General features: G+C 40.5%; 4 protein-coding genes across 8 annotated transcripts; 1 reads left to right on the top strand and 3 right to left on the bottom strand.

Annotated features, from left to right (window-relative positions):
• Positions 1-14550: 14550 nt before the first annotated feature.
• LOC101872745 (organic solute transporter subunit alpha-like) lies at positions 14551-24937 on the bottom strand. The gene is made up of 8 exons (XM_005151567.3): positions 24806-24937; positions 23366-23517; positions 23176-23249; positions 21450-21608; positions 18355-18466; positions 17351-17497; positions 15887-15992; positions 14551-15410 (listed from the first exon to the last, which is right to left on the bottom strand). The coding sequence occupies exons 1-8, from the start codon at positions 24882-24884 to the stop codon at positions 15223-15225; spliced, it is 1017 nt and encodes a 338-aa protein (XP_005151624.2). The 5' UTR covers positions 24885-24937; the 3' UTR covers positions 14551-15222.
• A 22646-nt stretch (positions 24938-47583) lies between these two features.
• On the bottom strand, positions 47584-71895 carry ZFX (zinc finger protein X-linked). The gene is made up of 8 exons (XM_034074320.1): positions 71812-71895; positions 65978-66066; positions 64942-65508; positions 56042-56191; positions 55701-55844; positions 55480-55614; positions 52913-53053; positions 47584-51408 (listed from the first exon to the last, which is right to left on the bottom strand). The coding sequence occupies exons 2-8, from the start codon at positions 66036-66038 to the stop codon at positions 50222-50224; spliced, it is 2385 nt and encodes a 794-aa protein (XP_033930211.1). The 5' UTR covers positions 66039-66066; positions 71812-71895; the 3' UTR covers positions 47584-50221.
• Positions 71896-89888: 17993 nt separating this feature from the next.
• On the bottom strand, positions 89889-104938 carry EIF2S3 (eukaryotic translation initiation factor 2 subunit gamma). Its single transcript, XM_005151487.3, has 12 exons — positions 104662-104938; positions 102590-102653; positions 101980-102107; positions 101738-101859; positions 99302-99396; positions 97851-98009; positions 96410-96544; positions 95431-95525; positions 94374-94518; positions 93795-93964; positions 92649-92821; positions 89889-90404 (listed from the first exon to the last, which is right to left on the bottom strand). The coding sequence occupies exons 1-12, from the start codon at positions 104728-104730 to the stop codon at positions 90341-90343; spliced, it is 1419 nt and encodes a 472-aa protein (XP_005151544.1). The 5' UTR covers positions 104731-104938; the 3' UTR covers positions 89889-90340.
• Positions 104939-105059: 121 nt separating this feature from the next.
• KLHL15 (kelch like family member 15) lies at positions 105060-133034 on the top strand. Of its 5 annotated transcripts, none has more exons than XM_031050988.2 (4): positions 105060-105076; positions 107712-107808; positions 118440-119151; positions 127018-133034. In XM_031050988.2, exons 3-4 carry the CDS (start codon positions 118447-118449, stop codon positions 128125-128127), a joined length of 1815 nt encoding a protein of 604 aa, XP_030906848.1. In that variant the 5' UTR covers positions 105060-105076; positions 107712-107808; positions 118440-118446; the 3' UTR covers positions 128128-133034. The 5 variants fall into 5 exon arrangements, with proteins under 5 accessions (XP_030906848.1, XP_005151543.1, XP_033928851.1 ...); XM_005151486.3 differs by lacking the exon at positions 105060-105076 and adding an exon at positions 105182-105961; XM_034072960.1 differs by lacking the exons at positions 105060-105076; positions 107712-107808 and adding exons at positions 109306-109503; positions 109719-109832.
• Positions 133035-144179: the final 11145 nt, after the last annotated feature.

The following is a 144179-nucleotide window of genomic DNA, read 5'->3' as shown; positions in this document are numbered from 1 at the left end:
AGCTTGGTCTTCTTCCTGCACATCTGAACTTTCACAGGGTGGATTCTAATACTCTCTTTGTTCTCTATAAAAGACTCCACCACAAAATCTGTTGTTCAGATCTTTCACAATCTATTTCAAAATCAACATGTCTTGCTGAAAACATTCTGATGCACTTGGTCCTTCTTAAGGGGTTAAAGCAATCACTGGGACAACCTGTCTGAGCCTGTGGAACAGTTTCTATCACTAGAAGATTTTTTCAGAAATCAAAACCAGTGTGTTTATCAGAAAGACTTTCAGTGATATAATCAATGGTTAATTCAAGGTCCTTGTTGCTGATGTTACAATGAGCTGTCCAGCATGAGCTTCATGACAGTACCAAAATATCCGAAGAGCTAGTAGGCTAACCTGCCCTAATCAGAATTCAAAACCCCCACTGTTAATGGTCAGTATAACACCAGTCTAGGTGTCATGACAGAGAGCAATATAACGTCTCTGTTCTGGTGGAAATATGCAGCTTTTAAACACCAAACAGCAGTGCAGATGTTCAGCTGCCTGTGATGACCCAAGTCTTGCTTTTGTGGGGATACAGCTGTGATGTCTTGGCTGAGCTTTGGTTAGAAAGTTGTTGTCCAGCTGCAAAAGTGTGTAAGCTAAACCCATACGAATGTAAACATGCAGGGAGAAGTGAAATTTTGGCAGCAGTAACAGTTAGTTGGAAAATACTGGGGAGGGGAGAAAGATGCAGCACCCTCAGAAAGAAGGCAGAGATTCAGCAGACAGCAGCTTGGTCGGACAGGGCGTCATGATGCACTCCAAAGAGCCATGGAAATGAAAACTTCCCCTCCTGACCCCACAGCTGCTTGCCTGATAATATTTGTAATACCCAGCCTGTACCAAAGTACTTGGGTAATAGTTAACACTTAAGTAATACTTAGATGAGTAAACTGTTAGTTGTCCCTGTGTACTGTGTTAGTTGATACAAAATAGTTGCTGTATGTTTTTACACCTTGCAGTCTTTTGGCATAGTAGAAGGTGCCCAAGGAAAAAGGACCCATGGAGAAAAAGTTGCAGGTGTGAGCACTAGTCCTGGTTCTCTTCTTCCTGTTCTTCTGCCCCAGCTTCATTTCTTCTTGCCACACAGTAAGACTTCAGGACCTTAAGTTACCAGATACCACCAACTAAAATGGAGATGGATAACATGCATCACTATGTAGTATTGCTGTCTAACAAAAGAGGTTGCTGTGAAGTTTCTTTTTTCCACTAGTAAGTGGTATCAGCAGTCTCTGTAGCCATATTTAGATGGAGAAAAAAACGAGAACATTAAATTCTGATAATGCTTTTTTAATCAGAAGAAAGAAGGAATACGCTTTCACTAGAGGGCACACTGAGCCTGGATTTTATACATCCTAGTCTAAACCAGAACTATAAGGTGAAAACCAGCAAGGTTGAACACAGTTACTCTGTACGACTGAATCCTCCTAGATGGCAAATTGCAGCACATCTTTAAAATGCTCCAACCCCTCGGCACCGCAGACTGTGGAATAGGGCAGTGAATTATGTTACTTCTCTGTATGAAATAGAATCTTTTCCTCTCTCTGTCACAATGTCCATCAACAGTGCAGAAGAACAAATCTCTGGGACAGCCATGACTGGTACTTCATTACAGGGGCAAGGAGAAAGGAGGAAATGTAGGCATGTTCTCTCTAATTGTTGGCAAAATTCTCTAAAAGCTTTAATTTGAAAGAAACAACATGCAGTATAGAGATCACTGATGGCCAAATTTAAGGACTGCTCCCAAACGAATACTGGGGGAGATTTCACATTAAGCATCAGGAACAGTATCTCCACATACATTTGGCAGGTAGCATGGCTCCATAGGGTGTATCTGTACTGTGCCATGGTTGGTTGAGATTTTTTTTTGAGTACTTGATATCTTCATTATTCCCACTTTGGCCTAGCTCTAGCCTGGTCCCATGGGCTGAAAGCCTGCTGGCAGCTGAAGAGTGTTACGTGTACTCCTGAAACACATCATGCCCTTGAGCTTCCCCACCAGAGTGCACATAGTTCAGCCCTCTGGGCAGCCCCAGGCATTATTAGAAACACAGTTAGGAGATTTGCCTTACAAATGCTGATCCAATTTAAAACATGACTCCAGGCTAGCAAGCTGTAAAAATGCATCTCCAAGGAATTGTTTGCTTTGTGCCAGGCAGAGAATCAACTTCCACACAAGCTGAAGAACCAGCCCTGGGTCCTGGCACCAGTGGTTCCACTTAGAGGGCAGAGTTCAAGTATGTGTATATGGATTCATGTCCCGTAGACAGTCTTGTGGCGTCAAGGCTAAAACTCAGGGCAAAAGGTGCAATATGAGTAACTTCATTGAATTTGTGGGGGTTTTGGAACACAAAGATAGGCTGTACAGTAAAGGAGATGTCATGGCCACGTGGCAGGACTAACACAGCAAGAACAACTGAAATTTCTGCCCATTACCTGGTTTGATATACATTTTTTTCTCTACAGGGATGGTTAGAAGGTAAACCACTTTGATTCTAACTGCTTATGTTATTAGTAGCAGTGATAACAATAGAAAGTCCTACTAAATAATTGGGGAGTGTAAATAAAATGTTGGAAGGATACAAATGTTCTGTAAAAATTGCTCTTTCAAAACAGTGTCCAAGAGGGGCTGCACAATGTGTTATTTTCCCCCCAAGTAAATCATACATCCCCCTAATCTTGCAGCTGTGTGACTGCTACTGGAGTGACAAGCCAGATGCATAGCACTTTTTGCAGACATTGCTCAAAGCAGCTGAAATGAGCCATTCTCCCAAATTAAAGACAGAAAGACTAATTTAACTGTAACTGAAGGCAGAGAATCATAGAATCACAGAATGGTTTGGTTTGGAAGGGACCTTAAACGTCATCTAGTTCCTAACCCCTTTCCACAGGCAGGGACACCTTCCGCTAGACCAGGTTGCTCAAAGCCCCATCCAGCCCGGCCTCGAACACTGCCAGGGATGGGGCAGACACAGCTTCTCTGGGCAACCTGTGCCAGGGCCTCACCACCCTCGAGGGGAAGAATTGTTTCCTAATATCTAGTCTGAATCTACCTCTCTCAACTTAAAGCCGTGCTAGTAATAAATTGCAAGCTTACCAATGAAGGCGGGAAACTGCAATAAAAATACAAGGTACTCAGCAGAAGACTGCGCATCAAAGAATCCGTTGTCTCCCGTGGCAAAAGCTCTACGGCAGGTACGGAAGCGCAGTGCGTTGTTTAAGTGTGCCATCTAGTGACTGACGTGGGTTCGACTGAGGACTGCTGTGGATAAGTCACGACTTAGCAGCGAGCACCTACCCATAGGAATTCCTTGCGTTTCGATTTTTCAGAACATCTGCATGTCCCAGATGTTACGCTGAATGCCTCGAACTGCTGTTGCTGGTAATCTGATTATTGGAAAGGTAAGAGATTGGGGTTCAGCTTCCAGAGGATACTTGTTCTTAGGTGGAGTCACTGAGCATTCGGCAGTGATAGTCACTCTGTAACCTCTGAAATAACGGCCTTACCCTGTGGGCACTACATTCCATTCCTCGTCTGAGAAGAAACGTGAAACGGCAGGGGGAGGAAGGAGAGTGAAACACAATTATTTAATCATATTTTTTTTTCTACCTTTCTAACCAGAGTGGGGAGTTACCTCAAATAAAGTGATTTTGGCTTCATGAGCAGGAGAGAGTTCCTTCTCAAGGTATAGTACTGAAGCCCGTGTAAAAACTTTAGCATAAAATAAAATTAAATTTATTACATTAAATAAATTTTTAAATAAATAAAAATAAATTAGACTATAGAATAAAAATAAATTAAATATTAATAAAAATAGGTTAAATGAGCTGAGACTTGCTGGGGAATAAGAGCTGTTAGCCCTGGTGACTGGCCCTCCTTCATCAGCACCTTTGATGCTCCCTTTCCCTTGCTCTGTCAGCCACTTCTTCACATGCAGTTGGCTTCAAAAAATAATCAAGTTAAATTGAGTTAGCTCTTACTGTATGGAACCACCAAAGACCAGACAAAACAGGCTTTTCTTGGGTTTATGCAGGATGCAGATGTTATGTATCAGAAAGAAAAACGAAGCATTTTGCTCATTGAGATCACAATGGGGGATGCTTAACATTTTTTCCATAAGAAATATTTTTCTGATCATTATTTTCACAATTTAAAAAATTCACAGCTGTCATAATATGTCCTAGAAAAGCAAAATGGGTATTGGTTCTCTACTAAATAATATTCGAAACACAGGACAGTGTAGATTACAAACCCAGATGTTCTTCTACCTGCAGTATAGGGCAAACAGAAGGAGATGCAAAAGAGAGGGAGCACCACATTGCACATGCTTGCCATTTTCAACTGTTACGAATAGCTGGAAAAGAGTGATGTAGCTCAGGGATGGAGACAGCTCTTGCATGGTCAACCTGTAGCTTCCCAGGAATATGAAAATTCAGAGAGGGGAGAAGGTGGTAGGCGAAATTTTATTAATCAACTCTCACTGCAGATTTTGTGACACAATTACAGGGGTTCTTCACCCACTTTTGGGTGGAAGAATGCAAAGAGAAGATAAGAAAATTTGGATATTTGAGACAAGGAGGCACAAAAGCACAAAATTTAATCAGTTCTAAGTAATGTTAAGTTTGATGGCTTTGTAATGGAAAATAGCTGCCGTGCTTGAAGGTAGATGACATAGTTTCAGGTCCTTAGAACCTCAGTACAAAAGGTATAAGAAAAGCAGAATAGAAAAACAGGACCTGGGGATGGGGAGTATCTGGGACTAGCAGATGCCCAGGATGGACACACTTAAACTAACTGATAAGTAGAATAATAGGATGATTACTCTGTTGGTGGTGTTAGTAAACCCATTAAGCTGGTGTAAACATCTACTGGGCAGTATCCCCGACTAGCTGATGGCCAGGATGGGAGCAGTTAAACTAACTGATAAGTAGATGGACAGGATGATTGCTATGTCTGTAATGTTAATTAAGCTGGTTATGAAAGATTGTTGGAAAAAGTAAACGACCCTTAAAGACCACCATCACATTTTTGTATTCATGCAGAAAACTTGCTGGATAGGATGTAATATTCCCAGTGACCATATAAGTATGGCCTGTATAGCAATACAGGGACACATGTTAGAAGGAACTATCTGCCATGTCTCTCGGTGCTGCAATAAAGAATATCTGCTTGTCAACTTGAAACTCGGTTGGCGAGTTTGTTCCTGGATTTTTCTCCAAATCAACATAATTAATCACATGACATAATGGAGAACCAAGCAGCTAGTTGGCACTTAGTCACACTTGCCTCACCTCTCCTTAGGAGAGGGTTTCTACAGAGATTGCTTACCCATGTGGAGGGAAAGCACCGGTAGCAAGGCTTGTGTCAGGCAGCTACAACTGTTTACAGAGAGCATTTGCCTTAGTGTCAGGGAAATCTTTCTAGACTGTTGATGGAAATCCAGCTTGAGTATTGGATAAGGGCTGTAATATTAGCCAAATCCTATTAAACTAATAAAGAGTTCAGATCACTTCCTCATAAAGAAGTATTCAAAGGGTGGGTTTAAATCTAGAAAATTAAGAAAGATAAATCCAAATTAAATCCTTTTAATCTCTCTCCATTTATCAGCATTGTTTTCCTTGAGGGGGAGACAGGCTAAAAACAATGATGGGGCTGTTGGTATGGTACTAGCATTGTCCGTTCTTTAACATTGCAAAAGCAATTCAAAATCCCATTACAATAATTTCAAGAAAAATCTGAATTTGCTTCTTTGGGAGGGAATATAAACAGAGTTCTTCTGAAGAAGCTGTAGGCAAGGGCACCATATGGCAGAGGCAAGGCTAACCTGGGAGCTCTTTCTTATGCTAGTTGCTGCCTTGTAATATGAAGAGCTGCTTTGGCTGTTTAGGAGTTGGAGGATCTGAGCAAAGCACGTGCTTATCTGTTCCCTTTGAGGGGATGCTATCTGCTGAGCCAATGCTTAACACCAGGTCAATTTACATTAAAAATGGAGAATGGCTTGATAGCCCCAGTGGTGATTTGGAAATATCAGTATAAAACCTACAGTCGAATAATTTTTATGTTGGATCAGACATAACTCCCCAAATCCTTAATTTGACATGCTCCACTTAGTGTTCGTATGTAACTTCATATGTCTTTGGTATCTGTTTTGCATGTCACTCAGTTTAATCTGTACAAGTGGTTAAAAGTAGAGGAATTATAGGAGGCAGTTGTGTGTGCGCGTGCACATTTGACATCCACAATTTGCTGGTAAAAGAGCAACTAATATTTACCTCGTTACTATTTTTAAGAAACTACAACTACCTTCCAGAAGCTGCTTGATTTTCTGATGCATAATTATACTGACAGCAAAGACCACTGTAACATCACAGCCACTTACCGGAGGGCTCGGAGCTGCCTTGGGTCCTCAGCAGGCAGCCAAACAAGGTGTCATCTCACCAGGGGACTTTTTCAGACATCTCCCATTTTGGTAGTAGGGTCCATTTTTGCCCCTGCAGGTGGGACACTGCAATCTTTAGGCCTCCAAGAAGAGAATTTCAAAGGGAGGAGAGAGCATGAAAGAAGAGGTTGCCTATTAGAAAATAGCACAAAGCCAAAAGGATGATAGAGGAAGAAATAAAGAGTTGGTTGAGTTTTATCTCCTTAATGTTATCCACAGGCAGACAATAGGCAGGACTCTGTCTCACAAATAACCTAATGGCTTTGATCTTCCTTGCTTGTGCATTGTGGGTTCCTCAGCAACTTCCAACGCAGCTGGCATGGCAAAAAAAATAAGCCCCCAATTGCCAGGTGTGTCTTCTGTAACACAACAGCTGCTCAGTCAGAACTGGAGTGAAATGGCCAATGTGTTTCTTGTGGAATAAGTGTTACTTGGCCAAAGCTTGAAACTTGATCCTTATTGGAAGTAAAAGATAAGTTACACAGAGAAAATAAATAGCCTCAGAAAAACAAACAATGATCTCCAATTAAAACTGCAAATTTTCATGTATTAGTCTCTCAGACTCACTTGCTCATGCTCTTTTTCACATTATGCATGAGCAAGGACAAGGGGATGCTCTATACAAAAGACAAGAAGATGCTCTCACAGCTCTGGGAATCTGACATAGGAAATATTGTCTATAACCAAAGCAACAGATTCTGATGTTAACAATTTCTCCTGAAGCACAGAAGCAGCAGCAGATGATGTCATGAACAAAAGTAGGCAGCTGATCAGAAACAGAGCAAGAGAAAAATGGATATGAGAATCACAGCCCAGAATTTCAGAAGCAACAGTAATTCATAAGCAATGAGCTATAAAAAACAGAACTGACCGAGAAGCGGAGTCGTCATCAGCTCGCATAAAAATGCAAATCCCTACCACCTGTGTGTAGCATTTCTAGCAGTGTGAATGCTACTTGATGGGCATAGACACAAATCACAAACGCTTCTTCTGTGAAAGAAGAAATTAAAGTTCTATTTACATTCATCCAAAAATGCTTTGAGAGAGAATGCTCTGAGCGATTCAGGTACTGGAAGTGTTCAAAACAGTTTATCCAAGGAGACATTAGTCCAGTAAGAGAATTCCGAACTGCTGACTCACATGTACCTGAAACACAATTCCTATCTCAGTGCAAACAGTTGCCATAGATATCCATGGACATGGGAGAAGACAGGGCAGAAAAAGCCACATTTTCCTCCTAGATCTCTGTAGGGCAGCCTTCCTGCCTAAAGGATGCCACTTGATGAAGCCTTGGTGGATCAGATACCATTTAAAGCTACCCTACCATTGCTGCCTTGTTTTTTTTGTGGGAGGCTCTGCTTGAAGGTCTTAGGGGTTTAAAGGTGATGCTGACTGTGGGCAAGCAGACCTCATTTACCACACTCTGTGTCACTGTGCCTGTGGCCAAAACTGGACTGCTTCTAGACTAGACACAAATCCAGATTATACACCTGTGTTCTGCTGCATGCTGCCTGCTTACATGGAATGGACTCCTCCTCTGTAGCTGTCAAGTCACACCCATCTTGTCAATAAGCCACAATATACTCACACCAGCAGGACTAAGGACACCCTTGGGTGCAGCTGACTCAACTACCAGAGATTAAATTCCTCCTCTCCCTTGCAAGCTTCATGGTGAGAGGTCACTGATGCTTTGAGTTGTACTAGTTCTATGGTCTAACCTATAAAGGTAGCATTGTTTACCAGAAATAATATCTAGTTTAGACCAACTAATATTATGTGATAAGACATAGAAGTGGTGATGATCAGGTTATATCAATAACTGAAGCTTTAAAGTAGAAAATTTGTTTGTGTTTTCCAGCTACATTTGTTTCTCCCGTGTACATATCTGCTTTCCTAATTAATTGTCCTACCTGGATACCCTTTCTTTCTAAATACTAGAGGGCATTCCTAGTCCTAGGAATGCACTTAAGGACTAGAGCATGGCTTTCCTGGGAAGATACATTTTAAATTTTGCAATTCAGGCTTAAGCCCTAGTCTAAAATGATGGTTTATGATCACCTTTTAGAGATAATAGATGTAAGTAATTGTGCAAAAGTCTGCATTGACAAGAAGAAAAAAACAATAAATGTAGCACCTTTCAAAACGAAAATATTACTCATAGCCCTGGAACATAATGGTTCAATTTTTCAAAATTAAAAAGTACAACTCTGCAGAGAATCAATCTAAATATATACTAGAACACCCTACACAGCAGATACCAATACTGAAAGGATAGTGATAGAGCTCTGGGGAAACCAACCACGCCATTTTCATGCCAAGGAAATTAGTCCTTCTACCATTAGCCTTTACGCAGGCTTTGATGTTATATCATGTGTTAATTATTTCCAAATCACAAGTGCAAACACTCACCCTGATTGGAAAATTAGCAGATTTCAAACTCAGGTAATTTCCCCCTAATGAGGAACTTGTTGAACTGAATTTAACAATTAGCTCACACCCTTTGCTGGCTGGGTATGGCAAGGCTAGAAGGAAACACGGAAACTCACCTTGTTCAGCAATTTGCAATAAAGGATGAATGTAAATTCAAAACTTGTTTTCATGCTTTTGTAACTCCTCCTTCTTTTCCTAAGGCAGTGGTTCTCAAAGGGTGATAAAGGAGGTGCTGTTCATATGTAATAGTTCTCCATCGTTCTGTAACCTTCCCCCTCTGGGTCGTTGCATTTGGGTGCTTTTTGCTACCTACTAAGCTTCTGCATCATGGATTTTGCAGCTTAAAAAAGTAAAACTTATGACTTATTGGTCAATATTCACAATGTGTAGATAGCGCTAACAAGCTAATGTGCTTGCCACCCTGATAAAGGCACCCAAGGAATCACTGTTGGCTGGGCAGCCTTCAGTTATGAAGGGAAGGGTTGGTTTCTACTGCTGCTTAGATCACTGACATTGCTAAACTGCCATCCTCAGGCTACTTGGTCTTGTTTCTGTAGGATTTTGTATGTTTTTCATGTTGTTTTTGCTCTTGAAGAACCCTTGAGCCACTAATTATCCCTGTGTCAACACTCTTCCCTTCTCCAGCAGTCTTAACCTTTCTTCTCATGGCTCTGCTCTACACAATGTCTTGCAGCACTTTCTCACAGCTTAACAGTTCTATCAGATGTCTGAATCCATTTCAGCCTGTATAAAAATTATGCCTTAGATCCCAGAAGGCATTTGTGATCTGGTGCCTGAATCTCTAGAAGGGAAACTGACACTTTTCAACTGCTAAATTGCATTAAAGGAAACAAAAATAATTTTATCCTACCATTAGTTTTCTACATATGCTGGACCCTATCTGCATAATGAATGCTGGGCAGTCAGGTCTTAAAGGAGGTGGTCTATTTGTAATTGCAAAGGGAAGAGGTATACACAACTGAAAGGGAAATTGCCTTCCAGCAATTCTTCTCTCTCCCTAGAACTGACCAAAACCATCCAAAATATTGCCAAAACGTAAGTCCGATTTCTTCCACAAAAATGTAACTTCTTTAGCCTGATCCTAGCTGATACAAAGTTCCCCTATGTGGCTTTGGGTAAGTTCTCTAGGTTTCTCTACCTCAGTTCCCCTTTGTTAAAAGAAAGATGACCATGCTGAGTTCAGACAGCTGTTAGAATTACCTAGTTAACATGTTTAAAGAGATCTAAAGCAGTAAAAAGGTCAGTATATCTGCCCACTAGATTTGCTAGCAGTAAATCTAGCCCTGTTCCCCCACAGACTGTATCTTTAAAATAGCAATCCATTTTACCCGGGAGCTAGGGAGGTGCAAGCAAATTCATGATCTGTCCTGAAGGAACACGTCAGTCAAAGCAGTAGCATTAAAACTGTCAGCAGCAATCGCGCTTTGTTTAAAAGGGTAAGGAAGTCAAGTGGCAAGGGATTGAAGAGGTGAGGTTGCTGCAACAGACTTGTTCTAGTATTTTCATTAGCTGTGTAGCAAATGGCTGCTATCTTCCTCTCTGTTATCCATGTCTTCTGAGCTTCTCTACTGCTCGCACTAAATCTACCTATTCCCTGACTTGTTCTTCTACCACTGTAAATACCTAGGCACTGCACCTTGACCCAGCAGGCTACAGCTAATGGTCTGAGCCAGAGGTGGGCAAGAATTTCTTAATTAAAAAAGCTCAAAAATACTCAAACCACCAAACCATAAAATAGATGTGCAACAATAAGACCCATACATTCTACTGCATTCATGAAAGCAGTAGCTCAGGAAAGCTCTTAGACGCATGTTTAAGGTTAAGTATGTTAAATTTTCCTCTGAAAAGTGTTCTATGTAAGCAAGTGATTTTTGGAATGAGACTTCCATGACTACACAGTAGAAAGAAATGTCTTTGCTGCCAAACCCGAAGTCTGCTTAGATTCGATATGATACATTTTATTGCTGAAATACGTTAGCTGAAAATCACAATGCGTATTAACATCTATCCAAAAGCATAACAGCTTGTGGTACCTGTGGCAAAATCAGGCCCACACTAGTGTTAACAAGATATATTTACCAGGCACTTCAGAGACAAGACAGATACAAGACCAACAGTGATGAGTGAAGACTTCTGCTGCATCCCAGCAGCTGCCTTCACTGAACCTACAGACTACCACTTCTCCATACACTCCCTCTGTTTTTGAATGCACTATCCATGCTGTAGTGCATAGATCTTCTCTTCCATGCCACAGATCCCCACCACCAATGTACGCTCCTTGCAGAACCACTGCAGAAAACATTCTGCAGTAAAGCTCATTGGTCTCATTTGCTGTAGTAATTGATGCCTTTTCCACAGCAATTCACGAAGATCCTTTACAAACTCAGATATTTTATTTTCCTATTTTGAAGCTGCTTGAACTCATAGCCAGCCATTCCCAATGCCATTATGAAGTTAAGTACTGCTCTGAAAGTCTACATAGCTACCTGTGGCCTAGACTACACTGATAAAAGGCACCATTAGAAACATATTAATAGCCATAATGTGAAAATACATCACAAAGATTTCTTGTGTTAAGCATGTTATCTGATCCCAGTTAATTCTTCTGACACACTCTAATGCAGAGTGAAAATTTTCACCTAAATCATTTTTCAAAGGGAAAGCGCAGGTTCCCACACATTAATGCAGTTCAAGAATCTGTATTGATTTCCCTGGCTGCCTGCTTAGAAGAAAGATTCAACATAAAAATTGTTGCAACCACTTCAGAACAAAATTAATTATTTTTTTTTACTGTAATAGGAAACTTCAATTGTTAAATTATTTTTTCTGACCTCAATCAGAAAGCAGAAAACATGTTTTTAATTTGGCCCCTTTTCTACTTCCAGAGGGTTCATTACCTCTTTTCAGAATACTTAAATTTCTACCAACTCGCAAGCTGAAAGCATTTTTTAAATTCAATGTAAACTAAAAATAAATCCCCACTATGTGCAGGAGCAAGTCCAGAGGAGGACCATGGAAATGATCAAAGGGCAGAAGCACCTCTCCTATGAAGACAGGCTGAGAGACCTGGGGTTGAGAGCCTGGAGAAGAGAAGGCTCCGAGGACACCTTACAACAGCCTTCCAGTACCTAAAGGTGACCTATAAAAAAGATGGTGACAGGCATTTTGGCACGACCTACAGCAATAGGACGAGGGGTAATGGTTTTAAACTAAAAGAAGGCAGATCCAGACTATATAAAAGGAAGAAATTTTTTATGATGAGGGCAGTGAGTCACTGGAACATGTTACCAAGAGAGGGGTTTCCCATCCCTGCAGACATTCAAGGTCAGGCAGGGGACTCTGAACAACCTGATCTAGTTGAAGATGTCCCTGCTCATTGCAGGGGGTTGGAGCAGATGACCTTTGAAAGTCCCTTCCAATCCACACAATTCTATGATTCTATCTGCATAGCTTTGCTCTGATGGTAAGTTATGTTTGCTACAATATAGGTAAAAGATGATGTTGATACAGGGGTAACCAATGTACAGGGGGGTAATACAGAGAAATTGTACAAGGGGGTTAAAGGAATTCCTTTGTTTAAACGAAAGTATTGTCTGTCCTAAGTACCTGCCATTGCCATCTTGCCAGGGTATTGATTACTGCTGGAGGGGGAGAAGCAGATGCTAGTTCTACTGACAAGGGACAAAAGCAGATGATTGGCTCTACTGATAAGCCAGGGAGAGGCAGACTGGGCACTGACCAAATCTTAAAGCCATGACAAAAGCACAGGTGTTTGGTCCTACTGAGAAGTGGGGGAGAAGCAGACTGGGCACTGACCAGACCCTAAGGCCATGTCTGAAGGTTAAAAGGTGTAAAGTTTAAGAAGAGGAAGACCCGTTTACTTCATCTTGAAGACCCCTACCCACAAGAGGAAGACTCATTTACTTCATCCTGAGACCCCTGCCCATGACCAGAAGGGGCACTGCGCAGGTGCAAAAGACCTTCCGGCTCATTATAATACGAAGTGGGGATAGATAATAAATATGTATAGGTGGATTGAGCAACCTCATGTCTATGTATACCTTAAGAGAATAAATGTAAAGGGAGAACAACCCTGAGGTGTGCATGCTTTGGAGGAGCTATCCCCATGCAGCTCAGCGCTGAATAAAAGCATACCTACTTTACAACTTTAACTAGTTGTGGAGTCTATCTGCGCATCAGTGTTAACATCTTTCCAATACGTAACATTTTCCCAGCCACTGTATGGAATAAGCATTCTTGTTGCATGGGTATTTACTTCTAGGGATCATACTAGAAGAGGACAGATAAATGTTAGTATACAGCATTGCACTTTGCATCCCAGAAAACAGAATATCCAAATGCTTACTAACCACAGTATCATTTTATAAATTGGAGTGAGCTAATCCAAAGCAATTAGGTTCATCCAAGAACATCAGGATCATTTGCAAAACTTAAAAATGGTTTATGCAAAATAGAGCAATGGGTGTGAGTTAAAAAGCTCCTGTAATGCCTGAAGTCCTGCTGAATGCCTGGGCATGTCAGACTTGGGGGGAAGAAGCTGGGGAGGTGAGAATTTCTTGAAAGAGATTCCACAGAATCACAGAACTGTCTAAGCTGGATAAGACCTTTAAGATGATTGAGTCCAGCCATTAACCCAACACTGCCAAGTCCACCACTAAACCATGTTCCTAAGTGCCACATCTACACATCTTTTAGATACCTCCAGGGACTGTGACTCAAGCAGTGCCCAGGGCAACCTGTTCCAATGCCTGACTTTTTCTTTCAGTGAAGAAATTTTTCCCAATATTCAATCTAAACCTACCTTGGCACAACATGAGGTCATTTCCTCTCATCCTTACTTGGGAGAAGAGACTGACACTCTCTTCACTGAGCCTCAGCAGTGCCCATTACAGAGGGAAGATCACTGCCCTCGCCCTGCTGGTCACACTATTTCTGATACAGGCCAGTATGCTGTTGGCCTTCTTAGCTGCCTGGGCACAAGCTGAGTCATGTTCAGCTGGCTGTTGATCGGCACCCCCAATATTTGTTTCAATCGCACTAATCCCCACAGACAACCACTAGCACAAGGATCCTGATAATCATTATTCCCATTTTCCATGCAGGGAACCAAAGTAGCAGGTAACATCACAGAACAGTGGCAGAAGACATCTCAGACTCTAACTCCTACTTTCTTTTTCCAGGCCAGTGACAGAGAATCTGCCATCCTAGGAAGATGTGGTTTGAGCCCAGCCAATAACTCGGCACCACGCAGCTGCTCACTCACCTCCCCTCTCTTCCCCCTGCTTTCCAGGCAGGATAGGGAGGAGAATCAAAATAATGTAATTCCCACGGGCTGAGATAAGAACAGTCTTGTAACTAAGGTATAACACTAAACCACTACACCTACCATCAATAATAATAATAAGGGAAACAAACAAGGGGAGAAAATATAAAACTAAAAGAGGAAAAGGAAAAGAAAACAATAAACACAAGTGATGCACAATACAATCTCTCACCACCTGCCAACCGATATCCAGCCCAACCCAAGCACTGACTGGTCCCTTCCAGGTAACTCCCTCCAGTTTATATACCAGGCATGACGTGCTGTGGTATGGAATATCCCTTTGGGTAGTTTGGGTCAGGTGTCCTGTCCCTGCTTCCTCCCGGCTTCCATTCCCCTCCTCACTGGCAGAACATGAGAGACTGACAAGTCCTTGACTGGGAGGTAAGCATTACTTAGCAACAATCAGAGATCATAATTTCTGTAGGTGGATAGCCCAGACAGGTTTGGGGATTTCAGAACAAACATATGCAAGTGTATTTACTGATCAGAATAAGCTATACTGAGCTCATGGCACAGAGAGCCGATAAACGTTAGTGGAGGAAGGATGGGAAAATGCTGTGTTGGACAAAGAGTAAAGTAAGATTTTTAAAAGTCAAAAGAGATGAACAGGAATGACTCTGGATTAACTAAATCATAGCCATTACAATAGCAAAAAAAAAATAAATAAAATAAAACCACATTGTGAGACAGTTTGGTACCATTGAGTGCTCAATAACTTCATAAAAATGTATGGTATAAAATCTTACTAGATTACATGGTACAAAAACACAGCAAATATGTATCACTGAAGAATAAAGGGGTTATCTTTCCACTAGTGGCCCTTTCAGTACCATAGCTCTCAGGCATTTATGTCAGAAGTTATTCCAGCATGGACAGTGGTTATTTGTGGTACAAGAATGTACAAGCTCCTGAAGCTGAACTTCCAGCTCCACAGAACAGGAGCACAGAGGTCTTCTAAACCCTTGGCAGTCCATCTTCACTAACTCTGCCATTCAGAATAATCTTTGGAATCTGCTTGTTGTCCCCAGTTTCTTCAGCCTTACACTCCGGAGGTTCTAGGTCGTCGTATTTTCTCCGATAGACCACCCGTGAGAGGAGGGTTATCAGAAACATTTCCATTATGAGGAGCTGCTGGGTCATATCTGCCAAAAAAAGGAGGAAAAGAAAAGCCCCCTCAAAGGGGGAAATGACTATCAGAGACAAAATACCTAGCTTATTCATTTTCATCTGCACAGAAGGAACAAGCTTCACCACCGTGTCCCCATAAAGGAGTGTCTCTCACACTTGGCAATAAAATCAGTTAGAGAACCCCCCATCAATAAGCATGCAGTAAGTTATATATGCAAACTCCAAGGGATTTAAGAGTAATTATGCATGTTGGTTTCTTTTCCTCTCATTTCTGACTCAAAATCTTCTCATTATCAAGATTTTCTCTGCAACTATGACACCTATAAAAATTCTGCTATTGTCTTTACTTAAAAAAGTAAAAGCTGAGATTTTCCAAAAGCTACATGATCCCAGGAGATTTTAGGAAAACACCAGATATCACAATTAGCAACACTGAACTGGCACCTTTATAAGTAAATGAAGAACATATGTACTGCACAAAAGAACTTACATGCTCCTCTTGCTGAAGAGGAGAGTGGTGGAGCACAGGGAATGATTCTTTGTGTGGCCAAGATGTTGATAATGGATGTCTGCAGGTGGTTTAGAATGAGAATAAACTGCACCAGAAAGAGAAAACAGATGCCTCAGCCACAAGAAAAAGGTTTACAGTTCACACAACAATTCTGCTTTCATAACAGACCCTCTATTTGCCTCATTCCTCCTTTCTGGCCTTCTCTCTCCTCCCATCTACCAGCAGGCTGCCTGCCAATCTGCAGAATTCATCTTTAGGTCAGGATGATCTTGTTCTGAATGTGAATATTAAACATCTGCCTGGAAAATGTTTCTTCTCAGCCCTCCATTTAGGAGGTACAATATATACAGACCTCCCAGCTGGGCTTTTAAACATTACTGAACTCTGAATAATAGAGAACAATGTTTTAAGATTTTCCTATTAATGTGACCTTATGTTCTTCCCTAGTGGAAGAAGGACCAAAAGAACATCTTTTCTGTTATCTCTGCTTTTTGTCACATCAGTGAGATGTGGTGATCCCCAAGTTATATAGACTGTCTTTTTTGCCAGAAGGGATGAAGCTTAGGTTCAGCAACAGTCATACATCATATTACCTGCTATTTGCTGAGCTAGGACCTTGGAGATACCAAAGTGTCTCTCATCCTTCTGGGTGTAACTGCCCAAGTATAAACCCTCTCATTAACAGCATTTGCCATCCTAAAACTGGATTCATCATAATGCAGCTTTGTGGGTGGGACTTTCCTGTTTATTGCATTTATAAGTGCTTACTTGTTTACTTCACAGAGATCTAAGTGCACCAGCCTTTCTCTATGTCCTATTCAAGAAGGATGCACACCCAAGGATTCCACTGTACTCTCTTCAGGGTGATGTGGAAGATGGTGGCCCTGCCCCTGGGCTAAATTATCTGGCTCTGTTACTTACTATTTAATGATTCCCAGTCAGTATTTTCATTTATATCTAACTTGGAAGTACAGAATGACCAAGAAAAATGTTGTCAAAACAAAACACTGTGACATGCTGAAACAGTCCAAACAACAGCCATCCACATGATGCTCCACATCCTCTCCTAGTTTAAAAGTACACACCGGCATTTTAACACTGTGTTTTGGGATACTGCATCTACAAAATTTCTTTTGAGTCCCAGAGGAGGTGCTGTTTCAACTTCAGCTGCCTAAAGATAAATGGGTTTTAATGTGGCTTTCACATCTCCAGCACTCCTGAGAGACTAAGAGGTGAATTGGTTCAAGCTGAAACTCAACAGCAGCCAACGAGAGTGCCTCAAAAGGATGCCGCTTTAATTAGGTAAAAATATGCCTTTGCATAGTGTATTTAATGGGGAAAACTTTAATGGGGATAACTTTCCAACAAAGGACCAAGAACCAGAGAGACAATGTTGTATCAGTAGTTAAGGGAAATTCTCATCGGAAATATTAAACTTCTCACCTGATAAAGAGCAAACTTTGGGATGATCTTCTTACAGATAAGGAGAGTCCTAACTTGCTGGAACATGATTGCAACTGGCCACAGAGCAATAATGGTGAGGACACCAACCACACAGCTAATCCATATTGCAGCTCCTTTGGTTGATACCTGGGAAGCAAATCAAACAACCATACCTATAAAATTTTACAGTGCTTTTTACTATTTCCAGGAAGAAGCTGTGAACAACTGGATGATGCAAATGTTGAAATGCTTATTGCTGTCTCCATGAAAGCTGATGGCAGCAGCAGTTGCTGGGGTTGCATGGGGAAACTGCACAGTACCTGGAGTGTACTCTCACCCAGCTGGCACAGACCTGTGAATCTGTTCAGCCCAGGAAGGTAACAAGTGGCACAACCCCTCAATGTCACCCTGGCAGCACCTGGGGGTGCTCAGCAGCTCATGAAAGCAAATGTAGCATGACATCTCAGAGGGGTCATCTATTTTTTACCAACAACAAAAGAAAGTGTTAGTTTTAATCTGAGTCATCCATGAGGTGGAAAATTATTAGCAGATACAGACTGCTCTATCATCTTGCAGCTTACATGGTGTAAAACAGAAGAACAGTAGTAACTTTTCTACTTTGCACAGAAAAACATGAAATTAGGCTTCCTGTTTACATGCCAGTACCTACACTTTTTTCTTAAGGCTACACCTTACAAAACACAGGGCACGAACATCCCACAGGGCAACTTGCACTCCTGTTATTCTAACCATACAAGCTGGGAAACATACTGGAGCACAGTCTGATGCCCATCTCACTCTGATGCCCAGTTTCTTTCTAAGAGAAGCCAAGAAATGGAGAGTCTGAGAGAAGGCAGAAATTATATTTTAGGGTCTCAAAAGAATACAGAAAGGACTCACTTGGAAGTGCTCACAGATGTCACAGTTTAGTTGTCCAAGATATTAACATCAACCCTAAAACCTATAGATTTTGTGAACCGTCTCCTATTAAAATATTTACTTACATTATAAAGGGTGTAATTGCCATTAGTCCAAAGCACTATTGATAAAAACATGAGCACAGGTCGAAGGAAAGCAAACTGAAGGGTGCCCAGCTTCAGCCAAAAGAGGGTTCGCCTGACCAGGAAAACAAAGGAAAAAATCATATAGGCTGAGATCTTATTAGCAACTTTAATAACATTATTTCTTTTTTGATACTGTCAACTGTAGCGTGTGGCTAAATGTGGGGGGGAACAGCTTCAAGATTATAAAATCCTTCCAAGAATCACCCAGTGATTATTTAATAGTCTCTACAAAAACAGTACTTTTCTGTTCTGCAGCAATTACACACTAACCAGAGCTGGGCAAAACGTGATGACTTTCCCTGCCCTGAAGCTAACCAGAGAGCCAGCAGAAGTATAACCGGTTCTGAACAATAATGCCGCTTGCTCTTGCCTTGTTGCCTTACTATTCCAGTTCTCCAGTGAAATTGGGCAGTTCACCCTTCCTGTTCAGACACTTCCTAGCCCTGTGGTAGATCAAGAAAGGGAATTGTACTGACCTAGGTGAAAGGTTTTCAACGCATCGTGAATACTGTCATGTAAGCACCTGGCTGTGCTGCTCTGTATTCTAACAGAAGAAAGGAACTATCTTTACTATCTTTCACTTGGCAAATTGCTTGAGGCCAGCAGGACAGCTCAGGATTTCCTTACTTTTGTCAGGATGAACTGGGTTCAGGGCACAGCCCAGACACAATAACCTGGCCAGCCAGTATTAAAGCCACCAGAAAAGGGGCAGATGTACTTTCTAACAGAGGGCATGAAAGCTGACTGACATGAACTCTCCTTCAGTCTTCAGAGGACAAGCTGTAGCTCCTATGGCTGGCTCACGTTTTAGTCTACTATTGTGTATTATTTCCCTTACTGACAAGGCTGTCTTCACTATAGCTCCTTGGGCCCTTAAGACTGCCATCAGAGCTGCCTCAGCAGACAACAGACTGCCATTCAGTATGCTACAGGATATAGCCATGAACCTGGAATGATAGGAATTGCTCAATGAATATAAGTAATAACAACAGGATTATGAACAGCAGAAACATGTGGAAAGGCCTGCAACTGGCCAGCCACTATGTGTGTGTGCCTATTCAAAGATTTCTTATTCCCAAAGGGCTTTAAAGAACAGTTTGACAAACAGTGTAGTCACTGCAACACCACAGGTTGTTTCCCTTGTCAACACAGGTCTTGACCGTCAGACCTGTCCTGCCACATCTCTCCCCATTGTATATCTTGTTACTTTGCCTCATCTGCCTACTGTACCTTGTGAGCTTTCCCAGCACTGCTTGGTAGTACATGTTTTTTAAAAGCATGAATCCCTCCCTTGGAGCTGCTCCCTGTTTCCCCTGAAGGTACCTACAGGAGGAACATGAGATTGACCTTTGTCTGGTACTGCCTGCTCAGATTTAAAAAACATCCTACCCTGCAGGGGGAAAGGCGAGAAGGTAGAAGTGGAGACAACAGATGGGTTTCCCAGTGCTGCACAAACTGGAGAAGTAGCCCTGAGCCTTAAGCCCTCTGCAGAACAAAAACCCTTAATTTTTGAAACAAACAGCTGTCCTTCCTCCCAGTAGTAGTAGGCACTACTCAGCTCCTGAATGAAGCTGGTATTAGCTAATGCTATCCTGCGTAAGCTGCCTCTGGACTGACCAACAGGCAGGCATAGTAGAGGAACTGCTTCCAAGCTCCCAGATACGACAACCTATACAGAGGGTGACAGACACCTAAAGAAAACCAGATATACTTGTGACACATGAAATCTATAGCACAGCTCTGTCCCATGGCATTTCTTCAGCTCTGACTGTGAAACGAGCCTGAACCAATACCCATTAAAATGTGTAGGAGTCATTTACAACCATATCAGTAGTTGCTGATTTTACATCATTGTATTACATCCAGTTTTGGAGCTACCTTTTTCAGCTGGTTTATTACCTATTCTTCTCGGTGCCTCCAGCATGTAAATAATTTGTAGTATTATTCCATTAAAATAAAACTATGAAAACAATAGTTTAAATTACAATACCAAATGAGGCAGTTAAAAGAAGAGTTATTACAATAGAAAACAAGAATTTTTGCAAAGGTATCATAGGCAAACTGCTATGTTTCTTTCATTTAACCAGACCATGAAGTCCCTGCGGTCCCTCTGACACTAACGTCCAGGGGACATTAGTGTCCAGAATTTCCATGGGAAAGTCTCTGTCTTGCAGTCCTTCAGCTTTTGCTTTTCATGAGAGAAACATTCTCATACTCTGTGAGTAGGAAAGCCCTGGGAAATACATGAGGCTTGCAGGCTGTGATGTGGTGTGTGACAATGACACTACCCAGAGGAAGAGCCCCCCTGCTCAAAGGAGACAAAGTTTATGTTACGCTATATTGGCTCCTGTAAGTGCAGCTCTCCTACCTTACCCCACTCCTCAAAGATGCTTTATACTAAGTTTAGTAGAAGAAAATATTTGGTTTTGCCACACCAGACAATGCCACTTCTTAGAGATCAAAGCTTTCCAGAAATCACATCAATTTTTTGTTCTAAAAATTATTTTAATCTGAAGTAGTTTTAAAGACAAATCAGAATGAAACATTTCAATTTTATCAAAGTAAGAGAAATTTCCTTTCAAAGAACCCTCAATTTGACAATTTGTGAAAAATACCCAATTTGGAGACATTTATTCCCTTCTGGATTAAAAAGAAACTGAAATATCTATTATTAGGTTTTCTGAAGTACAAATTTCTTCTCCCACACACCACTGCTACTACAGAAATGGGTTCTTGGAAGATAATGGGATTAGCTGGGGAGATATCATAGTGCTCCGCATCACTATGAGTGGGAACACTGCACTGGGTTAAATTGAGAGAGCTCATCCTCTCAACTCTTATGCAAAATCCTGCAATATAAGACCTGAATAAATTACTGGTGATGTACAGCCCCAAAGTGATGGCACTGTTTGAAAGAGCCGGCTTGCCACTGACTTTCAGGAAGCTGGGAGGCCCTTGCTTTAAACCTGGCCTTGCCAAGTGGGCTGAATTCCAGCAGCCGTTTTCCAGCTGGGAAATCTTAAAGGGCAACTCACCTAGTAATGGGCACACGAGGGAGGCAAAGGCAGCAGCAGCAGCAGGGACCAGTGCTGATCTTGAAGTGACCATTTTCAAACCGCTTGAGAAGTAGCTTTTGACCTCCACAATCTTTAATCATCATCATCAGGAACTTGTGGATAACTATGGCAAAAAATCTATGAGAGGAAGAAAACGTCAGCTTGAGTTTGCCTGTGTCTCTTGTATGCCTGTGAAGGCCAGCACTGCCTTTTGTCCATGCTGTTTACAGCCTGTGCTTCGCAATTAACAGAAGTTCTACTGCTATCTTTGGAAAACCTTCCACTTTCCATCACCTCAGAGTTAGGAGCTGCCCTAACCTAAACAAAACTGAAAGATGAATAAACAGAGGTAGAGAGCATGGCATTTCCCAAAGCCACACTGGTGGCTGATGGCAGTCAGTACTAAAGTAGAGGGTTTTCTGGCCCAAGCCGTTATGGCCATGTTTCTCTATCAGATATCTAGTCCTGGCTCATCCAAACTTTTGAGAAGAAGTCCTCTCCCTCCTCAAAAAAAAAAAAACAACCCCAAACCACCACCCACCAACAAACATCTACCTATACAGATGTACATACATACATATAGATATATAAAATTGAATGTGCTGTCCCAGTCAGGGTGTGGCTCCTCTCCAGCCAAAGCTGATCCAAGCACTGACTCCCACCTCTCCCTCCTTCACCAGCTACACATTCTCAACCCTTCCCAGGAACTACAGATTTTCCAACCACCCTTTCCTCCCTGTCCCAGGCTGATTTAGGGAATTGATTCACCGAAATCCAAACTCTATAAACAAAAGAAGTTCTCTTCAGCTGCACTGCCTCCCTAAAGGAGCTTCCTGTGCAGCTGAAGACTATGGGGTAGTGGATGTAAGTGAGGGGACAATAACCTGCAGCTTGGGCAGGGGAGGAGGAGGGTGAATTCAAACAAACTTGAGGTGCCATAGGATTGGATCCTTGGAAGCTCCTTGCAGTCTGCACTACCAGCACAAATTGCTGCAGGATAACAGTGTTCCCTGATGCTATTTTCCCTCCTTTTTTACTCTACTCTCTTAGTAAATGCAGTGTGACATGGAGTGTGGGGTGAGATTATTCATGACAGTCTGAGACACTGTCCTGTAGTAGGTTCCAACATCATCCCAAAATCAACTGTGGAGTGTCCAAGGCCACAGCATCCTCCCCACCCTGCTCTGCCTACCAGGGCTGCACCATCACCTCCAGAAAGCAAGGACCACATTTCTCCCTTCTCCTCTGTGTATGTCAGAGCTGTCATGCTTGTACATAGAGTGCTTTTATCAGGACAACTGTGGAACATTTTTACATTGATATACTCATCAGAGGTTCACTTGCCATCACTAATAATAGACCTCCATGGCTCATCATTAGTGAAAGTGCAGAGAAGTCATCACAGGTCAGAATCTCATTCCACATGACACACAGAGAAAGAAAGAGTACTACTTCAAAGCTCTTGTCAATCTGAGGGATCAATTACATGTGAGTACATATTGAGGTTCCACATTAGGGGACTGTAGCACTGGGAACTGCTTCAGTATTTTCCACCTCCCAGAAAGAGCTGCCAAGAGATTTCAACTCAAACCAAAAATTACTAAATCGTTAAATTCACAAAATGGCTGTTTACCAAGAGCAGAGGATATTTAAAGGGAAGAAATTTCGGGTTTGGACAAAATGTAGAAACAAGGAGAATACTCACACTGCTGCTGTGAAATCTGTAAACATTGTTGAGCGAGGAATCCACATGCCAGTGCATGAAGTCGTAGCGATCACCTACAAGGAAAGGGAGGAGGGTTGTACGAAGGGCAGAGATAAAGCAGGTTCGTGTGGATTTTCAGGAAAACCCCATTTTCAACATTTGATTTTATCTCTATTCCACAATAACTCACTGGAGCTGCAGCATTAACCCAAATGATGATTGATCTTTTGGAGGAGGGGATTTTCCTGTAGATGTAGACAGCTTCCTCTATAAACACCAGATTGGCAATTAACATCATCAGAGTCAAGATTGCAAAGAGGAATCTCCCTGGTAGGTCAAGGCCTGCAGAGAGAGGAAATAAACCAGTTCTGATTTATTTCATAAGCATTCCAAACATTTAATGTAAGGACACCATCTCTGAGGGGCTTGTTAGTCCCATTCCTGCAAGGAGATGCACTCATTAGCTAGATAGATAGACCATTGGCTTCACAGGATGATTAAAATACTTAAACTTAATTTCATGACTACATCTTTCCAGGATCCACATAATACATGGGAAGAGCATGCCTCCATGGCCTCAAAGCATTACACAAAAGTCCCATTCAGGTAGTTCCAGGACAAATGTCTTTAGATGAATGTAACCATAGACTATAAATAAGTACATAATGCATAAATAAATAAATACAGTAAGTACATATTCTGGGAACTTTTCCAGACAACAAATACATTTTTTACAACAAAAAAAATATATTTACTCAATATGAGTTCTTTGTTTCCATTGTGTGTTCATAGGCATCTTTGTGCATAACTTCATTTGGCATGCAAACTCTTTTAGAGGCTCAGTGGAAGTTTGTGGGGAACAAACAGTGTAAGGATAAGCCTCTGATATATCTAGCCTGAGATAAAACTTGATGCCTTCACCAAATTCTTTTTCACTTCTCCCTTAAAGCTGTATATGGGTATCAACATTTATCCAGGGCTGATGGTTGAGGTGTATTTTCTTGCAGGAAATGTGTTTCTGGAGGCAAAAGAAAGCACTGCAGTGGAGTCGTGTTTAATTTAGAAGGCGATGCTCATCCCTGGTACCAACTCCTACTGTGGCTGCAGCCTACCTAAAGGCACACCGAGAGTGCCAGCACAGGTGAGCCTCTGCTCTGGCCTCTTTAACCTCATCTGCTTCAAAAAACACTTCTGGACGTGGCTCTAGGTGGAGCAGTTCACACCTTACATCACAGCCCCTGGGGGAGCCTGAGAATCAGGCACGGGTGTCTGGGCTGGGGCAGCGCTGGGTTCGGCAGGTACCGGGATCCCCCCTGGCCACCCTGTTCTCTCACAGCCGCACTCGCGGGCTGGGGGCCGTGTTGCCCTCTTTCCCGCATCCAGCGGCTGCTCGGCCCGCTGCCAGGCAGGATCGGCCGTCCGCCTCCGCCCGGGGATTTCCTCGCCGGGGAAGAACTGCGGCGGCGGGGCAGGGGCAGGGGCAGGGGCAGGAGCAGGAGCAGGAGCAGGAGCAGGGCAGGGTATCCACCCACCGCGGGTTGCCCGGCTTGTTAGCGGCTGTCAGGCAGGCAGCGGGCAGCCCCTGTTTCCCTCACACTACCCCCTCGCCCCTGCCCGGCGGCGCGCTTACTCTGGAGAAGCTCCTGCGAGTAGGGCGGCTCGCTGGCGTCGCAGGACGGGTGCAGGGTCCCGTTCGCCTCACCCTCCATGGCGGCACGGTGGCGGTGCTGATGGGACGAGGTTCGGTGCCCGCCTTCTGGTCCCCGGCGACGGCGGGAGCCGCGATGCGCTGCCCGGCTGGTCGGGGCCGCCGACGGGCGGTTGGTTAATGATTAGCCCGGGACACGGCGGGTAGGGCCCGGCCTCCGCTCTGCCGCCTGGCGCCCAGCGGCCCCGTGCACTGGCGGGGGGAGCTGCAGAGCGATGGGGACCAAGGAGAGGTACCCCTGTGCACCCAGTTAGCCTGCACCCAGCCCGGCCAGAGCAGCCGCTGCGGTCTCTGCCTGCGGAGGCAGATGGTTGCTTGGTCCGTGTACCAGACATTCAAAGGGCTTTCCATGGAGCCTTCATCAGAGACTTGCCGAAATCTTGGTTTCGGTGGGGTGAAAAGCTGCACCACCTTCTGCTGAGGGAGAGCACCTTGAGGGTAGGAACAAACTGCGGGGTTCTCCACTTCCTACATGTTTCACGTGCTGAAAGGATCCCTGCTGCCTGAGCCTTTTCAGGCTGTAACAAAGTGATGGAGTTTGGTGACCCGTTGAATTGTTCTGGATAGTCAGACTGAAAGCTGCCTGCAAGAAGCAGCGGATAGATGGTTACAGCACAGGGTTGCAAAGCAGCTGGTAACGCACTGTATCAGTAAATGCAACGGAGTATTTGGGGTGGGAAGGACAGCCCTAACTATCCATGCAATGATGAGTTGTTGGCACGCCTGGAAAACACCTTGGGGCCACAGTGGATTGTCTTCAGAAATGACAGCTGAAGAATCCAGATGACTGGGAAAAGGGAAATACAACCCCCATTTTCAAGAAGGGGAAAACGGATGACCCAGGGAATTAGAGACCAGTCAGTCTCACCTCTGTGCCTGGCAAAATCTTGGAGAGGATTCTCCTGGAAGACATGCTAGGGCACATGAAAAACAACAAGGTGCTTGGTGACAGCCAGCATGGCTTCACTAGGGGGAAATCCTGCCTGACCAATTTGGTGGCCTTCTATGATGGGGCTATGGAACTGATAGACAGGGTTAGAGCAGCTGATGTCATCTACCTGGACTTGTGCAAAGCTTTCAACACTGTCCCACATGACATCCTTGTCTCTAAATTGGAGAGTAGATAGATGGACCACTTGGTGGATAAAGAACTGGCTGGATGGCCACACGCAAAGAGTTGTCATTGCCTCAATGTCCAGCTGGAGATCAGTAACGAGTGGTGTCCCTCAGTGATCTGTGTTGGGACCAGTCTTGTTTAACATCTGTGCCAGTGACATGGACAGTGGGATTGAGTGCACCCTCAGCAAGTTTGCTGATGACACCAAGCTGTGTGGTTCAGTTGATATGCTAGAGGGAAGGAATGCCATTCAGAGGGACCTTGACATGCTTGTGAGGTGGGCTGATGCCAACCTCATGAAGTTTAACCATGCCAAGTGCAAGGTCCTACACCTGGGTCAGGGCAATCTCAGGCACAGCTACAGGTTGGGCAGAGAAGAGATTCAGAGCAGCCTTGAGGAGAAGGACTTGGGGGTGTTAGTCAATGAGAAAATGAACATGAGCCAGCTTCAGTGTGCGCTTACAGCCCAGAAAGCCAACCGCATCCTGGGCTGCATCAAGAGGAGTGTGACCAGCAGGTCGAAGGAGGTGATCCTGCCCCTCTACTCTGCTCTCGTCAGACCTCACTTGGAGTATTGTGTGCAGTTCTGGTGTCCTCAACATAAAAAGGACATGGAACTGCTGGAACAAGTCCAGAGGAGGGCCACAAGGATGATCAGGGGACTGGAGCACCTCCCATATGAAGACAGGCTGAGAAAGTTGGGGCTGTTCAGCCTGGAGAAGAGAAGGCTGCGTGGAGACCTCATAGCAGCCTTCCAGTATCTGAAGGGGGCCTACAGGGATGCTGGGGAGGGACTATTCATTAGGGACTGTAGTGATAGGACAAGGTGTAACGGATTGACACTTAAACAGGGGAAGTTTAGATTGGATATAAGAAGAAAGTTCTTTACTGTTAGGGTGGTGAGGTACTGGAACGGGTTGACCAGGAAAGTTGTGAATGCTCCCTCCCTGGCAGTGTTCAAGGCCAGGTTGGACAGAGCCTTGAGTGATATGGTTTAGTGTGAGGTGTCCCTGCCCATGGCAGAGGGGTTGGAACTTGATCTTAAGGTCCTTTCCAACCCTAACTCTTCTATGATTTTGTGATTCTATGAATCAACATGAGAGAAAATGGAAAGGAAGGCCAGGAATTAGTGATAAAGAACGGAAGACACAAACCAGCTGAAATACATGTGGAGGCCTCCCTTTATCAAGGTGCTATTCCAAGAACTTGAACAAATTTAGGGAGATGGAGAATTTAGGGACTGTGGGACATTTGAGGGCACCACAGGCCCTTGTGGTAGAAGCTGCCATCTTGCAGTTTTCACAGGATTCCCAGAAGTTTTATGGGAAGGACAAGCTGGACACTGCAATGCTGCCAGCAAGAACACAGGGATGCAGAGGAGAACCAAAGTGGTCAGTGACTAACACCAGCAGGTACTCAACTAAGAAAAGGCAGATCCCTTCCAACGCGACAGGATTTGGGAGCAGCACAAATGGAGCTACTGGCAGCTGTTCTGTTATTGGCATAAGAGCTCAGTCGCAGACCAAAGCCATTTATCTTGAGTCTTCTTTGGCATTTTTGTCATTGCTTTTACTGCACTGAAAGGCAAAGAGGGGAGCTTTACAGTTTCACTGGAAGGGATATGGCAATAACTGGCTGTTAGAATGTAGTATCTGCCCACTCTTCACAGGCTGCTGGGAGCATCCTGCATCCAGCACATCTTCTGCTGCCCAGCTGCAGAAAGATGCAGTCAAAATTCCTGAAATATCATTCCAGCTTATTTCCTATTTGGAAGTGTGTTTACTCACCCCAAAGAAACAGTTGCTACATTTTCTACCAGTTTGCTCGATTTTTTTATCCAGCTTTTTGAGGGTGATCACACATTCCAAAATATGACTGAAAGCTCAAGTTTTTGATGAGATGGAAAGATGGCCCAAGGCCCTTGAGAATCCTTCCTGAACAGAGATGACAGGATTCGCATCTGCTGCTATTTTGGTCTCCAAGTCCCTGTATTCTCTGAAAGCTAAAAAGAAAAATCTCTTTCCTGTGAATCTTTTTTTTTTTTTTTGAATGAGGCACATTTGGCAATGCTTTTATTAAAGAAATTCACACATCAAGTACAGGAGTGATAAAACTCATGGCTATTTTACCATATTTCAAAGAAAACCAGAGTCTGCTTTGACTGAAGAATCCCTTGAAGAATCTATGCTGTAACAATTTTGGACCTGACGGTTGTATTTTTATCATTCAACAATACCAGTGTGGAGCCAATACTGCAGCATAGACTGGATGTGGTGTTAGAAAACTTCCTGTCCCAAACCTATGGAAAATACACAGCTCGAAGTTTAGAGGTTAAGGATTAATTCTCAGCTGCTGTTGTAGTGATTCATCCTATTCTCTTTCCTGCTGGAGTCTCTTCCACAGAATAAAGTCTAAAAACAAACCCACAAACTTACTGTGATTCCTGTTTGTTAGAAACACTTTGCCATTTTTGGGTCAAACATTAGATCCATTTCCTTAAATGCTGCTGTACATCCGGCGGGAGTGTGCATCACCTCTTCCTCACATTCTGGGCTATTTCTTGGCAGCAGTATTTGCCCAGCAGTCCTTAAATTTAATGAATAAAATAGAAGAACATGCCATGACCCTTCTGCTACCACAGTTGGAGGTCTGCTGCCCTCTGCATGCTTTCCTAACACAGGCTCTTCATCAGTGCCCTCTTCACAGTGGCCTCTAAGCCAGATGTCAGGCGTCTACACCAACAGCAAATCATTTGAATCCCCAGGAGCTTAAGTACATTTTCCTCCCAGCTTCACTATTCCATTTTTTTGTTTAACCTTTTAGTTTAAAACATGATATTTGCCTCAAAAACCCCACCTTCAGCAGCAGAAAGTGTTTATAAATGGATCACCTTTCTGTTTAGATGCATCAAGAGATTTTCTCATTTCCTCAGAATAAAATCCACCTGTGAATGCAGTTCCCTGCCTGTGTTTGCCAGTGCTGTGTGTTCAGCCCCTTCCAGACAGTGCACTGCTCAGATTTGTTTCTTGTCAAGGAACATACCTCTTTGCTTCTACTCTTTTTTAAAGAGCACTGCAGATGTTTCATCTTCCTTCCACTTTTTGGATGATTTCCATTTTCCCATGCCTTCCAGCTCTGCTGAACAGGATGCCTGTTGTGATCATTGCCCCCACAGCATGCAGTCTGTAGGCACAGATGCCATGTGTGGTTCCCCCCTGAAGGAGGTATGCTGGCCTTCAGAAGGTGACATGGCATCCCTACCCCATACTGGTGGGCCAAGCCTGTGGACAGAAATCCTGATGTCAGCCCTGGCTCAGCAACTGAACAGCAGGAGATCCTGCAGGCTATCACACAGAACAAGCTCCATCGCAGAGGATATATAGGAGAGGCTGTCCATATTTTGGTTGCAGGGAAGTCCAGCAGACATTCTCATCATCAGTGCAGATGGAAATACAGATGGGAAATACAGTCCCCTTTCTTGGGGGGGGTGGGGGAAAATTATGTTCAGCTCAGTTCAAGCTAACAAGGAAAGATTGTATTAGAAAACCAAGTAACTTTTCAGTGCCATAAAACTGTACCTCAGTTTTCTCATGTTTAGATACTCAACCAGCTAAGAAAAGTCCCCTAAAATTAGACAGCTTCCAAAGGCATGTACAGGTTTAATAATGAAATTAAATCCCGCTTCCCAGCTTTAGCATATTATACAGCTGAACTTAAATGCAACTTGGCCTTTTCCACTATAAAGCCACTGACTTTTCACCTACTGCCAGTAATAAAGTACCCATTTCAGAAAAGATGGCTCACTAATGTGAGAGGAATATCTGCTTCACTGTTAAAGAAATCAGCAATGGGATTTTCTTGTTACTTGGATCCTGGCAGTAACTGTAAAAATAAAGAAATACAGTGACTACAATGAAATAAGCTAAGATAATAAAGCTAAGTTGTAATTTTTATGCCTCTTCAGATGGACAAATTTCTACATGAAAAAGAATATCAGGTGTGCCAGAACCTTTATATCTGTGCTTTTAAGAGGAAAATTTAGACAAAGACTGTTATCAGTAGAGGAGCAATAAAAGAGAAAAGAAAGAGGCTTTCATTAAATCTGAAGCTAACAAGTTTGATTTTTATCTCACTTCCAAAGTGGCAAATCAGTTTCTGGCAGTCAATATAGGGGAGAAATATAAAGAAGCAGAATCAAACTATTATTTCTGTAATATATTGTTACACTTTCATCCAGATGTGAGGAATGCTTTGTCTTGCCTTACCTTTTAAAGTAATTTATGAGCAACTGGATTTGGCAGTAGAACAACAGAAAGGAAGTTCACAGTACTTCATAGTAGAACAAAGAGCTGAAAGAGCCTTATAAAATTAGAACCCTCAAATTGGTGGTAAGGGGGGTAGCCAATAATCATCATCCTGATGGAGAATAGAGGTAGATAGTGCATTTTCTCTACCATTGCTGTGATAAAGTACACCTATTTGATTGCAGAGCTTTTCAGCAATGGAAGTTTTTCCCCAAAGGAGAGTTGATGAGCAGTAAGACAAATATATCTTAAGGACCAAGTAAATGCCACTTTGTGAGCATCTTGTAGGTGTCCAAAGGACATTGATGGGCAAAGACAAACCTTACAGATCTTCAGCTTTGAAAAGAATAGATTAGGATTAAGAAGTTCTTTCACTAGGGTAAATTTTGGTAGATTTTGTCCTTCCCAGTCTTGACTCATAAACCCCAACTTCTAGAGGAGGGCTGTCAAGAATTTTGAGAAGTTTTTGTGTGAAAAATGCCAAGTTCATCTGTACCAAAGCTTCTGATAACAGGAATGATTTTATAAATATTTATTGACAGGATGCTATTTTTTAACTTTGGTTTATGTGGAAACATTTCAATTTGACATTTTCTACATGAACTGTTCTGCATCTGCTGTTCAAAGCAAATGTTGAAACCTGACACATTTTGAAACACGTTAAAATAAAAAATGAAAGGGATGGGAATTAAAGTCTATGTTTCCAAATGGGTAAATTGCACACAAATTGATCCGTTTATTTTTTGTTTAAAGAAGTTGATGCTTTTCAGCTGCATTCAGGATAGCAGACCTTAAGAAAAGCTAAGGACCTATTTATGGAATAGGATAAAAAAAGCTAAGGACCTCTTTATGAAATAGGGTATGGAGAAATCAAGACTACTGTGTCTGAGATCATGTTTTACAGCTGTTTCCTGGAGGGGAAAGTGGGAGTCTCTTTGGGAGCTACTGATGTTGTTCTGACTGGAAGATGGCATCCCAGGCACACCGCCATTGATGACTAAGTCTGCTTTTTCCACAGCAGTCAGCTGCTGGGCAAGACAGACCTTGCATTTCTTCCCACAGTTCACAACATGTCAGAAATGGTTTTTGCTCCTTCTACATTGTTGGAAAGGAAAAGAAAACCCAACACAAAACACCAACCAAAGCCAGAACATACCCTCACGACAGTAAAACTGTAATATAATCATATAGTAGAAATAAACCAAAACAGAGCAGCCTTCAAAACTAGGTGTGTTATTTTGTGTAGCAAGCAGACCACCCGCCAGCAAGCAAGAAGAAAAGAGCATACATGTATGAATGCAAAATATTGTCAGCATGGGTTTTAGTCACCATAGCAGTGAGACTGCCTGTGCCAGTAGCCTGGGCACGGGTGAAATCCTGGACTGTCTGCCTACAGAATCAGTGCTATGGCCTGAAACTGAACTTTTTACCTTTATATGTACACAGCTTGTGAAATTCTGAAGCTTAGCTTGCAAGTAATGCTACAAGTAAAGGTTGGGGAGCTTAGATGGTGTGTTCATATTATCTGTTTATCCTTCTTCCAAAATGAACCTTATTTCTATCTGGATGTGCACTCCTGAGGTTTTATTCCTGTAGGTAATGAACAGAAATTAGATTAAGAAAGTTACAACCAGGGGGTGTGGGAGGCTGCAGAAGTTGTTTTCAGTTTGCTGTTATTTGAAAGCTGCCTCGATACTATAACTCTTCCTACATGTATGGGAAATTCATGGGTTTAAAAACATATTGAAAAGCCATAGGCAATGTCTGAGTTTGCACTGAGCTGTGAAGGTGAACGAAGAGCACCAACATCATGCAAAAGACATCGAATTATGATTTTTTGTCCTGCAGTCCATACACAACCAACAAAAGCAGTGAAGAGATTTTGGTAGAGAAGAAAGACCATCTGGAGCACACTGTGGCTGGAAAGGAAAAGCAGACCCCTTCAGATAAACATTGGGCATGTGTTTGTAATAGCTGAAGGACACACTGTCTGCAAATGAAAACTGGAAGTTAGGCTTCAGACAAATACTACAACTGGGCAGGAATAGCTGGATGGTCTGACATGTTATGAAATAATATACAGATCACAGTAAAGCAGAAAAAAAAACCCTCTGAGACAAGAGTGAGAGTCTGCACGGCTGTTTCTAGCACATCCCCCTTTCTTTGTGCAAGTGGTGTCTGTACCTCTGATCCGTGTGTGTTGGACAGATGTACTCCAGGTAAAGAACTGCTAAGCCAGGGGCAGCTCTTCTCTTGAGCCTGGGGGTGTCCGTCCCCTCCAGGTCTTACCAACCTGGTTAAAATGTTTGTGCTTCTGCAAAACAGAAAAGATATCTGAGGCACAAACTTGCACAAGACCCTGCAGCATTCTTCTGTGCATCCCTGGACAGATGTTTTTACATCTGACAGCTTTCTGCAACCCACAAGGGTTTTCCCCTTAGGGAGTAGGTGTGTTTGCTGTGCCTGCACCTTCACCCCCAGGGGGTTCCACTCAGCTTCCCCCAGTTCACAGAGAAGGACAGTGACAGCTCAGTCTGCCAGAGGGAAGGGCAGTGTTGGGAGAAAGCCACAAGGTCCTTCTCAAGGGGGTGCCCATTTTCTGTGTTTTCCTGTATATAATGGCTAAATAGTCACACCATGTTAGTATTGCCTTGATAATAACCTGTACTGTTCTTGCAGTTTATGATATTGCTCTCTTGAAAGTCAAAATGCTTTGTTTCCTTTGTATCTGTATTTGGACAGAAATAGGGGTCTTGTGAGTACAGTGAAGTGGATTCATAATAATCGTGGTATCTTTTTGGTTTTAGCAAGGATTTGTTTCAAGCTATTACATGAGTCAAGCAACCTGTCTGAGTCTCAGCTCTTCTGTTTGTGCAGTGGCAAAACTGTGGTAGCCTGCAGAGCAGAGGGGTGGAAAGGTCCCTCTGGTGATGGTTGCAGAAGGACAAGAAACAATGAAGTGTTTCTTGATCACCATGCAAGGAGGCAAGTGAATTTATCTACTTGTCATATTTGGAAATGTAATTTCCATGATTCCTTAAAAAGTAGTCACCAAATTCAGATGTTCAGCTTTGCTGGGCAGAACTGTTATGATTTATTCCAAAGTACAGGGTTAAAGGCCTCATTTGCAGACAGAGAGAGACACTGCATAATTATATTAGCTGGTATTTGTATCAGCCAAAAGACGGGCTTGGATCAGTTTGCTTCTTGAGCATAATGAGCCACAAATGACTATAAATATTCACATCCTATCAGCAGCTGTCACATCATCTTAGCAGCTGTCAGGGGGTATAGCTAGAAATCTGTGACTGTCCAAAGAGCAGAATGGAGTCTGAGGTAATATATTTGAGAGAATAGGTTCATAGCAGCCTTAAAAAGTAAACAAACAGCATCACTGTAGTGAGCATATATTTATATTTAGAAGTTTCATTTTCTGTGTGCTTCTGCCCTCACAAACCTTTGAATGGAATCTGACAGCTGTGATGATTTTGTTTCTGATGCTTTAAACAAATATGCTACAAAAATGCCACTTCCTCCTAAAGCAACTCTGCCTAAGCAACACTGACACACTCCTGACAGCCTAAACTCTCGTGATCCATTGATATGGAAGATTACACATTTAAAAAATCGCCAGAAAATTTGCAGACCTGCCAGAAATGAGAAGTAATTTGAACTGGAATAGGTGTAATGAGTCTTGTCATCTACTACCTGTGCATCTGAATTTTACCTGAATGCAGTTTTATTCCACTCTTCGCACATTCAGCCTACTTATTCCAAAGTGTTAATTTGCCATCCTCTTCCATCTGGAGTGAATACACACGTAGGACATAGGCTCACATCATAGTCATCTGAACTGAGACACAAGCTCCTGAGTGGTTGTGAGCTGGGGCTCTGATATGCAGAGCCAAAAGGCTGCAAAGCAGGACTTTCAGGACATACCTGGCTTAACTCAGGAGGGATTTCTTTGGCAAAGGCTCAACAATACCTGTTTCTTTAGATGAAACTCAGAGCCTGCCTTGCCATAAGGAAGCAAAAGCAGTATCTGCCAGTAGAAAAGTGGATAGCTTGGAAGTTCCTGATTCTGTCTTTCAAGCTAGGATGGAAATTCATGCTCCAAAATGTCAGAGTTTTGGTACTCCTGCATTTCCAGAAGGTCCAAATCTGACCTGTTGGGAGACTGGGGAAAAAGCCCATTCACGGAAGTGACTCATTTTTGGGTAGGGTACCCTTTGCACATTCCATTTACGCAGCTTGCATAAGGGCAGGATGATCCACCCTGGGCACGACCTGGCAGGCCATCCTGGTCCAATTGCTGGTGCCACACGTAGCACGTATGGCAGCCAAATGGTATCAGCTGGCCACAGGCAGGCTTGTACCTTGAGAGGAGGATGTCACCCCCATGCAACACAAAACCTAGGGCTTGTAATTGTATGAACAATTATTCTGTCACCTTCACAGCAAAGTCAAGAGGGACAGGAAGGCTGACGTAGGAGAGATGCATGTGATGATTCTGGTGAGGGCTGGGACCTCGAGGGTGCAGGGCTTGCTTTGGGCTCTCACCCAACAGCCAGCAGCTGAGATTTAGTAGACCAGCCATGTCTCTCCAAAGTTTCTCCACTGTCAGTATACTCTGAAGTTAGCAAGACAATTCCTGCATGACTGAGGATAGCTGCAGCAGCATATTCCCAGTGTCCAGCTCAGGTTAGTATCAGCAAAGCCTCTTTTAGTCTCTGTGCCAGGACGTTATTCCCCAAACCTGTCTGTGGGAATTCTTAAAGAGCCAAGGCCACGTAGTGAGCGATCCCAATACCCTGAGCCTTATTACTGTAAAGTAAGAAGATTCTTGGCAGGCATAAGCAAGGTCAATTGTCTTGTTAGGCCTCTGTAATTTTCCACTGAAAACGTGCAGACAATGATCTCTGCCAAGGTTGTAGTTTCCCACTGTAATTTTAGAGTAAGGTATTTAATCACAGTTATAACAAGTTGTAAACATTAGCTCTGTAAGTGATAGTAACCTCTAGACTAACCAATTAGAGCTCAGTATCCAAGGGTGTAAGGGTATAAGAAGAGCACGGTATCTAATAAAGTTTGGCAATCGCTTGATCACATTGATTGTCTCCGTGTTGTCCGTGACTCCTGCGTCGACACCTGTCAATGTAAGTTCACACACTTCCTATAAGAGAATTTCATCAGCATTTGTTTTAGGAAAGAAGGAGCTGCTCTAGAGCAACCATAAGTGGTACCACCGGCCACTTTCTTTTATTTCTTGAAACATGTTCAAAACAGTTTTTACATCAAATTCTTTTAATTTCATCATCTCATCTCATGACATGCAACAAATATATTCCATAGATCCTGACGGGACAAAGAACTCTGTGAAGAGATCGCTAAAAAAAGAGAAAAACATAGGAAAGAGAAGGAAAACCAGATGTTTTCCATGCTAGTGAGGCAAATGTGTAGGAAGAGAATTTTATTAGCCTGGCTAGACTAAGCTGGGAAAAAACAGAAAAGATTTCAGATGTGAGGAGCTATCAAAACCAGCAGTGTGGCAGTGACATTTTAATAGATATATCTGCTTCCCCAAAACAATATGTGGTTCAAATACAGTAATGTTAGGTCACTTTTTAACTGCAACTAGGCTCAAAAGGCAGCAGCAATTTTAGCATACTAGGAACTAGCCCCTGGAGAGACCTTTTCTGTACATCTTCCTCTGGGTTTGATGAATTCACTAAATGTTTTCAGATAGTACTTACAGTCCTGATGGCCTCTTTCCCTCTTCCCCTCGTCTTTTTGTTGTTTTATTAGAATAACTTTTTGGTTTATGGGATAAATTGTTCATGCTAATATGTAAATTGAAGGGTGTGTGGTCCATCTGAGACCCAAGCAAGCTTTCCTACTCTTGCTTGGCGGTTCCTATGGCAGCATCTGTTAGCACTCACTTATCCTAACATCTTTCTGATTTACCTCCACTTGCCTCTTCTATTATCTCTTCTTGCCACCAATTTCCTCTTTCCTAGTATCTGACAAGTTGACTAGCACCTTCATACAGCAACAATCACAGCTCCCCCCAGCATCTTTCAGCCCTTGCTGACAGCTGAATAATACAGTATCTGTCCTGTTTCAGAACTGTCATTCCCACATAATAATTTTCAGAGAATAATTTCTCTGGTGCCCTTTGTTTCTCTTTGCTCTGACTCCCAATTCTATGCAGTCAGTTTACAGTTTCTCCAGTATTTACTCCCCAGCAATTCATTCTGACTTTGTAAGCAGAGCAAGAAGCTGAGTAAGTTCCACCCAAAAGCTGAGCTGTGTATTTTGGGAGGTAGGTGTTCAAGTCTCACAATAGAAAACCATTATCTTGTCTGACTGTCAGGTAATACTTAGGGTCCAATTTCTGCAGTGCAAACATTTGCATGGTTTGAAAATAATTTATCCAAACATTTGACAACAACTGCTTGGAATTTACTACAGCTGAAAACACTCACATCAGTAAAACTAATCAGGTGAAACACTTGCAAAAAAGCATCATTCTTATCTCTCTAGGAAGACTGGAAACTTCATAATACTTGGTATTTTTCTTGAAATCTCTTTTTTTCTGCAAGAATCTCAGATTTTGCTCAAAATAAAAATCCATTTTTTTAATTTGGATATTTTTTGATATTTTTGTATATTTTTATCAGAAAAATACTGAAAATATCCTAAAGATTAAAAAAAACCCGAAACAACAACAAAACCCCCAAAATACAATAAAAGACATATATCTCTTTAAATCTCATCATTCTGGCTTGTGACAGTTTAGCCTAATAAGAGGGAATACCGAAGAAAATGTATTCAACCCAAAAGCAGGCTTTTAATGATTCCCAGGTTATTTTTGCAACTCTTGACGAACCTGTTCCCTTTTTAAGAACAGCATTGTTATATACTCAGTATGGTTCCCAAATGCATTCATGTGCTTCTGGTTCTTGCAATTCTGGAAGAAGGGGTGCTCCCTTGCCTTTATTTGCTCTCTGCCTGCAGTTCCCATTGCCTTTAGTGGCCTTTGTGGAACCTGTTTCTGTCTCACTGGAAAGCTGTTGACCTGTATAAAACCGTGGAGCTGAGGGTGTCCCTGGGAAGCCATGATGTAGAAAAATCAGTACCCATTTCGGGGGGTTAAAGATATACCTGTGCCCAAGCAACTCACTGCTTTCATGTGCCAACAGAGAGCATCTCTCAGCTGCGTTCCAGTACCAGTTCTCCATCCACCCTTATCACCCACGTGCAGGATGCCCAGGAAACAGCAAGTGATGTTTTGGAGAAGCACCATGCTGTCATGCTGGATTATGCAGAGCTGCAGACCAGCTGAGGAGCGATGGTGCCCTCAGATATTACCTATTCTGACCCTCTGCTCAAGAGAGGGCCAGTGAGAACAGGTTGCTCCAGGCTCTGTCCAGCTGGGGTTTTAATATCTCCATGCACAGAGACTCCACAGCCCCTCTGGGCAACCTGTGCCAGGGCTTGATCAGCCTTACAGTAAAGAAGTGTCTTACTATGTTCAGTGGAACCTCCTGTGTTTTGTTTTGCACCCATTGCCTCTTTTCCTGTGTCTCTGAGAAGAGTCTGGCTCCATAATCTTTACTCCTTCTTTACTCCTCTATAAATATAATCAGCTATTTATACATATATGTTTATATATATATATATTGCCACCACCATATAGAACACCATGAGGTACTTTTAGACATGAAGGTTCCACTGAATCTTCTCCAGGCTGAGCAGTCCCAGGTCTCTCAGGCTCTCCTTGTATGTGTGCTATAATGTACACCCATCAACCATTTCGTATGCTCAGCTGCATCCCTGGAATATTCTGGTTTCTAGATGCTTGTTTATAGAATGTGGGTACTTCTCTGACTAACGAATGTACCTGTGTATGTTCTGTATGCCCAAATAATTTAAAAATGCCGTTCTGTTCTTACCTCTGCATCTACAGCAGATACTTACAACAATGTACCCAAAAACATAACAAAAAATACATCATATTTTGTTCACTTGATGCAACCTCAGTGGCAAAGATCTGAAGCAAAAGTGAACCCCAGCCTCTCCCCATTCCCTGTAAGGATTCAGAGGGGAAGGGAAGCCTGAAAAAGGGGGGTAACCCTTCTGGTATCTCATGGGAAAGAGGGGAGGAAAGCAGGCCTGAAACGTGTGATTGTGGCTGATGCTGCTTCATTAGGTCTGACAAGTGTTTCTATTAAGAAACCTCCCTTAAAATGAAGCAAAGCTTTTGATGGCAACAGAACCCAGGAGCCAGGGCCAGCTGGCCTACTAGAATGTCTGGCAATAAATGGTCAGGGAGAGGAGCCCCAGCAATGGGCACAGCAGGACAGCCTCCCCCGAGGAAGGGGTTGATGAGGAAGCCTGGGCTGTCCTTGCCACCTGCAGGAAAGTGCCTGCTTGAGCTGCTGCTTCTAATCTGAGAAATGAGAGTAGAGACGAAGGCTTTCCTGTCTGCTGGAGTGAGCAGGAGCATAGCGTGACTGATGGCGCAAGAGCTGAGAGAAGGTCCCTTCACACAGCTGTGGTGCCACGCTGAGCCACAGCACCTAATGGTCCCAAACACCCAGGGGAGGGGTGCTCTGGAGGGGCCACAGTTGCCCCACCAGATGATAGAATAGTGTAAAAAAACATTCCATAAACTGAAATATGTTGTCCTTTATCAAACCTGTAAATGTTTCCTTCTTTATCCTCAGCTAAAATAATGTGAAGGCAATTGATTTATATCCTAGAATGAGTTGGGAGAATTTACTCCCTTAGCACAAGGATAGCTAGGTGTCATTTTCTGATGAATGATGAGAAATGGAGGAAGAGACCCAAATGATCCCATCTAAATATGGCCCTTTGTTCTCCCAGCCAAGCACTGGCAAAAGGGCTAAGTGGGAAAAAGAGGCTCCTTTCAATTGCCTGTCTGCAGCTATTGACTTGGTGTCATTTTGGCAGGTTCCTTGGGTATTACAAGACAGAACCACTCCCTGCAGTCAGGGTTGTGCTGGCAAAATAATTGTAAAACCTTCAATTGTACAGTCCTATCCAGCTACTTCTTCTGAGTGCTATTTCACTGCAGCAAGAGCCCAGGAGCAAATACTTCCTATCGGTTGTGTAACCTAGGCAAAGCCCCAAAATGAAAAGTGCTTTGTAAACAGTGGAGAGGCTCAAATCCAGAGAGAGCTCCTTGCCAGGCACATGTGAATGTCTGCCTGCTACAGTGGGATTAAACCTAGGTGAAGGGGAATTCCTTCCGGATGAGGCTGGCTGAGCCAGGATGGACCTAAGCATGCATTTATGTCTGTGACCAGGCTATAGGGCTCTGCTGTAACCTCACCACTGAAGGTGACATTACACAAGGATGTGCCATAGGTACATTTCTGCCATAGCAAAGGCAGCACAGTGACACTTCCATGCCCTTACAACATGATGGCCACTGCACCCATGCAGGCAAAGCTGGACTGCCTCCCACAAAGGGCATCCCTTGTATCATCACCCTCATCACAGTGATGATCATGTGTCATGGAGATCCATCATAGAATCAATAGTTAGGGTTGGAAAGGACCTTAAGATCATCCAGTCCCAACCCCCTGCCATGGGTAAGGACTCCTCACTCTAAAACATGCCACCCGAGGCTCTGTCCAATCTGGCCTTGAACACCACCAGGGGTGAAGCATCATCATCGTGGTGATTATCATCCACTGCCAGCAGGACGGGTGGGGAGGGATGGGGCCAGGGAATTTGGCATCCTGCCATTCCTGGCTAGTTCCACATGTGTGCACATACACAGACTGCCAGGAAGCCCTTTCTCCTCCCCTCCTTTCTCTCAGCCTCTAGCACCCAGCTTTCAGGGCCCAGCACCATGGGCCTCATTCCTCACTAACAGAAAGACGCTGGGGGCTCTTCTGGAGAGTAGAAATGTGGCAAGAGGAAGAGCTCACTCCACCAAACCACAGTGAAGCAAAGAAACAGCTACACAAAGCTGGTCACTAGAAGATCTCCTTGGGAAACCCAGGTCCAGTTTTCTTATTTACTACCTGTGAAAATGGGAGCACCCTTCAACCTGCTCAAGGCTTGGGTGAAGCTCTGCTCCCCAACAAAGGGGCAATGCCTGGTGCCATCGATGTGCAATCAAAGGTAGCACCCTGCTTTACCACACAGTGTTATCACATTCTGCCTTAAAGTTTCAGACCCATGTGAGACATCTGCAGAATGAGGAGGGTAACTTATTTCTGGGGGAAATTTCTTCCATTTTCCCTCACCTGCTTGGCTAATACTGGAGTGTGTTGGCATTTCACATTCTCACAGCCATCCTGTATATACTGCTTGTCCTTACAGCGTCCTTCTGTCTGATCACATTTCCCAGATCTTATTCTTGTCTAATCCAAAATTACACCTGGAGCGTAAATTATTTCTTCTGCCACATATTTTTTTTCTTTTTATTAAAAAAGGGGGTCTTTTTTATGTTTTGGAAAATTGAGGGTTTTGGAAGTAAGGATAGAGACAAAAAAGCAGCTAGAAAACAAATGCGGGGGGAGGCAGTGTGCAGGCTTTGCACGGAGAGCTCCACTGAAACTGGAAAATGTGGTGGTTCTCATGAAAAGTTTTAATTTGAACAAATATGACACTTTCATAATGATAAAATCCTTAAGTAAAATGTGCTAGCCATGTGTACCTTCTATTCCCTTCTTCTATAACTATCTGGTACATTTCTTCCGTTCCTCCTTGGAATACCTGTATATTCTTATTCTTGTTCTCCCTTTCTTAAAAAGAAATTAAGCAGAACAATATTAATAATTCTGTTTAAAAACGTATCTGTGTTTTTCATCCCATTTGTACAAAGTATTTTTGTAAGGCCAGCCATAAATCAATCTCTCTTGCTGCATTTCTTCTTTGCAGTGAAGTGGTAAAACATGGAGTGCTCTGTAACTAGAAATGTAATTGTGTAGACATAAAAACCATATCCATGACCGTCCTGAGGATACTTATCTCAAGATGTGCCTCTGTGTACTTCATAACATTAAGAGTAGCAGCTGAGAACAAGACAGGGGGAGCTTCAATGCTGTGATTCATTTATTTCCAGCAGAGGTAATGCACTTCAGAGAAACCACGGTGGTCATAGCACAAAGGACATTCTCATGCACTGGAGAAGCTTTGAAGCCGTTCAAATAAAATATAGACCATATTTTTAAAGCTGTTCAGGCATTTTTTAACTTCTTATGGAAGCCACAGACACCAAAGGTTGTAGTGGTGTTATTCTGGCTGGTGTCCAGTAACAATTTGACAAAATAGAAAGCCCGTGCTGTCAGGCTGTGCCTTTCATAGTAATAAGGAAAATCAGCCCAAGCTGGGCAAACATTTTTGTGATGCTGTGGTTGTCATATTCATACTAGGTAATTCAGTTGGGATATTAAACACTTTTTACATGTGGAGTAGTAGCATCTTCTTCCCTCTTGCAGCAAAAGGGTTTTATGTGTTACCAAAATATAAACAGCATAATGTGCAGGGTAGAGTTGAACATCAGGAGTCCAGAGGTGTTTGCTGAAGGAGGACCAGCCTGTGCCAGAGCAGAAGGGCCAGACCTAGAGCGAAGGTGATGACTGGGGCAGAGCAGGTGGGGAAGGAGGAGCTTGCGGAGATTGCAATAAAGTGTTGTGCTTTGGGGTTTTTCAGCCAGCTGAGGAACTGGGTGTGATTTTTACAGGTGGGCTACAACCCAGATGAAGTCTCTTTTCCCACAGAACTATATGGTTTATAAATTACTTCAAAGCCATAGATAAAAGATGCATGAGACACACAAAGTGTGTCATACATAGTATATTTCTGAAAGATAATCAGTATAGCTAGAGACAAAGGATCAAATGGATGCCAAGTAAAGAAACTTGTTCTTACAGACTGTCTGGAGAAAGGCAAGACTGTAAATCAGAGTCACAGAATGGTAGAATAGGTAGGGTTGGAAAGGACCTTAAGATCATCTAGTTCCAACCCCCCTGCCACAGGCAGGGACACCTCACACTAAACCATATCACCCAAGGCTCTGTAGAGCCTGGTCTTGAACACTGCCAGGGATGGAGCATTCACAACCTCCCTGGGCAACCCATTCCAGTACCTCACCACCCTAACAGTAAAGAACTACTTCCTTATAACTAAAAAAATATAAAGGACTTAATCCTTTAGGAGCACGATGAGTGTCTTTTCATGGGTATCTGTTCAGAAATGATGGCTTTTGCTTATACAGCAATGCCTGTGTTTGTCATGAGCAAAAGAGATTTTCAAAGGCTGCTGGACTCCTTTGGCACATCACTCCTTTAAGTGTCCTACAATAACAATGAAAACTGTCACACAGCATGGAAAAAAATCCCTGGATTAGGTATTATTCTTCACTAGAAAGCTATACTGTAGTTTAAATTAGCAAGGTGCCTCAGAACCATTATTTAAAATGTGTTTGCACTGACATCCTGAGAAAAGAGTTTATTTAATTGCACTGTCAGTGCCGATGCTTTCAGCTAAAATCATTTGGAGTTAGACCTTTTAATTGAAAGTGACAATTTAAATTGCTGCAATAGCTGCATAAATGGTGCTTAAAGTCATTATTAACCTGATGCTACAGTTGGCTCCAGACCAGTTTATTAAAGCGAAAGAAAGGTGGGGGAGTAGGGGAAGAGGAAATTAAGTGGTGAATCATTAATTCCTTTGGTACTTGCTGTAACAACAATAGCTATGATGAATGTATTTGCCTGTATGGTGGAGACAATGTATAATCCCATCCTTGCTTTTCATTAATGAACCTCCCTTGCTCAGGCATCAGCAGTACTGATTTGAGCTTGCTTTCCCATGGGATGGTGTTCTGGTCTCCTTCCTCACTGCTATGGCCCACAGGGTGGGCATCTTGGGTTTGTCCTACTTTTGGGGGCTCAGCAGGGCACCAGGTACCCTGAGCCTGAGCAAGAGCTCTGGGATAAGGCTCCCTTCACTGAAATTTGCAGACACCACCAAGTTGGGTGTGAGTGTTGGTCTGCTGGAGGGTAGGAAGGCTCTGCAGAGGGATATGGACAGACCTTCAAGATCATCAAGTCCAACCGTTACCCCAGCACTGCCAAGAACACCACTAAACCATATCACTAAGGGCCACATCTACATCATTTCTGAACACTTCCAGGGATGGTGATTCTGCCACTGCCCTGGGCAGCCTGTTCCAATGCCTGAACACCCTCCCTGTGAAGAAATTTTTCCTCATATTCAGTTTGAATCCTCCCCTGGTGCAACTTGAGGCCGTTACCTCTTGTTCTATCCCTTGTTACTTGGGAAAAGAGATCAGCCACCTCCTCACCCCATCCTCCTTTCAGGCAGTTGTAGACAGTGATAAGGTTCCCCTTGAGCCTTCTCTCTTCTAAATAACTCTAGTTCCCTCAACTGTTCCTCATTAGAGTTGTGCTCCAGACCCTTCTGTAGCCCCAAACAGAAATGCTCCCAGCAGTGGGAGCTTGGCAGGTCAGGAGCATCACAAGCTTCCTGAATACATATCAGCCAGGAGAGCTGTCCCAAGAGGTAACAGGACTCCTACAGATTCCTACTGTTGATCCCACAAACAGAATGACTACTTTAAGACTCGCAAGCCTCTCAGTGCTAAGGGAGCTATGCACCAACAGGGCTTATAGGACTTTGGATACAAGAATTTACTAATTCTGTGGTGGGGAAGAAACACCTACCTGCAGGGAAGCAAGAAGCTTGGCCTGGCAAAGGGCGCACCATGCAGCTCAGGGGTTGAAATGGTGTCCCCAGTACTGCAGGGTGAGCCCAGGGGCAGTCCTTAGCATCCAACCATACAAAACCCACCAAGATGACTAAAGGATGGACATGATGCCCTCAGCATAGACCCTTTTCCTCTACAGATCCTCTTCTAGTGATCCAGACTGCTGGTTAATGCAGGCAGAGGCTTCAGGACTTAGTTGTATGTTACCTACCATTTGCAATACAGCTTGTGGTATGTTCTTCCAACAAATATAGATAGTAAGTTTAGATTTCTTTTAAGTAAGATCTGTGACATGCTGAACAGACATCACTTGCCAAATACTTGTACCTGTCAAGCACTGATGTATTTCAGGTGTAAGTGTATGTTCTGAGGCACATCTCTTACTTCCTCCCACCTGTATTTATTTGAACAGAGATGGTAAATCAAGTCTTCCTCCCTGAGAAGCCAGGGATGGTTCTCCAAGTACAGTATCACCACCCTGGCTTGCTTGTGTGTTTTTGCAAGGTATATGTCATACTGTAGGAAGTTCTGTCGTATGGTAATAGACGGATATTTTAAGGTTTGTTTTTTCCTGCACCTGTGTTAGGTTTATTGTGATACTGGTCAAATGTCCAGTGAAGTGACAGCTTTGGATACTACTGCAAAGGAGCTCAGTGGGTCTGGTCAAGCATTAGAATTGCTCCAACTGCCCATGGGGATTTCACACTGTCCTTGGCAGAGGCTTCCTAGCAAAAAGCACGTGTTGAAAGCCTAACAAGTAAGGAAACTAAAGTATTCTCTTAATAGGTCCACAACAGATAGGCAAAATGGTATTAATGATATCAAAATTACATTAAAAATATAGTGTATAAGTATACTATAAAGTGTACATAAATTTTCTTAAGTTTTGAGTACTTAAAACTCTCTGCCTCTGCAAGTCATTTGACCTGCTGTAACATCCCAGCTCCTGTACCTGTGTGTGCTTGCAAATAAGCTTGTTAGTTATGATTCATCCTTTCAAATGGATACAATCCTGACATTCCTTGTTTTCGTGGGCTGTGTCAGACAAAACATGCCCCAGTCTCTTAAAGCCAACTTTACAGCACCATCCTTAATAAACCCCTTGATTCATGCCAACGTAAGGGAAAAATCAGGTCCATATGATCACCTTTTTTGCTTGTCACAGAAGTGTCTTTTCAACTGTATTTGTTTCTAAGAGCTCACCTTGTCCATTGAATGCAGGCAGGAAACACTTGGTTCCTCAAAACAGACTCCAGGATGCTCGGTCAGGTCCCTCAGCCCCTGGCCAGCACACGTGCACTGGCATGGCAGAACGGCATCCCCCAGCCAGGAGGCAAGCGGGAGACAAGCACCACAATGAAGTCAGCCTCAGTCAAGAGATAAACCACAGCAGAAAGTAGGGTGAGAAGCAGAGCAGGGGCAAGCAGGCATGGTGGATACACAGGGCTTGAGTGCTTGGGTTGTGCTTTCACACCAGTGGTAACTCAGCATATGGGCTCTGCACTAGCAAAGTGTGCAATGAACTTGATTAACACTAGGACATGTATATATGCCCTGTATTAATAACAGAGGTTGCATTTGTTGTGTTTATCCCTTTCTCTGTTCCCTTCAAGTTCTTTATTTAGTCCTAAGTGTAGCAATTCTTTATCCCACTGTTGTGCCTGCATTTGTGGCAAAATGACCCACTAAGCCTTTGTCTTCCACAGAACAGTAACATTCTTCCAGGTTTGTGGAGTTTACATGGGATTCCAGTAAATATTAGACGTTTGTATACTACAAGGGCTCTGAACCAGCTGTGTTTGCAGCTTTTAACGTGCTCATTGCCTATAGAAATTAATAGCATTCTCAGTCGTCACAGGTCTGGAAAAAAACACCCCCAGCCTCATTTGATACTTTTACTACTTTTAGAAAAGAATATATATACAAAACCAAAAAATAAATCAAAACTTGCCTTTTCTACATCAGTGTATCAAGGAAACCAAAGCAACCTACCCTCCCTTCAAACTTCTCCACCTAATGAAAGGCTTTTGGCATGCCTGCCTTTTATGCATATTAACAACTACTTCTTTTCTCTCGACCACTCTGCTGATCTGCCTATAGGTTCCAGCCAGCCATTTGTTGGTCAGTTTTCTACCTGTCATAACTCTTAACATAGTGTGTTTCCTATTAATGATATATTACGTGATTTTAATTACTACCTTTAATAAACACAAAAGCTGCAGCCAGCTGATGCTTCTCATAATTAGCGACACAGCCTTTTGGCTCACAAATAAGGTGCCTTTGCTGCTGTATCCCAGCAAGGGGAACATTACTGGTGTGGGCTACAGGCACGCGGGCAAGCCAGGGGACAAGCAGACCCTGGCAGCGAAGCAGTAAGGTTTTCATAGCTAAGGAAATTTAAGGGGAAGTGGGGGTAGAGCAAAGGGGAGGGTGGGATTTGCTAGTCTGCTGAGCTGGTTAACTGCTCCTGGCTCTTCCTCACAGCAGCCAGGAATGGGTGTATTTACCCTCCAGTACCCCACATGTCTCTGGTACTCAGTATAGTTTCATGATGTTGAGGCACATCAGGTAGATGGAGAAAACAAGAAAACATATCAAATCAAAAGCAGATGCTGGCAATGTGGCCTGACAGCTTCTTATTATCAAGTGTTGCCCAGTGCCACCCTGGCTGCAGGATGAACCAAGATGAGGCATGAATGAGTCAGCATTTCCTGAAGGTATCCAGTGAGAGTAAACTGGACTAAATACCCTGAAGGGACCTGGGCCAACACACAGCCACCTCATCCTTCCACCGCCTCCAGCAGGTACAGAGGGCAGCAGCACCCTACAGCACTTCTGCCACCAGGTTAGTGGGAGCCATGGGTTGATGTCAGATCACACACAGGCTGTGCTGAATGAACCAACATGGGTCCTACGCGTGCAGTTTAATTCAGCTAGTTCGAAGCATTCATAGAGCAGTGGTACACCAGCCACAAGCCCATTCCATCCCCACCTCTCACCATTGCCAGCCGTCCAGCATGTGGAAGGAGCTGGTGCAGGGCATGAGGATGGGTGCAGGTCCCAGCAGGACCCAAGCCCCAAGAGCAATGGCAGCACCAGCCAGGGCTCACACACCAGAAAAGGCACCAAGAAACACATTTTATTCAGTTACAAGGACAGCAGTACACCTCCTCTGGCTTGAGGTGAGGTGGGGACACTTGGGGACAGCACAGTAGCTCTTAGCAGGTAACCACCTTGCTGAAAATCATTAAAGGCATTATACTGACATGAATCCTTCAATACAAAAACAGGCATTAAAACAGATTCCGAAGCCCTTCTGCAGACTCTCTTGTACAGGTACTTTTCAACCAAATGAGGGACTGAATCACCTGCACCCCAGTACTACACAGAATGAGCTGGGAAAGGGGGAGCAGGAAAAGAAGCTGAGGTGCACCAGCTGCAGCTGGCTGTCCCCCTCAGAACAATGCTTGGTCTCGGAACTGGCATCAAATAGACTGAACGTTCATTAAAAGGAAAATACTTTGAATTTTATTTTTTCACGTTATTATCAAGTACACAATTACAATAATGTCACACATCCCTATATGATTCTATGTATTTTGTTTTTTCCTTTTGTCTTTTTTACAAAGTGTACAGAGGGCAGGACGTATACAATATTTAACAGGGTATTTTCTACAGAACAATAATTTATATTATGTCCTTGTAAAAATCTGTACCTTTTTTAAACATTAAACTGAAACATCCATTTTATAGCATTTGCTAAGCAAATTATTTAGGAATTAAAACTAGCCTGTAACTAATGTCAGTACATTAACAATAACTATAGTTCATTTCCTCTTTATACAGACAAATACATTTTACAAAAACCACTTGACCAAACCCTTAATTAAAAAAAAATTAAAAAAAAAAGTTCCAACATTGTGCTTTAAGAAACAAACAAACAAAAAGTGTGTATGATTCCAGGCTATGCAAGAGAAAGCAAATGTGTAAAATTGTGTTCTTTGTCTTTCAGCTTATTTAAAAAAATAAAGTTAAAAATGGCTAAAATCCTCGGCGACCTATGGGAATTTACAGAGAGTTTGCAAGCTTTTCAGGTTTCCAGTTAGAAAAACTCTTGAACTTAAGAGGTGGGGGGGAGGAAGGAGTCGCAGGAGGGTGCTTTGCAAAGAGGTGAATGGAAAATCTCTACTGGTTTTACAGCATCTAGTTTGGCATCAGTAGGCAAGAGAGAGAGCTACAGCCATGTGTGAAACCCACGGACTCCACTGGGATTTCAAGGAAGGCACAGTGCAGCACACCCAGGTACTACACATGGAAGACTCACAGCCCGCTAGTAGCAGTGTTACGCAAGAGCACGTTGGACAAGTTTGGGGGCATTGCCAAGCAGGCATCAAAACTGAAAAACCCACATTACACAGTAAAGGTAGTAACATGGCATTTGACTCTCCTGACTGCAAACTAAACACAAGTATTTTGGCTCACAGTGAAACAGAAGGGGGCTGAGCAGTAGGAGTAGGGCTTGGTACCAAAACAAAGTACAAAAGGCTGGCAAGACACACATTGGAAAAGAAAGACTTGTCCCTTTATCACCCCAAACCTGGAATCGTCACTAAAATTCATTTGATTTCTATAGATTTACCTACCTAGGGACAAGAGTCAGCATTGGGATGGGATTTGAACCCTCTCCATTACTGAATTGTTGGCTACAAATTTACCCTTATCTGGCAGGCAGTGGGGTCCGAATTCTACAATCCTCCCTCAGCCAGTGGCTTCAGTGGGAATTTGATCAAGAGGAGCAGGGCTGGGTCCTAAAACCTGGCATGTAAGTAGATAGGGCTTTTCGCTCTGCTGTTGTTTTTAAGGTACATGACTTCATGCCTGGTACACTTATGCTGCAATTAGCAAATGATACGGTGCTACTTTATAATAGTCTTCAGGTGGTAAAATTGCATATAATAATTGTAATGTTCTCCAAGCTGTTTATAAACAGATTAAAAGAACTGGGTTAATTCTGGATACTGTAGCAATTAATAAACTGCAGCTTAACACTGTTGCTAATGGCTCAGGAAAAACATTCAATTTACAAACAGATCTATTACTATCATAAGTTACTTATTAAGGATATCTAAGTTAAAACATCTCTCCTCCTTCTGAACATATCTGCTCCACTTCATCCCTCTCTGAAGCTCGCACTGTATCTCATTTCCAAAACTGAGGCACCTCTTGGTCTTAAATTTTATTCTAAAACCAATTCACAACAAAAACGTGACTTGAACCACAAACAGATCTTTCAAAGAAATACCAGAATACATAAAAGCATTAAGTTTGAGGTACGTTTACCAGCACGTACAGACAGTTGTGATCTATTAACTCTGCAAACAGAACAATGGTATTTTACCTTTCCAACATTAAGACAGCAGTCAAGTGAAAGAAATGCAACTCATTTGTAACACATAAAACCTTCCAACGACAAAGAAGCACAGAACAATAATGTAATATTTGAGCACACTTTTAAACTCGGCAAAAAAGGTAACAAATGCCCCAAATAATTTTTAAAAAGTTTTCTCTCTGAAACCTGAATTAAAACGCAGAGTGGTTTTCCGCAGTAAAGTGAGATCTGTAAATCCTCAAATGGAAAACAGTTAACCTGCCACAGAGTCTGTATAGTCAAGACAGTACAATCAGGTTGGACCCTAGTGACTCTGACATCACAATTCCCCATTTTATACACACCTCTGACAATTTTGTATTTTTAAAATTCATGACAAAACTGCATTAACATGGACACTGTATCAACGAGGTCAGTAAGATAAATAGACTTAAATAAACTATTATGGTTAAAAAATTCAGTAAGAGACAGGGTTTACTTTATTAAATGCAACTTTTATTGTTGCCATCTTTTCTTCATTTATTAAACAAACTGAATAGAGTTCAGAACACGCTATTGAACAAAAGGTATAAAAGTCAACTAGAAGCAATAATCCTATTTTTATACAGCAACAAATCAAATGCACAGTATGTTTTTTTTTGTTGGTTTTTTTTTTTTTGTGTGTGATCATAGATGATTTGCTTGAAAATAAGCTAAACTGCCTGAAAGGCAAAAATTCCTTTATAATTCCAGCCGGAAGTCTGTGGAAGAGACTTTAAGGCAGCCCAACATCTTTATGATGCCGCATAATGTGCTGGTTCTTCTCTGAAGGCCTTCGGAAACCTTTCTTGCAATATTCACACCGGTGAGGGTAGTCTTTTGTATGAATGGAAATAACATGCCGTTTGAAGCCTGAAGCGTCTGTAGTGCTATACTCACAGTACTCACATTGATAAACTTTCCTACCACTGTGTGTTTTCATATGTTTTTTCAGCTCATTTTGTTGCCTAAAGCCCTTCCTACATCTCTTGCACCTGAATGGAAGATCTTTTGTGTGAACTGAGAGTATGTGGCGACTCAGAATGAACGGATCTGCAATCTTAAAGTCACAATGTCTGCATTGGTGCAATTTTTTACCCTTGTGAGCCGCCACGTGTTTTTTCAGTTCCGAAGGCCTATGAAAGCCTTTGTCACACATATCACACTTGTGAGGATAGTCTTTCGTGTGGACTGAAATGATGTGTCGTTTCAGATCACTTGAGTTTGAGCTCTTATGGTCACAATGCAAACACTGATGTGTTTTACTTTCTTGATGCATAAGCGTATGTTGCTGTAGCTCTTTGGTATCTGAAAAAGTCTGGAAACAAATATCGCACTTTAACGGTGTTTCTTTACTGTGTTTAGTCTTTACGTGAGTTTTCAAGTTAGAAGAGTCGGCAGATCGGTATTCACAATATTGGCACTGGTACGGCTTCTCACCAGTGTGGATCCGCATGTGCTTCTTGAGCTCCGACGGGTGGCGAAATCCTTTGCCACACTCCACGCAAATGTGAGGAAAGTTCTTGCTGTGGACAGCTAAAAGGTGGTGACTCAGCAACCCTTGCTCTGCTGTCTCATAATCGCAGAATTTGCACTTGTGCATTTTATTAACTCCTTTGTCCCTGTGCACCATCTTGTGAGTAAATAAAGTTCCTGCATGGGAGAAGCTTTTCCCACACTCATCACACTCAATGAGCTTCTCTGTTTTGTTGGTCAGCTTATGGCTCTCCAAGTGGTTATGTAAACTTATTTTTTTATTCGTAGTGTAATCACAGTCTGTGCATCTGTATTTCTTCTTAGTAAGAAGGTGCTCTGGGTGGTTTTTCATGTGCCTTTTCAAGAAACCTCTAGATTTAAATTTCTTGCCACAAATCATGCAGGGGTAGACTGTCAGTGGGTGACCATCAGGGCCAATGATTATTGCTGAAAAACAACAAAAAACCTTTGAGTAATATTATACAAGAATATTACACTTCAATTCATACTGTATTTCAAGCTTTACAACAAGCTCAACTGTTAAGTAAGGTCAGACACATAAATTTTACTATGTAATAAACCAGCTTGTTACTGGGTTAGGTATAAGAAATTGAAGGAATTACTACTTTCATTTGGTTTTATTATTGGGAGAAAAGAAATAATGTTTTTTGACTGAGATAACCAAGCATCACCCAGCTGTCCTTCATCTCAAGGAATTCAACTTTGAAGAATTCTGACCCAGTTCACACAGTAAATACATGCAAAAACTGATGCTGGTGCAAAGAACAGAGGCCAACGTGTTAAACTATTACACAGTAGTAGGCACAGTACACGATCTTCTTTGACTTTCCACGAATCTGTAGATAAAGTTTAATCTGTCAGCTTAATCACCTACTGCTGACTACAGCTCACATGTCCCCACACTGACACCTCCTTCTTGTGCCATCTGTCACAGTTACAGTCTGAAGTGGTATCAAGTAGCAATCAATGAGAACACATTTCACATAGGGATGCCTCAGAGCTTTGGAACTTATTTGCACTCATCCATCAGCCTGATTTGTTTACCCTGAATTTGTCTAGGCATGCTACAAAGCTCTCTTTTCCAAAAATGTTTCAGAAGGAGAACTGGCTAGGTAGCTAGAAATAGAAAAAGCAAACTTCAAGATTAAAATTTGCCGGTTTACTGATTCAGTGCTAAACAAAACAGAACTCCTACAGTTAAGTCACAATCTGGAAAGAAACTTTTAGTATCATTTAAGGCAAGGCTACTAAAGAAAACAGTCGTGTGCTTTTTCAACTTTATCAATCAAATAAATCATTCAGACAGTAACACAGTAACAGCAGACACAAAATAATGCCACAGCCAAAGCAGTGCATCTGTTCTTACAGATCAAAGAACACTGGCATGAACACCAAAGCAAGTTATTTCACAACTAAAAGAGGAAACTGTATAGAAGTATACTACCAAATTTAATATATAATGTTGAGATCCTCCAGTTACTTATTCAGCTGATATAAAGAAATGCATTGTTCAATGTGCTGTCAATAATGACAGAAAGGGTTTTTAAAAAGCACTACTACAAAACACCATTTATCTAACATGATCTTTGAAAAAGTTACATTAAACATTAAAGCTGATGTGGCAAGTTAAGTATACAGGTTTTTAACTTTTTGCTACAATACTGATGGTTTCCTATGTCAGAGACTGTTTTCTTTAAAGCACCCCCACAATCCAAACCAACCACATATTTAAAACCTTCACGATAAAATATACACTCATTTATGACACAGTGGTGATGTCAACAAAATAATTCATAGAATCACAGAATCATGGAATTCCCCAAATAATCACTGGTTTTTACAAGTCAATGCACATACCATCAGTAAAGTACATCTGTTTTTTGATAAATCCCCAGAGGAATGAGAGTTCAGCCATCCACCAGCTACTCACCTGTTTGATACTGCCTAGACTCAGGTCTCCTTTTTTTCTTTGGTTTTTGCTTAGCCAGTCTCCCAAGTCCAGCAGACTCGTCTATGTGCAAAAGTGCACTTGCAGTGCCATTCCGACTTTCAATGCCATCGTTATTATTGCCTAATGAGATAAGTTAAAAAGTTACCTACCATCATCACTCTACAAATTTTATAAGCAACAAACTCTACAGTGGTAATAAAAGAAATTATAAACTATTATCTGGACATTTAAACAAATCGTAGGAACGTACAGGATGAGATGCAAAACTTTTCTGCATGTAACTTATAAATTACCTTTGGTATTATGAACCTGGAAGCACTGGCTTTGTTAACCTGATTTTACAGGAGTACATAACTTACAGGAATTCATGGGTTTCCATTTCACAAGAAATCCTCCTTTAAATAAAACATTTTTTGCATTTCTCTGGTTGCTAATTATGCCCCAAATGTTTAACACCAGTGAACAATATCATGTCACAATATTTACTGTGCCAAATTTCTCTCTCAGTCCTGAAATATGTTCACATGTGAGCTCCCATTCACTTCTGGAATTTAAATCTGAATTTACCTGACTGACATTTCTCACACACTAAGTTCCATAACTGGAACAGAGATCAATGAACTGTTCTGAACAGCCCATAAGCTTGCCCACAAAACACACTACTTACTATTCGCACACCTGAAGCTCTAACACAAATTCTTTCTACTGCAAATAAAGAGCATGCTCAGTTTTATGCAACAGAAAGAAGGAAACATTTTTTGCCTCACAGAGCTTCCTGTTTAATACACATATGGTATCACTGGATGAAAAACAAACAGAAAATCACAAGAAAATATATCTATATACTCAGGAAGGTATTTATTGGTAATCAGATTAACACTAGTGATTTAAGGGCATAAGTAAATTTTAACAAATTTTGTGGTTAAGTATTTACTTAATCAACAGAAGCCAACAGTTCCTAGCGAAAGTAAAGCACACAAATGAGATAGGAAGATTGAAGTGGAAGACAGTGCAAGATGCTTAACAGCTGTTCCCTCTGCAGAGTGCTGAGAATTAATATTCATGATTAATGTAAGAAGACTCACAGCCAGGAAAAGGCACATGCAGACCCTAAGGATTCCGATCTATATGCTAATTCATGGAACAGCAAATGCAGCAAGTGACAAACGTTGAAAAGCAAATACCCATTTCATATGTAGAAAGTGCAGTATGCAACAGGTGCATGAAAAGTCCTTCTAGAGCACAACACAAAACAGGCCCCAAACATTTCTAATATGAGAATAAAATTACAAAAACTTGCCAGAATATAAAGCACAGTGGCAGTGGGCTTTGCTACAAGACAGGGATAGAACAAATTTAACATTTTAAGATGCCACTGTTATCAGCTCTTAAACACATTTAAACTGAAGAAGAGTTCTGAGAACTCTTCATGCTTCATTATTTCTTCCTTTCCCACCACTTCTCACCTTGCTTACTGCTGATAATTCGCTCTTTCCTACGTTCTTAAATTGTCCTTTCCATTCCATCTCTCTGTTCTTAATACACTGCTCAGTCTACTGCTGTTGTTTCCAATTCAGGTAGTTTAATTTTTAATTCCCACTCTACCTGGCTTCTGTCCTTTCCTCTCCACTGAAACTGTGCTCACCAGTGTATGGCCAAAGATAAGGCTCTGGGTGCACTGCCACCCATCTCCTAAACAACTTTTAACATACACTGCTCCCTGAAATCTTGCCCTCCCTTCCCTTGTCTCTGTTTCCAGCCCCCATCACATTCTCAGCACTTCCCTGTCATGTGACTGCTGGCACCATCACCACAATACACATTGTGCAGATGCAGAACCCAAGTTTTGTCCTCTACCCCGCTATTTCTTCTACTTTGTTTAGGAGAAAGGGGCACAATGGAAACACTTCTAGCATGAGATTTCAGTCTACCAGTTTAAGTAAGTTTTGGAAATCAGGTTTGTGCACCACCTTGTGCTCAGATCTTAACAATCAAAAGAAAAAGTGGTTCTGCAGGCTGGAAATATTACCAAAGTTCCATTATAATTTTAAGATGTCTCTCTCCAGTTTCTTTAATCAATTAATGATTTCTATTAGTGAAGTCACATATTTATATGTTCCTTCTAGAAAACACTTAAATCCAGCTAGAGGTCAGTGTTGCTTTTCACTGTTACACTGGTTCTTACATATTTCCATCTGTGTTTTTTTTCCCAAATAAAAATATTCAGCTCTATTCCCAAGCCAGCTCTTACTCTGTCTTAAAACTGTGAAAGACAGATGTACTTGAGATGCAATTTTTCAGCTGAAAGCTCGTGTACTTCCCCCCAGTGAAAATATGAAGGGAAATGCCTGTTAAAACAGGAGTAAAAAGAAGCCTGCCTTGTAACTTCTTTCTCCTTCTCTTAGGCTCATTATGCCAAGAAACTGTTCTCAAACTAAAATTTTAAAAACAAATACAAAAGCACAAATACTCCACTACCATCGAAAAACCAATTCCCAACATTTTGCCACAGACAATGTCACCAGGAAGAATTGAGTGTTACCTACCATAAGCTGCTGCCCAAGCTATAGGCATGAAAGTTTTAATTTCAGTATCATCAATTTGCTGTTCATGGGCCACTGCTGCATCCTCCTCTCCTACAATCACTTCCATATAAACCTCATCAGCTATTTCTGCAACATCTAAGAGAAAAAGAAGTCAAGAAAAAATTAACACTGTACTGCTGAAAGTGAAAATCCCTGCGCCCAGATGAAAGCCACCTACTTACTTAGGTCTTCATCTTCATGCTGAGAATCATTTACAGTCATGTAAACCATTTTCTCCCTTGGAATTCGAATACTGCTATTTTGATCAAGTAATCCAACTGTGTGGTCATTCTCTGGCTCACTCTCCACAATGTCTACTGTGCCCCCTAATTAGGAAGACCAGAGCAAAATATTTTAAAGACACTCTGCTCAAATTCTATACTAAACCACAGAAAAATTTAAGTTTGCCACTCTTTAACATTAGATCTACAGCTCTTTACAAATTACTTGAGAGAAACCACAGCCTCTAATTATGCAAAATTTAAAATGTCAGTTGGAGTATTCCAAAATGAGAGTATTTTACCTATATCATCTTCTCCAGGATCTGCCTTGAATATATAGACCTTGATGACTTCTGGACAAATGCCATCCACTTTACAAGAGCCACTTTCTGACTCTGCTTCCATGGTAATTTCACCAGAACCTTCGTGTTCTATCTTACCAGCATCATCCACTAAAAAAACAAGTTGTTACAATTATCTAGTCATATACAGACAGAGATAAATGAAATACTTTATTACTTTATTACTAAAATTTGGAAGCAGTTTAAGATTAAAAGGTTGTGATAAAGAACCTACCCATACATATTTTTTCATATCCTTGAAAACAATGACAATAAATACAAAAATAAATGCAAGCCATATCTTCTAGTTAAGGGGGAAGTACAAGAGTGCTGCAGTGATATGACTAGGAGCATGAACACCACATCAGGCAAAGCTAATAGGGAAACAGTGATCTGTAGCAAGGTGACGGTAGGAACAAACAGCATGTTTGTACTTACTCTGTAGCATAATTTCACTTAATTTTCAGATTTAACTGCTTTCTCCTTCACAACTAATAAGCTATTAACGGATTTGTTTTTTTTTTCCAAAAGCATTTAACTGTTGCTCAACCCTGTCTAATGTCAGCAGTACTACTGCTGCCAGTCAGACCTGGTTCCTTGCAAAGTGGTGTTACTGATGCTTCTTCAGCTAACTAGAGAAGACACCTAAACGAATACTACAGGAAGAAACTCCTCCACTTTTCTCATGTCCTCAACACAGAGGGGTCAAGCACAGTGTCAAAGTGCTGCTCTGATGCTAGAACTCTGGTGAACCTACTCAAGTGATTGCTCACGATGCTCTCAATGAAAGGGGTGGCACTGGATTTTATGCTGTAGCCCCATATACTCTCCTTACTATCATCTCCCATTTTATTCTCTTTGCTTTCAGAAATGCCCAACACCACACTTCAGTCTGAATTGCAGTGACTTGCCCAGGCCTCCCACGTAAACATGGCTAAGAGCCAGCTTTATGAGAATGCATTTCTGCTTTTTAAGACAGACCCTACATAGACATGTGCACACACTCTCCATCTTACTCTACCAAGCATGGGTTTTAAAGAAAAGAATACTAGATATGCATTCACAAAGATAAAATCCAGCATCTCAAGACATTCAGAGTCTCCCAGTTTCAGAAGCACCAGAAGTTTCTCAAGTTTTGAGATTATTTAAGATTTTTAACATGATTACATACTTCTGTAATTTATGACTTTTTTGTGCATAAGGTCACTTTTTGAAGGCTGACATGGCTCCCTCAGACCCATGGGTAACTTCAATTCATGGCAAGACATGACATTTATAACTAAAGGAAGTGTAAGATCTGTCCCATAAATACTGTAGAATTTTTAACTACTATATTTAGAACATACAAAGTAAGTTATTGTAAGCATGCTTATTTTACTGGCACTCATTACCCTTGAAACTATATCATAGCTTTACTATTCAGTAACTGCACCGCTTCCATTTACTTTAAGATCTAGTTAAAAGAAAGAAGCTCAAAATGTTATTACTGTTCTTTTCCTGCCATTAAGTCAATAAATTAACCTTTAAATTAGATCAACTAGCATGTGCTCTGTCTCATGTACCAAACACAACAGTATTTATGTACAATTTCTCAACTGGGCATTACTACCCACAAAAAAAATACAAACTGTTAAATTATGAAGTACGGAAATAAATTAGTCTCTCTCTCCCCACCAAAAGAGCAGCAGAAAACCCACCAAAATCTCTTATACCAAATTCATTAACAAATGGCCACTGTACAGAACATTTAGAGCAGTAAGATGTCTAAAAAATTACTTTGTGTCATGGGAGAACGTCGTATCTTGTAGCTGAAACCTCAAAGCATTTAAAAAGTAAAAACCTTAAGATGTTCTTTTCAATCATGTTAACGTCGCTCCACTCAACAGTATGTATATTCAGTTACTGAGCAGTCTCAAATTCTCAGGCATATGCATGAAAAAACCAAACGTCACTGGAACACTGACAAAAAGAAAGCCTGCTTTTGTTCCTACACTGCATTTATGTAGCTGTTCTCCTTTAACTTGGCTGTTGCCAGTGTCACACATGTGTACTTGCAAGTCTTTCAAAACAGTGTAGACTGATTTTATGCTGCTGAAGCCAAAGGGGAAGTCTGCCGCCAAGCTCAACTGATGCTGGAATATACTCTAGGAAGGAAAATTATAGCTGAAGCAGCCAGAGAGAAAACAAACCTACATGCACCATGTGAAATAGGCTGGGTTCTTTTACCCAAAACAGAGGTTTTTACTTCCATACATATATGGAAGTATCCATAGATAATATTCACACAACATAATTCTAATCTTAAAAATATGTTCCATTTACTCTCTGAAATAATTTCTCCAAGGTTCAAAGGCACCTTCTAAACAATCTTACAAAAAAAAAAGAAATCATGACACAATTCAGAGTTTATTTATCTCCAATTTCCCTATTCAACAGTGGTTTAAAAATGTAGTGACTGGTTTGAATAGTCTTTAATGGCACCATTGAATTGTAAGGAAAATGATGTACAGGAATAATTAGGCCAACATTTCTTTTTTCCTTTTCCAAAAGGAAAAAAAAATCACTTGAAAACTAAAGTCTCTGATGTGTTTGAAAAGTAATAGTATTTGCAGTATAATAGTGAACAGGTAATACGAAGAAAGACAGGGTGGAAAGAAAAAGGTAGGAAAAAAGGTAAACATCAGAAGAAACAAACAAGGTGAAAGAGAATGGGTATCTATTGCACAAAGTACCATTTCTATGGTATTTTGTCCTATGGCTACATGAGTTTTTATCTATACTCATTCACTGATGATGCTCTGGCAGCATGTATGAAATCTGATTTCTATGTAACACTTTCCCCGTGTTTCTGCATTCTCAACGTATCTCAGACTCACAATCAAAGAAAATGATATTCATGAATACTTGACTGATCAATGTTTGAAGTTGGAACTCTGATGATTTTTCATTTGCATTCACAGCCCATCAAGAGATCCCACAAATACCCATACATGACTGATCTTCTCTCACATCGTTCCTCTCCAAAATAACAAAAACAAACAGAAAAATACTTAAATGTATTAGTTAAGCTTACTTAAAAGTATTAGTTAAGCTTATAAGAGACCATTCCCTTTCAAGTAGAGACGCTGGGCAGGTAGTAAACTAATCACAAGTCACATGCTATAAAAAAGTTCAAGCTAGCATTATTCCAGTGCTGTCATACCTTGTGCCTCCATTTAATTAGATACAAACTGAACACTCAGAGCTTTAAGTGTATGGTATTTTTCCCATCTACTAGCTGGCAGCTTTACTGCAGTGAACTAGTGCATTCAGACTAATTCTCCAAGTTAAAGCAAAAAGAGAAAAAAATTATTAGACACAATGTTATTTTATGTAAACTCCAAGAATGCATTCCATGGTTAGTTTGCTACCGTCCCACACAGACTTCACTGATTAGTGCAGCTTCCTCTACATACTATGAGCTGCAATAAACAACTAAAAACCGTATGTGCTTTCCAATGTTGCAGTAATTGCTTCCATATAAAGATAATGCTTGTATTTTATTAAAAGCACAAACAGATGAGAAAGGTGTCACACAACATGAAAGACATGGCATACTTAAAGTCTGTCTATCATTTATATTAAAAGAAAATCAACAAAAAGAGGCCAACTGATAAAAAAAAGAGGAACAAAGAGTAAAGCAAAGACATGAAAGATGCAGGCAACATTAGCAACAGAGTAAGATGGGTTCTATCATGATGACAGCATTTGTCTCCTAGAAAACATTTCATATAATAAAAAAATCATATAATTTCATAAACTATAATGCTCAATGAATTTCCTGTATCTTTACCCTCCTATTATGTCCAATGGCATTTCTGGGACAGGAACAAGCTCCTGTGCATTGATACTCAAAACCATGTTTAAAACCCAGCTGAGGCCAGTTTCCCAATACAGAAGCACAAAGGCCAGCCCAAGATCCTGCATACTGCATTTGCTTAAATGATAAATCTTTTGTTTAACCATGATACATACAATTTCCCAGTGAGTTGTTTACAGTGTTTTATATCCAATATTTAATGGATCAGCAGATACAGACTTTGTAAGTCTTGCAGTCTTTTACTTCAAACTAGAGAAATGCAAATACCTGTAACTGCATTTTTTTATTTCTGTAAGTTTTTATGTTTATTCTTTCCTACCATTTCTCCTCAATATGGGATTAATAAGGAAAATAAAAGGACTGCAAAATTTAAAATTCGCTTAAGCAGGGAGAAACTTCCAATCTTTTTCAAGTAGAGGCTGTTCACTACAAAGTAACACACTGAAACAGTTCTTACAAACATTCTAAGAAAAAGGCTGTCTCTACATCAGTTTAACAGATCTTAAAATCTGTCTATGGAGCAATCAGATGTGAATTATCTATTTTGGCAGCTTTTACATTCACAAGTGATTCTCTCTGCTGCTAAAAAATTGCATGTCATAGGATTCTTGCCTGCTTACAAAATAAACAACCCTATTTAACCATTCTTAATCAAAAAGTCACTGCTAACTATTCTGTTTCCTCCAAAATAGATTAGAAGCATGCTTTATTCCCCAGACAGACTTTGTTCAGTCTTCTGTAATAGAAATATTTTGTACTTCACTTGATAGCAAGAATTTATACTCTACTAAAGAAGTTTTACCATTCAGTTATTTCTTAAACAGTGAATCAGATTTCCTAACCTGGGTGAAAAAAGAAACCTGTTCTGATTTCAATGCCACTGCCATTACACATGAGCAACAGTATACCCTACGCATCTGAAGCTCCCCTGAGGGCAGAAATCTAGGAGAGGTGAACTTCCTGAGTATCTAATGCTTGTCCTTCTATCTCTTCCTGCACACAAATCAGACTAAGCTGTGAGGCATCACTCAGTCCAAAGGCACTCTCATCTCCATCACTTCTGACAGTGACCTCCTGAGCAGCCTCGGCTATGACAACTGTTGGTACCATTCTAGTGGCCAGGCAGAGGCCTGGCAGCAAGTTCTACCTCATATAAAGAAAAATGTGATTTCCTGCATCTTTAAGAACCTCCAGGGAAAAAGAAGGAGGTACTTATTTATGCTAAAAAGGTAAATAAGAGCATTTTGCTTTCCTGACTAGAAGCCCTAATGAAGGCATGAACTTAATGGCTTTGTTGATCAGATCCACTGCTTTCAAACTAAATGTCCAACAATGATGAGATGCCATGGGTTTCACCTAGATCTATGAAGAGATGCAATCATTGTTCTCCGAGTACCCTGGATTCCAACTCCTGTAATCAGAAGTGTTAATTCAGATACAACAAACAAAAGACACTTCTAACTCAGAGCAAAGTAAGGATATATGGATGGACCTAAGAGAGCCCCTATATTTGCAAACACCATATAATATCCAAAACTGCAGCTTAGACTTTGTTAGGCTACCCTTCCTTCTCTCTAGACTTCCCTTATCCAACTGCCTTTATGCCTTGTTATTTTTATTCTAATTGAGTATATCAGAGTACAACTTTCAGTTTTACAGAACCAGTTTTTGCCACACTGAATAAAATCAGAAAAGCAAAAAAATCCTCATTTCCATCTTATGGCCAGGTTTCATGCATTTCTCTCATTGGTTAGTAAATGCAGGTTTGGGGTTTTTTCCTATTGTTTTGACAAACACTAGCTTATCTCAGTCTCACAGAGAAAGGATTTTCCAAGCCTTACAATTTTCTACCATGTAATTAGTACCTGTGTGAGCCAGAGTAAAATCTACTCTTTCCAAACTCATGATCTGGCTTGTTACAGCATATGTGGAAGAAAATCTGATTTATCAAATCTCCTCATATTCTTTTCAAGCTACTAAGTAGTGGCAGTTTGCATTCTTTGTTGAATGACTGATTCTACGCCTCAAGTCTACTATGGACCACAAATGAAGCTTGAGTGCAAAGACTAAGCATCTCAGAAAAACGGTGAGTGTATCAAAAGGCAAGTGATAATACAAGCTGTACCAAGAAACATCATCTTGGAAATGAAAAAAAACAAAGGCGTATCAATACAGAAGCTAAATTAAATCTCAACTGGAAAAGAAATATTAAAATACTGAGTTTAATAAGCAAAGTTGCAGAATGAAACCCACAGGGACTGTACTCTTTGAAAAGACAAACCAGTCTGAACCAAGAAAGAAGGTAGAAACAAAACATTAAAAAAGTACACATATATTGTAATTTCAAAACAGCTGTTTTCAGTATAAAGCTAAGAAAATTATTTTAAGAAAATCTATGTAGATTCAGTTCTTCAGGAACAAAAATGGAAATGCATGAACAGAGCCACAAGGTAAGATAGCAAAAAGATTTTGCCAGTAACTTTAATTGAAAAATACAGACTGTGAAACCTACGACAGAAAGAGCACAAAATATCACTCCCTGCTTTGCAAGAGATTAGGCTAAAAGAAGACAGGCAAAAGCATCCTGAAGAACAAATTCTAGCTCCCAGATCTGGAGAGCAGCTACATTTGTCTACTGTAATAGTAGACAAGATTACATTCCAACATCAGCCCCAGCAGTTCTGGGAGGTTTGCCAGAATCAAGAATTTACAGGTTAGGATAAAAAAAAATCAAAATCCTGGCTGATGTCATTACCTTTTAAAAACCACCTACTGCTGAGTTCAACTGCAGAACTGAGACAGTCAACAGATCAATAAACACATCTACTATGGATGCAAAAAACCCCATGGAAATTAATTCAAATAATGTTTTCCATACGTATTTGGCAAGATAGTCTTTACTTGATGGAAAAGCACTAGACTCTGATTTCACAACCTGAAGAACTTGTTACGTAGGCTTTAAATGCAGTAGGCAGTAATAGGGAACTTCCCTTTAAAATGAATTGTAGAACACAGTATTTTAAACACAAATAGAAGAGATGCATGTTTTGTAGCTTAACAACTGCTTTAAATGCTGCCTTATTTGAAGTTCTGGATCTAAACAAAGTACACTGCAGGACTATCAAGAACTGCTTAATATTAAGTACAGTATGAAACTGCAAAAATACATGACTGAAAACAGAGAATATCCCAGCACAACTGCACAAATTCCTGTGTTTTCTGACAGTTACCACCTGTTGACAACTAGTACTTCTAAGAAGACTTCCCAGCTGGGAATTTTAAGGCTCATGCAAGATGGCATCTACCAAGACATGCTGCCCTCATTCAGCCACTGGCAATGGTTGAATGAGACACGTATCTACCCAACCCTCTCACTTGAATTTACACAGACAGTATTTGCAAGGTCTTCCTACGACAGCAGCCCCAGGAGGCTGCCCATGCTGCAGGATGACAGCCTGCAGGGAGAGGGTGAGGAGAGAGACAGGAGCAACAGCACCTTTGAGAGCTACAGTTCGGGGTAAGACACAGGTAAGGATCACCACCAGAGCCTTTAAACAGTCAGGCCTCAATTATGCATAGGTGGATTATCCACTTTGTTGCCTAACTATGCTGCAGAAGCATTTGAGCTGTTTTCATCTGATCTAACTCAAGTCCAGAATGAGAAAGCTGTATTTGAAATATACTGTACAGAGTACACTTACTAGTTTGGATAAATACTGTTTCAGAGAGCAGCATCCCTGACCTATTTCACCTCAGTATGATCCTGCAGCTTAATTTTACAATGTTTTGTGTTATCCATATTTTGCATTATCCCATTTAATTGTTTTCCCAGATAATAGAGAATTAACTGTACCTCATATAAACTCAAAACATGGCTGCACAAGGTTACTCAAGGAACTCAAGAGATGATAAATTAAGAAATGCAGTGATCCTAGGTAAGGAGAAGCAACGTTAAAATCCATAAGTACAGAATATAAAATTAAAACAAGTTATTATACATTTCAAAAAAAGTGTCCAAAGGTAAAAAAAAGGGGGGGGGCACAGGAACCAGAAACAAAAAAGTAACTGAAGCAGAGCATGAAGTATACCTCATCAATGGAGTCATTCAACACTAGACAAAACTGAAGTGCCTGAAATCACAATTAAACAAACCAGCCTAACAAAGTGTTTCTATTTCTATGACAAACAAATGTTCAGCAGTGACACTCTCATGTTCCTAAGTAATTACACTGAGCAATCATTCTAAGTAACATACTTAAACTAAGCTCTAGTTCACGCAAATGGATATTCTCAGTAGAAAGACTGATGATATGCTCTATTTTTCTCCACCCTCTAGTTTAAGGCTTTTGAAATATGATTCAAATGGATTGTGCCATTGTTCCTAAGGGAGATTAAGATATCCACAGTTGCTTTACAGCTATGAGCAGCAATAGCTACTCTTTTCGTTAGCAGTGTACCTCCTGCCTTTGTTTGATCAAGAGAACAAAACACATCCTAACAGCAAAGAAAACCATATAGTTGCCTGGTGGCTTAGCAAAAAACAAGACAAAGATAAGAAATTATAACTTGGACTTCAAAACATTAGGAGTTTTACTTTCTCTTTTCCATGACTTCTCTCTTTTGTTTTCTCCATGTTTTGGAAGTAATCTTAGTAACCTGCATTCCCATGAGTTTTCAAACATTGCCACATTTATTCTCTTTCAGTAATTACTACGTGTATGGCATTTAGTTTACTGAAATTCTTACTCTTTTTTCATACACTATAAAACACTACAGAAACAGCTTATAATCATCAGACATACATTTGCCTGTATTCCTCTCCATTAGCTTCACCACATTTCTAGTTGGTATATGTTCCTAAAAAATATCCTCATCTGAGTACATCTGTGAGATCTGCATTTCATTAAGTAATACAGAAAATCTCTTGTAAGCCCTCCCTCAGTTCAAGGACTACTCAATGCCCACATCATAAGAATTTTGATGGCTTTACCCAGACACTTACAGGAAATCATAAGGTAATCTTCACAGTTGCCCTTCTCATCTTGATGTTCCACAGGAATTCCATTGGCATCAATCACTGCCTCTGATGCACAGTCTGCCACCAAAACTTCCTCAGAAACAACATCCGTTCCCAGAGTATCAGTGACAATATCTGCTTCTTCAACATTATCATGAACTACATGTTCTACATGTCCAACTTCAGGTACATGCATTGACTCACTTGTCAGTACATGTTCTGGTATAGACATTGTTTCTGCTGTTATGTCAGAAGCTAAAACATCATCTGGGACAGTGCAATGAGCCAAAGAAACCTCTTCAGCTACGTCTGTGTCCAGCACTTGTTCAGGAATAATGACAGTTTCAGATACGTCTGGCTCTTCCATAATATCTGGGCACTGAACATCCTCGATAACAACATCCTCAATGACATCCTGGATTACTACAGAATCTGGATCATCAGGAACAAAATTATGCACGGTTATATCTGAGTCAACTACATCTGAAACAAATACTGTTTCCTGTACTTCCACAACAATCTGATCTCCATCCATATGTGCTGCATCAGCTCCTGAAAAACATAATTAAAATAGCAGTTAAATTGTAAAACTAACTCAGATGAGGTGGTCAGTAATCAAAATCCCTTCTATTTTACACTATGTTGTCATTCAGTAAAACAGGGGTAATAGCCTTTGCACAATTAAGGTAAGTAGATATATGGTGAGCTGATAAAGTCAGTCCTCAGCAGATGCTAACATAACTAAAGTCAACATTTTTTTTCTCCTGGAAAAGATTTCAATTTTTAGACTCTTCCCCAACACCCAAACAACTATTACTTGACAGAACAGTAGCTCATATTGCTGAGTAATAAAAGCAATAAATTCATATTGCTGAGTAATAAAAGAAACCAAAAAATCTAAAGCAACTACTCTATACAAAAGCATTGATGAAGCACAGCACTTCCAAGCAAAGACAAAATAAATGACAGTGAATTGCATCTGATGTCAGCACTCTTATCTACATATTATCTCCTGACAGACCTGTTGGATCAAAAAATGCATTTGGCTCATGCGGCTGCAATTCAAGCCCATCTTCATCCATGGCCTTTAACTCTCATCAGTCACAGTTTCTGTAGAAGGCAAAGAAGAAAGGTTATTTAATTTGTACTATGCTTTGAAGGTTGCTTCTCCCTGTGCAGTGAAAAACAGAAATTTTGGGCACATGGAAGTGAACAGGTAACAGCTCTTGACTTTAGGATACTTCTGTTTGGGTTTCCAGAAATAATAACTCTAGAACACCATAGGTCCACTTCTCAAAACCTCACAATCAGAGAAGCAGCTGATAAAGGAGTATGAAATTTTTATTTCCTTACAAACTTAGAAGGAAAAAAAAAATAACCAAAATCTAGACAAGTTCACACTTAAGTCTTCTAGATGGAGGGGAATACAGTGCTGTCAAATCAATGAGGCAAGTTAAAAGCAGACAGCTAATAATCTGAAATGCACAGCACTTTTGATGTCCACTGTGCTCATACTTGGGTGGTCAGGAGGAGGTTACTCTTATGTCACTTCAAGAATTGAAATAACCAATGTAAACTGCTTCCAGAACAAAACATCATGTTTTCAAACCCCTAATGTGTGAATATTTTAAAAACTCCTGCCCCAAGACAAAGTACCTATCACAGGTTCTCAAAAATTATTGAATGTTATATTCTACCAAATGTCAACATTTCCGCAATACATAATAACAACTGAAGATTTCCATCTTCTTAACAAAAGAAACAAACACAACCGCAAAGTTAAAATACTTACAAAAATCTGAAAATGCAATCTAAATTTTGCTGTTCACATATGTGCAGTACAATTAGTATCAGGCAAACCTAAAGGAGTAAAATGTGATCTAACACCAACTTGTACCACTCTCTTGCACTTAGTCCAACTAGTTTCCTAGGTGCAGAACCAGCAAGAGGTAACAGAAGATGTACAAGTGGAAGATGCAATTTTCTTTCCTCCAAACATTTTTGACAGTGATAGGCACAAATCTCCCATTCTTGTGATACTTATACAAAAGACGTGGAAACCTTGGGCAGAATCTGAAAGATTTCTCTACAAGAGTCGTAACCTTTCCAAATGATCTCAACTAACATTTACATAATTAAGCCTTCATGGGCAAAACTACCATACAAAAGGAAAAAAAAAATAAGCAGCTACTCAAAGCCACAAACTTACAACCATAATCTGTAGCAAGTATTTTCTAAACTTCAGCATTTTTCTAGCTCAAACTCTCTGCACCTAACCGCATAATTTATGTATCAGAAAATACATTTTTATAAGTTGAGGGAGAAATACAGCCAGAAGTTGAACTGGAGGAAAAGCAGTGTCAACCTAATAACTGTCTAAGGGGTTGCACTATTTGTGTGATGCTCAGTTGGATGGCCTGTTTTAAAGACAGCTGCGTCAATAGATCATTGTTGTGTCCAGATGGATATAAATCACCTCACAATTATTCTGTCAAGCATTTCTGTCAGAAGCACCCACTATTAACAGGAGCAGCTCTTCACCCAGATGCCCTTTCAGAACCAAGAGCAGAAGAAAATTTATTTCTCAGCCTCAGGTGCAAGATGCAGCTTGACTGATCGATCAAATTCTGCCATGCCACAGAAACAAGAACAGAGTAACAAGGTTTCCTACAAAGTCATTTAAGCAAGAATTATTCATACCCAATTGGTTTATTTCCATCTATTCAGTACACACCCAGCCAGTCTATTACAAATGTCTTTCCTATCCATCTTCCCATCTTGTCGGCATTTGTCTTCCGTGCTTACTTTCTTCTTTTCTATTGCTTCTTTTACAACTTCTTGTGTGTCTATACCTACATTATATCCATTAACTCCTGACCCGCTCATTTCAGCTCTTCAACTTGTAACTCCAGCACACTCCCATCATTCAAAACCTTGCTATTCCTCAATTTGTAGCAAAGATTGTTATCAGCAATCCTGAGATTTTCTGGGGAGGAGGCAGGGAGGATCAACAGCTGGCAGAAATAAATTGCCTTTTTTCCTCGGGCAACACACATGTAATAAGATGGCACTCACTGTCCAGCTAGTTGGGAAAATTCAAGATGCTCTTTCTACCTATGCTTTTGAGGACTGTATTATCACACATAATAGCCTCTGACCAGCTGGCACCCAACTAGCTAGTTAACCACTAGCTACTGTAGGAACTGGCATTTGTTTTCTCCACTTCCTGCTTTCATCACTTACCTGATCACCACTCCACCACAAATTCCTACTTATGATTCATGCATACACTTTCTCTATCCTCTCCCTGGATTCCTCACTGTCTGTCTCTCTGACTGAGGCTCTCCCTCATCATCCTCCTATCCTCTTCACCCTTGAGACCAAAAGGTTGCAATCACTACTCCCCAGCTTCCATGCACACTGACACCATCTCATTGCTGCCCGGATTCCAGGAAACAGATGCTAAAACCAAGAAGACTCTGTAGTGTTCACAGCAGTGCAGTTTCATAGAGATGCTGCCACCAGCAGTGACAGCCCAGGAGACCTTTAACTGCCTTCTCTGTGTAAGTGTGGCCTCTTCTATACTGGCAAGGTCTTTACATCTACAGAGATATAATATGCCACGAAACAAGAGCTCAGGTTCTCCACAGACTGAAGAAGTTTCCTGGGGTTTCAAGACAAGAGTCTTAAAAAAGCCACATATTTAAATGTTGGCACTTCTTCCAAAGAAAAAAACACCAACCCTTTCACTGAATGGGTTTCTTCCTAAATAAGGTTTCCCACAATGCCCTTTTGCACCCAGGCCCAGCCAACAAATAATGCACAAAAATTCTTACCCCTGTACAGGACCATGAAAACTTTCAAAGTGCTCCACTAGGGCACAGACCCCACTCTCCACAGAAATTTGCTGCAGAAAGAGGGCCAGAAGAGGATGCAGACTTTTAAAACAGGATTTAACTATCTATAGGAGGAAGGGTGCCTAAATCAAAATCTGCAGTCCAAAAAGACATCAAGGCATTCATCATGGATAGGGAAAAAAAATCCCTAAAAACATCCTGAAATCATTTCAGGGTTCAAGCATTCTACCCAATAGATGAGAAACCACTATTCCTTCCTGCTTGCTCTTCTGAGCAGTGGGCCAGCACTGGGGCCACACAAACGGAGGTACAGCCACATGGTTCTGTACCAACCGGCAGTTCCATGATGAAGGCACTGTTCTGCAACACAAGAAATACCAGAGCTTATTGCAAGCACCACACTAAATACCCTCAAATTCCTTAGCAAGCACCCTGAGCTCTGTGGGTACAAGGCTAAGAAGCAATTCCAGCAGTTAATTTTCCTGCAAGATTCCAAGAAAGGTAGAAACACTCATCTGTTCTTTCAGAATATTTCAGCTTCATATATATGTTCTTCAGGAACAGGTTCTGGCACGGAAGTGGACAGAATCAATTTTCACTTGTGGTCTGGGAATCTAACTTTCAAAAGAGAACTGGTGCCCAGAGAAGAAGCAGGTGCCCAACCATGTCCCACTCTTAGCTCTTCTCAGTGCCCAAATCTACACAGCTCATTGTTCAAATCTCAGTAATTTGGGAACTGCTTTTCTACCACTACATCAGAAAAAGACCAAGCACCTAAATCCAGGTTTTATACCTCAGAAAAAACTAAGTACCTACATTTCTCCTTGGGCTAGGTCTAAGCCAGTTTCACCTGGATGAAGAATTAACACAAGCCTGAAATACACCCAATTCCATCTGTAAAGTTAGTTCTTACAAATATATTTTAACCTATTTCTTCAGAGACTTTGCTGGGTTTGGTTTTATGAAAGTCAAGGCAGCATTTTCTAGCGAAAGGACATGCAAAAAATGAAATGGAAGAAACAGTATTAAACTATTAGGAATAAAATAACCTTCAAAAATAAAAATGGGTATTTTCTGTAAATCTCAAGTACAATCAGTCAAGAGAAGCAACAGATGCAGTGCACTAGTTTTGCCACGTTACAGATCCTGGACTCAATAGGCCTAGCAAGGTAATAGAAATGAAACAAAAAGAAACAGAGGAGCTGTCACCAGACTAACCTTAAAAATAGACTTCCTTGGAAGAAAGAGCTTTATTATGCTAGAAACTGACAGCTTCTCTGCTCTCACACACAACAACAAAAAAAAGAGAAAAAAATTAAGAGACAAAAAAGTGAAAATTTCAGAAAAACCACCTTTATGAAAAAAAAAAGATACATAAAATAGACCTTTGCCTACTTTGCTTACTCTTAAGGAAAGAACAGTATATCTGTTTATTTGTGGTAAGGGCACAAACCAAATTCCAACACAGCAAAACTTCCCAGAAAAATCAAGGCAAATGCAGCAAAAATTGCTCATGCCCAAGCCCCAATCCCTGCCTACGCTGGGATGACTTACTGTACAACCATAACCAAATTCCCATCCTGCCTTGCTACATCCCATTTAAAATTGCAGCACACCCTGCATGTCCCAATTGGGTTAGAGCCCCGAGCTAGCCGAAGCTTCGCTGTGGTTATGAGACAACTGTGGGTTCAGTCTACACTACTGCTGCAGTGTCACAACTCTCCCTACATGACCCACTTACATAGAATGCAATGGACACACATGCTTTCAATCACACACACACATGAAAGGTTAAATGAATTATACCCCAGTATTACCTAATTCTTATCTTGGAAATAACCCCCCTTATTATGAGGTGAATAAATGGAAAAATAAAAACGATGTTACAAATGTGACTATGTAATCATTTAGCTGTTTATTTCTTAATGCATCTCAGTTTTGGCAGAAGAATCAATACCGCTTTCACTGCGATTTTGTAATAAAAATCTCAAGTCTCTTCCTCTTTGTTGTAGTTCAGTCGTGTGGGTATTTGCACAAGCCGGTTACAGAAATACGTTTTCTCCAAATTTCATAGGGATGTTGTGCGTCAGATGACACCTAAGCTAATTCTTAACGAAACCCAGATTAGGAAAATAACCAATATCGGGCGTCCCTTTGAAAATACTTTCCACTCAGCTGGGGGCCTCTGCAGGAGAGGGGATAAACAGAAGAAACCAGCACCAAAGGGGAAGCCAAGGGGGGGCCCGCGCCTCCACACCCAGCTCCCCGAGGAGGCTGAGGACGAACCTCCGATCGATGCCCAGCCGAACTCTCGTGCGGCCGGGACCAGATCAAGGGGATGGAGTCACGGCAGGAGGGGGCACGGCTGTCAGGCCTGGCGCGGCCGTACAGGAAGCCGCCGCGGGCCGGAAAACGCCAAGCTCCCCTGCGACTCGCTGGCTGGCAGGCGCCGAGGCGGGGAGGAGGGAGAGGCGGGGGAGAAGAGGGAGAAGCGGGGGTGGGGAGGCTATGGGCTCTCCCTCTCCGGAGCCTGCAGCCCGGAGCTGAGATGAGCGGGGCCAGGGGCTCCCCCCTCCGGCCCGGCCCGGCCTGCACCGAGGCACGGATTATGGAGAGCGATTAATTCAAGATGGCGCCCGAGCCCTCCGCTTCCCCCCCACACACCGCCCCCCCCGCGCGCCGCCATTTTGTCTCCTCCTCCAGACACTCTCCGAACCCCCCTCGGCCGGGCCCGGGGCCTGGCACCGACCTCGCCCGCCTCCCCCTGGGCCCGCAACCACCCCCCTCTGCTTCCGCTCCCCTCACGCCGCCCTTCCCGCTGCCCAGGGCCGCGCTAGGAGCGCGGAACCCGCCGGCCTGGGTGCTGCGGCCCGCTCTTTTGCCGGAGACCTGGCGCGGCCTAGCTGCGGCCTCCTCGGGGCCTGCGCTGCGGCCTGGTGCGGGCAGGGGAAGGCCCGAGCCCGGCCGGGCGGCAGGGCCCAGCCCCGGGGTTGCTTACCGTACGGGTGACGGGCGGCGGTGCTCGCCTCGGCGCTGCCTCTCTCAGCGCGACTGGGCCGAGAGCGGCGGCGGCGGCTGCGGCGGGGCGGGCGGGCGGGAGGGGAGGGAGGGGCCGAGCTCGGAGCTGAGTGGAAGCGGCCAAGCTCCCCGGGCCGGGCCCGCCGTCAGCACGTCACGTCACTGCCCGAGAGAGACCCAGGAAAAGGCGGAAGGGAGCGTGCCGCCGCCGCTGCCCGCTGCCTCGGGCCAGCCGCCCACCGGAGCCTGGGCCGTCGGACGGGCCGGGGGCCGCTGCCGGCCGAGGCGAGCCGGAGCGGGTAGGGGGGGTGGCGGCGGCGAGGGGGGGGGTGGGGAGGCGCGGTGGCGCTCGGCTCCCTGCGGCTCCTCCTGCAGCCGCCTCCGCCGCAGCTCGGCCGCGAAGCGCAGCTCGGGGCTCAGCGTGCGCCCCCGAAGCGGAGCGGCTGCCCCGGGGACCCCCCTCCCCTCCCGGCCCCTCCATGCTGGCGCCGCCCGGGCGAGCCTCCCCCGCCCTCCACCTCTTGCGGCCGCCATTCTGCGGCGCCGGCCGCCAGGCCTGCGGCCCAGCCGGGCCCTGGCGCGGGGATTTGGGCCTGCGGGCTCCGCGCTTCGCCCTGCTGGTGTGTTTAACGCGCGTCTGCGCGCCGGGGGGCGACGGGTGGATTTTTAGGGTGCGGAAACGCCGCGCTGTGGCGGACTTAGGCCTTGGGTCGGGGTTTGCGTGGCCTCAGGTCACCTTTGCGTGGGGCGCGGCTATCGGTGGGAATTACTGGGGACAACGAGAACGGCGACGGAGCGATCAGGCTCGGTGCCGGGTGGCGGCAGGCGCAGTTCCGGCTTTCCACGCAGGAGGCAGCCCCTCCACACGTCGCCGTGCGGCTCTCCCCACGCCATCTGGCACTCGTGTATCCCCCGGGAACAGCAGTAGTGGGGCTGGCAGGGATCGCCTTCTGTGGACAGTAGAAAACTGGAAATAATGTGGTATCAAAACCAGAGTCCAGGGTAACAGTTTGCTCTCGTCCTTGTCGTGAAAGTTAATTATTTTTTATTTTTTACTTATTTTAAGAATTGCTATTCATCTGTGAAAGGTGCATCCTGAAGTTTCTGAGGCATCAGAAATTGTGTACCAAGACTAACCTCACAGATGAGGAAGTACACTCGTTTGGTTGGAGTTCTTATGTAATTGTGGGGTCAGGGCTTGAGCAGGCTGCTTCACCTCCTGTTATTGCTATTTAAGTAAACTGGAAGGAAATTGGCTGTTGCACTTATCAAAGGATGCAAATGTGACTTATCTGGAACAGAACAGCATGCATGCAATGTTTATGTTGCAAACGAGCCTTTGGGTTCAGCCTTGACTCAGCTTTAATTTTAGGCACTAGACTTTTCTATTTTAACACACAGGCTTAAAATGTAATTTGGGCAGTGCTTGTTGTTTGTTTCAGTATAGCATGTGGTAAACATACACCCTGCTTGCACTATGCAGATTGGAATGGAAGAAAAACCATGCTACTTGAAAAATTAATTCCTTTTATTTAATTCCATTGAGTTTTACTTAAACTTCTGTAGGCTCAACCCAGATGTGTATTGCAGAAGGGTGTCCTAAAACATTTACCTTAAGAAAAATTGCTGAGCTTGACTGTACATGTGATATTAATGTAAAGTAGGCTTAAGTAAATGTTCTTGTTGGGATGGAAGAAGCCAAAGGAACAAAAGCAGAGAAAGATGATAAATTTGTAATCAACAGCAAGGTAGTTATAATACAGAGAAGTAAAACTGTGGCTAGACTGTTCATTGATTTTATTCATACATTGACAAGATCTTTGATTGGAAACTGTCTCTGATAGCCTGTATTATACAATGCTTTTGTAGAGGCTAAGTCATTAAAATTGTTAAAGGGCTGGAGCATCTGACTGTTTAGTCCAGCTGGAGAAGAAAACGCTCAGGGGGATTTATCCATGTGTATAGATACGGCATCAGGGAAGTAAAGATAGCAGCTTGGACAGGCTGTTTTTTTGGTGTTGAGGTGATGCCACAAACATGGGAAATTCAGTTTAAATGTAAGGAGGAAAAGAAGACTGCATTTATTCAAACAATGGAACAAGTTTCGCAGAGATTCTGAAGTCTCTGTCTTTTTAAACATTCAGAAACCAATTGGACAGAGCCTTGAGCAACCTGCTGCAGATGACCCTGCTCTTGGCAGGAAGGTTGGTCTGCAGAGGTGCCTTCCAACTTAAGTGATTCTGTGATTTTTTTTTAAGCCAGTTTTTCCAACAAATGTAAAGTGCCTAGAAGATTATAATGAACAGCGGGATATCCTGTAAGGTCTTATGTTCGAAGGGCATCTTAACGAGTCTGTCGTTCGCATAGGGAGTGGGAGTCCAGAATACAGGGCACATTACCCTCACAGATTCAGCAATTATTTTGTCATTGCAGGGGAAGACCTCAAAAAAGCTGTGATGCCATTAAAAGGCAAATGGCTAGATTGTGAAGATGTGAATCTCAGTTTCTTGACTGTTTGGCCGCTTACCCTGTGCTCATATAACTATTTCACCTTTATCCCCTTGTTCTTTACTACATAGGAGCCAGATACCAGCAGTTTGTGAATCATAAGAGAGACATTTTTGTCTTGATGTAGCCATCACCTAAATTTTGTCTCCAGCCTCTACCATTTCCAGTAGGTCACAAACAACCTGGTATGATCAGGAACAGGGTAAATCCCATTGGTGGAGCTGCCAGAAGGGAACCCATGTTTACAACTGATACTCATAGCCCTTTCTATTCGCTTGAGAACTGCAGCTACAACAGGTACGTGTGCACCACTTTGTAGCAGTCTAGTGTAACTTACGTAGCCTGGAGGAGAGAAGGCTTCATAGGGACCTCATAGCAGCCTTCCAGTATCTGAAGGGGGCCTATACTATAGGGGTGCTGGTGAGGGACTATTTATTAGGGACTGTAGTGACAGGACAAGGGGTAACAGGTTAAAACTTAAACAGGGGAGGTTTAGATTGGATATAAGGAAGAAGCTCTTTACTGTGAGGTTGTGAGGCACTGGAATTGGTTGCCCAGGGAGGTTGTGAATGCTCCATCCCTGGCGGTGTTCAAGGCCAGGTTGGACGAAGCCTTGCATGGCATGGTTTAGTGTGAGGTGTCCCTGCCTGTGGCAGGGGGGTTGGAACTAGATGGTCTTAAGGTCCTTTCCAACCCTAACTATTCTATGATTCTGTTCTGTGATTTGCACAAATGTTTTTGTGGTTTGTACTTTTTGGAGTAGGCACATAGTAAAAATACCCTGTAAGCAGTAGTGACTGGATTGGGTCAGAGACAGAATATACTTGTGTATACAAGTTTATAGCTCAGTTGTTCACAGTCCTGGGAACAGAGCCCCTATTTTGATTCTAATTTTATCTGTGATCCGGTGTTTCTTTACATTTTTCCTTAGAGCTTGTTTTCATATCACCTGTTTTCGTAATCACTACGCCCTTACAAAAGCAAATGAAGTTGGTGGCTTTTGCTGAATATCCTCTTAAAATGATACTCATACTTAGCATGAAGTTAGTTCTGAAGATATGTGCTGTTAATTTCTTACTTGGACAGTTAACTATCCCATTGGCTATTGCAGTGTTATGATCAGGTTCCATGTAAGTAATCTTAAAAACGGTTTCTCCTTCCAAGTCATGAAAAATTGGTATGGCTGTAAGTTTGCTGATAATGTTTGCATCCATCTCATCTGTGAATAAATTGTAAAAAATTAGTGATGAACTATATTCCTTCCTATTTATGTCTTATTTATACCCCTTTCCAGGTATTGGCAACATGCTTAGCAAACACCATTGTGCTGAGTAACCCTGCCAAATTTCTCAGTCTTGTGGTCCTCTATTGCTAACAGCCCTGGGTTATAACATGCTGAGTTGAGGGCTGTCAACCTTGTGTTGACTGGTTTGAAGGCATTTAGGTAAAAATGTGTTTGCTTCTTCATCTGCAAGGAAATTGAGTTACCATCCAGTTTGTTATCATGTTTCCTTTAACAATAGCAATTTTTCAACCTTGACAAACCCATTGACTAGTGATGAGTGGTCATTTTGAGTTGAATCAATGTTACTTCACTGTACAGTAAGAATACTGAGCCTGCTGAAGAGATCTGTTCATGTTTTTCCTATGCAGCCACAGTGACAGAGGGGAATTAGAAACTGGGTAGGCAAGGAAGTGACGGGGTTGTGATTATTTCTTGCAGAATAGTCTTGTGTTAATGTATTTTCATGAAAATTCTGTGAATAATTTTTCTGCCTTCTAGCTTCTATTTGAAATTTGTCTATAAAAAGAAAGTACTGTCATCTTACCCAAGGAACTAAAGTCTTACGTAACTTTTTCTATTTCAGTTGTTCCTAATACTGCCTATATACCAATACTTACCTGCAATCAATGGATTAAAAAGGAATAGCAAAATGTAACAGTGGTAAAAAGGTTTATTTCATAACTGTAGTAGCTGCTGACTAAGCTAAAGAAGAGTTGGGACAAAACATCTTTTAATTTTAGCTGGCTTTGATCCACTCTTGAAACACAAGAAACAGGAGTTTGGCGTAAGCACAAAAACTTGCATATGTGGTTCTGAGGCAGTGCTTCTAATACTGCTGTGTGCTAAACTGCTTGTGATACGCTGGAAAAATGAGTTGCCATTACTAGTAGCTTCTTAGCTATGCATTGAAGTAACCCATGGTATGAATCAAATACTACATGCATTAAAATAAAAAGTTAATTTCTAAACAGCCCAAACACTCGATTTACAGTTCTTGTTTTCATACTGCTTTTGTCACCACCAAAACTGCCCTGACAAGGACTGTAGCAGGCAAAGAGCTTTGTAGGATGTTAGCAGCAACAGGTTTTAGCCAGTGTATATTTCCATCAGATGAAAAACGGGGGCGGAATGAGTGTTTCTGGTTTTCATATGACAAAACCGGCGAAATGTGTTTGTAGTTCATGAAGACTGAATAAAGCTGTTTTCAGTCTACAAGCAAGTCTGCACGGTCATGTCCCAAGACGAAGGAAGTATGAGGGATAAGCAGTCAATTTATTGACACAATTTAATCTGCAGGTCCAGAATCCTAACCCTGGAGTCTTAAAAATAAATGTAACAAAAGAAAGGCTGTTAGACTTCATGAGCTGTTTCTGAACAGTAATCAGTAGAAAATGCCTAGCGAGAATTACGGGGGGGGGGGGGGAATGTAGAGTTCTATATGCCTCAAAATGCACTCCTGCCTGCATTTGTCAGCAGAGAAGGTGGCTGGTCCATTTACAGCAATACATGTAAATCTCAAAAGGCTGGAGCCATTTCAGAAGGGGTGATAGCTGGAACAGTTCCTGTTTGTCTGAGTGGGATGAGTCTGGTACTAATAAGCCAGCCTGTCATGTTAAAATCAGTCCTTATCAAAATAAGGGAAAAGGAAACATGGGATTTCTTTGATAAAAAATAAAAATGCAGGAATATAACTAACACCAGTATGTGTGGCTTAAGGAAAAGAGATCTTGGCAAACACACTAAGCTTCATAACTTGACTAGGTGAGAATCTTCAGCACAAAATTGTGTTGATGGAGTAGACTTTGTAAGGTGCTTCATACTACACCAAGTCTCACTTGGTTTCAGTACAACATGTTAAATAGCTTAAAGTATGTTAAATACCTTAAAAGCTGGCGGACTGAGAGATCCAAAGAAATAAGTAACATTATGAAAATAAACAGTTGTATTGTTCACAGAGGTGGAGCCTTAGTTACAGCACAACATTTTCATCAGTTTGGAAGTTATCGTAGTGTTGCCACTGATTTTATTTGTGGATGTGAGAAAGACGCTGGAGTGAGTACATGTAGATGATGAGAAGACAGTAATGCAGAACAATCACACAGACTGGATTACTTTGTAAATGAAACCATTTGATTATTTTGTAAATGGAACCATCTGAGCCATACCTCTATGTGTCCAAATGCAAAATTGCACATCTAGGATTAATGAACACAAATTGTGTACCTAGAAGGTATTAATGACTCCTGGAAAGCAGAGACTTTAGAAAAGATTGAAGGAACACAATCACAAGACACCTCAAAAAGATTCTAGTATATCTAGGACAAGAAGGGCTGGTGCTGTTTGGGGATGCTAACAGTGTAGTAGGTAGTATAAATAAGGTGGGTTTATATCTGCTGGGTCCTCTTTTTCTAAAATAGACCCCAAGCTGGAGAGGCCACAAAGAATCATGATAGCATTCAAAGGTTTTCAAAGTCTAGCTGTTTAATAATGACAGGAACAGAAAACAGAGGGACATAAATCTTACATGTTGTGTTTTCCTGGTCACTTCAGTCTTGAGAAAGATGAGAGTGATAGCTGGAAGTTTAAAGAAGATGGATTCAATTTAAAATCGTAGACTTGACTTTCTAAATGGTAAAAGGCCATCAATCACCAGCGAAACAAGGGACAGGATGCAATCTCCTCCCCTTGATGCCTTCAGCTCAAGATTGGATGGCTTTCTGGCATTTTTGCCTGTGTCAAGGTGCCTTTGTTCAAAAAGGAGTGTGTGAAATTTACTGGCTTACACCATAGATTCATATTAGGCTATCTGTGGCAATCTTCCCCTGCCCATTCGGAAGTGGAAGTATGGGTATCTAGAAGAATATTATTTCTTGAAGTTGTATTTTTGGTATTCCGATGCTTTCTATTTAAGAACATTTTCATATAATTCCTTTTACTGTGTTGAGACATGCCCAGACATAGTTGCAGTGTAGTAGACAGTAAAATCTCCTTGTCCCTTTTTGTAGCCTCCATCGAGCCGTTCAGAATTCCTAAAGAATTGTCCAGACATTAATTTGCATTTTTAAATTAAACTGATGTAATTATCTTAATACAAACCCATGGAGACACTTAATTCTGTAGAGTCCTTTAGTACCCATGCTCAGATACTTGCACTCAAACACCAGAGCCTGTTTCTTCTTTCTCTCCAGTCTCTGATATTACAGGATCGATATTTCTAAATATTGCTTAGCCTTTTATAGGCACACTGAGACTCTACCCGTGTTGTGGTTTAAACCAGAATGTAGCCCCCACAGCTTGAGATAAGAACGGTTTAATTGCTAAAGCATAACACAAATCACTACTGCCACTACTACTACAAATAATAATGATAAAGCAAACAACAAGTGAAGAGAATACAACACCTCACCAGCCACCGACCCATAACTTACTCCACCCTGCCTGACCGAGCACCGACCAATACCTCCTTCATCTTCCCCCCCAGAGCTCCACCCCTTCCAGCTCTCTCTCCCAGTTGCATCCTGGGCATCACGTGCTATGGTATGGAATACCTCATTGGTTAGCCTGGGTCAGGTGTCCTTTCTCTCCTTCCTCCCAGCCTCCCCTCCTCCCCGGCAGAGCACGTGCTCAGAAAAGGCCTTGAATAAAAACACCCTCAAAACATGCTCACTATCAAGCAACTGTTCCCAGCCCAGAAGTCAAAACACAGCGCTGCACCAGCTACAAGAAGGAGTAAAAATGACTGCTACTGCTCAACCCATGACACCCTGTTTTTCTTTGCTGACTGCTTCAGGAAGGGGCCTGTTATTCACTACCACAAGAGACTTATTGCCACCAACTTGCTATCACCAGCCCTTCATTATCTCTTGGCAACCACTTGGTTGTTCTCCAAAAATGTCCCAGGCCAGATGGTCTCAAGGATTTTAGGACTTGGAAACACTGAAGAATGGGTTGTGACTGGACCACCAGGGCAGGCACATTACAGCCCATACCAACACATGCAACACAAACACACCAACTCTTCAACCCATGAAGCCTGGGGACTAAAATGCCATATGCGCTTGGGGATACTGAGCCAGCCCATGGTGTAGCTTGCTAATCACCTCTAAGACCAGAAATGCTCTCCCGTTTCATTCAGCAGCAGTGCTGAGTTACCAGTCTTCAAATCTAGGACAGATTTCGACAACCAGAGTTGGGATGCTCACTGATCTGCCCATGGACACAGGCAGACAAAATGCTTGGCTCAAGAGCAAAGGAAGACGAGTAAAGCTGTCAGAAATACTTTGTTTTTGATGAGAAAACTAGTTGCAATGATGAAGGAATGAAACAAATATTGACCTGTATTACTACACAGAATTCTTTTTCATTAAAATTTGTATTAAAATGTGTATTTCCATTTTTAATTTCCATTAAAATGTGTATTAAATAAACCAAAAGTCTTTCAAGGAACATTTTCGTAGCATTATAAAACATAATTTTTCAAAGTCCCAACGTAGACATTGCTGAGATCTGTGTAATGCTGAAAAACAAGGTATCAGAGGAAAATCTATGAAAGAAGCATGACAATGTGTTCATTTGGAAGAAGTTCATCGTGATAAGGTTGAGATATTGAATAGCAAAGGAGTGGGTAACACACAGGCTGAACAGTGAAATGTGATCTGAGGGTATCTATCTTGTCAGTGTTACTTGGGGACTGAACAATGAATTTAAATTTAGACCTTCCAATGCTTCCCACTTACAAAGAAATTTAAAAATGTGTGCAGATACATCATGCTGACAACCAGCTGACATGGTTCTTATGCAAATACCATCATTCGTCTTTGAGAACTGTGTCCAATGTAAAGAACCCCCTGTCTGTTTGGACCTAGAAGAGTAGTGGAAAGGTCTTGTATTTGTTCTGCCTATGCTGCGCAAGATAGTTATAGATGAAAATGAGAAGAGAGTCCGGATATTTACAGTCTTACGGTGGTGTTATAAGAAGTCAAGAGGTTTGTACTGACCCAGTAGGTTTAAATGGGTGAAAATGCTGTAAGACCAATATGAAATATCTACAGCTGTGATCTCTCTCTGATAACCTATTTAAAAATATTAGCCATGTGCAGTGTAAGTCATTTTGAAGCTGTCTGACATTTCACATTATACAGGTTTTTAGTTGCTCATAAAACTTTGCCAACTTTCCCAAGTGTGAAATTTTCCATAATGGGTATTGGCCTCAAACTGATGTTTTTTGGGAAGATTCCAGTTTTGTCAGCTGCCTGAGATCAAACTGCAGATTATTTGCCCTTGTTAAAATAAAACCCCCGAACTTTGGTTTGGTTTGTTTTTGGTTTTTTTTAAATTGAAAAGTTAAAAATGACAAAAGGTCTGACATTTAAACAGCAGCGTGGTCCTTGTGTTGAGCAGAGGTCCCTGGCATCCTATGGAGAATGAAGAACTGACAAGTTATATGTCTGTGTTAAAATTTTTTAAATACTTTGGCTTACAAATACTCACTAGACTTCTTCATACTTAGTTGTTAAAAGCAGGGTTTCACAGGCCATTTTATTTCTAGTGCTTCCTTATTAACTGCAAGCTTAAAGGAATTTTTAATGGGGCATGGAGGTTAATTATTCTGTGAATTCAAATAACATCATCTTAGTTTAAACCCATTGGTTTGGGTTTTTTTTGGGGGGAGAGGAAAAAAAAACAAAAATGTAAGATTCACCCTGTAACTCTGTAAGCTCACATTTCATTTGCCTTATTTGTCCATGAATCAAACGTGCTGCTTCCAGAGTTGTTGGTGACTACATGTAATAAAGGTAAAAGGGCTAGTAAATATTCAGCTTGATACAATGCCAGAAGTCAGCACTGACAGATCTTGCAAAAGAAAAGCTAGAGAAGACTCAAATCATCGAAAGCTATTTCTATTTTGTCCTCTTGGTTAACAAAGTTGTAGATGGCCCTCAGGGCCATCTGCTTCAGTGACTGTATAAGCATTGTATTTTGAGATAGGACTGTGACAGCCCCTCCGTGCTTCTCTAATACATAAGACAGCAGGGCATTACAAAACCAACCATTACACTGAAGGACTTTAATAGGAACAAAATTTGCTGCTAGAGTAGCAGTAAAGACAACATTGATTTTTGTATTTTTAATTGTATTTTACAGAATTCTAGAATGGTTTGGATTGGAAGGGCCTTTAAAGTTCCAACCCCCCTGCCATGGGCAGGGACACCTTCCACTAGACCAGGTTGCTCCAACCCCCATCCAACCTGGCCTCAAACACTGCCAGGGATGGGGCAGCCACAGCTTCTCTGGACAGCCTGTGCCAGGGCCTTATCCTCACAGGGAAGAATTGTTTCCTAATATCTAAATTGACCCTCTTTCATTTTAAAGCCATTCCACCTTGTCCTGTCACTGCGTGCCCTTGTAAAAAGTTCCTCTCCAGATTTCTTGTAGGCCTCCTTCAGATACTTGAAGGCTGCTGGAAGGCCTCCCTGTAGCCTTCTCTTCTGCAGGCTGAACAAGCCCAGTTCTCTTAGCCTGTCTCCATAGAAGAGGTGCTCCAGCCCTCGGAGCATCTTCACAGCTCTCTTCTGGACTCGCTCCAACAGCTCCATGTCTCTCTTGTGTTGGTGGTCCCAGATCTGAACAAAGTACTGCAGCTGGGGTCTCATGAGAGCAGAGTAGAGGGGCAGGATCACCTCCTTCGACCTGATCACAATCCTTCTGATGCAGCCCAGGAATATGCCGACTCATATTGAGCTTCTCATTAACCAACACCCCCAAGTCCTTGTCCTCAAGGATGCTCTCTCTCCATTCTCCACCCAATCTGTATTTGTGCTTGGGATTGCACTTGGCTTTGTTGAACTTCATGAGGTTTGCACTGGCCCATCTTTTCAAGCCTGTTGGGGTCCTTCTGGATGCCATTGCTTCCCTTCAGTGTGCAGACTGCACCACACAGCTTGGTGTCATCAGCGAACTTGCTGAGGGAGCACTCAATCCCACTGTCCATGTCACTGACAAAGGTCTTAAAGAGTGCTGGTCCCAGTACCAGCCTTTGATGTTGGTTCTAAGCTGTGTTAATTTCTTCCCAGCAAAACTATTTCATAGGTGCATTAACTGCACTCTGGGTAGCCTCAAGCCTACTTTGAGACCCTCAGGCAAAAGATCATACATAAAACTGAAAATTTAGTTAATCTGGCACAGGACTGAGCAATCTCTTATCTTTACATGAAAATGCGTATCATACAGGGTTGGCCCAATGGGACTCAAGAATGCAGCAAAAGTAAGAAGCAGAGAACAGATTAAACTTCTAAAAGGAAAGGGTTCTTCGAAAAAGCTCCTCATCTCTCCCTGTCCTCACCTGACTTGAGGTATGGAGACTTTGCTCTACTTAAATTGATAGGCATTCATGATTTGCTTATACATGGAGCCACTTTTCAACAGTCCGTAAACTGCCAGATGCAGTGGTAAGTACCAAGAGTCCACTCTTCTGTGGTGTTACTTGTCAAAAGACACCTTCCCATTAAGCTCAAAATCCTTTCAGAGACAAACATGAAATTTTAACTACAAAAATAAATTCCCAAAGTGAACATACAGATGGTGAAATAAGGAACAGTGTGACGTAGCAAATAATGTAAAGAAAGAACTGGACCTTCAGGAAAATGGGAGTCAATTAAAAACACAGTTTCCAAAACACTTAGAGCACAAACTCACCCTTAAGTGCACAGTGGTCCCGTTGGTGTTAACAGGACAATTTGTGTGCTTGAAGTGTACAGGTACATGGTTGCACGGCTGTGCAGGTGTTTGCTGGCTCAGCATGTTTAACTTGCATATTGTCAGACAACTAGGCAAGAAGCCAAAACCATATGGAGAACACATGAATGTTTGACATTGCTGTGGAAGGACTATTTACACTCCCATACCTATTTCTGGGGAGAACTATGGCTCTTGTTAGATTTATAAAGGATTAAGTTGTATACAATTGCTGTCAAAATAATAAATGGGAAACAATCTAAAGAAAGAAAAATAGTTGTTGCTAAACTCTGTCATCAACAGCATTTTGGCTGTAGCCAGGAAAAAGTACAAAAGAATGCCCAGTGCCTTCTCAGCAAGGTAAAAAAACCCAACCAGCTTTAAAAGAAGCTTGCAAAAGCTGTGACTTAATTCTGTATGTGTAGTACTTAGGACTACATTGCAAATGAAATATTTTGGGATCCATGATAGATTACATAGCCAAATAAATGATTAAGCAAAAACAGGAAGAAAAATGAATCAGAGAACCTTAAGGCACACTTGCAGAAAATGCTTTTCACGTTTTCATCATAAACTATATAAATGGAAGCAAACATAGAATTGTGTAATGTTTGGCAGGGGAGGGGGCTTTCTAAATAACCTAAGAAATCCTGTCTAGTATTTTAGATTTCTGTGCAAGTGTCCACAGAGAGGAAATAAGGATAAATAAGAGGTGGTGCCCTAATTCATTTGAATCCTAAGGATTGTGGAACTTGGAGCTTAACTTGTGAATCTTGTTTTTTTTCAAATGTACTAAAAGATTTTTTTTTTCTCAAAAGTATACTAGGCTTTAGAAAACAACTGCTTGAACTGAAAAGCTGGTGTTTTATAAATGCATACCATACAACTTCTTAATGAAACCTTCCTCAAGTAAATATCATATATTAACACTATTCCAATTAAAATATTTCAACCGTTTTCATTCCTGCTTGATCACGATGTTCTAGTTCCATGTATTTTATAAAAGACACTGAAGAATATGTATTTATTTCAATATTTGAGGTAATTGCTTTGACAGGATGCCTGTTCCTTGACATCAGCTTCATCGTGATTCCGTCTTGGTTGCACATTGCCTTGTTAAGAGACTTGCTTGGGTTCTTGTAAAGAAAAGAGGAGAACTTATGTACTTGCAGCACTTTATATATAGATTTTGACTGTCACAGCTGATATGTTACTCGCCACATACTGAAAACTCTGTAAAAATGTTTGTCCTCCCTAACCTTAGTCTGGAAAGGTGCAAAACAAGCACTTCGACTATGCAGACAGGATGGACTGCAGATGTACAGGAAATCAGGTGTGCAGATACTGATGTAACCTTACAGAAACAGGAGCAGCAACACCAAGCCAGAACACATTCATAATTTCAGCATTCTGGTAAGTGAACACCAGCTATTAAGCCAGTTGTGCCAAAATAACTAGGGCAATGGTAGAACTGATGAATGACAAGCAGCATCCTGTGATTTCAAGAAGGCGGCAACCAAATAAATCATGGGTGCACAGGCGCCATCATATGGTCAGGAGGCGTCAGGGTCTGGAAACCAGCAGTCTGTGCTATGCATCATGATTGTGGTGTTATTATTGTTGGTGTTATTAAGGATGTTTGGAACTTTGTAAGTGTTGAGCCCCAGCCTTGCAGCAAGAAGTGACCCAGAATAGCAGGGGCACTGCTCTGGCAGAAGCGTGGATGAGAGGCCAGCATGTGAACAGGGCTGGGGCAGAAGTTTAAACCTTCTATATTGGTGATACTAAGGCTATCACCAAGGTGACTCAGCATGGAAAACCAGTAGAAACTAATTTTCTGGCAGTGAGCTAGAAGGAAGCACTTTTGAAAGTGCTACAAAACTAATGCAGTAAAAACACAGTTTTAAAATGCTTTTGTATCTTGTATGTACCAGAACAACACGATGTTAATGGAAATTCATGCTTCACCCCTTCCGAACAGGAAGCGAGATTTGGCTAGAAATGACATTTCCCAAAGGCATACCACAGTCTCAGAAATTATTACTGACATGGCACCTTAACTTTGTACCATTGCACAAGATATCTACTTACTTGTTTTAAAGCAGTGTGCCATATGACATCATCCTGCCTTCTTGCATATTGAAGCAAATCAGCCTGGCACAGAACATCTCCAGTCAGCACTGTATCCCTTAACAATGCTTTAGTTTAACTTGAGCCAATACCAAGTACCATATGGTAGGTCAAAACCCCTTCCCTTGGTGACTCAACCAGGAAAACAGGGTGAGACAGAAGTAATGGAATTACGGTTGAACTAACAGAACTGCTGATCGTCCTCATTTTTCTCCTCATTACATTTTATTTTGGCTCATTTGAGAGACACTCACCACTCAGAAAAAAATAATATGAAAAAGTTCTGAATAGCTACCTGATCCACCATTAGGTATGTGAAGTCCTACAACAAACATACATTAGTATATAACCACAGGTTATTTATACAGGGTGGTTATGTAGAGCTTAAACTTCTACTTTTATGAACTAGTCCTGCATGTTAGAGCCAAGGTGGCTAAAGCAGCAATGTCTTCTTGCCTTTATGATTACACATCAACTTTTCTTAAAACCTCTTCTTTTTTAAGATGTACAATGCAACAAAACAGCATCTTACATTTTTGTGAGTCTAAGCCTACCAATCCTTTTGAGATTTTATATGTTTCTCAGTATTCTATGCTGAGGTAGAAGAGAGGTGTGAGTCCTTGCTGCAAATGAGGTATGTGACCCTTGATACCTGGAATAGAGCGTTTCTGTTCTAAGAAATGGTTTGCTCCATTAATAAGAGGGTTTCACACTCATCTGGGTGGAAAGCAGAAACATTTAATGAACATCCCACAAGACTATTTTCAGTGGAAGAACTGCTTTTGGACAATCTCTAGACACAAAGTCTGTGATATACAGCATAGTGCTGGAGAGATGCTGTAGGTCTGGGATGCATGTGGACCCCTGAGAGCAACCACTCCTTCCTCCCATAGTTTCTAGTCAGTCTTAAACTTGAGTTCCATCAGAAACAATGGGAAGCTAGCATCCACTTTACTTGAGAATACCCTCGTTTCCATGCCTAAAATCAAGCAATGCAACAGCCACCCCACAGGCACTTACAAAAAGCTGAAGTGAAGAACTACTTGCAGTGTTGTTCACCTTAAAAGCACCAACTTGGAATCTAATTTCTTACACATAAACTAGATAACTAACCAGAAATGTAACCATGAGTGGTTTGCAAGGCAGTACAGTATTTGTGACATGGATAAACATAATAGAAAACTCGGCTTCTCAAGTAGCTTGTTTAATTTGAGCTAAGCAGCAAGAATTCCCTGGAATGACAACCAGCCAGTCTCTCTTTCTAGTTTTAATACAGAACTAGTCACAGGTTGATAAAAGCAACCAAAACTTGTACTAGCACAGTTAACTTACACTGGTCTGCTAGGTTTGTTAGATATCAGAAATTTGTATTTATTGAGACAATAAACTTCCCTCTTCATAGGGAAGAGGTATCCCTATACTAGCACCCTCCTAAAACCTAGACAGATTATTGGAAGAGATTCAGTCACCCAAATGAAGGTATCGGTGCCACCCAGTGTCCTGCTCTATCCAGCTACTGCTCCAGAACATGTTAAGTGTAACAGCTGCCAATTACACATGTGCCCTGCTGAGCCAAGTCATTTGAAATGCAACTGCGCACCTATGTTCAGGTAGCTAAATCTCACCCGTGAAGGGCTGAAAAATAAAAATCATCACTCTGAAGCAAATCCTCAGCAAAGGGAGAGAGCTCACAAGTCATCTGTGTTTTTCAAGAAAATCCAAGTGATTTTCAACTCCCTTTTCCATGGCATCTCATTTCAGTGGACACGGCACGGGTGGATAGACACATCAGCACATATATTTACACTTTTACTGCTCATACTTGGCTCTCTGATGCTGCAGAGTCACATGCTTAATGTATTCACTGAAGTCTCAACACATTCCCATTATACTTTATTCATGCCAGCAGAGTCAGAGCTTTCCAGTTAGAGGAAATGTAACATTTTGGTGGCAAAAATGAACTTTGCACTTCACCTGCCCCCCACTTCCTTACCCCAGTGTGATAGGATATATAGCACACCACATGTCATATGGAAACCACAGCTGACACCTCAGACATGCTCCTAACCTCCCTTTTCTTGAGAAGGATCAGGAACAGACTTTGGGCCAGACACACTTCAGTTAACAACCATCCCACTCTTAGGCAACTCTTCTGCACGAAACAGCATGCATGCACGAATGACAAACCCAAGTCTACCATTGGAAGGAAGGAGAGAACAGCTGAGAATGTAAGAAACTGCCTTGCGAGAGGGCTGCTAAAAAAATCCTAGCCCTACCCTGGAAGAGCTGCTGTGAAAGCAGGCTGATGCAATAATGGGCCAGAGGCAAAATTCATTACCTTGTCACCTCATTGACTCTATTCTCTCTCTAGTTCTTGCACAGACCATCAGAAAACCAAAATATTACTTAATACTTAGGAGGGAACATTTTCAACAGACATTAAGTTGCTGGAACAGGTCCAGAGAAGGGCAACAAAGCTGGTGAAGGGTCTAGAAAACAAGACTTACGAGGTAGAGTTGAGGGAACTGGGGCTGTTTAGTCTGGAGAAGGCTCAAGGGGAATATCACTCTACAACTGTCTGAAAGGAGGATGGAGAGAAGGTGGCTAATCTCTTTTCCTAGGTAACAAGTGATAGGAAAAGAGGTAACAGCCTCAAGTTGCACTAGGGAAAGCTTAGATTTTAGAAAAAATTTCCTTCAACCAAGGGTGGTCAGGCATTGGAACAGGCTGTGCATGGAAATGGTTGGACCACCATCCCTGAAAGTGTTCAAAAATCACGCAGATGAGGCCCTCAGTGACATGGTTTAGTGGTAGCCTTGGGATCCTGGGGTAATGGTTGGACTTGATGATTTTAAGTCTTTTCCAACCTAGCTGATTCTGATTCCATAAATCATGTCTTAATATTACTGATAACATGTACCTACCTAATAAACCTGGTATGAAATACAGCAGTATTAAATCACATTTTAGACCTAAATTAAGTAATGACCTATGGCTATTTAGCCGGAAGAATGAAGGCTGGCTACTAATCCTAGCACTAAGATAATAATTTTGACTTTGCATTTATTACCTCCCCAAGTGAAGGAGTACAGGAAGTGTTTTGAATAGACTATGACACTTCTATTTTTTAAACTGCAGATCAAGAGATCAAGGCCCAATCTCCAGATTATTTGGATGCCTAAAAATACTCGTTGGTGCTTAACCGGTTTCTCAGAAGCAGTTCAGCATTTCTGTACACTAGCCCCACACATTCAGTGCATTTAGGGAGAACTCTTTGGACTAAACTTCACCATGGTGGTGTAGTATCATCCTAGTACTCTGCAGTTAGGTGTGCTCATCCTCATACTCCCAAACTAACGTAAGTTAGTATCCAAGTTCCTAGGATTCGGAGTTACAGAAATGAGTTTCCAAACAATGGAAGATGCAGTCCCTGAAACAGATATTTATGACTGCTCTGGTTGAGCACTACGAGAATTTGGAAGAACTATAGCTAACTCTCTTTTAAAAAGGAGAAGCACTACACAAAAATTAATGTGTTTACTTTCAGCACCATGTGAGGTAGTTCTTTACAAATTGAGAAACTGAGTATAGGAATGTAGGTAAAATAAGGGAGCACAAAATATAATGCAAAACCAGGAACAAAAGCCAAGCTGCTTCATCAAAGTACTTTTTGATGAAACAGTATTTACCTAAATGTTTGAAACCAGGCTTTGATAACAAACACTGTACTTTATATAAATATATGGAAAGTAACATAACTTGTTAAATAGCCTAGTATATAAAATACCTAGAACTACGTGTATTAGTACAAACGAAGAAGTTTAAATTTTAATGGATGAAAGTATTAGCACCCTACAGTATGTTCATTGCATTTTATTTTCTCCTCAGGAGTATGATTCATGCTAGCTAAGCGAAAGTGGCGTTTCCTCATCTCATTCTGAATTCCACACCTTTCTCTCCCACAAATCATTCCCTTCTACACTTTTTCCACATACTTTATAGCTCAAGATCACAGCTAATATTTGCTCGCTATAACTTTGAAATAATCAGTTTACTCCCACTGTATAAAGAGCTCCCAGCTCACCCACACACAGTTTCACAATGACAAACAGCCATGTTTCAGATTAATCATTTTTCATAAATCCCTTTTAAGATAAGGTCAAAACCAGTACTGCCAGTTCAGATCCAATTTACATGTTGTTTTTCCTCAGGAGTTTATCCAAAACTCTTTGTAATACTGCAAGTGATAAAGTCAGTCAACATTGCCATCCTAACTACAAAGTGTAATACAGCTAGAACCCTAAAGTCAGAACAATAAAAACTAAGGAAGTTCTTGCTGTAAACAGCTGTCTAAGCAAATCAAGATGTTGTGCAAAAAGGGTACTAGTCTTCAAGAAGAGTTTGGGTTTCTGCTTTTAATGCTTGCACTGGTTGAACAATCACTGCAGTCTTCTGTTACTCAGAAAAATTGTATTAATGAAAATAAGCAATATTTTATTTCAATACCAGATTTATGGTTTGTGTGTTACACTGGGGTTGGCTTGACTGATATCAATCAGGTATGTCTGAAACACAAAATAACATAAATTAGACATTCCATGAGACATGTACAATTATTTTCTACCAAGATGTGGATAGTTAAACCCACTTCCACGCCAATTCTTTTACACTTTTTAATGGTGATAGTGACTAGTATTTTAGTAAGAGGGTAAAATTCAATAAAACTTATAAAGACAGCCATACAACTCAAAGATGACATTTGCACAGCTTCCGATTCCACTGTGAAAATATACCCCCTTCAAAATAGAAATAGGCACTTCATCTTTAAAAATGAAGCACACTCTTTTGTTCTTCAGTCATCATCAACAGTTGGCTTGATTGTCACTCCTCTTCTGATTTGACCCCAACCAATCAAACTGTAAAAAGAAAACCAGTTTATATTACTTTCAGTAGTACTCAGAAATACCCTGAATAAATCAACATCCCTCTGTCATTCTTATCCCTTCGGTTCTCACAATTTGATTTTTTTTCCACTTGTCTCCCACCCAAAGCATCCTACAAGACTTAAGACTGGTTACTGGAAACACAGAATAAAAAAGGATGAGGGACAGAGAACTTTTGCATGTTCGTAACCAGCTAAGGATGTACCTTTGAACAATAAACTAAAAATCTGACAGTGTTGTAACATTATGTACTGGTGGATTGCAAATCTGTTCACAGCTTCATCTCTTTTCACCTTTGCCTGAAGTGCTGCATTATGTTCAAACAGAAATGAAAACATTAAAATTCAGATAAGGTGACTGCAAAATTACAGAGCTGTAACTCTCAACGAACATGTAACCTATAAGGGTTAACTCAACTCTTTGGTAAGTTCTACTATTAAAATTAAAATTAAGACCCCTCTATAGACAGCTGTTACCTCACAAAAATATGTCTTTTTAAATAAATTATGTCCATTTCCACAGCCAGCAGGCAGCCCATGTTATTGACACAAATGTCTGTAAAACATTTCCAGTTTCTGGCAAGGAGATATACAGAAACCATATGTGCATCTCAATTTAATTTGCTAAGCAGCAGAGTTGCTCTCTGGACACCAGAAAAGGAAATTAAGTGTGTTAGCCAAACACTTCCCACTTTTTAGGACCATATCCATAGGTTATAACTATTCCACCTTTGAATTTACAGTTCCTTGGAATCACTAGTGTATCCTGTTTACTTGGCCACTTGTTTAATCTCTGTCCCTTTATATATATATATATATATATATGTATTCTCTAATTTGTACCTAATTTTCATCTGTTGCTTTCACACTATCTTCCATCTTTTCAGTACTCCATTGCCTCAGGCTACACAGTACCAATTGTACATTATCTTTATTTCAATTGCATTTTATTATGCCGGTCTTCCAAGTTTGCCTCCTTTCACCATTTCTCAGCCTTCAGTCTCCTTATGTTGTCTCTGTCCTTTCAATACAGCACAGAAGGCAACTTTTTAGTAACACAGTCTTTATAACAGGCTGCCACTACTTGTCCAGCCCATATTCCAGAGACAAGTGAGTTTTTTGGCAAATCTGGTTATGTTTTTCAAGTGGAAAGTAATCTTCAGAAGCAACAAAATCCATAATCAGATTTGCAAAAGCTACCAGTCTATAGCTTAAACAAAAAAAAAAAAAAGCAAGCAAAGTATAATTTCCAATATAAAATGATTTCTCCTTTTCCTTCTGTTTTCCCTGACTTAATTGGGTCTTGTCTATTTTTCTTTTCTCCCATTCAACACATGTTATCTTTTCCCTTGTTTTTGTCAAGGAATAATCTCTTCCCTAATTTGCCAGCTAGCTCTGAGAGCAAGCACTAAGTTCCCATCTATGCTTTCTTGTTGATGTGAAAAAGAAATCTGCATCTCAGATATTTAAAGCTTGTTTTTTTATACAGTGTACACTTCTTGTAAAAATGGCTACGTTCCCTTATACTATACAGGAGCTGTGCAGGGTCAACATATCTAAATACCAATATGTTCTTATGATATTCATGTGGTCTTATGGAACACTTAACAGGTACAGTATGCATAATCATCTAAAAAGAAGTATGGGCCTAAGATTAGAATGAATCATGAACCAATTCTGCTCGTCATTTTCAGCCTCCAGATGTTTCTGTGTTTCTAATGAGAATGGGCCAATCCAGTTGATACTTTTTTTCCTCTCTGCTCATAGTACATAAAATATTTAAACCTTAAAATGTCCCTCTTCTGTTCCCCTGCTACTACTGCAAGATTGTGTTAGAAGTCACATACAGCTGCACAGGTAGACCACCACTGATTTAGGTGTATATAAAGACAGGCTTTGGCTTACCATTACCAGAATTTCCAAACAGCTAGACCAAGATTGCCTACTGTTAGCTCAATTTACAGCCTGGGGAACAAACTACAAACCCCAGCCGTTTCCTTGTCTGCAGGTATCTACCCAATCAATAACGGTGCTTTAAAAAAGGAGGCTAATAATGATATTAAGCATTCCACAATAACTGCATTAATATCTTAGGAGAATCCAGAGAAATTTTTGAAACAGATGTAACACTTACCTATTCTAGAAGAAAATCAGATCCAGGGTTTTTTTTGTTAACAATAATACAACCAGGTGCTTTACCTATTTAGCATCAACTTACCGCCAGTGCTTCTCCACTCTTCGACTCAGGGCGATTTTTTCTCCCACTTCTGTGCATACTGGGTTAGTTAGCATAATCTTCCCCAAATCAGCCTTTACTGCACTAACTCTCCCTCCGGTAGACAAGGATCCTATGTTTACCATTAAAACTTCATTCCTTGATAATTTTTGCACCTGAATGAAGGCAGATATACAAAACTCTGAAACATAAGCTTTAGTATTAAAAAAAAAATACCACAGACAATATTGAGTATCGTCTCTTGCCTACCTGCCACAAAAAAAAAACAGCTGAGAAATGTAACAACTGTAAATATACACACAAACCATGCAGAGTCAGTGGATAAAGTTTACATGTGAAAGGATAAATACAAAAATACATTGTGTATGTAGTACTGTGAGTCCTGGTATGCTACACGTTCTTGGGATTTCTGTACATTTTCTATAAAACATCCTGATGATTGCACATACTACACTAAAGTGGAAACATCTCAGGTATTGCTACAGATTGGAACACGATACCATTCCTTTAAACTACGTGGATATTCTCATTTCCCCTATGCCTACTTCCATCAAAATGATTTCTCAAAAAAGAATTTCACAGGATAAAGAGAGTGCTGAAGCACTTACTCTTGCATGAAATGTTGCATTAAACTGTTTCATTAAAACATTAGAATCTAATCCTAGGTTTTAATGCTAACAAGGAAAACTAAGATATTTTAGTTTTATTTGTGTACAATGGGCCATACATCAAGTTCAGTTTATTTTCAACAATAGCACTTAAAAATACTTAGCTCTAAAAAGTTCTTAACAGAGAGAATCTATGAAAAGCATTAACTAGTAAGTAGACTGTACCTATATAAAACTATTGCACAAACAGGCCGACAACAAAGGAAAACAACCATCAGTATGTTTCAAAGTATACCTAACTTCAGGACATAAATACTTTTTGCTACTTTAAAATACCCTGATATGAATTCCTACTCCTGTGAAAAGCATTCTTCTGTAATACTAACTAAGCAGGTAAGTTTAGTGACAAACATAAAAAAGAGACAAAACTACTGCATAAGACCAAAACAATGTATATACTAATGAAACTTCAAAGAGAAAGCAGGAAAAAAAACCCACACCCAGAAAAAAGGGTACAGACCTTTGCAGCTTTCTTGTCTCCTTCAGTGCGCACACCTAATAGTCGTCTCAGCAAGAAATAGGAAATCTCTAGCTCTGTAAATATTTCTGGCAGCGCTCCAACAGCACCAAGGACCTGACCTACCATTCGGTCAGCCCGACACAGTGTTGGATCAATCTTGGTTCCAACACCTACAACGCAACAAAGAAGGTCACAAGGAGTAACTGAAAGGCAGCTGTCACACTGACTTAGAGAACATGTAAATATGACAGACTGAGAATGTACTGGGAATTCCCTACTACTAGAAACAGCACTTTCAGAATGTCAGCAAGACTATTAGCTCTGTCTAAAGAGATGAAGAAATATTCTACTGTTAAAGCTGCTGTAATTAGCATTGTGAGTTAATCTGTGCTGACCAGTGACATTCAGGAAAATTATTTATTTATTAAATATCTGATTTTCACACTCATGTTTTGTCTCCCTCTATACATATGAACTACCTGAAATTCTTCAGAGCCTTTTTGTTTACTGACTGGGATTTATTGTTAAATGAAACCAAACGTTTTCACTTCATAACCATGAAGAAATAAGACTTCTCACCTATAAGACCTCCTGGAGCAGCATACTGTAGATCATTGTGTTCAGCAAAGAGTGACACAATTTTGGAAAAGATTGGCTTGCACATGAGTTTTCCTTCACTGTCCTTAGACACAATACCAGGCCGGACTTCAATTTCTTGGCCCACCTAATGAGGAAAGTGAAAAAGTGATTAACTGGTGGTTTCACAAGAACATAAAGCTAACTACTAGTCACAGACAAGACCCACTTATCCCAAGATCTACTATTTATACAAGTCCTTGGCTCTGGGCTACTGCAGAAATCCTAAGACTTCTGTTGCACTTGCTTACTGCAAACCAAACAATACTGAAAGCTCAGTATCTCACAGCCAATATAACAATCAATTTTTTTAATATAATTTGTAAAACTCCTTGAACAAAGGATCTTTATCAGCAATAATGCTGATATTGTAATTTTAGATTTTTTTTTCTTTTAAATAACGTGTCATTTAGAAATGTTATAGCATTGAGAAAAAATAAGTTAATTTGATTGGTGTAAGTGATCAGCATTGATGAACCACAGGACAAAGAAAATACAAGTTGCATAAATGTTCCAAGATGTGGTTTGCTTTCCAATCTACCAAAGCAACTTTTAAAGCTTCCATCTGTTGACAATATCCCACAAGTAAAAATTCTAAAATATACAGAATACTTAAATGAGGAAGTGGGGCCTGTGGGAACCCACACATGCTTCCAAGGTTCTTTTAACGTTCTTTTGCTCTCCCTTTCCCCCTATAATTCCGCAAGTAAAAGTGGTAAGACAGAAAAAAATAAATAAAAAAGGCACTCTCAATTTTTGTAAGCAATGAAATCGGTATCATGATTAGCAAAAGACTGCAGTAACAAAATATATTTAAAAAATAAAAAGCAGTGTAAAACAGGAAAGTAAAAATGAGGCACAGACAGAAAGGGTAAGTGCCATCTGACTGTATTCTTTTTTTTTTAATAAAATCAATTATATAGATTCATTTTATACTGAGCATGGAAAGCATCTACTCATTATCAATATAAATCACCAGACACAAAAGCTAAAAGGTTACCTTTAGAACACCCTTTAGAATACTGCCACCAGCTACACCTCCCTTAAGGTCATCAACTTCACAGCCAGGCTTGTTGACATCAAAAGACCTAATCACTGAAAAACACAGACCAGGTTTATACTTGATATCAGGTTCTTAAAGAATGAGTGTCTTTAGCAACTTTGCTTCCCTATTCTAATGAAGGTATCCACATATTTATAAATATTACAAAAATGCAATTCAAGAACACTAAAATACGATGAGTATTTTATTCACAATTTTTAAGTAGACAGTTGACTTTCTTCTCAAAAAAAGCTGCTTATGTAAATATTTTAAATAATTGTTTCTGTATAGCAGAAGGATCTGAAAAAGATAGCTTTGATAAACAGTATTACAAAACCTCTTCAACATTCACAATGTTAAATGTGAATATTGTAACTTTGTTTTAATGTGGTTGATTTTTCTGCATTTTTAGCATGTTTTTTAGGTTTCCCACGTTTCATGTGGAAAAAAAGAAAAAAAAAGCACACAAATTGCTTTATCGTAGTGGAACTGAACTTCATATATGCTGGACAAGAAAAAGACTGACAATTCTGACCAGACACAAAATCTAACCAGGTTACCTGTAAGTTTTTCATGGAAATAATTTAATTTTCAAATTCAACAGTTTTTCAGTACTTTGTTACATCAAATTTAAGTTCATAGCAATGTATGGGAATGTTTTAAGACACAGAAATTTCTCATCCTTACTGCATTTTAGTGCTGTCGTACACAGAAAATACAGAAAACCTAGCAATTACCTCAAATAGATTGAGCTATAGCAGTTGACTATGAACAAACAATACAGCTCTAGGAAAATATACAAGTTTTAAAATAAGAGCACACTAAACACTCCTTTTAAATCTACCTCTTTTTAGTGTATTCAGCTCATGCTATTTTAAGTGTAGATACCTGTAGGAAATGGTTAGCCACAAAAGCCCAGATCTAAGCATCTACATACCAATAAGCCTTGGTTCAGATGTGAAGTCTCGCAGTGGGACTGGGATTTTTTTCACTATATACTCACAGACTACCTCAATGTTGTATTTCAGCTGTGCTGAGATTGGAATTATTGGAGCTCCTTCTGCAACTGTACCTGAATTAAAATAAAGTTCAGTATCAAGCCTTAACATAGTGTTTACAGTAACATGACCAAGTGTTCTGTCATTGATAAAAATACTAATGAATTTCAATGCACACTTCATGTGTGTTTCCCAAAGCAGTAAGTATCAGAGCATTTACCTTTCCCTCCAACATTTTAGTTCAAACTAGCCAGACCTACTTTTGGGGACATTCTGAAACAACCCTTATGTTGCCTTTGGGTAACTATACAGAAGAATTTTACAGCTCCTCTCTAAACATTATGCAAGGTAATCTGCTTTTAAGGAGAATTCACTTCCTACATTGTGATCAAAAATATTATTAAGATAGCTTCATCAGAGAAATCAGATATCTCACTATTTCATACAGCAGTATTTACAGTCAAATTTTATTCTGACAAACCAAAATACCTATCAATTTAATGATACATGTTTTCTAAGTTTTGCAATATAAATATATATTTTAGAAAAATTGTCATTTTGTGGAAGGATGCATTTAGTTAGTTGTCAAGGCTTGTTAAATATTACTAGGTTTAATTCTATCTTTTATTTTTTTGTGGTAACTTAAATTCTCAAACTCCAAATGTACCAATTAAGCCACCCTGACATAGCTGTTATGAACAACTTATGCATGGCAACAATTCTGAACTACGAATAACAAATAAACAAAACAAAAAAAAAACTCCACAAGACCCACTAGTGACTTCTGATGCTGACAATCTAGCTCTGCAGCTTCTCACATAACTCAGCTAAAGCAGATAGGCAGGGAAAACAGTGAAAGCTTCTGGGAAAGATGACACTCAGACCACTAAAGCTGAGCAGAACATGGAATTTTATAGAGTAGGATAACACTGCGTGTGCTGGAGTTACAGAAAGAGATGAAAGACTAATCTTTTGTGATTAAAGGACACATTTATATCTACAAGGTGCCCTAACGAGTGCTGCTTCATTCTCTCTTGTACTGCAATAAAATCACAGTACAACATCTACCAAAGAAACAAGCCAAGAAGAAGCAATACCAAGAAACCACCACAGATTCAGTATAAGCTGCTAGATAAGAGCTATTGCTGTTAGTTTTACATAAAGAGCTCTGACCAACAGCCTTAACACTACTGTATGTAAGCTGTCTGAAAAGGTAAGAAGCACAACTCCAGCGGTCTATTTTTAGATTAACAGACTATGTACATCACCATTATCTAAGGAAAAGAACCTCTTCTACAAACATATAGAAAAGTAGTATGTCCATGTCCCAATACTGAAGAATTTCCACCACTAACTGTATCTCTGCGGTTGAAAACTTACCTTGTACAAATGCAAGAATCTGTTCATACTGTTCTTTAGCCTGGCTTTCCTTCACCAAATCAATCTTATTCTGTAGAATCAAAATGTGTTTCAGTTTCATGATTTCTATAGCAGCTAGATGTTCTGAGGTCTGGGGTTGAGGGCATGACTCATTACCAGCTGAAAGAAGAAAAGTGACTGCAATATAGAAACTATAAAGACAGACAAAACTCCCACAGTTAAGACATCTACTTTCCATTGTATTTTTATAAAAGATGACTCTCTTAGTCACCTCTCAGTAAGCTACACATGAAACACCCAAGTTAATAAGCACCTGCTCTTCCCCAGAACTGTTGGCTGTAGCATCCACACAATATATAACAGAAGAGAGGTTGCTTGAGAGGTTCCCTCATTCTACTTGCTCCCAGTGGAAACAAACATCTAAAATTTCCAAAGATACTGACAGACTTGTGTCTGTTTGACTTATTTCATCCTTTAGGTCTTCAGACATATCTGGTACTGACAGTAGGATAATGGACAGTTTACCTTTTCTTAAAATTCTATGGTATTTTCTTATCACTAAGACCATAAAAATGCCAAGATCCCCAAACTCTGTAATACACGATAAATACAGAGTATGTGAATAGGGTAGCTGTCAGCACAGTCTGGATTTCCACCATCCAAGAAGCCAACTTTGGCCTGATGTGCCGTTATGGCGGTTAATCTTACTTAAAGATTGGTCTAGCACACTTTCTAGATCAAAACAGGCAGAAGGAATGACAGCTCATCACTTGTCTTAGACTATTTAAACTATATTATCTGAAGCTGTTTTCCTTCTTTGTTGACATGTCTTATCTAGGTAAGATAACTACCATTTATCATTGCAGAGTACTAATACATATGTACTATTATAGAACACTTATACTATATCTGTAGATAAGAACACTATGTTCTACAGACATACAAAAATAAGTTTTACACAATTCCTGTTGGTTGCAAATCAGAACAGAAAATGGCTTATCCAAGATAAATCTCCTATACTTCAATTTTGTCCATATTCATCTGGGTTTACTGTCTGTATGGATGGTTGTGGACTCTCCTGAATTACAAAGGCTACATACATATTTAAAGCAAACTGAACCTTCAGAGAAATTCAAAAGGTATCTACAGTTAGTCTATTTCAATAAAATAATATAAAATTTACAGCACTATACAACTAAAACACTTCCTCTTATCTAACTAATCTTCCATCAGCTTGGCCAGGTACCACACTAGTGAGTATGTATAGCAATGTCTTTTAAACCCCAGTTTGCTAGGGCTCATTTTCATAATAGCATCATTTTATTTTCTTAAACACATCTCAAAACCATTCACGTGTTTTAACTGCTCACCCACCCCACTATTAAAACCCATATAATGTTGCATCATGATATTAAAAAAATAGAACTTTGCTTCTGTCTAGAAATTGTTACCTATCAACAGTAAAGCTGCATCCATTACTGCTGCACCGTTCAACATAGTAGCCATCAAAATATCATGGCCAGGACAATCCACAAAAGAGACATGCCTGTTGCAGAAGGAAGTTAAAAAGAAATCCAAAAGACAATTATCAACAATTTATACAGCTGATATATGTAAGCAGCTAGGCAGACACAAAAGCTAAAAGCACCCTTAAAACAGAAAAATAAACATTTCAAAATATGCTGAGAAGCAATACCTTGACAGTATTTTCATAAACATTCAAAAAACTCCACAAAGATTACTGAATGGCTACCGAATAGTTTTTTTGACTTTTAAGATTTGACATACATCCATATTAAATACTGCTTTAATATCTCACAAATTTACTTGTTAATTAGACTAGACTTAAATGCATCAGAACAAAAAGAAACCCAACCAACAAACCCAAAAAAACCCAAACACATCACACAGGATTTCTCTTATCTCTTGAAAAAAAGACAACTCCCATTCTCCTATTTTAGAAAATTATGAGTCTTTAATTACAGTTGTAATTACACTTCACTTCCAAGACTTACCTACAGAAACAATGTTACACCTTTTAGTACAATCTGTATGATTTTATTGTGCAGACCGTAACAGTCAATTAGCTACATCCTTGTGTCCTGGTTTCAGCTGGGACATAATTATCTTTCTTCCTATTAGGTGGTGCAATGCTGTGTTTTGGCTTCAGTCTGAGAACAATGCTGACAACACACAAATGTTTTAGTTGTTGCTCAGTAGTGCTTACCCCAATCAAGGACTTTTCAGTCTCTCAAGCTCTGCCAGTGAGGAGGGACACAGGAAGCCAGGAGAAAGCACAGACTGAACACCTGACCCAAAACTACCCAAAAGGGTATTCCATACCACAGCACTTCATGCCCAGGAAAGAAACTGGGGGCAGTTATCCAAACAGAACAGATCACTGCTTTGATCAGGCTGGGTATCGGTGGGTGGTGAGCAATTGTATTCGGCATCACTTGGGTTTGATGGGGTTTTGGGTTTGAGGGGGGTTTTTTGCTTGTTTGGGTTTTCTGCTTTGTATTCTCTCTCTTTCTCCTCTTGTTATTTCCTTTTTCATCATAATTATTATTAGTAGTAACATATTGTACTTTTCATTATTAAACTCTTCTTATCGTAGCCTACATGTTTAATTTTTGTTTTTCCAGCTTTCCTCTCTGTCCCACTGGGTGGTGGTCACATGGTGAAGAGGTGAGCAAGCAGCTGTGTGGTACTTATTTGCCAGCTGGGGTTAAACCACAACATCTTGCTTGAAACTATTCAGTGAAGAATCCTTGTTTTCTGGTAGCATGCTACCAAAAAAGAAGTTACTAATTTGCTGCTTCTACTACAAGCAAATAAATCCAAAGCTTTTAGCCAAAAATTTAACAATGGCTGCATGACAGCCTTCCAGTATCTGAAGGGGGCCTACAGGGATGCTGGGGAAGGACTATTAATTAGGGACTGCAGTGATAGGACAAGGGGTAACGGGTTGAAACTTAAACAGCAGAGGTTTAGATTGGATATAAGGAAGAAATTCTTTACTGTGCGGGTGGTGAGGTACTGGAATGGGTTGTCCAGGGAGGTTGTGAATGCTCCATCCCTGGCAGTGTTCAAGACCAGGTTGGATGAAGCCTTGGGTGATATGGTTTAGTGTGAGGTGTCCCTGCCCATGGCAGGGGGGGTGGAACTAGATGATCTTAAGGTCCTTCCCAACCCTAACTATTCTATGATTCTATGACTGTCACTCCACAATAGAAGTTATTATTAGTACAAGTGTTCTACCGGGAATCTCAGGAAAGGATGGAAATACTTGATTACAGCACCATGTGTATTTTATATATAAGTATAGGAATCTTGTTATACAACAGTCTTCATGGATACTCTCATTTGAGCAACCACTGTAAAGACCCATGTAACAGCTGTTGTGGTTACTAAATTTGCATACTGACTATGATATGCATTATTAGAAATGAACTAAATAAAGTTAGAGGCCTGATCTCACATTAAGCATCAAGATTTCATATACTCATTAAGAACTTTGATAACCTTTCCGCTTCTAGGAAGAAAAAGTTTAACAAAGGTCAGCCTCCAGGAACATATTTAAAAAGATGCATTCGTGAGGTCCATCAATCTTTGAAATGTACTTATATGAATTGCAGAAAAAATTAACTTCAGTATCCTGCAGATACCAGAGGACAGAAGACACAGCTGTGCTCTACTGTGGACTATGCACTGTAACTAATAAAAAACATGGCAATTCAGGTGATATCTTAGATGAGGGGTGCCCAGCATCTAAGAACATGTGGTCTGCTGTAACAACTCATTCAGCTTTCAGCTCAATCCTGCCTATTTTCAGTTACGCAAAAGGCAGTAAACACAATTTATACCATATGTTTTACAGCAGTTACCTGACTAGTTTAAAGTTCCCTTTGGTGCCAGGAATATCTGTAGGGAACTCATCTGGGGTGCTGCTGCCACAGGATCGGTAACACTCTGGCCGTGAACAGCTTGGGTCATCCAGCTTGTAAATCTGTAAGCAATTGTTAAAAACTGAGAAAAAGTTTATACATAAAGTTTTAGCTATCTGTAAGCTTACAACCATCCTGAAATATATTCGCAATATATTTGCTAGATTTTAGTAATGACTCACCTTTGCATTAGCATATCCCAGCTTGATTGTGATATTTCTTTCCAGTTCATTTTTAAATCTGACAGTATGAACTCCAGATATAGCTTTGACTACTGTCGACTTCCCATGGGCTACATGACCAATTGTACCTATGTAGTAAAAGCAAATGTCTGTCAATAAACTATCATTTACTTTTGAGTAATGTTCCACTACTATCAACACATAATTACCCCAAACTCTCTGTAGCCAGAGCTCCCATCAGAAACATGCATGGGTTTCATAATAATTTTTGTTTAAAGAAACAAAGCCGTCAGTGGACAGGCCTTTGCATTTTCATGAAACTCATTTTAGTGCTTAATTTTAAGGTAAAATAAACTTTGCTTTAGCAACTATTCCCCACTTCAGTCAACACAATTCTTAGAGTAAAATTGATGCTTTTCAAGTTAAAAGGGTTTGAACAAGTTTCTTCCTACATCTTGGTAAAATTTATAATGAATCCACTATATTTATATTAGTCTGATTCAATTAGAATTTCTTAAAAATGTTCTGACATAGATACCATATGCTACTGCATTAGCACCAGAAAGAATCACATTAATGCAACCCTCTTTTTTCAGAAGTTTGCTTTTACCTATATTAATTGTTGCTTGCCTGCTGATGACTTCTGGTGAAAGAGGCGTCAACTTGGTAACATCCTGTGGGAGGGAGATTTTAGAATTTATCCGTCTTGTATCTAAAGGTTTAGAAAGTACTCTATGTATTTTCTTAACAATTATCCAGTAGTTCTATTCAGCAAAATCCATCCAAGCTCATAAAAATAATTCTAAATATGCATTCCAGTCTGTTAAGAATGTGAAATAGGAAAAAAAGATGAACAAAATGCTGACTGTAAATGAGTATGAGTTGCAAATCAAAACACTGACTTTAAGTTGGTATAGGCTGCAAGGTGTAGAAGATGGAAGTAAATAAGAAGCTCTAACACTAAGAAAAAACATCCCAAAAGTTCTGCTGTTCTTAACATCCTGCTGCATGAACCTGCTGGTAGAACCTGGCAAATCAAACACAAATATATTCCGTATAGTTAAAAATACAACTCTAAAAAAGTTAGTTTAGGGCTACTTTCTAAGCTGTTTGTCCAAGTATTCCAATGCTGAAAACCACTTAAATGTTCCTCTGTACTATTTTGGAGCTCTTTGCAGTTAATTTTTATCCTGCACTGAATTCATATGGATGAGCTACTCAGTTCAAGCAAAGATTCACAATGCCAAGAGTCCTCAGTGCTGGACAGGACAGAAATATTTGCAAACATACAAATAACCCCACACAGAATAATTTACATTAATTCATATATTGTTTACAATGTTGCATGCAGATCCTATGCATAACAATCAAATAAACACGTCTGGGTGAAAATGTAAGCTCACTCAGTCTGTTCTCAAGTGTTACATGAATACAATGTTCACATTACAGATAAAAGATTTGTCCATCTAACACAAGAAATTAAATTTGTATTTCTTGTATATTTAACTTAAATGACTACATGCATTGAAACCGGTGCTGGGAACATGACCTGCAGATGGCACAGTCCAGCAGGCTGACAAGCATGTAAGCATGATGCAAAATCCTGTCATCAAGAAAATTGTTCCTGGTGTACACAATTATGCTCGCATGCAGTTTTCTCCTCTCCAGAGATGTAGGGCTAAGTTCAGCCATAAGCTCCAGCCAACTGTACAAATTCAAAGGCCGAGTGAAAAAACATAGAATAGGCCATAAAGGTAATTCCTACTGACCTCCCAACTAGGCCTGTATTCTTTCTTATTGTCAAATGCCATGATCAACAATGAAAAGATGTAAAGAAACATTCTGAAATTACTAACATGCTTCACTAACGAGTACCAACATGTTTAGCTACAACACAAAAAGAATTCTTCTGCTCAAACACCAAGATTATCAAACATTATTACCATAAAGACAAACAAGCTTTTCTAACTCGCTGAATACCAGGGAAGCAGCAAAAGGATTTTCGACTGGATTTTCTACGTATACGTGTAATAAACGAGACAGTCCAGGCAAGACCACCACAGCAAGAGACCTCTGCAACTGATTTTCTTGACAGTCATGATAATTTTCTTGGTAGACCAACCAAGACAAGGCTGAAAACCAATCCACCTAGCCCACTGGGGAAACATAACTCCAGTTTATAGTTCTACTTCGGAGACAGAAGAGCCTCTAATACCTTTCAGTACAGTCACACTCACAAGGAGGAAACTGCACGTCTCCCCTGCTGTGATACTAAAGGCTCACTCGCAAGACCGGCACGCCAACACGTCGAGCTTGGGGCTCACTTCAACAGCAAGCAATGCCTTTTTTCTGCCAACACAAACCCGCTGCGACCAGCCCAACCTGCTGCCAGTGCCGCCACTATGCCCCATGCCTACCTTCGCCTACCTTCACCTACCCTTCCTTCAGCCCCACCGTACTGCGACTCGCCTTCCCTGTCCCGAAGCCCGCCGCTTTCCGCTCCCCTTTAGCCCTCACCAGCCCCAGCGGGGCCCCGAGGCAGGCACGGACCCCTCCGCCTCCCAGCACCCGCACACCCAAAGCGGCCCGCCCTGCCGCCAAGGCCCCACCAACCGCACCCGCCGCTCCCCAGAGCCTGCAGTCCCTTCCCGGTTCCCCGGACGCCCCGCGGCCGGGTCTCACCAACGTGGCGAGGTCCTGCCGGCTAAGGTGCGGCTGCCCCAGAGTCACTCCCGCCTCATCCCCCGCCATCTTGGCACAAAGAGGAAGCTAGGCAGCCTGCGCGGCCGCCTGACCCCCAGCTCAGCGTGGCCCCTCCGCCGGCAGTGCTCAGCGCGGTAGCCGCCCGCCTGGGTGGGCAAACGCCCAGCTTCGAGACCGGCCACGCTGAACAGCCTGGGGCCGTCACCAGCCTCACTGCAAACTGCAGCGGCTCAGGCACGCTGCGGGACAGCCCCAGGAAAGGACCCTCTTCTCCCTCGCGCCGGGTGATGCAACCAAGGCTGCCGCAGGTGCTGCTCCGCGTGCGCCGGCCCTGCTAGGGAAGAGCGCGCGTGCGCAGGGCTGGGGCGGGAAGGCGTCATGCGCGTGCTGCCGGGTAACGGCTGCGGGCTGGGTGGTGGGGGATTGGGGGGGGGTAATTAAAACGCACCGCTAAGGGGTGCATGTGCGTACTTTCAAACATAGTTTTAGCTACTGCTGAGTAGTGTCTGGAGAATCCACTCGTCTACGTGTTTCTGTGGAAAAGGGATTGTCTTTAACCTGCAGTGGGCCTGTGATTACGCTGTGTTAGTCCTGTGCGTGCCGCGTATGTAACATACTGCTAGTGCCTCGGTAGGGTGATCGGGATGGGGATCTTGTTGGTTAAAAGATAGGACAAAAAAGAAAAGAAGATTCATTATGTTGGTGCATGTCAAACAGCATGTCAGTGTAGGTTTGTTTGGGGTGGTGAGTGGGTATGAAGCAGAAAGGAGCATGGTGGTAAAATTGAAAAAAGATGTTTGTACGTAATGGAAACGTGCATATCTAATGTGTGATCCATTTATTTGTTTGAACAGTAAAATGTTACTGTACCTACCTTAGTGATTTCTGCTGGCCATCAGCTTGGTAATAGTTTGAATTTCAACCTTTCTTTTGTTACTGTGTTTTGGAGGCTGAGTGGTTAGTGTCAGGGAGACCACAGGGATACAAGACTGCCTCATGGTATGAACAGCTATAGTCTGGTGTACCAAACAGCCTAAAACCCAATCAAGTGCATGCTGTTTTTACTCTTGGATGTAATGAATAAATGCTTTAAAAATCGAATAAAATCCCCAATCCATTGATGAGCCCGAGCTTAGAAGTTCCACAGAGACCGAAGACCGAATTTACAACCCTACAGTGAGGGAAATTGAATTGACTTCTCCTTCATGGAAGCTTCTTAAAGACAGAGGATGTTGCTACTAATAAGATTTCTTCCATCAACAGAGAAACAGGTTTCAGTGTAAGTAACCAGCTATAGGAAATAGAGGCAATTCATCAACAGTGGCTTTGCCTGCTGGAAAAAATGATGGTTCTTAGATTTTTGCCTGGCTAACTGCTTGGGTCAAAAAAACAGGTTTGCAGGAGACAGTCATGTGATTAAAATGTGGTAATAGAAATCTGTGTGAAACTGGTATGCCTGGTTTAACAATGCATGTAGCCTCCCACTTTTGCAAATACTACTATTTCCATTCTTTTCTGAGACAAGAGTTAGGAGTGTGTTCTGCTGGATACAGCACATTGCCAGCATTCTTGTTTTGAAGAAATATGAATGTGTGGTATGAAACCTCACAGTGTGTATAATGGTGTTGTCAATGACAAAATGTATTTTGTCTTGCAACCCAGTAGTTTTGTGCATTGGCCTGGAAAATAAATGTTCATATCTAATCTTTCATTGGGCCATGTGATGGTTTTGTCTAAAATATCTCACTTCTAGGAAAAATAGTAGAACCAAGATACACAAAATATAGTGGGAGCATGATGTAATACTTTGTTGTAGTTGCCTTGGCGTCCAGGCATATGTAATCATTCGTTTATGAAAATGAACTGAAAATACTAGACTCTAGTTACTTAGCCATTTAAATTATGCAATAATGCAGTGCAGTGTAAAATTATGGAAACAGTTTTTTGTCACATTTGCAGCAACCTTCAGAAAAGATTTAATACTTGCCAAGAGCCCTGTCAGGAATCTGGAAAAAAAAAAGTACACAAACTGTTGCTTCTGTTTTAACAATAAGATGATACATTTTGTATGTTCTGAGATGGTGTCATTACCTTGTTTCACTGTATTTAGAAATACTTGTAACATGAAGAAAACCCAGAAAAATCTATAAAAACTGCAAATGTTTTAATTATTTTATAGATTCATAGAATGGTTTGAGTTGGAAGGGACCTTAAAAATCACCTAGTTCCAACCCCCCTGCCATGGGTAGGGACACCTTCCCCTAGACCAGGTTGCTCAAAGCTCTGTCCAGCCTGGCTTTGAACACTGCTGGGGTGGAGCGTTCACAGCTTCATTGGGCAGCCTGTTCCAGTGTCTCACAACTCTCACAGTAAATAATTATTTCCTAATATGTAATCTAAATCTACCCTTTTTCAGTTTAAAGCCATCCCCTCTTGTCCTATCCTTATGTGCCCATGTCAAAAGTCCCTTTCCAGATTTCTTATAGATACTGGAAGCTGCTGTAAGATCTCCCCAGAGCTTTCTCCAGGCCAAATAACCCCAACTACAGTACGAAAAACATTTCCAGGAGTTATCAAGTATATTTTGTATATGTGTGTGTATATATATATATATATATATATATATATATAAAAGAAAGATTAAAATTACTCAAATGGTAAATAGTGTATTAATGTAACTGAAAACCTTGCATCAGGGTTTTTTCCTTACAATAGTCTCAATTAAGCCAGTGGGAGCTACTTAGTACAATTGCCTAAATCAGAGGGTCAGCCCAAATCTCTATGTAAATTAATGCTAACTAATATAATGTTGATACTGCTGGTCATTGTTGAGGTACCACATTTAAGAGTCTCATATTTTTGTTCAGGAAACTATAATTGAGGCATTATTAACATATGTTGAGGTTTTGATATAGGCAAATTGTCCAATGTGAAGGAGAGGGGGGTGGCAGTGTTTTGTGTTTTAAAATGTTAAGAATAAGGACGTCAAAGCTGTTGTTTGGGGTTTTTTTGGTTTTGTTTTTTGCTAGGTTTGAGCTCCTTTTCTGTGGAAGTGTGTAGGAGAGACCTGAAGATCATCTTGAGGCACAGCTTGCCACAAACTGCAAACAGCAAAATGACAGTCAGGTAAAACCAACATGGTCTCACCTAGCTTTTCCTATTCTCTCTGACCTAGGAAGCAAAAAGTCTGAAGAGGGCAGGAGAATGCACAAAGGTTTGGTCATATAATTTCTGTGTATGAGAAACTTGCTTTCTACTCCTTTTTTTTTCCTGAAGCATGAGATGTGAGTGGGTATGTTCTTGGTGTGGCAGAAGACATACCCTATGAATAAGGGATAGAATGGCTTTCTTTTGAGGGCTAGGCAACAGGAACGGTAGCTGTCTTGACAGTCTGTACTCAAAGGTCAGTTGTTTTATCGTAAGTGCACGTGTAACAGGTTTTAAAACAATGACTGGGAAGATGGGGAAAACTTACTGTGAGTAAGCAGATGAGATGGAGTAGTTATCGAGCGTGCTGCGCAGAGAGTGGTCAGGCTGCCATGATGAAAGAGTGAATGGGAGCAAGTTGACTGTAGTCTGGAGGAAGTAGGTGGTGAGGGAGGGGTAGGAGGGCAGTTGAGGAGAGTGGGAATAGCAGTGGGAAGTCTTCCGTGAAGCAGTGCGTGGGATAGCTGGTTCTTTGTGTGGAGCTGTGGAGGGTGGGAAGGACACTCAGCTGGGGGGGGTGGCAGCTATAGAGGAGGCATGCTGTTTTACAAACCGAGAATGGTGTGGGGGTGGTAATGAGAGACTGAAAATAGGCAGTGAAGGAGATGGGAACAGCAATAAACAGGGAGGAGACGGCAGCCTGTGGTCTGCTATTTAAAGCAGTGAGTGACATAGGAGGTGACACTGAGGTACGTAGTAAGGTAGCAAATGTTGTCGGGGTGACAGTTGCAAACCAAAGGTCTATATAATTTAGTTTACCTCAATAAAGTTGGAATTTGCCAAACAGAGGCAAGATAAAGCAAGGAGGTGATGTTTGTGCCAAGACAAAGCCCTGTTCACCCCAGGCTGGGCTGCAGTTTCCCTGCATGCACAACCTGCATGCATTTTGTTGATCAAGGGCAGTTATGCTGAGCGCCTGTGGTGGCTGGCGGCCCTGGCCTCTTGGGCTCACCCGGGGTGACCTGGTTCCCACACCGGCTGGCAGGCTGCTGGCCTGGGGCCAGAAGGGAGCCGGGATCAGCCAGCAGCCCCTGCTGCTGGCCCGGCGTCAGGGCAGGCATGAAGCAAGCTGCTCGCTGGGGTGGCTGTTTCGCGGGATGGGTTGCAACTCTACAGGTGCACAGGGCTTCTGCCCTGGAAAACTGACAGTCTTGGGGAAAGGGGCCGTAGTTTGTGGCGGAAACCGGCCTAAGGGCCGAGAGGTGGAAGAAAACCACACGACCTCGAGACACCAAAAGCGGACAGCCGTGGGTGAGCGTCCTCGTCAGCCACATGCAGACGATGCTTGTTGGTGCCGCTTGGCCAGGCCCCCGTCAAGGGACTTCTCTCCGCGGGGCGTGCCCACTATCCCGCCGGCGACAGGGCCGGCCCCGCGCCTGGCTGATTCTGCATGGGGCAGGGAGGTGCCGGTGGGACAGGGCACGCCGCGGGGCGGGCACGGCCGCGAGGCCGGGCCGGGCAGCCTGAGGAGGGAACGCGGCGGCTGTTCGCCTCTCCGGGCGCGCACCCCTCTTCTCCGCCCGGGCCCGCAGGTGGCGGCGGAAGTGACGGCCGGCGAGGGGTGCCTCTCGCGGGGGAAGATGGCGGCTGCGGCCGTGTTAAGAAGCGCAGAAGGTAAACAAGTGTGAGCCGCGGGGGACGGGCGGGAGCTGCGCGGACCCCGGGGGCGAGGCCAGGCAGGAGCGACGGTGCCCGGGCAGCGCGGCGGGGGGCGGTTCCCCACCTCCCCCTGAGCACGGACCGTAGGGAGGAGGGAGTCCAGGATCCCCCCTTCCTCCGCCTCCTCCTCCTCCTACTGGCTTTGCCTCAGCCATTGCCCCTCTCTTCAGTCCCCCGGCGCCTCCCTACGCCGCTGCCGCCCCCGGCTTTATGTTACACAGAGGTACCCCTCTCCGCCGGTACAGCGGGAGGAGCCGCGTCTTCAGCGCCGCCGCTGCCGAGAGGTAGGTGAAGCCGCCGCCGAGGTCCTCTGGGCTCCCCCCGCCACTGCCCGCCCTACCCGGGGCGGCCCAGGCCCCTTCCTGGTCTTCGGGGACCCTCCTGCCAGGGCTGCTCGGCCGCGGCGGGCGGAGGTGGTGGGCCGAGTGGCCGCGGGCGCCGGGAGTGGCGGAGGGAGGCAGGGTGTAGCGGGACGGCGGGCACTGCCGGCCGCGCTGAGCTGTGCCGAACGGGCGGGCGCAGGGAAAGCATTGAGCGCTCGCGGGGCGGCCTCTGAGGGACGGCCCTGCCCCGAGCCGGGCGCCGCGGGCTGCTGCTGCGGCACGTCTCTAACTCGGAGCCCGCCTGCCCACTTCGGTGAAGAGCTCGGCCTGCGAGCTTTCGCTCACAGCAGAGTGGTGCAAAAGGTGTCAAACCGATAAGCTGAAGTAGGTCATCTGAGTTCGTTCCCAGAAAATGGGTATTTCGCGATCAGTAGCATCGGGAGAGAAAAAAAGTATTTGTGAGCAGAACGAGCAGATTGCTGCCCAGGATTGGTACTTGAAGCTTTGACTTATTTGGGGAATACTTAAATGTCGTTTAAAACTATCAAGTTCGGGGGTGAGGGGGGGCTTGGGGGGGTTGTGCTGTTCAGCTGTTTTTTTCCCTCTCCTTTAGAATAATAGGGGAACCGTAAAGCTGTTACTGGATAAAAGGGCAGAACTACTCAAGTCTGGCTTCCTGTTAACTTCTTTGTTGTGTATACCCGTCCCTGGGATAGTAACTCAGCTCTTTTCACCACCGTTGCCCCAGTTCACACTGGGATCCCTTCAGCATACCACCACACACCAACAGCCTTTCTGCTATTTTCCAACACCTAACCAAGGAGTTTAATTTCTAACATATGTGCTATAAACTTTCCCACAGTCACTCATCTCTTTTCACTTCCCTTAATTATACCCTATGGCTGGTTTGGATCTACATGTGTGTTGATTTGCTTTTCATCAGGCAAAATAGAACAGAGAATTGTTGAGCTCGCATTGGAGACACTATCTAGCTGCCAATTTGTGGGAAACCTGTAGAAATTTAATAAGTTTGAGATTTCTGTCTTTTGGATAAATGAGATTGGCATTTGGCAATGAGGTCAAAAGCTGTATGTCCTGAACAGAAGGCACAATCTCACTAATCTCATTTTTGCAGAAGATGTTAAAAGTATTAAGTTAGCAATAAATACACAGATAATAACAGACAATTGTAAGGGGTAGTTCAATTAATTTAGATTAAACTTATTTTTACTAATATAGTTTAAATATTTACTTTTATCTGATTACCTTTTTATAATGCTAAAAATTTGTGTGATGAGAATCCAAAACGGATTTGATTTTTGCTAAGATTTTTGCTACTTAAGTTGCTACTTTTCTGTATAAAATACACCATGATTTTCGTGACAAATATCTTCATATTGAGAATATCACTATTAATATTTTTTCTTACATTTGGAAAAATTATTATAGAAACCACAAATATATATAAAAGGGATGTTAGTACTCAGAGCAGGCCTGTCCACTTCAAGAGCAGTGGCAAACATGAAGTTTTCAACAGTAATATCATTTAACTCTTGGGTATTAGTGATAAAAGTTTTTCTAGTTAAAGATAATACTCTTTCTTATGGATATATTAAAAATATTTTATCCCGGGCACCCTTTCTGCTGTCAGTAGCTGTAATTGGAAGAGCATTGAGCATGTTTTCATGTTCAGGAGTATGTTTTTCTGTACAGGTATAGTGGTGCAATGAGCTTTTAGCCAAATGGTTTAAACTGTTTTAATGTCTTTGAAGTGTAGGTACATCATCTGCATAATGGGCTGATCTGATGAGAAACCAATGTGTATCTCATTGATGGTTAATTCATGAGACAGAAGCTGAGTTTAAATTCAGTTAGGTGAAGTTAAACTGGCCAGGTAACTACTTTTGATGCATATGTCTGGCAGTCTTAAAATGTTTGTCAAGCATGTACTTTCATCAGAATCCTTTTGATAGTCATCAAAAGCTTGATTTTAGCTGGGTAGCATATTTTATTCTCTGGAGGCTCATGTTCTAAAATGGAGAGTTCTAACTTACAATCAATTAATATTTGTCTAAATTAAACATATGTGAAAACTATATTTTTAACAGTATTTTGAAACAAATTGTTCTGATATTTTGTGTGTGTACTTGTAACATTTGGATCCTTCTGTGCAGAAAGGCTGAATTGGGTTATAGATGTAAGTTTTTAGGAACAGTGTAATGTGACCTGAGAAAGCTGTCCATTATGAGTACCTGTATGTGCAAGCACCAACATATCTGCTTGAGTCAGGCATTTCTCAAAAAGAAAACAGAACAAAACACTCTTCTAGTACTTTTCTTTGTGGAGAAGAGCCAAGGACTGCTCAGCAGGTTTCTAGCATACTTAGAATGACGTGTAGGGAACTGAGGGACAATCCATACAGAGTTTTAATATGTTTGGTTATAGCTAGTTCTGGTAATGCTTCTAGTCTAACCAAGATGACCTCAGAGGTGGCTGATGTATTACAGAAGTGCTGATGTTGTTACAGACAGATGCAGATTGCTCAGAGACAGACAGCAACATGAGTAGAGGTTGTAAGAGAAGTTCTGATGGTCACCTGTGTGCCCCTGACAAGTTCTTTGCACAGTGTGGACAGTTTTCAGGACGGCCCAAGTTTTAATTCAAGTTCTGGCAGTCTGGTTCCTCTGCAGCAATCAGTAAACTCGTGACTACTCACTTCCAAAGTAATCCAGTGTTTTTTGAATTCTCAGCACAGATTGGGTGAACCTACCAATATGTTTAATAAATTATTTCTTAAACATATCATATTTGTTCTGAAGGACTTTAGATAAAACACATACAAGCTTGATGTGTGTGTTTGTTTCCTACTTTTGCAATTGTTTTAGCGACGGAAAGTTTTGATATCCACTGGTTGTTGATCTGTCTTACTTCTACATCATTCCTTCTGCTGCTGTTAGGGGAGAATTATGAAAAGTGGTTGTTTGGGAAAAGTTGAATGGTTTTAGTATCAAACTGTGTAAATAAAGGCTTAATTTGGGGAATAAATTATATATACTGTGTAAATATATATTTATACACTTGCTGCATTCTTATTGCAGTGCACTGCATTCAGAGGCCCAGTTTTTAGTGATGGATATGTGCAGTTGTGAATGTTTTTCTTGTATATTCAAATGCCTGTGTGTGTTGTGTTTTCGTAAGTCTGAAATGTTGACTATGGAGAAAAGTCCTGTTTTTGCAGGACAATACTTTTTTTAACAAATTAGGGTTGAAGATTTCTGCTTTAAGCAGTCTTTGCTGTGCACCTCACTAAATAAAGCATATGTAATGGCTTTTAAATCTGCATTTAAATGCGTGCTTTTGATGGATGAAAGGCATGGGATAGATGGAACAGATACTGGATTTTAAGCTCTATTTTATTACTTTGTGTAACCGGAATATAGGTCTGTGTATCTTGTGAAATACCCTTTCATGCCACTTGTAAATACAATGTTTTATTATGTGAATTCACATAATAAATTGAGCTGTGTTCACATAAGTGCTTTTTCAGAATTTCTCTAACGAAGGTAGAATGAATAAGTACTTAATGATCTGTAAACAGAGGAACTTGCTAGTTCTGTCTCAGCATCTCAAATTAGTTATTAAGGAACAGCAGTAAAGAAAAACAGAAATCTGCCTTCCAGCTGGTGTGTTAGAGTTGGTAATGTCAGTGCTTTCTAGAACAAAACATTTCTGTCCCTAGAAAGTGCATGTAAGCTTACATGTTACATAAACAGACGTATTTAAACGGTACTTTTTCAGGCAGTACTGCATTTGGATAGATTTTTAAATCTTTTCGGCATAAGCAAAAAGTGGGTATTCCATAACTTCCTTCTTTGCATTTAGACTCCATTTCTTTTGCTTGTGACTAAGAGCCTCAGACACCCTGAGGAAAGAAGGTTCTCCTTGTTTAGCAGGAAAAAGCAGTCTGGAACAGGGTTTTCAGACTTCTATTACAGCTGCAGAATAAAGATGAGAAATCAGTGTTCCAAGTAAGTGCTTTTACAGCACAGAGGAGTAGACTGTAATGCATTATATGCTAAAAGAGGAGAAAATGTCAGGAAAAGCCAATAAGGTTAAGCATATTTCTTTTTTTTGCTTTTCTGCAGAGAATCTTACTTCCTGTGCTGCATTATACTGATCAGCTGTAATATGTGCAGAACAATGCAGAGCGTCAACTTAGATCCCCCCATTCTTGTTGTTTGTACATTGGATTTTTTTTGTTCCAATTTTTTATAGACCACTGTAGGCTATGTGTCTTCCTGAGGATTAAGTGTGCTATTGTGATTTGCATGTGTGAAGAAAATCTAACTGAATTTTGCATTTTTATTGAAAATATGGAAAAAAACCCATCATGTTACTGTCCTCTGGGAAATAAGCTGCAGCATTTGAATAGTGCATAGAATTACATCTAAGATTGCAAGTGTGTGTGGGAGGAATGGCACAGCTCTGCTTTAGAAAAATGACTTCGTTTGAGAGTATTTTGCATTGCTTTTTTAATATTTGAACTACCACATTGCTATTTGCTTTTGACTGAGGTTATTAGCTGTAGAAATGAAGATTTTTTTTACCAGTTCATCAATACGCATCTGACTACCTAGTTTCCCGGTTTCTATTATTTAACCCCCTAGTGTATTTGCACTGGCCAATGCATTTTTGTGTTTTAAAGAAAAATACATCTGCTGATGCTGTGTATGGCTTCATGCCAGAAAAAAAGAGTACTTACTCCTTCTGTTTAATGCAGGAAGACAAGTGGTCTTTAGCTTTTCACTCAGAATTTATAAGTGACTAGGTGATGTTATGAAGAAATCTTACTGGTTTTGTCTCTACTTAAATAATCCATTAAATGCTGTCTGATGTTTGGGATGAAAATATTTGGAGATATTTGTAGATTTTCTAAAAATAATACAAGCAGGGATGTGAAAATAAGGATTAAGTGACTTAAACCCTTATGTTTTTAAAAACATTTTTGAATAATAAATTCAGTGTTAAACACTTTGTCATCATTGTAGTGTTTTTCAGCTGACTTCTGGTTTTAATTATTTTTACAGATTAATGTATTTTGGTGATTCCTACCACTTTATTTTTTTTTTATTTAAAATTTGAGGGGTAGTAGCTTCTTTATGATTTTTTTTTCTTTGCTTGTGTGTGTCTTATTTCTATTTAATCAGAATTAAAAGGATGGTTGGAAAAAAAATAACCAATCAGTGCAGTTTTTATGTAAAAGCAGCTTGATCACAGAATCGCAGTCTAGCTGAGGTCGGAAGAGACCTCTGGATGTCAACCGGTCTCCTCCCCCGGCTCAGCAGCACCACCTAAAGCCAGTTGCCCAGGACTCTGTGTTGCTGGTTTTAGGGTTTTGTGTGTTATTTATTTGATTTGATCCTTAAAAGGAGCACTGGAAGTGCTTCAATGAATTTGATGCATTTACCCTCTACCTTCCTTCTTACTTCCACTGGCCAACTTCTTTTTGCTTCTTTGAGGGTGGTGAAAGAGGACTTTTAATGCCATCCTGTATAAAAGTTAATGTCTCCTTTTATTTGGAGAGTACCTATAATGTACTCTCTTTCTCAAATTAAGGGGAAGGACCTTAGTATGTGCTTGTATCTTGCTGATATGGTTCTGTGTTGTTCATGTGCACAATAATGTATGAACTGTTTTGAAGAAATCCCTTCCATGAGGTTGCTGCCTCTGTGAGCCCGTGTGATGGGAGATCCCATTATTTTCAGATTAATATGTTGTTTCAGTCACCTGAAGAATGTTGCTTAATTTCTGATGTTCTTCCCCCAATATATTGCTCTGTTTTCTGTTCACATCTCACATTTGCAAATTCCAGTTGTCCTGTCCCATTTTTTTCCATTGATCTTGGATTTGAAGCTGAGCCATAAGTCTTAGTTCATCTCCTAAAGGAAATGTAACTTAAATGATTGCATTGCCTGAGAATCTTAGTCATGTTTGAACCTCTTGACTGATTACAGACAAAATTGAGAGGTGATAGTTTCAGGGTGCCATGTATTTTATGAAAACGGATGGCCCACTTAAAAGCAAATGGCCATTAAATCTCTTAAATAGGAAAGACTGAAATACGATCTCAACTGTTATTAAACATCAGAGAACTGGGTACAGGAGGGGAGGAGTTATAAAGAAAGAAGAAAAAAGCTAGTGTTTACCTTTTCATTTGATACCGGAAATCCAATTAGAAAAACAAAATCCTATGAAGCCAGGCTTTATTCTAACTCCTCAGTTTGTTGCTTCTTTTTGAGGTGGTCAAGAGTTAGTAATTATTTCCTTGGCTGCTTTTGTACAAGAATTGGCAACAACTAAGAAGAATATTTGATGGGAATTTTTCTTTTTGGTAGGCCTGTGCTGTGTTCAGGAATAAGAGACTCAAAATATAAAGCTTCAGAACAGCTCACATTTTCTCTGTCTGCAGTGACATTGAGAGGAATGTGCTATCATGGATACTGGTGAGAAAGTGATTGCATTGTCAGCTTTGTTCTCTTTCTGCTGCTTACTTCCAGGAATTTAGAATTTTAACATAAGGTCTTAATTGTCGTGAACACTCCCAGCATTTACTCTATTGTGCACAGAACCTGTCAGCAGGCCCCACAGTGTGGGAGTGGTGCTGATTCCATGAAGTATGGCTATGAACACCTACTCACCATTTTAGTTTTACATGGACAAAAAGTATCTCCAGTTTTGTTTTCCAGGATGTGTGCTGATGAATTAAGGGGAGGAGATGATTATGCATTGATGGAGTCTAATAAATTACATTCCAGTTACAATGGCAGCAGTCAGGATGTGGTACTTGAGGAAGTGGGTGATAACAGCACTCTGAAGTTGTAAAACCTGGGCCAGCCTGCGTCCTGACTCAGTTCTGGGTCCATTTACTGCTGTGAAGTTCTACAACCTTGAAAATAATGTTTTTTTTTTAAAATGTGTTGGTATTATTTACTTTTTCATATAGGTTATCAGTACTAAGGCATTATTAACTTTGTTATAGGAAGTGCAGGGTTGAATGCACAAATGAGTGAATGTTGTGCTGTAATTTAAGGTGAGATAAATTGAAACAAAAATGGCTGAACCAATTCCTAGTAGCTGGTTAATGCCAAAAGGGAAAGATGTTACTCTTTATCCCTGTTGCTGCTCAAATGTGATATCCTGCCCTCTGCATCAGGTTGGCTCTTGTGCTACTCTCCTTGCAGTGTCAAGTTAGAAGTCTGCTCACTGATAAGCAGAAAACTCTCTGGTTTTGAGTTTTTGTGTGTGCTGGGGGTTGGTGGTTTGTGTACTGTGTCATCATTGTCATCTCTCTCTCCTCCCCATCCCCTGCCCTTGGTTTAGTTTTCAGTCACGTTTATGGGTTGATTTGGCTTTCTAAGCAATCAAGTAAACCCCAGAAATATCTCAAAGTAGGCTGCAGGAGCTCAGACCCCAGGATAAGGAGAGGGTGGGAGAATGGAGTGTACCTTTGCCTTCTGACTAGTCATAAACTGTTGGACTGGTTCAAGCTGTCTTGTGAAACTTCACTGTACCTAAACCCAAGGAGGTTGAGCAACATTATGAGAAATTTGTGGATTTTGAATAGTTTGTTTATAAGGATTTTTGTTGAATATTTATCTTCCTTTAACAGAGTAGAATCTTGCTAGCCTTTTTGTGGGTTTTTTGGGGTTTTTTTGTTTGTTTTGTGGTTTGTTGTTTTTCTTATTTACAGTTTGATTGTAGATTGCAGATAAGTAACACTGCATCTGCAAATGTTCGAGTGCTCTAGAAGCAATTAAGTTTCAATAAAGTGAGTATACAGAGTATTATTTATTGTGACCTAATCTTGTCAGTGCTTCCTGTTGCCATAGTATTTGCTCTTTATAAATCTCATCACTTAATTAATCCCTTTAGTAAGAAACGGGGTGAGGGGGAGAACAGGATGACAATTATGTTGTTGCAGTAGTGAAACACGCAAATAGTATCTCTGAAAATGTTCAGTTTCCTAGAAATAACTTTTGAGCAAATTGATATAAATTTTTTAAGATACTTTTTTTTTTAGGTTATACCTTGTACAGATCTACTGGAGCTTATTTCCAAAGTTAAGGAAGTTTGGCTTCCTTTCTAAAACCTTTGATATTCAAGAGTAGGTGTTTTATTGCATTTCTGAGATAAATTCTTCAGAAAGGTTGAGGGGGAGAGAAGGAAAAACCTATTACAACCTTTTTAGCATTGCTTCTTTCTTATCTGGACACTGAGTAGCTTGGAGTGTGGAATAATTTTGGCAGGACCACATAGTTATTCTTGTTTATTACCCTTTCTTTAAAATGACAATATGGGAGGGTGGGGGGAGAGAGAAGTATTTATGTTTTAAGTTGTTTCTTTAGTTGATTTTTTTTCAGCTGAAGAGAAAACAAAAGGATGGTGAAGACTTTCAAGTCTTAATATAAGCAGTTTCAGTTAGGATTTATCTGGTCAGGAAGGGCTTGTGATATGTTACTAGAAATAATTTATTTTTATTTTTATTTATTTATGTTTTCTTCCCCCCAGGTGATTCATGGCAGGGGACGTGGAAGGGTTTAGCTCCTCCATCCATGACACCAGTGTCTCTGCTGGATTCAGAGCACTGTATGAGGAGGGATTGCTTCTTGATGTCACACTTGTCATTGAAGACCACCAATTTCAGGCCCATAAAGCACTGCTTGCCACCCAGAGTGATTACTTCAGGATTATGTTCACAGCTGATATGAGAGAACGAGATCAGGACAAAATCCATTTGAAAGGTCTGACAGCTACAGGCTTCAGTCATGTCCTCCAATTCATGTACTATGGAACTATTGAACTGAGTATGAACACTGTTCATGAAATCCTTCAGGCTGCCATGTATGTCCAGCTTATAGAGGTGGTAAAATTTTGCTGCTCTTTTCTCTTAGCTAAAATCTGTTTAGAAAACTGTGCAGAAATTATGAGACTTCTGGATGATTTTGGTGTAAACATCGAAGGAGTCAGGGAAAAATTGGATTCCTTCCTGCTAGAGAATTTTGTGCCGCTCATGTCCAGACCTGACTTCCTTTCATATCTGAGCTTCGAGAAGCTCATGTCTTACTTGGATAATGACCATCTGAGCAGGTTTCCAGAGATAGAGCTGTATGAAGCTGTTCAGGCCTGGCTGCGCCATGATAGAAGACGTTGGAGGCATACGGACACCATCATTCAGAACATCAGGTTTTGTTTGATGACACCATCCAGTGTTTTTGAGAAGGTTGGTGCATTTGAAAAGCAATAGACAGGATTCATCATTTAGCTAGGGCAGCATGCCATTAAATAGGTAAGATTCCCAAACCTATTAGGAGAAATAAAAAGATAGCATTTATTTTTCTAATAAAACAGAAGACAAACATCTGGAAGTATTGTCATCTGATTATTAGACAATAATATGTACAGTGACTGGAGAACAGGTAGGTTTACAGTACATGTTTTAAAGTTAATTCTTATGGAAAGGACATTTCAAAATAAGGTCATTTGTATTAATGGGAATTTTATTTCAGTCATTCTTACTGTTTTCCACAAGTTGCTTCTTGCTTTACAAAGATTTTAGAGCTGCATAGAGTATGTAGGGTGAATGGCATGATAACTGTTATCAGTATAATCAAAACATAGTGAGTGTAGATTTTATGTGTTTTAAGTACAGTTATTTTTTATTTACAAGTGGAAACTAGAATCTGCTGTCAAGTCTGAAGGATGGTGTTAGTGTTCTATCTTCAGTGCTTTTGCTGTTGTTACACAGCAGTTGGAAGTAAGCCTTGATCCTGCAGTTACACATACATTTGGCACTACACAAGGCACATAATACAATCAAAACTTACGGTTTGAAATGTAATGATTTATTTTAAATATCAGAAGAATTTTTGTAACAGGTGATCTGAAATTCAGTTGATCATTGTATGTATCAAGATGTTAAAAGAGAACTTTCTTTTTCTACTGTTCTGTTGAAGAATAGACACACACAGACCTGTTTTCTGCTCCTGAGACTGTTGAGTATTTGCCAACAGTAGAGTATTACAAGGCTTGTAAGCAGCTCTCTTGCAGGCTAGTAACAGAAGAGTATTCAGGTTAGGAATTACTTAAACTGTGCTGTTTGTCTTAAAAATGTTTGTGTGGTAAGATACAACTTTTAACTTGTGTGATTTTAACTTTTCAATGAATTAATAGGATTTAAGACCCTGTGCTTTTGTTGGGTCTTACAAATAAATTTCCTGTATATTTTTATTTTGGTATCTTGTAAATATACAGATAAGGTTGTATTGTTCTTAGTAGTTTAAGAGCTACTGGATCTTTTTGGTAGTAAGGCTTATGCTTATTTGTATTTTAAATTGTAAAAGCAATTAATTCATAAAGAAGTGAGGTTTTATATTTTGGGTTGGTTTTTTGTGTGTAAATTGAATAGAGGAAATAATAATACATAAAATACATGATTCTACATTAGCCAATAGACAAATAATAAACAGAATAAATACCTAAACATATTTTAGAACAGTAATGTAGTGTTTATACTGGATTAAGAGATCTCAAACTAGTAAGAGCTGAACTCTGCAAGATGCTGTGTAGTGTTTTGTTTTGAAAAATGCTTTTACCTTATTACTACAACATTTAAGCCCTTCAGTAAGAAAACTGATAGGATTCATAAAGTATCCTTAAGGTCAGTCTAACAGGGTAGGACTTGTATGAAAGAGTCTGCTTCAGCTCTTTGTGTTTTTGGGATCTAAGTTCAAGCATCAAGCTGTCTTGAGTTAAATTTCTGTAAGCACAAGTGAAAAGTACATGTTGGTCTTCAGCATTATGTTTAGGTGTAACTTCTGGAGTTGATTTTGGTATCCGTGGTATAAATCCTGCATAGAGTGCTTCTCATGTTTTATACTGACAGCTACCAAATGGCCAGATAGGTACAACTTAAGGAGACAAGTAATTTTTAACATTCTAGTTTATACACCCACATGCAAAAGCTTTATCTGTGGATACCCTTCCTATTAAAGTTTATGTGGGAGCAGATAGAAGCCAGTGCAAATTCTGGAGTGGGACAACTCAGCAGAGGGAGCACAGCTAAGTATGGCATTTGTTGCTGCAGTTAGGAATGCATTTATCTTTTGCCTTGGCTAGAGAGCATTGAATAATCCAGCATGACAAGTGACAAACGACAACTGCAGTTGGAGCCAACATCAAAATACAAACCACACTTTTTTTCTTGTTTTCTTATTTAAGTGTTCTGTATGTTACCTAAGGAGAACTCTTTGCTCTGTGTAGAAGGGAGAGAATATTGGTTTTATTTTTTTTTTTCCTCTTTGAGATCCACAGACATAACTTACACTTTTTCTGAAGCCAGCATGTACTAAATGCTCGCATGAATGTACCAAATACAATCTGAGACTGATTTTTAACAGTTCAGCAAACTCTGTATTTGCTATATACTGGCTGGCTTGTCATATGTATTCTTACGTAATCTTTCTAATATGCATTACTAACATGCCTGTCTCTAGTGTATAAATAACTTACATGGAACTTTGTAAGTCACAGTAAGGATGGTCTTTTTTGGTCTCTTAAGCCACTCTTTCTTACATCCTTTTTCTGAAGAGATTTACTATCTGAGAGGGATGACTTGTCCTCTTAAAAATGAAATGAGTGCATGACTCTACACATGATGTGCATTTGAAGTGCACAAGTGAAGGTGTAGCCTGTTTGCTTACTCTAAACTGGCCTGGAAAAGCTGCTTTTGAAGTATGAGTAGATACCCTTTTCTTCCTCAGCCCTTAAAACAGGTGTAGATTTATGCAGGAAAATGTAAATATTGATGAAGTAAGAATTTGGGGAATAGTTAGGAAACAAAGTATATGGGTAGAAGCACAGGTTCCACTATCCACTTTATTTGAAAATGTGTTATTTTCCACTTTATATGAAGCATATCCATGGCTCTGTAAGTCTTGAGGAAGGTTGGAGATAGAATGCATTTTTTCTAGATCACTGAGTTAATCTCTTACTGGAGGCAAGCATGTCATGAAAAGTCATGTAGGTGTGGCACTTAAGGACATGGTTTAGTGGTGGACTTGACAGTGTTGGATTAATGGTTAGACTCTATGATCTAATGTTTTGATCTAATGCTAATGTTTTGATAACATTTGTTGACAGGATTATAGTTGTACTTAGAATATAGTCAGATTAGTAGATGTGAAAACAATAAAGAACCTACTTAGTAGGATTGATGGGTCTTTAATTTTGATTCAGCTTAATCCCTAGTAAAACACATTTTTTTTTCAAGGAAAAGTGTGCTCTCCGGAAACCGGATACAGATGCCATCTTTATTCATTGAAAAGGTGTAGCATAGCTTCTATATTCCTAATAGTTGAGTTTGAGTTTCATCACTTGCACATTCAGAACTGGCAGTTGTAGAAAACTTAACTAAACACAATTTTATAACCTTTGAAATAGTTCTCTGCTTATGTGGCTAGAAATGATGGAGCCATATTATGAGCAATCAGTTTGTTTTTCCTGTTCTACAGAAGGAACCAAACTAATATCTACCTCATATAATAACATGTGAAGATTTAATTACTAGGTGTACAAATAATAGATACTTAGTTTGGGTGTTTCAAAAGCAGCCTCCATTACGGTTTTGAAAGCTTTTTCCTAAAAGCCCAACTAGCAAAAATAAATAGGGCAATACCTGCATATAGTTGTATTAAAAAAAAAAGTACCAAATACCGAAGTCATATTTGTGTTACAGACCATTTGCCTTGCATTTCATTGCTCTTGCTGCAGCTTATTAATTTGCTTAATTATTTTTTGTGGATGATGAACATAACAAGGGTTGCATCTACTCTTTTGTGTCGATCACTTTTCAAATTAGAAACTAATGGTGTACATTTTTTTTGGCTTTTTCATAAAATATGGATGGAAAATTCTAGAGAACTTGCATAGCTGCTCAGCTAGAAAAGCACACATTGCAATACAGCAGAAAACTCATAATGATTGATAGCTGTATTAATTTGGAAAGCCAGCAGGTTTTACTATTTCACTGATTCAAAATGCGATCAAGCTCCAGTTTACCATGGCTAGAGGGATGGTGGTGGTTTTGGTGGTCTTTGTGGTTTTGGTATTAACTGCCTAGTGTGTGAGTAAAGAAAGGGATGAGTAGTGGATGTTTTTAATTATTTTCTTTTTTTAATGACACATTTGATTTTGTTTATGCTGTTCCCTGCCTGTGTAGCTAAAAGTCCAACTGTGAACCATTGTAACATGCAATCAGGTAGATCTCATCAGAATTCTTCCGGGAGCTTGCATATTACCACTACATCCCAGCAGAACCTCTCTAAGAAGGTTTTGTCCAGAGAATTCAGAGAAAGAATTGGAAAGGATGTGAAAAAAATCACACAAGCAGAGCTTTAGCATTTGGATTAAATTCCTTTTTACTGTAAGATTGGGGTTGGTAAGGAAATCCAGCTTAAACATTCTTTGAGACCCTTCAGCAAGATAACAGAATAGGGTTTTTTTAGACTTTGAAAATGCATTTACATTTTTTAATCAATTCAGAGTTGATGATGTACTCTTAAGAATGCACATTTATTTTACTTCAAGGCTCGTCACGGTTAGTGTACATTTCCATCTGTTTTGGATGCTTTTCAGAAACCTGTGAGCATTTTCTCTAATTAAGTATGTTGGTAATAAGGGCATTTTCCTTCTAGAGCTTCTCCATTTGAGCTTAACAGAAAAATAAGTCTATTGCTAAGCACTCAGTTGTTGATCAACTGCTTCTTGCCACTTTTGGGTAGTGGCAGAAGCCTAATTTTGAACTTTGAATAAATTCCTTCAGCCTACTTTGTATGTCAGACAGCAGTTCCCAAAAAAGGATTGCTAAAGGCCACGTTCTTTAACCTACCAAAACAAAATGTATGCACAATTCACAGTTGTGTTTTAATATCTAAACACATAAATTTTAATGCTTCTCTTTTGTGATTGTACTCACAAGTATTTAAAAGCATTGTAAAATTATTCAGAAGTGTAGGTGGAGGGTTTTCCTACTAAAGGCTGAATAGAAATGTAAAATAACTCTGGAAGATTTCACACAGACAGCGTGTGAATATGTAAGTGGGCAAACTGACCTACATTTGCTTTACCTTCATTTGCATCAAGCAAGCCTGAGCAGTCTGTACTTTCATTTAGACATATCCTGACAGTCATCTTAGACCATCATTTGAGCCTTCGGAGAGGTACTGCTCCTGTATGGCAAAGGTTGTGCTGGGGAAAGCTGGAAGTTTAGAAACAGTGGTATTTTTCCTCAACAGTGAAATTGAGGAATCCTCATACTACCTTTTCTCACCAGAATTTAGGTAGTATATCACTCTATTTTGTGATTTGCTTGTTTGGGATTTTTTTTTGTCTTTTTTTTCCTGAATATTGTAAGAATTGCTAGTGCTTATATATTTTTATGTTCATCTCTTCAAGATTGTGCTTGTAGATAGCTTCCTCAGATGCATCAGTCTGAAAGAGCTGTTTATAACTGGTAGTAGTATGTGCTTCTTAATGTCTTTCTGGTTTAAGGTAAGAGATTGAGGCTTTGGTTTCATTTCAGTGCTTTGTCAAGAGAAGTAGTGCTAAAGTACTGACAGATCAATTCCCTGGTTTTAAGATTCTCTCTCTGGAATGAGAGATAGTCCTTGTTTGCTTTTGCATGCTCTCATGGGACGAGGTTTAGACTACAGAAAGAAGTATAGTGGTGAGGCTACATAAGTCTTAATTCCAGTTTCTGGCTGATATTTCAGTTTCTAGATCTAAAGAGAGTTGTAAATGTTGAGGGGGAAAGAAAATACATTTTCCATCTCTGCCAGACTTTGCTGGCATGCTTCACATTGTTAGCATGTTGATCCTGTTGTTTTCCATAACCAATCCAAGAAAATTTGAAATGCATATAGGTGGAACAAAAATTCTTCTATCTTGTTTCTTCAATTCCCAAAATGATAGCTCCAGTTTGAGAGTGTGTGAAATAGTCATGCTGGTTTAGAATTTGAAGTTACTTTTTAAGGGTAAAGTAACCCACCCAAGAGTCTTTGTTATTTTAATTTCCTATGTAATTTTTTTACCCCTTAAAGCTTTCTGTATTTTACCATTTTTCTGTTCTGTGGTTTTCCCTGCTGCCTCTCCCCCAGCATATTTGCTGGAAGTTATCTTCTCAGTCAGGCTATGTGGTTTATTCAGATGCCATATGAGCAAATTGCCTGTATTTTTATGATATATTCTTTATATGTAATAAGAAAATAGATGTTGTTCCCCCCAAAAATTGGCCTTATGGAGGGTGTTTTATGAGCACTATACCTAAGTAAACATTTTTGCTCCATAATCATCCTCATAAATACAGTAGAAAGAAGTTGGATATTTCTCTGAGAATAATATTTGCAGTCTGCATGTGCCCATCTTTTTTTTCCAAGGTAAGTTGAACTTGTCAAAATAAAGTGGGGGGAAGAAAAAGCGTAAATCATCAAATAGCTCTAACTCTTGAGCCACAAAGCACTTCACAACAGTAGTTTAGTATTCAGGAGTTTTGAAAATCGGGTATATAAAACGATCATGTCCAATAATAACATTTCAAAAAGTTAAAAAAATGTTTCTCTTAGAGCAGAATGTCTTCATTACTGTACAAGGAAGAGAAAAGATTAACACAAAGTTAACAACATTTTAGTAGTATGTGTTTATGGAATAAGCAGCTGCTGTATTCACAAGGTATAAAAACATCTATTTCCAAATTGCTTTTCAGATACATGAAAACTTGTACCACCCTCCCCTTAGGTAAGTGGTGGTACAGGCTTTTATTACTTGGGGCAGGGAATAGGAGGAGGTGGGGGAACAGATACTGAAAAATAGTAAGTTCTGGTGTTACCATGTGGTCACTTCAAGATTTCAGAGTGGCCTCACATTTGTTTCGAGCATTGCTTCTCTTTCTGAAGCTAGTAGGTACTAAAGGTATTTGGGTTGTGTGAAAACAATCTGGTTTTATGTGAAAGAAATGGGGACTTAGGATCAAATCTGATAGAAGATTTGTGGATTTGGCCATATCTAGTGGGGTTTTATTTGTTTTGGATACGTAATTCAGAACGTTTTGTTAGACCAGACTCTACAGGAAGAATGAAACCTCTTTGAAGAGAAGCACATGGTGGCTGGAGGGCTGTCTGGAGCTAGATTAGTTAAAGGGATGTGTTTTTGGAGTTGTCTCAGAACCAGTCTTGGGAGCTTAAATTGACTTAGATAATAGGAAGGGTCCTAGAAAGGTGAATTCTTACAATCTTCCACCCACTCCCAACTCCAGTGAAGCTGTACAGGGGTAGCTCTTTTCAGATTGGGATGGCACTTCACTACTATGTGGTAATTCAAAGGTGGTAGCTCTTACCTGGGAAGAGGAAGTTCAAACCTATGTCCACCACTTTACCAAATAAATGCACAACCAAAGGGTTACAGGTTGAGATATTTTCCTGTTGTATTGTAGGTATTTGTTAACACAGAGACTTGCAGAGGGGACCTATAATGTAACCGTCATGATGGGTGGTTAGTGCAGTCACATGTTCTGAAGGAGGGGTTTGGTTGCCTTCCCTTCCCACCCCAGTTAAATAGCCATGTGAGCAGAGCCTGCCATTCAGGAATACCTGCTTGGGCTTGGCGAGAATTCAGCAAAAGCTTAGCAAGGATAGACCCTGATAGACACAGAATGGGTGCATAGAATGATTCTGAACACCAAAAGAATAGTTAATTCTTCATTTAGGTGCTTCGTGGATTAAGCAGAAGATGAACAGAGGCTTTTTGGGAAAGAATAATTTTTAGGCTTGGGGATTTCAGTTGTGCCTAATTCCAACTTAAATTCTGCATGTGAGTATTCTGCTGAAAATGTTAGTCATTGCTGTTAATCACTAAATTGCCTTCTGGATTTTGAATAACAATACATTAGCTTAAGCCTTCATGCACAAATACAATTACTCTCAAGATTGCCTGAATGAAACTAAGTAAAATAATCTTCTAATGACACACAGTCATTTAGGTTTTCTGGGTTGTTTCTCTTGGTCAGAATTTTAATGTCTTTTAAATGTATTCATAGGTAAAAACATCAGAGTTTTATCGATACTCCCGGCAGCTGCGACATGAGGTTGACCAAGCCATGAATTACTTTCATAGCGTTCACCAACAGCCTTTGATGGAAATGAAATCGAACAAAATACGTTCTGCCAAACCCCAGACTGCAGTATTTAGAGGAATGATAGGACACAGTATGGTAAACAGTAAAATTCTTCTCTTGCACAAACCAAGGGTCTGGTGGGAGCTAGAGGGTCCTCAAGTACCTTTACGACCAGACTGCCTTGCCATTGTGAATAACTTTGTGTTCCTGTTAGGAGGGGAAGAACTGGGGCCAGATGGCGAGTTTCATGCTTCGTCCAAAGTGTTCAGATATGACCCAAGACAGAACACTTGGTTACGAATGGCAGACATGTCCGTTCCACGTTCTGAGTTTGCTGTTGGAGTTATTGGGAGGTATGTTTATGCAGTGGCTGGGAGAACCAGGGATGAAACCTTTTACTCAACAGAACGGTATGATATTACTGAAGATAAATGGGAATTTGTGGATCCCTATCCAGTCAATAAATACGGACATGAAGGGACTGTTCTTGGTAACAAGTTGTATATCACTGGTGGAATTACATCATCTTCAACATCTAAGCAAGTGTGTGTGTTTGATCCTAGTAAAGAAGGGACAGTAGAGCAGCGGACAAGGAGAACTCAAGTGGTCACTAACTGTTGGGAGAACAAATGCAAAATGAATTATGCAAGATGCTTTCACAAAATGATTTCTTATAATGGTAAGCTTTATGTCTTTGGTGGTGTCTGTGTGATCCTGAGGGCCTCCTTTGAATCTCAAGGATGTCCTTCCACAGAGGTCTATGACCCAGATACTGATCAGTGGACTATATTGGCTTCTATGCCAATCGGTAGGAGTGGTCATGGTGTAGCTGTGCTGGACAAACAGATAATGGTTCTTGGAGGCCTTTGTTACAATGGTCATTACAGTGATTCAATTCTCACCTTTGATCCAGAGGAAAACAAATGGAAAGAAGATGAATATCCACGGATGCCATGCAAGCTGGATGGCTTACAAGTCTGCAGCTTGCACTTTCCTGAATATGTATTGGAGCATGTTAGACGTTGCAGCTAAACCAGAAAGAACAACCCAGTGAAATACAAAAGGTTGTACCTAATTTGTCAAAAAATACAAACCAGTTGAATTCTCTGAGACATTACCTTGTGTGTAAGAAGAACTGCTAAATGCTTAAGAGCATTTAGGATGTACAGGGAGTTTACTTACCAAGTTTATTAGAACAGCTGGTAGTTGGTCTGATGTTGTAAAAGCTTTGTTTTTTAACAAACATAATTGTAAGTAAGGGAAAGAAAAAATATATTTTTGAGTGTGCTAATTTTTTTTTGTAACATATCCATAAGATTTTCCTACTATTATTTTTTTTTAAATGGCCATTACATCATTATGCTTCTGAAATCAGTTGAATTTAACAAAATATTTGTGGAAGAAAGAGGAGAAAGTCTTTATTTTAATTTTATTGAGCCTCAAAATAAAACTTACCTGTACTAGGGTACAACCAAGTATAAAATAGCAAAACTAAACCATTTCTATATTTTTATGTTGTCTTCTGGATGCTTTTCCCATGAATTGCAAAGTATTCTCAAATCTGTTAGGTGTTTCTGTTTTCCCTTATATATGTTGAAGAATAATCTCAAACTCTTTGCATGACCTTTTTCCTGGTTTTGTATAGAAGTATGAATAAGTTTGCCAAAATTCAAATTACACATTTTCTACTAAATTGAAAACAAAGCATTTTTATATTCATACCACTATTTCTATGCTGCCTTCTTTTGTCTCCATTATGATTGTTGGTGAGTAAAGAATATTTACACACATATGCATACACTGTAAAGACTATATATAAATACATCTTTTTATGTGCAGTTACAATATTATATTTTAACTAGTGCACAGATTCTGCCATATTGTTGTATTTAAGGTATAGTGCTATCCTTTAATGAGCTTCATAATTCATATTTCTTAGGTAACCGGAGGCCTCATTTGGTTTCAAAGTATCTTGTCTTTAATATGTACTGATTGATTCAGTAACTTTAAACTCTTTATATCAATGCTCATAATGAACTGTCAGTAATTTGCTATTTTATAAATTATTTTTTAAAAAGAAAACACATCTTACCTGAGTTTCTTTTATGTTTGAATGTCCTGCCAGTTTTCTTTTTTTATGAAAATGGGAAATATCAATAAGCAAAATGCTCCTCGCTGCTTTGACCCACAGTTGTTTTCAGAACTGGATATAGTACAGTTTATTCTCAGTACTTTGCTTGTAGTCATACTTCAATAGGAATACAGAGTACTCTGTATTCCTATTGAAGTGGTATAATTTTTTTTAATAATATAATTATTAATGGCTATGAACTACTGTGTTTTGAAAATGTGGAGTTAGGTGGTTGGATGGTTAGTACCCATTCTGTTTCTTTTACAAAAAAGCCTACATAGCTATAGCTACTGACCTCAGAGTGCCTGAATCAAGATGTGTGGTCCATCCAGGAGGACTCTGAATAACTCCTTTATTTTTGTCAACTTGCAAATATTACTGACTGTAGAATGGTAAGAATTAACTGTAATTACACTCTGTTTATTTTAAATTATGTGAAATTAGCCACTTCCAGACTCCAAAGGAAAGATCTGGAGAAGTTCAACTAACTTGGGCACTTAGTTCAGATGTGTAGGGACAAAATGATGCTGAAACATGCACCTGCATATGTTGTAAAGTCTAATGCCACCGTGTTTCATGTGAAGCAATGACTTCACTGTATATGCAGTGAGGAAGACCACTTTACTCAGCATCTTCCAGTCAGAAATCGCTGTAGAAAAGGAATGTACAGTACTCAGGGGGTTCAAAAGAATGCACTTACAAAGGGACCAAAATCCCCTATATTTCTTATGTTAAATATAACACCTACCTGCCTAAACTAAGTTTGAAATAGTCGATAGGTGTTAAAACAACATGTAAAATTCTTCATTCTTGTACTTTGACATTTTTTAGTAATTATGTTCTGGGTTTAGATGTGAGGATTTGGAGCTATCTGACAAGTTGACAGATAATTTTTGATTTTTTTTTAATTCAAAATGATTTATTGATACAGTATTTTTTTTCAGTATGTTTTAACAGCAAGAGAGAATGTATGCCATCATAATTTCATCACTAGTGACTGGACCAAATGCTGATATTCAGCCTTCTGATTCAGACTAGTTTGCAGTTAAGTCTCTTTTAATCAAATTTCAGTTTACTGAATTAGAAATCTATTTTACTTTCTTACTGTAATAGCTTAACTTAAAGCCAGTGTGGCTTAACGCAAAAATCTCAGTTGCATTGGGAGACTTTGTGTGTTCATCACCTGCATGGGTGCAGAGATGAACTGACTCCAGTAAGTACTGGCTGTGTGCAAGTGAAAATGTTCTACTGTACATAGTTTATGGAATATCGGGGCACAAGGATAAAAACAGGGTTTTAAAATTGTTTTTATTCTCTTTGTCACCAGCTCATTTCTCAGTAAGTTTTATGAGGCAGCAAAAATTGATCCTGCCTTTGTAGGCTTTCATGGACATGTTACGTATAGTACGGAGTACTTTTATCTAGGGCCAGTCTGGGAAGTGGACATGGTTCTGGATATCTGGTCTTCCATGATTCAGGTGTAGTAGAGAGACATGGCCAAGACTTTATTAAAAATAACGGTAAGGATGGGGGTGTATTAAGTTTTGGTTTTGAGTCTGCACTTAAGCACCTTCTGAAGTTCTGTGTGCTAAGCAGCTGGCACTGAAGTCATTGGTGAGTACTGACACTTGAAATGTGAAGAACCAGGTCATTTTGAGGTGCTCTGGTTTTAAGTTCATATTTATCTTCAGGTGCTCAGCTCTGAAAGATCTTGTTCAGAATTGTAATAGCAATTATTCTGTGAAATTCTAACTTGAACTCTTGATTTCAGCTTCCGTGAAGTTGTGTCGCCATTGAGAAACTGGCTGTAATCTTTCCAGCAAAAGGAATGCTTGGAATTTTCTTTGGTTTAGAATTTGTGGGAGTATGAGAGATTTTTTAAATTTACATTTCTACCATGCTTTTTTTGTTTCAAACATGAGACAGAAATCAGCTTACATTCTGTTTTGGCAGTGGAACTTTTGAGGCAGTTTTGGTACTTTATACATAAAAGGGATTTTTTTTTTTTAACATAAAGTTTGTGTTTGCTTTTAGTATTTAGCTACAGGTAATTCAGTGTTTAAATAAAAATAAAAGTAAGCTAGCTAATAAGAGTTGCCTGTTACTATCAGATTTTGAGGATTATAATCAGATTACAATGGATTTTTAAAACATTTAAATGCCTCTCCTTTGTCGAGGAAAAGGTAAGTTATGATCCTTCATTATTAAGTTGGGGAGGGTTCGTGTATTCCTACCCCAATCATAATGGCATACTGGCAAATCTAATCCCCACATATTTAATATTTTAACACATGACCTGTTTTGAAACAGCAAATGTACTTGTCTTTTTGTAAAAAGGTGGACATGGTGAGTTACACTCTTAATTTTGGGATGAGGTTTTTGTTTGTTTGTTAGTTTTTAACATTTACAGCAAAAATGTGTCAGCTTCCAATTTTAATTTAGTAATGAGCTCCAGGGGATATTTTGTTTTCAAATGAGCAAGAATGGACGAAAAGCATAGTGTTCCTATAAAGGGGTTGGGCACTGCTGGTTCCTATTCCATATGCTGCTCTATCTGCTCTTAGGGAGCAGATAATTTTGTTCAGAATTCAAAAATAGCTCAGCTTTCCTCACGAAGTGTTGGTACTAGTGGGAGGTACTAGGTGGCAAAAAAAACCTTCTGATCTTTTTTTTCCCCATTGATTCAGCTGGAGGAATGCAGTACTTGATTTTACAAAGACTGCTGTTTCAGAAAACACTGCTAGCAAGGGGGGAGAGTGGTAGCATGTGATATGCTGCTTTTAGTATGTTACTTTATTTTGAAAAGTGTGGATGCTCTACTTCCTGCACAGTCCTGTAACAACCAGCTGTAAGGGTTTGTGACTGTAATATTTCTCTGGTTTTTGAGATTTGCAGCCATTTTTTCTTGAGGACCTCCTGCCTTACAGATGCAAGTGATATGTTTCTTTGTGCTGATGATAACTACTTGTGTCAGGAACGAAGCTTCACTTGATGCTCAGGAAGCAAAGGATAAAATTCAGCAGGTACAAATTGAAATTAAAAAAGACAAGTATTGCTTAACTCATTATGTCCATTCTTCTGCAAAACCATTATGGGGAGATGCTAACAGCTTTTTAAAAGTGAACTTCAAGCTGTGTCAGCATTTATATGACAAAGTCTTTTTAGAAGTAGTTGCATTTGTATAGGTATTTTGCCTTTTAAATCTATTTTTTCCTTTAAAAAATTAAATAGTGAATTGTCCCCTGATTCTTTTAACACTTAGGATGTGTACTTCACATATGTGAGCAGTCCAATACAAAGAGAACAGAAAACTGTAAAGTACTTATAAGAAAACTTAAAAACTCAAATGTTACTAAACCTGTGCTTAAGTGTTTATGGGGCTGGGGACATCCAAGAAAACATCTGTCCTGCTCTTCTTCCATTAGTAAATACATAGCTGGTGAAGTTACTTGACTAAGCATGGTCCATCACATGTGGCTGGGCTTGCTGAAGGAAAGTGGGAAAGAATGTAACTGGAAAACATGTGTGATCTACTTAAAACAAAGTTCCCAGTGTCCTGTAGCTAACGTTTTAAGATTTAACATTTGTAAATCAATCTGAAGCTGCTTAAAATTAATACAAATGACTACTTTTGCATCTGTATTCTATTTTTGAAAGTTGGTGAATAACTTTAAAGTTCCAGTTTGTGTGAGTAAACTTCATAAAACATAGTTGTATGTAGCAGGTGGCAGAAAAACTGACTTCTCTTGAGCACAGCTTTCCTGGATTTCCCTCTGCTCTGGGTTTGTTTTGTTTTTTTTTTTTTTTTCACTTCCCAAATTTTAAATAATGTTTATATTGTCTTTTTAAAATAACTTCCAAAGCTCAAATTAAGTACCTTTGGAGTAATATTAAATTGGTGGTTGAGGGAAAACCACTTCTGTTTGCAGATGGTAGTTTTTATTTATTGCTCTGGTAGAAAACATTACTGTAAGTCTAGAAAATGAAGTGTGACATAAGACTGTAAAGTTAGCTATTCGCAGGGGGCTTTATTACCTCAGTGGGACCCACCTAACTTTTATGTCAGTTCTGGGAACAGGTGAAGGGAAGAGGGAGCTATGTTTTTATTTTAAATATTTTTCCCTATATATTGTTATTTTTGTAGGTCTTTTTAAAATAAATTATTATATGCTGGAGATTGCAGTTCTGCTATAGTATCCCACATGAGTCCAGTGTACAATATCAGATTGTTTGTATTGAAAAGAATGTATTTGATAAGTATTTGATAAGTTAATGGGAAAAGTTATTTTCAAACTGTACTGTGTTTGTGTTTAGCAATTGGAAATACTTTTCCTATAGAAAGTTAAAAGTATATATATGACCTCATATGTACATTTGGGTTAACTGTCTAATGATTACCCCAGGGCTGCTATAAACTTCTCTGACTAATTTAAGAATTACCGCTTTTTAACTGTTTTAAAGCCTTTTTTCTTTTCTTGGCAGAAAGTCATTTTCCTTAGCTGTGGATAGAGTATGCTCAGACTTGCATATACGCTCTGTTTGGGTTTCAGACTGAAAACTGTATAAAAAGTGTATAAAAGAAAGTGTAAATAAAATATTTTTAATCTTTAAACACTCTCGTGTAAGCTTTTGTAATACTGAAAGTGTAGTGGGCCTGGATTACTTTCTGCAGGACTTCAGTGTTTACTCAATGAAGCAACTCTTCAAAAATGTTGTGTCACTAGAATTCATAGTGTTATGTTAAAGTTATCCCAACAAGAAAAGTTAGATGTCCTTATATAGCATCAAGCCTGTATCTTTGGGTGTATTTTACAATCTTCCCAGTTTTAATTACTGTACTGCATTCATGTGTCTACTCTGCATTTCAAGCTTGAAATGATGTTTGGAGTTGACTTAATTGTTCCATTTATATGTGGGTGTCGAGGCATAAATTTAAACTGTAAGACTGAAAGCCAAAGCCAGCCTTTGGTGTTAGCCAGCAGCCAGGAGAATAGACTATTCCCCGCTGTCAAGTGCATGGAATTGAGGGCTTTGAGATGCCCTGCATGGACCTCAGAGTGCCAGAAGTTCCAAGTTGTACTGCCTAATGTTTCCGATAACAGGAAGGGGAAACTTCATTTCAGGATTGAAGTGTCAGAACAACATTCAATACCAAGAAGAAGTGGGTGGGGGAAGCAGATAAAATAGGAAGTTATGATCTCATTTTCTCAGCCTCATGGAAGCCTTCCTTGTCAGTCCCTTGCCACACTTTCATCTGCTACTGTTTTTCAGCCATGCTCTTGCTGTTAGACCAAAGTCCTGAGTTCCAAAATAGCATTTGAATTGTATTCTAATACTCCGAATGACTGAAAACTTTATTTGCATGAAGTAACTTTTACCCCCTTTCTCTTTGGTAACTTGACTTCATTCTACAATAGTACTGTTCAGTGGGTAAATGCTGCAAACGAATTTGTGCTGGTCTCAGTGGGATGTGTCATGGGAGGAAGGGCCTCTTAACTGTGATGTGTTGCCAGTTTTTGGTTCAAAAGGAAACAAAATGTATTAGAAGGATGCAGTGAAAGAGATGACATGATTTTTCATGCTGTGACTGTTATTTACAATTATGTTTGTTTACCTTTTAAATTTCACTTTTCTGTGAGCCAGGTTGTATTTTTGGCATTACTTTTCTTCTACAGTGCTACACTGGCCAACCTCTGTAGCTTATTAGGAATCTCCAGTAATAGTTCCATTATTTCACTAAGGAGAACTCTCACATTATGGTTCATAGTTGCTCATAACAAATTCTTCACTTTTTTTGGAATATGTGGCTTTATTTTTTGGCAGTAGTTCAGTCATCTGTTTTCACTTGGTTTGTGTGATGTGAAATTAATGTTAGTTTGACAAAGGATTTTTTTTTTTCTTTTGAGTTAATTCTTTCCAGATTCTCTCCTGTAAGTTATCCATCCTTGTTGACTTGAAATTCTTTGTTTCAATAGGTGTTCCCCCTTTGTTACAGATTGGGTAGATTTGGTTTGGGTGGGGTTTAGGTTTGATGATTTGTGGTTTTTTTTCCTCTGATTTCATCAGCTTCATAATATGTAAAGGAAAACAGTTGGTTTGAGTATTGCACAGATTTTGTCTTCGTTCTGTACCTTTTGGATTCATGCCATACTTGCAGCCACGTGATCCTCCCCTGCCCAACCTTCAGCCCTACCAGCTCTTTCTGATGTTTTAATGTCATTGTTTAATCAGAGTGCTGCCTTGTCCAAGGCAACTTTCTTGGCACGTGCAAAACTGTCATTCTTTCAAGGGAGAGGATAAAGGTCTGTGTGTAAAGAAAGAGGTCTTTGTGTAAAGACAGCTTTAATTTTTGTTTACATTAAAGTTTCCACTTTTACAGTTGATGCTTTAGTTGCACTGACAGGTGCTTTAGGTGATGCTTACAGGTAAAAATAAACTGCATCATGATCTCTGTTTAAGTACCCAGTGACTCTTCTTCACTCATCTGTCCATTGGAGTGAATGCCAGGGTGAAATGTTGCATGCAGAGTGCCAAGCCTCCTAGATTGTAGGACTTCTAGAACTAAAATACTTTTTGCCATGTAACTGATGTCTGTCAAATGCATCTCTTGCCAATGTTGCTCTTGGTATTGTGTTGTCACTTGGTATTATGGATAAATGTTGCTCCGTAAGTGGTGCTGAAAAAAACCCTCACTTGTTTTCTAATGAGATGGATGGCTTTAATGGTTAGCAGTTTTTATCACACTGATTTTACCAGACAGATCTGCCTTTAGCCCAGGCTGGCAGCCTCCTTTCCCACACCCATTTCAGTATGTCCTGAGCATTGGTTTGTTCCTTTTATTTTCTTTTTTTGTCATGCAGCTCATCTCACAAGTTTGAATTAACACCAACCATTTTTTTTGCTGTGTGGGAATCTTTACCTCCTATAGTGAATCATGCATATTTATATGTGTTTCAGTACTACTCATGAGACTTTCAGACTTTACCAGCCCTTCACTGTCAAAAGAATATACTGACTGAAAACAAGTATTTCCCCCATGTTTACCTTCCACAGTCTCAATTCCAAGGTGTATTCCTTTTGTGATTACCTCCCCAGATTACGAAAGGTATACAAAATGCACAGGATTGTGCTTGTGGTGATGACACTGGTGTCAGTGTAAGGCATGGCGTAAGCATTTTCCCCTATCCTGATGTAGTGACAGCCTTCATTTTCACTCCTGGACAGCAAGAAATTGCTCTGCTGTCACCTTGCACCACTCTGAAAGCCCTCTTGGCTAATTATTCCCAGGATGGAGACGTAGTCACTTGGGTGTCCTTGGTCGGCTGAGGATGTTCCATGTGATTTGCCTGATGTCATACATCTCTCTTCTTCCTCTGGCTCTTACAAGTAGTTCTGAAAGAATTTTTTTTTTTAATCTAACATAGGTGGCAACTTGATACCAAGAGCTTATTCTTACAATGAATCACTGAATGGTTTGGGTTGGAAAGGACCTTAATCATCTAGTTCCAACACCCTGCCATGGGCAGGGATGCCTTACACTTGACTGTGTCGCCCAGGACCCTGTCCAACCTGGCCTTGAAGACTGTTTAAGGAAACTTAAAACACTGGAGTTTCAGAAGAAGACATTTCAGAGTGCAAAACCTGCTTTTTATGTGTATTTATCTCCTGATTCTCAGTTTCTTTATTGCAATTTGGAAGAGTTACTGTTAAGTGATAGCTTTTTTTTTTTTCCTTCACTGTTTCTCCTGACAGATTATCCATAATACTGAAAAGAATTATGTAGTCGGGAAAAAAGCAAAAAAGTGATGCTGATTAGCTGAAATGCAGCTTTTAATTTCATGACTTTTCATGGTCCTGAAGCTGAGAGCTGATCCAATAAGCAACCATATTGGAAGTGTTTTAGTGATTTCTGAAAGAGATTAATTTTGGCTCAGTAATGCTCTGAAAACGGGAGTGAGACTGACCTCTGCATGAGTTAAACAAACTGAATACTCCAGCCAAAGACATCTCACTACAAAATTGCTAACACCCAAATAATAAACCAGCTGTACTCTGCAGAAGTTACTAACCTTACAAATTAATGGCAGTTGCTCAGTTTTAGTTTTGTCCTAGCTTTGTAGTGTGGAGTTTTTATTTTTTCCCATGGTAAAAACAAATTAAATGAATGTCTGTTTTGCTAAACTTGTTAAACTGGTGTAGGAAGCTCTGCTTTTAGATTTGCAGCCTTGTTCAAAGCAGGGCAAAATGCGTTGAAGTGACTACAAGGGTTAGCAGCTTTCTAGCACCTTAACGTTTGAAGATCTGTGTCTGCTGTGGATGGAAATGGTCCAGTATCCTCCAGAGATAATGCTTGGACCCAGGCATACAATTTACCTGCTTCATATTCCCATTTTTGCGTAGCAGTAGATTGGTCACTTGGGCTTTTCAGTTCATGAAAATTGTCATCACTTGATGTTCAGCAAAGTGGCTCCCATTTGTAACATTCAGTTTCTGTACCTGTGTAATACCATGCATTGTTACACACAAGACTAAGCACCTATTCAGACACACTTGAGAAATGTGACATTTTTCCCATCTATAAAACTACCAAAGCAAGCTGGAGTATCGGTTTTTACCTGTGCCAGCACCATGTTGTCCTAATTTATGAGACTGAAGAGATAGTTTTCAAATGCTGTGCCAGCAAGAAACAGCTAAAAGTGAAGAGGGTGTCAGTCAGTGTGCTACTACCCTGTGCCTCTTCAGCTCCTGCACCATGAACTGTGACAGCCACTTCCCTTCTCTGTAGGGAGTAGGGGCAAAAGCATAAACACCTTTACATTGTGAGAAGTCAGAGGTGATAACACCTATTAAACATGGAAGGGATCACTGGGGGAAGCAACAGTTTTCATTAGTGGTTGTGAAAGGCTCCTGGAACATGTCCTAGAGTTTCCACATAGGATTAAGCATTTGTAAGGTTGGGTGTTATTCTTTTGTGGAAAATGCTCCCACAATGGAAGCCGTAGTTGAAGGTACCAGACACAATGTTTTTTGTTGAATGTGAGGCATAGAAATGGAAAGGTGCAAAACCAGCATGAACATATGCCACAGTACCAAAGAGCAAGTGTGACAGACTTCCTAGCTAATGAGTATTCTCCACAGAAACACAGGATTATATCCTGAAAAGGGCATTGTGCTACCAGTTTTGCTTCATACCTCTCATTTTCTCTCAATTGAATATGCCTTCTTGGTTTTTACTAGCTTATGTTGAGCTTCAGAAGAGTAACGTGCTGGCTGCATGGATGCTGTAGTAAGAGTAAAATTAAGATCTAAAAAAGAAAAACTTTAAAAAGCCAAATACAGACTTTCCCTCTCAAAAAGAGAGTTACTCTAGACTAAACAAATAAAGCTATGAAACCAAATTGTGCCTTCTAGAAATAGAATAATAAAGGTTTTTCCCGTGTACTCCTATTACGTCAAATGATGATGGCAGTATAAGGAAGAAGAAAAGTGGATGATTCCTCATGTGCCGCCCCCTTCTGTCTCCCTTCTTGTTCAAGCTGCGCAACAAACCCCTGCAGAGCCATCTTACACTCTTCTGGTCCGTTGGATCCTGTAAGGCTTCAAGACCCAGCCTAGGGGCTTAATGAGGAAGTAAGTCAGGGCTTAAGCCAAGAATTAACTGACGAGGTAAGTGTAGGCTGCACTGCTCAAGTACACAAATCTCTGCCTATTTCTCAATGGCTTTTATCATGGAAGATGTCACACGGCAAGTTGCAATATATGCTGCATTCTCCAGCTGATCTGTGTGTGTGTGTTAAGTCCTATGGACCTCACTGTAACTCCTCTTATGCGTTCAAGTGTGTGTGGATACTGTTAGAAGCATTAAAATGAAATTTCCTAACAGCAAAAAAATGAATCACTCTCAGTAATAAGACTAATAAGCATGTAATGGTATATGTCTATATGGTAAACATATAATACATTTTACTTCTCATTCGCTGGAGAGGTACATCATGTGTCCTGGTAGAAAGAAAAATAGAAATTAAAACCCTTTAAAATTATCATTCTAAAAGTGAGTTATAAGCAACAAAGTACGCTCAGCATGTCACTATTAATTACTAAAGAGACAGCAAGGTAAAAGAAGGAATGCATGCCTTTAATTAGAAATTGTTTGGTAGACCTAGAAACTGTCCTTCAGGTTAATAAGGTACTACATTTAAAGTATGTATTTGTGAAGATGCTGATGTCAATACATTTATAAACAAATGAGGTAAAGATACATTTGCTAAGAAATTAAGGATTACTGTGAAAGTAATTTTTAAGATCAAAAGATTTGATGTTCCAGTAGCAGATGCAAGACCTTTCCTCTTTTAGCCTCAGTTCATTTCCGAAATATATCCAGCTCTACTGAAATTTTTACAGGAGTTTCACTTTGTTGTGATGGGTTCTTGAGAGCATCAAAAGGTGTTTAGTGTTCTCACTGCTACTGGTAGCATACATGTGTACTTTAGAAGGTGATTGCTACACTGCACATTACCTGACACCTCTGTTGGTAGTATCAACAACTTGTTAACAGAAAAACCACTTGTCCATGCTGGAAGAGAGTAATTGACAAATGTGGACCTAGAGCTACTGATAGCTGCAGTGAGAAGTCAAGGATTTGTATAAAGGAAGGAATGTTTGTGTGTTTAACCATGGTGTTATCAAAAGTAAAACTATGAGCAGTTGGATTACACTGGGTTTTTGCATGATACATTTATCTACTTGTCCCTTGTCTTAGAATATAGGATCGTTATGTGGAAAGCACTGAGTATATTTTGAATGCTGTCAGAATGTGACAAAGCTGATGAGACAGCTGGTTTATCCCTTTGTTGCAGTTAAAGGTAGGTCAGTGGGAAAGCACAAAGCACAAGTGGGAAAGCACAAAGAGCTCTGCAGTGATATCTGTCCTTAACATTCAGTTTGTTTTCTGAATGTATGACTTCAGACCTCATAGCTGCCAAAACAGCACCTCTGACAAATGCTGAAAAATGACCCATCTGAAGTATGAAAAGCAAAAGCAGAAGGTAAGTTTAATTCCAAATAAAACTGTTGACAAATACAAAAATCTGTTTAAACCCCTTCCCCCTCCTTGTGTTTTCAAGTTGCAAAGTGAATAAAGTATAAAGAAAGAGTATTGTTATGAATGTGAACTACACTTCCTTCATAAAGGCACTGGAAAAGTTCCATCATCATGAACCCTTTAAAAGCCAGTTAAATTAGTTGTTTAACAAATACATGCCAAAAGTGACAGGAATGTGAGATACGGATTCTGTGCTTTGGACACCAACCTAGGAAAGCTATATACCTGCCCACCATTTCACTTCCAACTGTGCTTTGTGCAGAGCATTTAACAAGGCAGGCTCACAGTGGTAGATGAAGCTGCTTAACAACTGAAAGTTGAGTTTTCCCAAGCCCTTGTCGTTGTGTATTTTCTATTATTTCTATTGTTTATTTCTACATACTTTCAAAAGAACTTGGAGCGGTCTGCCAAACAGCATTCTTTTAATTTAAAACAACACAAAACCCTCCAAGAGGCAGAAAAGCAGTGTATTTTTATAAGGACCTCAAAAATAAATTCCAAACAGACTGACAAAACCACAGTGGCAAGTTCTGGTATTTAAAAATTAATTTATTTTAGTGAATAAAAGGTGCATGGATGAAACATGTTGGGTTTTGTTTTATTGTTTGGTTTTTGTTTTGTTTAATATACAGCAAGTTTATCATGAAGGAGAACATCAAAATAGTCCATCCTTTCAGAACTGTGTTTTCCAGTAATCAGTGTGAGTGGGTAACTGCACAGATATTTAATGGGCAGATGTTACGACCTCATGTGTTAACAGGAATGTGCAACAAATCCCTTTTTTTCCTACTGTACTTACAAATGTGTGGCAAGTAACTGTCAATGTATTACTAGTAAAGGGCTGTTCTTGTTTTCCTGACAAAAAAACCCTCTAAACTGTAAATAAGAAATGTAATAAAACATTGTGAAAGTTCAGACTGTAATGGTTAAGGCAAAGGATTAAAGATAAAGTTTCTTAAACTGTATTTCTGCCCAGGCTGACATAGTTTATGAACTGTGGCAAAATTGTCAGGCTTCTCTGAGCTGCCTCTCTAATGGAAATATTTATTTCACAAGTATGTAGAAAAGCCAAATACCAAAGAAAGGAAAAACACTGGCATGCAAAATGAAGCTGAAACTGGGTATAGGTTCTTAAATTAGGAACAGCCAAGAGCTGATTGTGCCAAAGCTCTTGATGCTGTGGCCTCAGCAGCAGAAACTTCAGCTCCCTTTTAAGCCTTTCTGACAATGTTTTGGAATGTGCATAATCCACTATGGCATGTATTATGGTTGTTCCAGGGAGATTTTGCAGAGGCAACCTTCTCCAGCAATTATTCCTGCCACTGAAGTACACAGAGCTTTCAACCAGGTTACTGGTAGGCTGTAAGAGAGCAATACAACTACAGGAAAGTGAATATATCTGTGTTGTTCTTCTCTATAAAGGTTTTCCCATTTATTTTAATCAGTCAGATCAATCACTTCAAAGATTAACTTCCACATTGAAGAAAAAAAATGCACTGAAGATGCTGGAGCAGATAAAATTGTTTTGTTAAAAAAACCCCAAACCAATCATCTGTTCTTAAGGTATTTACATCTGTATTACATAATTGTATCAATAATTGTGCAGTCACCAAACATAAACTGATCACAAAATATGTATTTATAATATATCCACCATTATATGTCCATAAACAATTGGAAATTTCTTTACTGTTCATGTACCAAACTTACAAAGACAATGCACTTGAAATATTCTTATATCTCTCTTCTGTAAAACTGGGAAACAATTGGCTCCAGTCACAGCCTGGGACTTCACTTTGGTTGAGAACTAACAAGAGCAGGCAGCATTATTCATCTCAGTGCCATCACTCCTCTCATTGCTTTCCTGTCATTTTGAGCTTTGAAAATGTTCTTTCTCTAACTCCTTGAGGATGAATAAAATGTATCACAAAAGGTGACTGTTTTGAAACTATGTGGTCACTCTCCCCACTCTCACAAAACTGCCATAAAATGCTGCAAAATTGGCTTTCTGCAACTATTTGCTGCACACTGGTTGCTTGTTTTCCACAGATACAGCTGACTGTGCAAAGCGTAGTGCAGCGGAGAAAGAGGCCCATTAGCATGCTTTGCCCATCAGTCACGTGCATTTGAGACATAAATATTCCTTCCTGAAGAGAGAATCTTCATAACCAAATCTGTCATAAGATATCATTATCGTCTGTTATCCTGTAGTTTGGGTACTGAAGCTTGTCTGGTGCCATTTGTTCATGGTATTTCTGATATTCCATTAACTTGCAAGCATCAGCTGCTGCCTGTGAAATACAGCAGGAAAATGTGACAAAGCTTTAAAAAGCAAAGGCACAAACCTGAAATTGTCTTATTTCATCTCAAATTGGTCCTGACAATAATCCTCTGTGCCAGCAAACAGGAAGGACCGTCTGCTGATTTTACAGACAGCTTGTTGAGAAGCATCACCCAATTCTGCAATGCAGTGGTTAAACATCTCCATTAGTCTGGAAAATACTTGTTCCTGTTAATGCTGGTTGTATCAGATCTATAAAGAGACTGCAATAAAGAAATGTAGGATTTTTCTTTAAGAAGGAACAGAAAAAGTCATCACAAAAGATAGTAAGAGGGTGCATACCTCTTCTGTCTTCCTACAGTACCCTTCCTGATGAAGTGTTTGCTACTGTGTTCTTCACATGCTTTACCTTTTATGTAAAAATTCTTTTTTATAACATTTTCCAGCACTAATGGCATGCTATGCTTCATATTCTAAAATCAGTATTAACTGTTTTAAATTACTGTAATATTTTTGGGACTTAAAAAAAATCATAAATAGAGGATTTACGTTATTTTCTTGGTGTTCTTATGTGTTTAAATCAGGAGCGTAGCTTCTCTCACAGTGCTAGGGAGGACATGAGAGTGCACTTCAAAGCAGAATTCGGGTGCCATGAACCCACTGGTGCAGCCTATGTCCAGTTCATCGTGAGGCAGCAGAGGCCTAGTTTCTAAAGGCTGTGAGGTTTCAGAAGTTGGACAGCCTGAATCACCCCTTTAGCCCAACTCCTGATGGAGTGGCCCCCCAGGAGAACTGGGGTGTCTAGTGTATGGCACAGTGTATGGACCCCACATTTTCCACACATTACAGTTAATGTGAACAGAAAATACAGACTAACGCTTTCAAGTATTGTTGTATTAAGCTTCAGGGTAATTTTTTCACTGCTGCTGAAAAATGAACATTATTCAGCAAAAGCAAGGCACTTGTTTGTGTTTGAAATGCGGTGTTACATGATCAAGATTTAAATATGAGGATAAATATCTTTAACAGTGTTAAAAAGAAAAATCCCAGTAACTGATAAGAAAGTTATGACATGTGAAGATTAATTAATTCACTTAATTTGATGGATTTGCTGTTCTTTTTCCACATTTGCTGCATTGGTCCTGGGTGCTGAGAAAGATCTTAAACACAATAAAAGGTGGAAGTTCCTGACCAGCAAATCAGAAAAAAAAAAAAAAAAAGCAACAGCTTACTAACTGTCAGCGTGAGAACAGATTTCCCAGGATTTAAATCGAAATGCAGTATTGCCTTGGCCTGTTTTATCTGACAGGAATTTAGTAGTTGTCATTTCTGATGTTCTAATACCACCATGTAACAAGCTGGACTGCATGGGGATAGGCACAGCACCTTCCCTTCCAGCAGTTCATCTGTGTGAAAACTTGCTCCTGTCCAACTTGCTCCAGTGAGCTGGGAGATGGCACATCCTCAGCTGCAGAAACCAGGCAGCATTGAGACACAGAAAAAAAGAGTAGTTGTGGTGTTTTTTAATTGAGTTTTTTGAGATTAGAAAGGCAGGGAACCCCATCTTGGTC

Source organism: Melopsittacus undulatus, chromosome 2 (genome assembly GCF_012275295.1).
Source record: "Melopsittacus undulatus isolate bMelUnd1 chromosome 2, bMelUnd1.mat.Z, whole genome shotgun sequence".
NCBI lineage: Eukaryota > Metazoa > Chordata > Aves > Psittaciformes > Psittaculidae > Melopsittacus > Melopsittacus undulatus.
Note: the sequence above shows the minus strand (reverse complement) of the source record. Positions and strands in the feature narration are given on the sequence as shown.

Excerpts from the sequence above, each read along its gene's own strand:
- LOC101872745 (XM_005151567.3), bottom strand. The coding sequence starts at position 24,884 with ATGGAGGGTGAGGCGAACGGGACCCTGCACCCGTCCTGCGACGCCAGC. Across the intron at positions 15,993-17,350 it reads CAAAGTTTGCTCTTTATCAG|TTTATTCTCATTCTAAACCA; the intron begins GTGAGAAGTTTA and ends TTTCTGGTGCAG. Across the intron at positions 15,411-15,886 it reads CTCTTCAGCAAGAGGAGCAT|ATATGACCCAGCAGCTCCTC; the intron begins GTAAGTTCTTTT and ends TTTTTTTGGCAG.
- ZFX (XM_034074320.1), bottom strand. The coding sequence starts at position 66,038 with ATGGATGAAGATGGGCTTGAATTGCAGCCGCATGAGCCAAATGCATTT. Across the intron at positions 55,845-56,041 it reads TCCTGGAGAAGATGATATAG|GGGGCACAGTAGACATTGTG; the intron begins GTAAAATACTCT and ends CTTCCTAATTAG. Across the intron at positions 51,409-52,912 it reads GTCTAGGCAGTATCAAACAG|CAATAATCATTGGCCCTGAT; the intron begins GTGAGTAGCTGG and ends GTTGTTTTTCAG.
- EIF2S3 (XM_005151487.3), bottom strand. The coding sequence starts at position 104,730 with ATGGCGGGGGATGAGGCGGGAGTGACTCTGGGGCAGCCGCACCTTAGC. Across the intron at positions 98,010-99,301 it reads TGCAGCTTTACTGTTGATAG|CTGGTAATGAGTCATGCCCT; the intron begins GTAACAATTTCT and ends TTCTTCTTTCAG. Across the intron at positions 96,545-97,850 it reads GATTCTTGCATTTGTACAAG|GTACAGTTGCAGAAGGAGCT; the intron begins GTAAGTTTTCAA and ends ATTTTAATTCAG.
- KLHL15 (XM_031050988.2), top strand. The coding sequence starts at position 118,447 with ATGGCAGGGGACGTGGAAGGGTTTAGCTCCTCCATCCATGACACCAGT. Across the intron at positions 119,152-127,017 it reads CATCCAGTGTTTTTGAGAAG|GTAAAAACATCAGAGTTTTA; the intron begins GTTGGTGCATTT and ends ATGTATTCATAG.